Source organism: Diadema antillarum, unplaced genomic scaffold, assembly GCF_040938485.1.
Source record: "Diadema antillarum isolate AM-2024a unplaced genomic scaffold, OU_Dant_1.0 scf00000008, whole genome shotgun sequence".
NCBI classification, from domain to species: Eukaryota; Metazoa; Echinodermata; class Echinoidea; order Diadematoida; family Diadematidae; genus Diadema; species Diadema antillarum.
The window spans coordinates 636,322-780,500 of record NW_027270897.1 but is presented as its reverse complement, the minus strand read 5'-3'; the positions used below and the strand labels follow the sequence as shown (position 1 = coordinate 780,500).

At 38.5% G+C, this 144,179-nt stretch overlaps 5 protein-coding genes across 5 annotated transcripts; 2 read left to right on the top strand and 3 right to left on the bottom strand.

Annotated features, from left to right (window-relative positions):
* Positions 1 to 3,353: 3,353 nt before the first annotated feature.
* LOC139717669 (choline dehydrogenase, mitochondrial-like) lies at positions 3,354 to 8,296 on the bottom strand. The gene is made up of 2 exons (XM_071629175.1): positions 8,247 to 8,296; positions 3,354 to 5,262 (listed from the first exon to the last, which is right to left on the bottom strand). The coding sequence occupies exons 1-2, from the start codon at positions 8,281 to 8,283 to the stop codon at positions 3,485 to 3,487; spliced, it is 1,815 nt and encodes a 604-aa protein (XP_071485276.1). The 5' UTR covers positions 8,284 to 8,296; the 3' UTR covers positions 3,354 to 3,484.
* A 23,092-nt stretch (positions 8,297 to 31,388) lies between these two features.
* On the bottom strand, positions 31,389 to 41,571 carry LOC139717657 (coiled-coil domain-containing protein 25-like). The gene is made up of 7 exons (XM_071629167.1): positions 41,539 to 41,571; positions 38,624 to 38,671; positions 37,319 to 37,358; positions 36,246 to 36,373; positions 34,628 to 34,731; positions 33,680 to 33,882; positions 31,389 to 31,473 (listed from the first exon to the last, which is right to left on the bottom strand). The coding sequence occupies exons 1-7, from the start codon at positions 41,561 to 41,563 to the stop codon at positions 31,389 to 31,391; spliced, it is 633 nt and encodes a 210-aa protein (XP_071485268.1). The 5' UTR covers positions 41,564 to 41,571.
* A 12,087-nt stretch (positions 41,572 to 53,658) lies between these two features.
* Positions 53,659 to 55,945, top strand: LOC139717646 (rRNA-processing protein UTP23 homolog). The gene is made up of 3 exons (XM_071629156.1): positions 53,659 to 53,832; positions 54,513 to 54,701; positions 55,456 to 55,945. The coding sequence occupies exons 1-3, from the start codon at positions 53,659 to 53,661 to the stop codon at positions 55,879 to 55,881; spliced, it is 789 nt and encodes a 262-aa protein (XP_071485257.1). The 3' UTR covers positions 55,882 to 55,945.
* An 8,890-nt stretch (positions 55,946 to 64,835) lies between these two features.
* Positions 64,836 to 82,663, top strand: LOC139718785 (syntenin-1-like). Its single transcript, XM_071630252.1, has 8 exons — positions 64,836 to 64,933; positions 73,168 to 73,266; positions 74,212 to 74,385; positions 78,755 to 78,940; positions 79,815 to 79,990; positions 80,732 to 80,903; positions 81,400 to 81,491; positions 82,370 to 82,663. The coding sequence occupies exons 2-8, from the start codon at positions 73,216 to 73,218 to the stop codon at positions 82,422 to 82,424; spliced, it is 906 nt and encodes a 301-aa protein (XP_071486353.1). The 5' UTR covers positions 64,836 to 64,933; positions 73,168 to 73,215; the 3' UTR covers positions 82,425 to 82,663.
* Positions 82,664 to 91,833: 9,170 nt separating this feature from the next.
* Positions 91,834 to 122,729, bottom strand: LOC139718333 (uncharacterized). The gene is made up of 16 exons (XM_071629815.1): positions 122,661 to 122,729; positions 122,184 to 122,313; positions 118,931 to 119,016; positions 117,487 to 117,605; positions 116,182 to 116,269; positions 115,571 to 115,729; positions 114,523 to 114,634; positions 112,506 to 113,462; positions 109,261 to 109,401; positions 107,730 to 107,858; positions 104,076 to 104,146; positions 102,905 to 102,942; positions 98,409 to 98,571; positions 93,881 to 93,958; positions 92,915 to 93,161; positions 91,834 to 91,977 (listed from the first exon to the last, which is right to left on the bottom strand). Exons 1-16 carry the CDS (start codon positions 122,727 to 122,729, stop codon positions 91,925 to 91,927), a joined length of 2,640 nt encoding a protein of 879 aa, XP_071485916.1. The 3' UTR covers positions 91,834 to 91,924.
* Between the last annotated feature and the right edge of the window lie 21,450 nt (positions 122,730 to 144,179).

Below are 144,179 nucleotides of genomic sequence, written 5' to 3'. Positions count from 1 at the left end.
ATAATCAATAGGTATACATGCTTGTAATACTTTCTATATTACGTAGCACAGAGCGCGACGTAATTCATCAATAATGATTTAATAACTCGCTATAGTATATTACGTTAGCTGTACATTCTGTTGATAGCAAATTAGGACTCTTATCAAAATGTACACACGCCTATCATCATGTTCTTCGATATTCATGAGCGAGCCACCTGGGCTTTGTTAATACGGACATGATGAGTGCCCCATGCCTTCCCGACGACCGAAAATTGTGCTCAACATGTTTAATGCGGAAGTCAATACCGTTACACTGTACTCTCTTTATAAGCACTGCAGACGCGGGAAGTTCATTCGCTGATTACAGGATAAGGTAATTCCGAAACAAAACTGCCAAGATCACTATCACACAACCAAAATTGACCGAAAAAAAAATCATCATCAACAACAACCGAGACACACGTCCTACGTGTAATCTTTGGCACCTCATTATATGTGTCTAAAAACACTTTCATTCGATACGGGACATTTATATCACATCCCCCCTTTTTTTTAAGGGGAGAGAAAGGAGGTTCGTGGGATGTACTCTTTAATTTTTCTTACACTGTCTATCTAAATGTGTACAAGTCTCACAAGGCGACGCGTGATGTGCCCTTTAAACCCACAGACCATATAAATATGGAAGAAAGACGTTAAGATGATAGTTTTATACCAATGGCTATCTCCCTATATACAAGAACCTGTCAAAGTGTAGCAGTTGCACTAGGTACAAAATTTGTATCACATCATTGCGCACGAAATGCTCTCAATTGGTCTATCGTGACAATTTTGCCATGCTCACAAAAGCACAAAAATTATGAAATAAAAAAGACAACAAACCAAATCACAATCCAGGGTCTGGTAGAATATTGTCAGTGTCGTGGTTTTCGAATATTACCAGCAATAAGAACGATGTAACACATCAATATTCGCATTATCTCTCTTTAAAAAGACACAAACACAAAGCTACACGCACGTATTATACCATGCCCTATCATACATCCACTCTATGTTTGTTTCTCCCGTCTCCACTTTTCCAGTATCGCATTATGTCGTTTTATATCTCTCTCTTCCGTTCGTTTCCGACACTATGAGCAAAGAAGGAAATGACCCCTTGTACCCATGATAACAATTCCTAAGATCCACTAAGCACGTTTATCAAGATACACGAAGTGCTAACATTGCAAAGAGATAAAACTTGCAATAGCATACGTAAGATACATGCAAATTGCTCCACAAACTGTGAAACTACATTTAAACTGGCGAACCTTCTTTTTATAGAAACGATAATATCGATCATATAGAAACGATAATATCTCTATATTATAGAGACAGGAATTCTCGGAGAAATTCCAGCAAACAACAACAATATAGTGTTTATAAAACTGACAGCACAGCTGCTTTTTGGCAACAATAACAGTGGAATGTGAAAACCATCATCGTTTCTACACTCACCGCACTGCTACAGGACACGACTATCATAACAATAAAATACAAGTTCATGAACTTTATTGAACGCATAACTTTCGAATAAAACCAGTTACGAGTCAGCTCATGGCAACATTGGTATGAATGACACTTGTTTTTTTTTTTTTCCTTTTTTTTTTTCCTCGGTGGGTTATGGGCACTTCACTCGTTTTCAGAGCGACACAGTGCACAAACTTTACGTCACAATTCATGGTATGGGATTCATCAAATAAAAAAAAAGAATGAACTTGCGTAGAATGATCCGTCAATTAACACTCTATTGGAAAAGCATCCATTTCAGTATTTTTCGTTGAATGCACATTGTATATCAACAATCTGTTTCTGTTGATATTGCCAAACACCACTTCTGCTAGCAAGCAGCATTTATAAGGAATACATGAACAATCATTACATCACAGATGCTTATCCCAGTAAATTTCAAAACTAACATGTCTGTCGGTACGAATAACCCCTTTTTTCCGTTTATGCGCATAGTGGAACTCCGGACTGGATTATACATCGTACCAATAATTAGCAAGCGCTATTACTATACAACGTACTGTGATTTGATGAGAACACAAATGACATGAGACTGGAAGAATCTTTGAAACACGATTAATAACCTCTGAAATCAGACTAAAATGCTTTCAAGATTTCATTTCCATAAACTTTCCTTGCAGTAACGACCTTAGCATAGAATGGTTACGCGAAATGTTATCTGGAAGGAGCTATGGCTATGGCACCATTAATACAATGTACACAGAATTGGATGATTGACAAAAAGTCAGCATTTGGCTTGTAGTGATAAATTGATTCTGGGTGTGACGAGGAAACGAAAACTAAACTACCCATTAGATTACCCATTATATCTCTGTATCTCTCCATGGATGGTGAGGTACATGATATTCAACGATTAGCCTTGCACGAAAGTTCAATAATGAGCTCATAAATCATGAAACATCAACCAAGAACGTACATGAGGGCATAATTAACACCTTAGACGCATGGCATTTTAGTACTAGTATATATGCGGGGTACACAACCTACCAAACTAGCATTCTTCGGGAAACAATTCGACAATCTTAACCTAAAGATCTTGACCTAAAGATGATAACCGAGAAATTAAAGGCAAAACTTAGCAATCATATTTGTAGGTACGCAAACAACATATTATAGAATGTATCACACAAATCCTTTAAAACCTGCAGGAGCGTTAAACAGCAATTCAGACGAGCTCGCATCAAATTTCTCCAGCTCACACAAAAGCAGGTATGATTTGCGAATTGCTTAAAAAATGAAGTGTTCATGAGAAGATAGGCACACTAGAGGCAGCGATGGTTCACACACAGCGCAAATGACAACTGATTATAATTACTCACGAGGATTAAACTACATGTACTTCGATTATGATCAAGGACGATTTAGGATGGCCAACTGATGACCGAATCACATGGCAGCCTCTTCACCTTTAACATCATCGGTGCCATTTCCCCGTCTTATTACAATTGGTGAGTAAATTTTCTGTCCTTATCTTTGCACAAACTTTGAGCACTGAAACAAACTTGGAGTGGACATAATAGGGATAACTATGCAATACTTTGATAAGTCGTGGATAAACTGGTAATGATTCAGATTCAACAATGTATCAATAAAAATATGGCAAAAGAGTATACTCTTGAATAATGTAACAATTGGGAGGTGCAAAATATAAACCAATGAATTTAACACTGTTAACATTTCAAAGGACACCATCAAGCATAACCACCTGGATCTATCCCGACACCTACTCCTCTTAAATTTCTGCATTTGCCTTTGACAGAGCAATTAGTCGTCAACCACTGCATTGTCAAGATCATCGCCTTGGAGTATTGCCTTCTCTGTTGTCTTGTGACGCTGTAACCATCAGCAGAGGAACCAATCCTTGCACGGCAGTAGCAAGTTCCCTATATCAATGACGACAATATCAGTAATTGTTAAGTAATATGTGCTCTACACTTCATGCAACTGCAGCATGTTTTTCCGGTTCATCTTGTCCCTTACACCGTTGGATCTCCAACGTAGAGGGTCTCCAAACGGGGACATCAGCCCTGGTTAGTGGCGCCTTTCCAAGAATAATGTCCGCTGACTTTTCTGCGATCATTATGGTTGGGGCGTTCAGATTGCCACTAGCAATGCTCGGCATTATAGAAGCGTCCACCACCCTGAGATTCTCGATGCCGAACACACGGGTACTGCTGTCCACAACGGCCATTGGATCATCCTCTGATCCCATCTTGCAGGTGCATGAGGGATGATAGGCACTGTCAGCTTTTGCACGTATGAAGGCATCAATTTCAGCATCAGTCTGGACAGATATACCCGGCTGCAACTCCTCGGCACGGTAGGGATCGAAGGCAGGTTGTGCAAAGATTTCACGAGTCAACTTGATACACTCGCGCATTTCCCATCTGTCAATTTCTGTTGCAAGGTAGTTGGGATCTAAGATGGGATGTTCAAACGGATCTTTTGATTTCAGTTTTATGGTTCCCCGGCTTGTAGCCCTCATGCTTCCTACATGAACCTGGAAGGCATGACAAGTTCCAGGCTCACGACCATGGTCATTTACGACCGAAGGCAAAAAGTGGAACTGGATGTCTGGGTGCTCAACTCCAGGTCTACTGCGGATGAAGCCCCCAGCTTCAAGGTGCGGACTCGCAGCAAGTCCAGTTTGGAACAAGAACCACTGGAGACCAATTCGAATCATGTTGTGGGGAAACTTCCACTGTGCTGGGTATAGGGTAATCGGCTGAGTGCAGCGATGCTGGACATACACCTCCAGGTGGTCTTGAAGATTTTGCCCAACACCAGGAAGGTGTGCCACAACTGGGATATCCAGTACTGTCAAATCATCAGCATTTCCAACACCAGAAAGCATCAGGAGTTGCGGAGAATTTATGGCCCCTCCACTCAATATCACATCTTGGGCAGCCCTGGCAACTTTTTTTACTTTGTTCTGCATGTACTCAACACCAATTGCCTTATTTCCCTCAAATATGATTCTATGGGCCAAAGACTGTGAGCTGATGGTGAGATTCTGTCGCTTCTGGACACCCCCTTTTCGAAGGTAGCCATTGGCAGTGTTCCATCGAACACCCTTGTGGATGGTGAGGTCCATGTATCCGAAACCCTCTTGCTGGTAGCCATTCATATCGTCAGTGTATGGATACCCACTCTGTAATCCAGCTTCAATAAAAGCCTCAAAAAGAGGGTTGTTGGTCTTGCCCCTTGAAACATTGAGTGGGCCACTGCCCCCACGGTAGTCATTGCCCCCAAGTTCGTGGCACTGTGCACGTTTGAAGTACGGGAGGCAGTCTGCATAGGACCAGCCTTTTGCTCCCTCTGTCTCCCACCTGTCATAGTCATAGGGATGCCCTCTGACATAACACATTGCATTGATGGAGGAAGATCCACCAAGCACTTTGCCCCTGGGCCAGTACATCTTTCGGTTGTCCATGTGGGGTTGAGAAACAGTATGGTAATACCAGTTGTACCGCTTGCTGGCCAGGGGATAAATTAGGGCAGCAGGCATGTGTATCTGCCAAGTGTGGTCCTTCCTCCCGGCTTCCAAGAGAAGAACCCTGTTGCTGGGATCTGCTGAGAGACGGTTGGCAAGCACGCATCCCGCTGACCCTGCTCCCACGATGACATGGGTAAACTCATCGGAGACATCTTTCTTTTGCACACTAAATGGTCGACAATGCTGAATGCAATGTTGGGGCCCGAAGTTCCTCAGACCTGAACATAAGATAAGACAAATAAAAATCACAAATCTTTCCGAGAGAAAGTCGTTATGGGGTCATTGTTATGGTGGTGTTATCATTTATAGCATAAAAAACAACACTTTATCTGCAGTAAACATGTTTAAGTCAGAAACCCAAAGCTTTAATTTATCATAAAGGGGACTAATTTCTTGTTTATCTGTAAACTATTGTTGAACTATTCACCCACAACTGTCACTCTTGATCTGCATCTCGCCAATAGTCAGAATGATAATGAATGAAAAAGATAGCAAAACAAAACTTGTCGCCAATCCAACTAAAATGTTAACCTACTGGCTACATCATTTTGAATAGTTTATAGATTTGGACATCAACATCATACGAATGAAATGTACGAGTATTGATGTTAATCCGATATAAAACTAAAAACATCTAAAACTGATACTTCTGGCTTGGAATGTACGCTGCATGAGCAGTCTATATAATATTTATTTGGGATAATAAGTTTGGAGTAAATGAAAATGAATAAATTTGCGATGTAACATAATACAAAATATGTACATTTCCACGCTGGTTGAGTTTCAATGGATCAGGTGCCATGCCTGACTCAGCTTGTTTTATGAAATTTTATACTCAATGAATTCAAACGAAATCAAAATCAATAGTGGAGAACAGTGCCCTGCAGACTACCATGCTCCAACATGTAGATCTTTTTCAGAGCTGGTTCTTCCTTGGAAACCACTTAACCAACAAAATCTTTAGAATTTGAATGAAAGGTTGTGCTGTGATTTTGGTTGTTTGAAGTATAGTGTCCATACAAAACTTATCAGCGTGCACTTGACGCCTGCCGACACAAATGTGTGTATTGAAGATGCCAAATCAGGGCATGTTTACACATCCTACAACGATTATCTTCTTCCTATAGATCAAATGCAGGGAGGGCAGATTGAGACATGTCCTGTTATTTGGCAATATAAATCTGTGGGTACTAGATGCATGTACATTGTATATTTCACCATGTTATTTACAAACTTGAAGCTCCGCCAAACATATTAACATGATGATGCTCTATTTAACGTGATGTGCCCTCTACAGAATTCCCTATGTTGGTAAAAAAAAAAATGCCTCAGATGGTGGATGTCTTATGAAATTTTAAGAATAATCAAACAACAACTTCTATAAATACTGTTGAACATTACTATACGAGAGGTCATTATGCTCGAATAAACTGCACAAGACAAAGAACCATAATTTCAGATCCTCCTTTGCAAATGGTAAGAATAACGATTATTTTCAAAACATTACAATAATGTATTATAATTATATCATCCCCTCATTCCGTGTTCAATGATATTAATATGTCTAGCAGGAATAACACAGAGGATTTATACACACGGAATAAGTGGATTTCGCACTAAAACACAAAAGTCAATATCTACACCTGATATTGACCATAAAACCAACTGATATTCCTGCACATTATCAGCTTACGAAACTCAAATGGTGCACGGAGTAGATAGTACACACTGACTTCAATTACAGGACGATTTTGTTTGCAATGGACATTTGCTTGTCATAATAAATATGTGCTCTTATCTCAGAGTATTACGGCAGCGGGAACCTACAATTATACTGAGGCAGCTTGCAAACAAACAACGCCCGTAGGGTTAGAGATTACCCCTCCATTAAACTTGTCTGAAGTCCGCTTAATCTGAGGTACAAACAGAGCGTGTGTTACGACTAGATTAGCATATCTTTTCTGCTAAGAAAATAAATACTTGTTAATGAAATAAGAAATGGTGCCATGTGGTATAAATTCTTGCTAGGCAATGCAAGCAGATGGTTCACATCTATTTCTGCCTTTACTCTTCTGAAATACATCGAAAGAAACAAATTAATGTCCAAAGAACACTTCTGGCTGCATTTTTACTTCACATCTCACCAGTTCGCAAATCTTTAATACTATCTCTTTACACTGTGTTATTGAAGTATTGATCAACAATAATTTTGGCGTAATGAAGGTTTAAAAAATTTGCACATATGTCAAATAAAGTTATTTGATGAAATAGTGAACTTTGGGTAAAAGCTTCAAGCTGATGTCTTATCTTTAAATATTAAGTTTCCCACAAAATACCTTTGCTAAATGATTCTATCTCTCACCAAGGTTGATAAGTGCTACGATCAGATATCATCCATTCGTATATTGCCCCCTTTTAAACTGTTTTCTTCCTTGTCTCCTTTGCTAAAACAATTCTTTGAACAGGTGGGACTGGTATGATGTTTGATGGTTACGAATCTTAATTAAGCTATATTGTCAAAAAAAAATGAATATTATGTTTGAAAAGGAAAAGCTAATCAATTACGATGTATTCGTGTCGGGTAGATGAGTACAAATGTCTTCATCACTTAACGAAAATGTTTGTTCTTCAAAGGAGCAGGGACTGCATACAATCATCTCCCCCCCACCCCCCCCCCCCGGCCACCCAAGGACGAACTTCTAATTTAGCAAAATTCACGAGGGTGGATACGGCTGCTTCAGTGCAAGTGGAAATACATTGAGCTACATTGTATATCATAATTATTTATGTATGATACAAGTGCTACAAGTATAATATTCATGTCATCTTTGACTTAGAATGCTCAGAATGTTGAGTATGTTGAGTACGGTTTGCAGGTTGTTTTACACCCTGTACACAAGAGTATTTTCAGGTTTGTACCTAAAGGATATCATTCATTGACCTGATTCATTTACTAACTTTGCTTTTTCCTTCTTTTTTTTTGGGGGGGGGGCATTATTTGTACGTGCAGGGTATCTATATTGTTCACCCATGTATTTCTATTTACTTTGATTTTTTCCAGTTCCTTTGTTGTCACTTCAATATCTTGCATTGCCATCTGGATTCCCTTTCTGCAAGTTTACAATGCAAGCATCATTGGGTAAAACCCAGTAGGAGCTTTCATACTTTGGGCCCAATGAGAAACCACCGTATTTCAACTCACCTCGCCTGACTACTGCTGACGCTGTAGATAAATTCATGGCAAATGCTGTACTCTTCCACACGATATGTAACAGACAAGAGATTCAATGCATACCAGTCGCGGTCTGAGAGACTTGAAGGATGACAGGTTTTCTCAGAAATGTGTGTGTAACCAGATGGCTAATTTCTGAAATTAAGAGACAAATCATAATGTGTAACCAGACAGCTGATTTTCTGAAATGAACTTAGAGACAAAGCATTATAACATTAACTTATCAATTTACAATGATGTGGGACTTCTTGCTCCTTTGGAATTTACATTTTGCACAATTTTTACATCTGCGCAAATTATCATTTAAACAAATTGACACAGCAGTAATTTCAAGTACACGAATGAAATGTAGTGGACTTTACCTATTTCATCAGTAGTTTTCATGTCAATTGAAAATCACAAACACATGCATTTATAAACAAACTTAAGTGTATCTCATCAAAAACATCGGTATTTATTTGATTTTTTTCTTTAAAAACGCAAAAGGAAATTACAAAACAAGAAGGAAATAAATTCAAAGCCAATTAATGTATCATAATGATTGTAAATCTGTCCTTTTTAGTCACAGCGACACCTCCTTGGTTTAGCTATCTTTCTTTACAAAGATGAAAAGGTAAAGTAAAAAGATTGAAGGGCAGACACGGAAGATCACAAATACATGCATGAATAATTATACCTGTGAACCTCTTTTCTACCTCCCCCCCCCCCTTCTCTTTCCCTTCCCTTTTCTTTCATTTTTTTTTTTCCGGACACACGGCTAATTCATCTTGCACTTGGGAAATGCTATTGGCCATTATACGTTAATTGATCAGAATGATTGCAGGGGAATGCAGTGTTACTGTCAAAATCATTAAAAAATGTGCTATTAAAGGGTAAAACGTTGATAATGCACGCTACTTCAATTTAACAGTATATCGCGCACCCGTACTGGAACGATTATCTCGAGCGTGCTCGTGTGGGATCAGCTCGTCCGCCCTATCCATAATATCTATAATGGCTCTACAAGACAGGAGAGGGAAATCCCCTCTCCCCATTTTGCGTCTTCATACGCACAGTACACACTCATAATATCATTATGACGATGCATGAGGAGGACGCGGCTCCAAGCGTGCGAATTTAAATGAGTGTAATCAGGGAGGGACTCACCTCCCTGGTGTAATCGACTTACTTGCAGTTTCGCTGTGCTGGCGAAGGAAAAGACAAGAGATGGTATCGTAGGGGAATCCCCCAAAAGCTATCCAATGGGCGTGGACAATTACAAAGAATGTATATTATTGGTTCTGTTTCAGCAGTCCACGACGCTACATATAGTTGGCTTCTTCGATGGAGAAACCTATAGTATTATCACTGATGATGGCAATTTCCAAATCCATCCGTCCACTGCCATGCAGTAGATCCGCGTTGTACATCATGTACATGAAATGGTAGCCCTCGGCATGATGAGTTAAAAAATGCATTTAGCACGTGGCCTTTAAATAGACCGGATCAATGCTTTACTCACCTTTTTCTGGTAAGGACAATTCTTTGTATACTGTACACGATCGGTGTTCTTCAACGATTCTGTGTGGTGTTGGTTATGCAACGCCTGGTACCCACGTGTGCAGCTGTTCACCCGCGCACACAAATTCATGCATGTGTGTGTAGGTACATAAAGCGAAAGTACCGTGTATGTGGACTGCTGTGTTCTGTTGTGGCGACATGGAGTATGTGCATGAGCTCAAGGGCAGCGAGCGGCAGACACATACGCTCATCATACTACAGTAAGCAAATCCGTACAGTTCACCCAGTCTGCCCGCGTCTTGCTTGTAAGCGTAGTGCCTATTGACTTCGCCACGAACAAAGATCAGGAGGCAATGCTAAACCATACGATCGATCAGTAGGTGTTGTTGATCGTGTGTTGTTTGCACGGTCGATTAACGCGAAAACTAGTGCAACTACGCCAGCTTCGGGATCACCATAGACCGGGGGATGTTTCATCAATTTAGTCAGCGCTGACTACTAGTACTTGTCAGCGCTGACAATTTCACCAAAATCCTTGGGTTTGATTGGCTGAGAAGCTCTTGTCACTCAGGACTGTTACCATGGTAATTGTCAGTGACTGACAACTTGTCAGGGCTGACAACTTTCATGAAACGGTCCCCGTAATGAATGGTAAACTGCAATTCCATGATACCCTGAGATTTTCCTGGATCTTTTTTTCGCTTATGACTAGGCCTATCATTTAGGATCAATCTTCATCATTCTTAAATCATACATTCATTATAGGGCCTACTAGATGTTAAAGGTCAAGTTTAGTCCACCTTCACATGTGAATTGAGTGAATTATGCATCAAGACTATTAGAACACATTAGTGACAGTTTGGGCAAAATCGGACAACCCATTCAAAAGTTATGAATTTTTGAATTATCTGTGCAGTCACTGCTCGATAAGAAGACTACTACAGCGCATGATGTCACATGCGTACAACGCATAAGGAAAATGTAAAGAGAATTTCACAAAAGTTAATTTTTTGAAAAAAATGCACATTTCCTCAACCTGTCACTGATGTATGTTAAGGATAATATTATTCCTCCTGCCTCCTGAAAGAGGCAAGTCAAGCGTTTTTTTTTTTTTTACTACATGCGAGAAAAGTGAAAATGATATGTTGAATTTTCTTTATGTTTTCTTTATATCGTTGTACACATGTGACATCACAAGCTGTACTAGTCTTCTCATCCAGCAGTAACTGAGCAGAATCTTCAAAAATTCATAACTTTTGAACGGGTTGTCCAGTTTTCCTTAAACTCTCATTGATGTGTTCTACTAACATTGCTGCATTTACTCAATCCATATAATTATGTCTATGAAGGTGAACTTGTCCTTTAAATCTGATTAATACATAAAGTAGAGGATAATCATAATTATTTCCATTGTTGTCGGAATGCATATTGGGTATAAGCAACGGCGCAATGGGGGAAAATGGAGACTAAGATTCTGTTAGCATATAGGCCAAAGATTCAACAAGGTTTTCTGTTGATTTTTTAAGCCTATCATCACCACTATCATGATTAAGTAGCCCGCGGTTCCCTCATCACCTGAATAGTTTGGTAGACTGAAGTTTTCTCACCACGAATTTGAAAACAAACAAACAAACAAACAAACAATCCAAAATAATGTAAGATAGCTACAGGGTTAGGGACACAGACTGTAAACATGAGGCCTGCACGCTTCAAGTCCTGAGGAGCACACTGCTTTATTATCAGGCTGACCTGCCCTCAGCAAAACTCAACATCATGAACATGATCTGCATAAACTGTATTTACATATTTACATATTTAAATGAACTAAGAGGACCAATAGGAGTAGCAGAAATGGAAGAGACCAACTAAAATGAAGGAACCCTATTCATGAAGACAACCAATGAAAACACACTGGATGACTGTGGCTAGAAGCTGGGGTGAGAACTGCAGACATGGAATGATAAACAAAAGGATCAGATGTGACAACAAGCTGAGGTGATAACTGTAAACATGAATGGGGAAGGAATAACATGGATGGGAAAGGAATGAGAATGGTGGGACAGAAATAGAATACAAGTTAATGAGATGTGGGACTGTCTAAGAACCTAACCCAACTGAGGTACATATACATAACAAACTTATACTGGAAAGAAGGAGATAAACTTTGCTGTCTCACATAAACATTCTCCTTTCAAAAAATTGTCCTCAATTTTAAAGACAAATATCAATCAAATGTAACTGTGATCAGGCAAAAAAAATGCTCAACTATGGGCAAACTACATTTTATACCATTTCTTGTGAACTGGAAACTAAAAAAATGCCTTCTGCTGTACTCTCTTAAAACTAAAACAAAAAATACAAATGTTTGTACAAACTACTATGGAATAGACTAAGAAATTGTAATACTGACATGTACACTGGACCCTCTGTACCTCTGTATTTGCCTATCTGTAACAAATTTCTCTCTTTTTTTTCACTTTTGAACAACATATCATATTGACGATAAATTTTCTTCGAAACAAATGAACACATATCCGAGCATACAACTACTTAAAATATTTAACTTAAATGAATTACCTTATCCCCAATTATACACTCTGATTCCAGTGTATCTAAATATCACATGTGCACACTGTATCCGCATACACTATATACTCGATATGACCAATCTATCATTTTAACAACATTTGCCCTTTGCTATTCTCTCAAACCCATAAACAATCTTCAAACTTGTTCAAACAGGATTCACCTTTTTCGAAATTATATACCTCCTATCTATCTTATTCTTCTTTTTCTTTCTTTTTTTAACAATTACTCATCAATAAAATCTACAACTTCATTACACTGAAAATGTTTTTACTCGATGGAAGTTGCCAAAACCTTATAACATAACTATACACAAAATAATCATTATCAAAAGTTATGACACACTCAGCTCAAAACACAAAAACTTATAACTTAGAAATAATGAATATAAAAACTGTTGACATAATAACAATGATAATAATAAACCCTCTTTGTAGAGCGCAAATTACATTCAAATCTCTATGCGCTTTTTTTGAAATGAGAAAAGGCAAATACGTGTGTAAGAACACCCAAAAACAAAACACAAAATTACATAATATCAACCTAAAACACATCATTAACCAATTTACAAAACAATAACAATTACTTAACAAACAAATAAAGCTTCCATAAAAACATAAACTGATCTGATGATGAACATTCTCTGATATCATTAGGGAGCTAATTCCAAAATTGAGGGAAAAAAAATTGTTGACAATATAACATAGTGGTTACACTAAACGGTTTTAACAATTGTTTGATGCTTGAACAAAATTGTCTAAGAAATTGATATTCCTGAAAAAGTGAACATTGCAAATAATAAGAAGCTAACTGATGTTAACATTTACATGCAATTAAAAATAACTTATGAACTGACCTGTCTGCTGAAATTTACTCTTTCAAATTTTTTTTAAACACTTATGAACTTATAAAATTCCCTTTTTTTTTTCCCCCAAAAAACCTAATAATGCTGTGTTTCAAATACTGCATCCCACATTCAACTACATTGTAAGTGTCGTCTACAAAATAATATATATAATTCGTTCACATTTCTCTCAAAAAATGTTCTTCATACTACTACACAATACTACCCAGATGCATTTATACCAGGTGTGATGAATTTAACCTTTTTGCCAAAGCAACATATATAACACTTTGCTATACTTTTATGCTTATGATCACAATCACAAACTCAAAACATTTTCTCTCTTCTCTTTTTTTTTTTTTTTTTTTTTTTTATGTACATGGGTGTCTTTCCCAAAGGCCTAAAATACTTGTTGGTATCTTCTCAGTCCCTACAATTTGTAGTCCTTCAATTTCGATGGCAATTTGATTTGTCGGCCATATCTAGAGTGAATTTCTTGCCTGCTTTGATTGTTCTCTGGCAATTGTTCACTGTCATTTACTTGTTCACTCTGTTGCTGTTGTTGTTGATGACTGCCAGGTTGCGAGCTACTAATTTGGGAGTTCGATGGGGTAATTTGTCGTGATGACCCAGGTTGGTATTGCTCAGCAGATGACGACGAACGGAGTTGATAATGTGGTCTGAGTTGGAGTTGGTCAATCGATGATGGCCTGTGACTGGGTTGATGTCGGGGATGGGGTTGGTCAGCTGATGATATTGGCTGCTGGTCAGTCGGCGATGACCCATGGGAACAGCTGGTCTGGTTCAGCTGCCACTGGCATGGGGCTGCTGCATCTGACCGTGGCTGGTGGTCAGAATTCGATGACTGCTGCCGGGGTGGGGCTGCTGCATTTGACCATGGCTGGTGGTCAGAATTCGTTGACTGCTGCAGGGATGGGGCTGCTGCATCTGACCGTGGCTGGTGGTCAGAATTCGTTGACTGCTGCCGGGGTGGGGCTGCTGCATCTGACCGTGGCTGGTGGTCAGACTTCGTGGAGTGCTGCCGGGGTGGGGCTGCTGCATCTGACCATGGCTGGTGGTCAGAATTCGTCGACTGCCGCCGGGGTGGGGCTGCTGCATCTGACCGTGGCTGTTGGTCAGATTTCGTTGACGACTGCTGCTGGGCACCATAGGGTTGGTTGGAGGTCTGGTACCAAACAGACAAACCTGACCGTGGCTGTTGGTCTTGGTTTGACTGTCTTTGATGGACGTGGTTTGGTGGTCGGGGTGACCACATGACGTACGAAGGGCCATAAGAGGCTGGCTGGGGTGGAAACATCTGCCTCTTAGTCCCATCTGCTACTGGTGGGTGTGGCGTTGAACCTTTTCCAGGCCCATCTGCTGGTGATGACGATGGTGGTGCTGTAGGGCGGGGTGCAGACAGGGATGGTGAAGTCTCACGTGATGCTCGAACTCGATACATTTTCAGGCGATTATGATGTACTGTTCGCTTGTTCTTTTCATCCTGGTTGTTGACGATGGTGTAATTCAATCCATCTTCAGATGAGGAAATTACCGTGAAAGGACCTTTCCAGTTTGGTTCCAACTTTTTTCTGCTGTTGGTCGGGTCGTCTAACCAGACAAGGTCACCGATGTTGTACCTAGATGTGCGAGTTCTTTTGTCATAATGCTGTTTCTGTTGTTGTTGCTGCTGTTCAGTTTTCTCTCTTGTGAACTCCCATGCTTTCCTGAGTCTATCGGTCAGGTTGGCGGTGTATTCCAGCATGGAGCTTCCCATTGATGGAGGGGGAGCTGAGCAGGTGATGCTAGCTGGAATGCGGGCTTCCCTTCCGTGCATTATGAAGTAGGGGGTGAGACCTGTTGTAGAATGGGTGCTTGTATTGTATGCTAACTGGAGCTGGTTGATGTGGGTGTCCCATTCTCCTCCCTGGTCAGAAATGTACTTCGCCAATTGATCTTTGATGGTGCGATTACATCGTTCAACTATACCTGCACCTTGTGGATGGTATGACGTTGATCGAGATTTCTTAATGCCCAATTTGTTGCATAGTTCTTGAACCAATCTCGACTCGAATTGTCTCCCCTGGTCGGTATGTAGAATCTCTGGTACACCATGTTCTTTCACATAGTCCTCAAACAGGTGCTTGCCAATGGTTGAGGCTGTCTGATCTTTCATCGGGTAGATATTGACGTATTTGCTGAAATGGTCTGTTACAACCAATATGTAGCGAAAGCCTCGTCTTGTGATGGGTAGCTCGGCGATATCCGCGAAGACCATCTCTAGAGGGCGTGTAGTCGAAATTGGCTGTAGTGGTGCTTGGTATTTCGGGTTTGGTAACCGGAACGACTCACAGGCAGTGCATGTGTTGCAGAAATCAGTTATTTCCTTGTTCATAAATGGCCAGTAGCACATAGATTCTGCTCTCTGAAGTGTTCTGTGTGCACCAAAATGTCCGGATGATGGATCACCATGCAATTCTTGGAGTACTCTGGGGACAAGTGAGCTTGGCACCACGAGTTGGAGCATGTAGTTGCCTAACTTGTCTTTCTTCTTTCGGTAGAGGATGTCATTGTGAAGAACTAGCTTGGGGTACTGCCACAGCAAACGTCTGATTCGAGGGTTGTGACGACGAATCTGTCGCTCACTTGGTCGCTCGCCTTGGTTGACAAACTTGATGACTGTTCTGATGTCATTGTCTAGTTGCTGCTCATGTTGTACATCGACATCACTGTTGAGGATTACACCACTGTAAGGCTGGGGTGATTGCACTTTTGAGAGATCTGATGGATGGTTGTGCAACGGGTGACTTGGCGTTGGTGCTGATTTTTGTGAACGGGTTTCAACTGCACTGCACTTGGGCTGGGCGAGGATAGACTTAATTGGCTGTTGACTTGTTGGTGTGGAGGTGGCTTGGATGTCTCCTGGTCGTCGAGATAGTGCATCAGCGTTCCCATGTGATTGACCCTTCTTGTGCATCAGGCTGAATGTGTACACATGGAGTTCCACTATCCACCTAGTTCTCCTCCCTGATGTATCGTCTTGGATGGGAAATTTCGTCAGAGCCAGGAGAGGCTTGTGATCAGTCTGGATTGTGAAGTGCTGATATCGGAGGAAATGACGAAAATGGCGAACTGATGAAACGATGGCCCACAGTTCACGATCATATGTTGACCATTTCTTCTGGGAGGTGGAGAGCGTCTGGCTGAAATAGGAGATAACTCGTTCCTTGCCATGCTGAATTTGTGAGAGGACTGCCCCAACTGCGTCAATGGAAGCATCAGTTGATAAGATGAACTCCTTGTCAAAATCTGGGTAAGCGAGTAGTGGTGGATTGGTTAGTGCCTCTTTCAGGTGAAGAAAGGCTGTTTCACACTCTGCTGTCCAGACAAACCGTTGACCTTTGTGTGTGAGGGTCGTCAGGGGGGACGCAACCTTGGAGAAACCTGGAATGAATCGTCGGTAGAATGACGCTAGACCAAGGAAAGAGCGTACTTGTGTTGGAGTTCTTGGCTGGGGCCAGGACTTGACTTTGTCAGTGTTGTTTGGGTCTGGTCTAACTCCATTGGAGGTGATTACATAGCCAAGGTATGTTACCTCTTTCCTGAACAGGCTGCACTTTGATGGTTTGAGTTTAAGTCCAGCATCTCTGAAGCGTTGGAATACTTCTTCAAGGTTTTTGAGGTGATCATCAAAGTTCTTGCCCATGACTATACAGTCATCGAGATATACCAGGCATCTGGACCAGTGCAGGCCGTGGAGGACAACTTCCATAAGACGCTGGAACGTCATCGGTGCATTGACCAATCCGAATGGCATTACCGTGAATTGGTAGAGTCCTGTGCCTGTGGTGAAAGCAGTCTTTTCCTTGTCTTCTGGGTGGAGCTTAACCTGCCAATATCCACTTGACAGGTCCATGACACTGAAGTATGTAGATGATGAAAGAGAATCAATCGTGTCATCTTGCCGTGGGATAGGATGTGAATCCCTGACCGTCACTGCATTAAGCTTCCGATAATCAATGCAAAATCGGTAGGTATTGTCTTTCTTTCTCACCATTACGATCGGGCTAGCCCATGGGCTGTAGCTTTCTTCAATGATGCCTCTTTGAAGGAGATCGTCGACTTGCTTCTGAATTTCTACTCTCATGGCTGGGGAAGTTCTGTAGGCTCTCTGTCGTATTGGAGTTTCGGTGGACGTGTTGATTTGGTGATGAAGGAGATCAGTCTGGCCTATGTCATGGGGAGTTGCACTAAAAATGTCACTATAGGCTTGGAGTAGGTGCTCGGCTTTCTTGTACTCTGACTTAGAGAGGTCAGAAGAAGGGAGAACACTGGGTGCTAGTGATTTGTCACTCGGTTGTGTTTCTCCATCAGCAGCTACATTCATGATCTCATACTCCTCTTCCTTGTTTCCCGTCACGGAGAAAAACTGTCCAAGGCATGTATCCGCAGGCAAATCCACTGCTTCATTAGAGGGGTTAATAAGACGTACCAGAATAAGACCATCCTGAGGCTTAAACAAAGATCTGGCACCAATGACAGGAATGTGATCTTGTGTAGCCGGTTCAAAGTAGCCCTCATAGTCTCTAGGTACGATGTCAAACTGCGGAGAAGCCAATTTTCCCTGGACATGGATTTCACACATAGGTGGAATATGTGAGTGTCCCACAAGAGAAACTTTACACTTCAGTGGGGCTTGGTACTGCTGCCGATCGATGAAAGGGATGGTGGAACCAGGCATGTTGAATGATGCAGAGGATATTGATGCATTCTGGTTGGTGATGAAATCCCATCCGAGGATGACTGGATGCGTGATGTTCCTCGCAACAAAGAATTGGTGTTGAGTTGCCTTGTTCCCTAAATGTACTGATGCTACCACTGTTCCAATGTTGTCTACTGGCTCACCAGTGACGGAGGATGCTATGATCGTGGACTTTTCGAGTGGGCTCCTTTGTGATGCAGGAATAGATGATAGAAAATCGGCACTCAAGAGAGAGATGTGAGCTCCGGTATCTATGAAGGCAAGTGCATAGACATTGTCGATGATGACTGGGATGTAGGGTGAGTTCAATGAAGAAACTGAGTCTACAGGAATTTGGTTTTGGGCCTTGGCAGGTGGAGTTGATGAGTGGCCCTCCTCGTCAACTACCAGAAGTTTTCCGACGGTGTATCGTCAAAGCGAACTTGACGATAGGGAGCATGTCTAGGAGAGTCGGCTTCACGGGAGGGATGGAGATGTTGATATTGTCGAGCATACTGAGGACTTGGAGATCTGTTATTACGTCTCCATTCTTGGCTGTGTGGATGTGGAGACTGGTACCGGTTTTGTTCCCTCGAGCGGTACACATGCCGGGTTGGTGAAGGAGAGTCGTGGCGACGGTGATATCTGTCATCGAATCTCGCTTCTGGGCTGTTGAGATGTTGTGAGGCACGCTGAGGACTTGGCGATCTATGACGATGTTGCCATTCTCGTCTGTGTGGGCTTGAAGACTGGTAGCGATTTGGTTCCCTTGAACGGTACATAGAACGGGTTGGTGATCGGGAATCATGGCGTCTCTGATATCTGTCATCGAACCTCTCTTCCCGGCTGTTATGACGTTGTGGAGATCCGGGCTTCGATCTAGGATGGATATTTGACTTGGAAGCAGTTTCTAATTTCAAGTTCATCCTTTCAAATTTCTGCTCCATTTCATTCAGCCTTTGTAGGATGAGCTGCATTTCTGGTGACTGTGCCAGCATTGTGTCATTGGTTGGTTGGCTTGTCACTGCTACTTGTACGCTGACGTCTTGTTGTGACTGACTTGCTCTTTCTACTCGAAGAGCAATTTTCAGGGCCTCCTCAAAGTTGCTGCCTCCTAGTTCACACACCTTGACCTGGAGAGTCTTTTCGATCCCTGCAATGAAGCGCCTAAATTTTTCTCCAGCTTTGGCTGCATCGTCGTAGGCAGGAAAGGCTTCCTCGACCATCGACGCTATAGCTGCTGCAAAAACTTCAAGCGGTTCACCTGGTCGGCGAGTGCGGGCAGTGATACAGGACTTGAAAGTATCTAAGTATTGTGTTCGACCAAAAACTTGCGAGAGTTTATCCTTCACCTTCTTGAAATCCTTCTTCTCGGAGTCAGGTATGCTCTCCCAAACAGTAAATGCTGATCCAGCAAGTCTTGCTGGAAGAAGGGAGTGTAGCTTAGTTGAGCTATCCGGAAATGCTTGTGCTGCTACTTCAAATCGACGTACCCACTGGTGGAAGTCTTTTCCATCTTCTCCGGTAAACACTTCGGGTAGCTCAAGGCGAAAGGATGTCATGTTGTGAAGATGATAATCCAGTTAATAATCCAGAGTTTTAAATGAATCCACATATATCAATCAGATATCACCACATGAATCCACTCATTGACCAGATATTAACACAGCTAACTTCAAACAACAGATGTGAAGGAGGGTGAACAATTCTCATGCAGGTCACACAAACTTGTTAAAGCTTGATCCAATTAGTACTGCTTGATCCCACCTGTATTACTTAGCTATCCCACCGCTGCCACCAGTTGTAAGATAGCTACAGGGTTAGGGACACAGACTGTAAACATGAGGCCTGCACGCTTCAAGTCCTGAGGAGCACACTGCTTTATTATCAGGCTGACCTGCCCTCAGCAAAACTCAACATCATGAACATGATCTGCATAAACTGTATTTACATATTTACATATTTAAATGAACTAAGAGGACCAATAGGAGTAGCAGAAATGGAAGAGACCAACTAAAATGAAGGAACCCTATTCATGAAGACAACCAATGAAAACACACTGGATGACTGTGGCTAGAAGCTGGGGTGAGAACTGCAGACATGGAATGATAAACAAAAGGATCAGATGTGACAACAAGCTGAGGTGATAACTGTAAACATGAATGGGGAAGGAATAACATGGATGGGAAAGGAATGAGAATGGTGGGACAGAAATAGAATACAAGTTAATGAGATGTGGGACTGTCTAAGAACCTAACCCAACTGAGGTACATATACATAACAAACTTATACTGGAAAGAAGGAGATAAACTTTGCTGTCTCACAATAACAACAACAACAACAACAACACACAACTATATAAGTCATAGCACATATAATTTTGATAGGCCTCTGTGACAAAATGCACGTATATACAGAATATATTATCAAATCACCCTCTGTGCAGTTTGTTACCAATTACCAAAATTACCGGATATTACCGGTAATATCGCCCCGAAATTTGACGAAGACAAAATATTACCGTTATTACCATGTTTATGTATACCCAAATAATATTACCTGTTACTGTTATCACCCTGATGAAACCGACTTTATTATACATGTATTTACAGAGTTACAACAGGGTGATGAGGGGTAATATGGGTAATGTTGAAAGGCTTCGTTTGGTTGTAACCTTGCAAACTAGAGTAATAACAGTAATCTTACAGCAATAAACCCGGCGACTGAATTTTCAAGTTTAAAAAAAAAAATTCTGTTATCACCCCTATGAAACCGACATTTTACCGAGTGACAACAAGGTGATGAGGGGTAATATATGTAATATTGAATGGCTTTAATTGGTTACAACATAGCAAACTTGAGTAATAACAGTAATCTCGTATATAGCAATCCCAGCAAAATTTTCAAGTTCCACAAATTACCATGTTATCACCGTGTTGAAACCAACATTCTACCGATTTACAACAGGGTTATAAGGGGTAGTATGGGTAATGTTGAATGGCTTTAATTGGTTATAACGTTGTAACCTTGGTAATAACAGTAACATTCATGCATATTCATGATATTCAAATAGGAAATGTGTGACCTAATCTTAGTAACCATGTTTTCACGCATTACAACATTTTGTAGGTACAGAATGTGATAGAGCATATACGTCAGTTAGGAATAGGATTATGAGTAGGTATATAGATGGTAGGACAGGAACAGGTTAGGTTAGGATACAATTATAATTAGGAGTAGGGCATATTTATCCCAAAATTGTGCCTAATACAATCTCATAATTTTATGCCCAATTCAACCTTAATCTTTATTTTTAATAACATCGTGTGGTACTAATGGGAATGTGGGTTATATCGGTTACATCGTACTGGGTATTGGGGAAATGCAGTAACAACGGGTGGTAAAACGTGGAAATGCTGGAAATATCAGTTTCACCATACAAACGGGTAATATTGGGTAAATGCAGTAATATCAGGGTAACGTTGGGTAAATGCAGTAGCTATTGGGTGGTAATAACACGGAAATGCTGGAAATATCGGTTACATCATGTACCGGGTAATATTTGGTAAATGGAGTGATATCGGGTTCGGGTAATAACGGGGAAAGATTGGTCTATATTTCCCCGTTATTACCCACTGTTGTTACCGTGGTAATAACAATTGACGTTATTACCTGTTATTACCCGGGTAATATCGGGTGAAATGCCAAGTAGGCATGACATTAGTTGAAAAGCCACACACACGCACGAACATACACACAAACACAGACATCAAACCCACAAAGGCTTAATCTATCATTTCAATCACACTAAGACATACCCTACCTATCTCTATCAACACACGCTATGGGGTAATGCACCAAGGTCAAACTAAAAGGACAACAACGTTTAATTCCGCTGGCAATCTTCCCTATAGGTGATGTTTAGGCCAGTTCACATATGCGCAAATTCACGGGTTTTGAAACATCGGTATTCTTTTTTAATACCATACATTTTTTTAATATCATAATATGAAATCTCGGCATGTATATCCAAATATCCTATATCCAAAAAGGACACGAAACCGCAAATTCATGAGTGTGGACAGACGTAGTAACAAAAATATCGCGAGGGAACTGTCGTTCCAGCTTGATATTCATCATTTTGTTGTCATTGTTGATTTACTTTTAGAACATAGCCTAAAACATACGATGCAGATATCTCACGAAAAAAAAAAGAAAGACGTTTTCTTTTTCTTTTTTTTTCTTTTTTTTAGAAAAATGGAATTTTCTGTTGTCTTGAGGGCTAAAAAATTCGAATACATTCTTCTCACACTGGTCATTATTCTGTGGCATATGTTGTGGCAATATAGTTGTACTCCATCTGGAGAGGGCGACGTACCACACAGTTCAGAAACCTTCAAATATCACCATTTTCCAAAAACAGCCTTATTTAGCCATTTTTTTTTTTCGAGTGTTACCACTGACAGGGGCGGCGCAGCCGTGGGGCCGTGGGGGCTCGGGCCCCCACACTTTTTGTGCACCATACAAAGGAATACATAAGGTGCCATCACTTCGGGGCCCCCACACTTTTTTCAACCCGGAAGTACGTTAGTGGCACTAAAATGGGAGGGGAGGGAATGAGGTGAGGACTTATGTTTTTTTTTTTTTTGCTTGTTAGCTGAAGAAACCCGGAAGTGGAGGGGGAGAGATGAGCTGAGGACCTTTTTTTTTTTTTTGCTTGTTAGCTCATGAAACCCGGAAGTGGGCCCCCACACTTTTGAAAACACTGCGCCGGCCCTGACTGATACCACTGTTATTCCTTCTTTATGTCAATGATATCATTAATATATTTATATTGTGTTTCTGCTAGCCTTCAGTTTAGAAATTGTGTGTGTGTTACAGCTCAGCATGGATGAAAAATGAAACTTCTTGCCATCAGTTTTCACGTCCGCGTTTTGTGTACATTACGCGCTATCGTGTAGTCCCACCAAGAAGGAACTAGGCAGGCGAAGTCCCCCTCTGTTTGCTGAGATCGACACCAAGAGGATCCAATGCCCACAGAAGATCCTTTGTCTATCGTCGGCGAGTGTACCGGCAAAAGGTCGCCTACCCCTCCCATATACACTCAGCAAATAAAGAAAGTAAACATTTTTTCGAGGTCATATCTTTCATAGAAGAATATTTTAGCATTAATAAACCTAACGGCTGGCAGCAAGGCTAATTTTGTTTACTTTTCAGCCAATCACAGCTCGCCATTTCGCCCGTATAGTTTCCTTCGTTTCCTTTTACTTAGTATATTGTTTCGTTGCTGGCTTTCTGTTCATTCATGCGATTTTACTCTGATGAGTGCATGTCGAAAAGCTTTAGTATGTCTGTGTTGAATGCTATTTTCCGATAAAAGATTTTTATGAAAATCAATGTATTATATACCATATTAAAGGTAATTTAATTGGTTATTAAGCTCATAGGTTAATCAAAAAGAAAACTTTACACATGAGTGAGCACATTCGTTTTTGTCCTCCAAGGCACAAAATTAAAAATTGTAAAAATGACATGTTCTCTTTCATTCGCAAATGCCCTTCACGATAATATTGACAACAAAAGACCACTTTAACACAATTAGAGACATGAATGAAATGGGAAAAAATAAGTTTTTGTTCTCTAAAGGGGAAAAATAACAATTTTCTGTCAAGTCAAACTTCAAATGAAATAGGGAATAAAATGCATAAAGATGATTAAATGAGCAGAATTTCTTTATTTATTTCCTTTAAACTATAGTGATTTAAAATCCATGTGACAATTTCAAGAACCAAACATTATTCACAATTTTCTGATTTGAAAAAAAGTTCAAATTTGTACCATTTTTGTTAATTATTACTTCTCTTATTTCATTTGAATTTAGATTTGACATATTAGACGATTTATTTTCCTGCATTATTTTTAGCCTTCATTGGTCTTTTGGGCTTTACAGACATCATAGAGATCAAAGGTTTGTTTTTGCAACTTAATTCATGTTTCTTTTTGTGTGAATTTTTTTGTTTGTTCTCATTGTTATATGGAAGAGCACATACGCATGAATGACAACTTGTTCAGTTTTGCAATACTATGTGTGCCCTGGAAGAGAAAAACAAAGGTGTTCACTCATGCGTTAAGTTTCCCTTTTTGTTGACCTAATAGGTCGATAGCCAATACAATGTATGTACCTTCAATATGGTATATAATGCATTAGCTTTCAGCCAAAATATTCTATGGGGAATCTTAACTTGAAAAAGCGTTTACTTTTTTTTTTTCGCTGAGTGTATTATGTCAAGTTCAGTGCCCCATGCCTTCTATTACCCTAACAATGAGTGCGCCTCCACCGATTACGTAATAGCAGAGCTTCGCAGTTACCCCTGGACACAATACGCGTTGCCGAGCAATGCGGTGTCTGGAGAACTTGTGGATGTCGGGCAGGTTCACACAAAATCCGAAAGATCCCTATAGTCATGTCACGATATGCAGCAATCCTGACGACAAACGCCAAAAATCGGGTCAAGGGAAAGTCAACGCGTGCAACCTAATTCAAATTCCTACTCAAATCAACAGAAAGGCTTATGCCCTGCCATCTTTCCTTCCTTAGATAATATTGCACGACCAGATATTGTTTATTACAATGTATTCCGAAGCCATTCGAATCCCAAAATGAATACGATTGGTTTTCCGAGGATTCACTACTCCCAAACACAAATTCCGTTTACCTAAATGATCACAAACCGGAAATGAGAAATAGGGTTCGTTTATCATAGTCTTCCAGACATTATTTATTGTGCGTCATTTCCGAAAATACGTTAATCCGAAAATGAAAAACAGGCGTACGCACTGCTCGGTAATCAGGTCAATTTAGTATCAAAAGAGGGCGACATGACAATCCAAGTGTCAGTGAAAATTATTTTGCCTTGAATTTCATGGTATTGTCCAGAGAATAAGACGTCTGGATCCCCAAACCCTGAAAGATGTCGCTGAATTTTCAGCCATGAAGGAGACAGCAAATACACTGATATCCCATTGTCACGACCACGGTTATATCTCGCATGAACAACTAGGTCCCATGATTATTGTCTATACAAGAATTATTAGGGACTATTCTTGTGTTGTACTACTTGTAGGCCTACTAGCTTTAACTACTATGCTATTGTCGGCCGAAACAAAATTTCGATAATTCTACAAGGATGATAACGGTCTGGAAGAATTTGTTATAATCGCCAGTCCTGTATCGACATTCTGGGATCATGCTGGGATGCCCTGTGGAGACAGAGCGAATGGCTAGAGTTCGAAATAAGCGGCATTATCTAGAAAGTATTAAAACTAAAAGTGAAGGAAGGAGACTGGTAGATGACACGAAGGAACAAATCACTGTTGTCTCAAACCATCATTCTTATTTGAAAAGATTGGTCAACGCTGCCAGCAATGCTGCTGAAAGAATTAAAGGGATTGTGTAGGTTGGGATGTGTATTCAAGTTAAAGTTTTTGGCGAGATAATTTGAAACCACTTATATGAAATATTTAATTAGTAAGAGCATACAATTCTACAAAGAATTCAGTCTATTTTGACGAAAATCGGTTTTGAAATATCTGATATATACAAAAATGTATCAAACCAAATGGTGGTAATGAAAGTTGGGTCACACCTTTAATTAGGACCTTTTTTTTGGGGGGGGATTTCTCAGCCGTTTCAAAACCAATTTTTAAACAGGTTAACTTTGACTACCTCTTATATATTCTCGTGCCCTTTCGTAATGACTATAGGAGCTAGGTTCCATAAACTTCATCATGTTTCTCATTATCTCACAAAAAAAAAAGCTTGAAACCTGAATCCCCATCTCAACCAAAACTATACCAGCAGAACTCAGTCAATGAATAAATTATGAACAATCTCTAGAGACCAGAAACCTATGAATATCTGTCAGCTCATTGCAAGAAACACCGAACACTACAATAATAATAATAATAATAATAATAATTGTTTTGGATATAAACTCCAAATTTTATTGTCCAAGAATGGAAATTCATTTTGCCCAATTGATCGTGGGCCCGGCAGCCACTGAGCAGCGCCAGATCGACGTTGCTCTAACCTTTTCAACTGTTGAACGGCAAACAAGGCAGCAGCAACTCCCATCTTTTAACGTCTTTTGGTATGACGCGGCCGGGGTTTGAACCCACGACCTCCCGATTGTGAAGGCAGCCGCTCTACTCACTGAGCCAACACATCGGTTAAGCCAACACATCGGTTAAGTCAAGTGAGTTTCCTTCAGTGGTACATGTATATAATACAGTATGATCGAGGTTGTACATTGTATTTGCATGGGCCGCAACGACCAAATGTCTACATAGCTGCACCGAGACAGTCGTGGAGACTTATCATCACTAAATTTAATACTATCATTACTCCAACCAGTGAAAAGGGAAATCTTACTTTAAAAACCCAAACAAACAACAAACAAACAAACGAACAAAACTGAAAATCGGGGTCATCTTAGGGCCGGCGCACTGTTTTCAAAAGTGTGGGGGCCCACTTCCGGGTTTCATGAGCTAACAAGCAAAAAAAAAAAAAAAAAAAAAAAAAAAGGTCCTCAGCTCATCTCTCCCCGTCCACTTCCGGGTCTCTTCAGCTAACAAGCAAAAAAAAAAAAAAAAAAGGTCCTCAGCTCATTCTCTCCCCTCCCATTGTAGTGCCTCTTACGTACTTCCGGGTTGAAAAAAGTGTGGGGGCCCAAAGTGATGACACCTTATGTATTCCTTTGTATGGTGCACAAAAAGTGTGGGGGCCCGAGCCCCCACGACCCCCACGGCTGCGCCGCCCCTGCATCCACTAGACCGACACCCACGAGTCATACAGGCCACGAGTTCGACATTGAAAACAGGTCCACGAGTCATACAGCTCACGAGTCATAGGGCCCATGAGTTCGACACTAGGTAAAAACAGCCCACGAGTTCGACAGATACAACACGGCGCGTAATGTGTCGGTCTCGTGGGCCTTGTTGGTTTAGTGTCGAACTCATGGGCTGCATGACTCGTGAGCTGTAAAACTCAGGGGCTGTGTGACTTGTGAGCTGTATGACTTGTGGGCTGTATGACTCGTGGGTGTCGGTCTCGTGACGTGCACCCCTGAAAATCAAGCTCCATCTGACTTCTATAAAGAATAAGGGAGTACAGTGTACCTCTCTTCGTAAAATATCGCAGATTCAAGCAATTTCTTGTGAACTGAGTAAGTGCCCAAAAGAGCACGAGGACTTGACGCTTGACTTCAATAATAGCAGCAAGGCGGTTGGAAAATAAGCAGAAGAAACACATGGTTGAATACAATATCAAGGTAACAGCAGTGGTACCGGTATAGTACAATGTGCTGGTTGAGGTGAGGATTCAGTTGATAACTTTTTTTTTTCGAGGTACAGGGTGTACTTAGAAACCTCTCCATGAATTTTTATTTCATGATCATGTCAAAACCGATTTTCATCAAATAAACCCTGAATTCCAATTAGAATAATATGTTATTTCATATTTCATGAGAGATTTCTAATCATCTCAAAAAAATTACCATCAAAAAACGCTGGAAACCTGAAGTCCCACCTCGACCGAAACTGTACCATCCCTTCAAGGCTTCTATCAACCTTTAGTAATTTTGCTGGGGAGCTAAGTTAAAGGGATGGTACAGTGTCGGTTGAGATGAGGCTTCAGGTTTCCAATGTTTTTTTAATGTTTGTTTATCTTTTTTTTTTTTGATGATGCAAAATCTTTTATGAAATATGTGTACAAAAGAGCATATTATTTTACGTGTTTTTGATATCTCAGCCATTTCAAAACCGATTTTCATTAAATAAACTTTGAATTGGAATTGTACGTTTGCTTTTTTTAAACATTTTTATAAAGTGGTATCTAAATACATGTATTTTGCAAAAAGTTTAAAGCCGAGTCCTCACCTCACCCAATACCATACCATCCCTGTAAATGTTTCACTATGATGAAAATCCCCGGTTTTCCGTAGCCTTCTCGTGAGTGCATTACATGTATCATTATCTTAATTATTATTATTATTTTGTCAAACAGAGAGCCATCATAAGCACATAATCATGACTGAGACTACAGAGTGAATTGTATCTACATTGTGCTACATGTATCTGGTGTCTACCATCCTAAAAAGCTTCAGCACATAATACCCGTTTTGAATTGCTCCACTATCACGTTAGGGGCTTTTCAATGTTAGCTTCTCTGAGTTAATCTCTAAAATCACTCTTGAGAGGGCTACGGAACCAAGGAAGCAGGGATTCTGATCGTAGCAAAATATTTAGGCGAATGATGTGTTGCTGTGATATAGTTTAAGGTCCTCGTCCTCAAAGGAGTGCTTTTGTAACACCCATAGGTCACTAATTCCAAGAATTGCTTGAATCTACGATCTTTCATGAAGAGGAATCCTCCCTCCTATTCTCAATAGAAGTCAGACCCAGGGAGCTTGATTGTTTTGTTTTGTTTTGATTGTTTTTGTCTGTTTGTTTGTTTGTTTTTTAAACAGTCCTCTTTTCCCCTCATGGGAATCATGATTATAGCGACGATAAGTTTCCACAACTGTCTCCTTGTAGTTTGTAGACATTTGGTCATATCCTTGTGGCTCGGACATATTTCTTTTGTTAAATTGAAAATAAAATAGGGTTTGTTAAAGGTGAAATTGTTTTGGGTGTACAATACTGTAGCATTTAAAGAGAAATTGAGTAAACATAAAGTGCATGTATGTACTATGTATGTAGCACCAGCTTCATAGAGGATGACATGATGTAAAGTGCTAGGAAACAAATAAATGAAAGTTATTATAAGAGTGCTGTACAAATGTAATTATTGTGCAATGTATTGTAAAGCTCAATAACTATCAAAACAAAAGAAGACACTATGAGAAAATAAAAACAAGTACCTGTTGCATGTAAATTCACTGGTCACATGACTTTTGTCTACATGATACTTCTTCACACACTTGTCTATGAATGCCCTCAACAAAAAACTGGGGGGAAAAAAAATAACCACACAGTTATATCAAACAATGGGTGTCTGTGGCCGGTGTTGAAAACCAACCTAATAAAGGAAGTGACACACAGTGCAGGGTGTACGCACATAAAAGAAATTCATATTTATTGAGTAACTGAGTCTTTACTCTCCAATGTGACGAAAACATGCAGAAGTACATGCACACAGAGTGTACAATACAGAACTGGCCATTTAAACTGCATGATACTAATGCCAAGAAGTTCTCACAATTGGCTCCAGAAAACCAATGTTTGCATGAATCAAATGATTTTGCCAATCATTGCTCTTACAGCAGATTTGTTGTTTCATGGGCTTTCTTTCACTGTTACATATGAAATAATCAGTAGTTTCATATTATTAGCATAAGATTAATAAATGCTTTGGTCAGGATATAGCCCCCTTTAAAACTAGATAAAGAAAAGGAAATGACCAATAATAAACAAACAAATAAAAACAACAACAAAAACAACAAATAACATAGCTTGAGTTCACAGAGACCCTCATTTTGTGAAATCCCCCGAGTACATTCTTTGCAGGATTCTCATTACTAGTTTTTGCCTTTACCTCAAGAATGCAGCGTCTGCTAACAATACTATTCAACTGGACAAGCTCATTTGGATCCTCTGTAAAACAAAGAGTAAGGCACATTCCCCCTCAATCAACCCTCTGAAATAAAAAAAAAGAAAGAATATGTGACCCTGCACCTCAGAACAAACAAAAAGTCGCCAGACATGAATTTTTAGTTAAGACCACATTCTGAAAGAGCAGACTTTAAGCTTTAAAATGATGTATAACTCAAATCAAATGGACTCTTCTAACCTATCTAAATATTGGAAAGAAAGCACAAACTCAGGAAAAGTGTGAACTGAGAAAAGAGGCTCTGAAGTACAGTGTCTATTCAAGTGCTTAATCTTTACCAAACCGTGCTGGCTGTGTGATGAATGGGACAAAAAACAGGAAGTAAACCACCAGAGTAACAACAATGAAGGGATTATCAGATTAAAGTGAAATTAAAGATGCCTCATTAACACATTCTGTCCATAATTAATGCCAACTTTCAAAGCAGTAGCACTATCCTTTCAAAAGTTATTAGAGTTGAAAGTGAAGAGTGTGGACAAGGTTTTTCAGGAATGAAAAAGGGATTCTAAAAACACACCTAATCACACTATACTACCGAAAATGTTCGAGATAAACTGCTAAAAAAACACACTTTCCTGCCTGTTTTATGATACCAAATTTTAGCATAATGTAAAAGAAGACCCGCTCTTTCAGAAAATATGAAAAAGTCAAGTTTGGCTAGGTTGACCCATTTCACTTATTTTCAGTCCTCACGCAAAATCAGTGTGTGCGACTTTATGTTCGTTTTGAGGTGTACGGTCACATATGACAAAACAAGACTAATGATAGCTTTATCAAAGCAGAAGATGACATTTGAGAAAGACAAGTCTTTACATATTAAACCATAACCAATCATTCACGAACATTGAATCCTATTGGAAACAGAAACATCAATAATCACAAGTAATGATAATCAAAGCAGCCATCATGATTTGTTTTGCCTAGTTTTCTTTATAATCTCAAATACGAATGCATCATTGCAACATCCACATGAATATTAAAGGAACATAATATGCCATTGCTACTTTGCCCATCTGTGACAGAACTACCAGGCAAAATGGCACCATGGCAGTCACCATTTTTTTTTTCCACCTGCATAATGCATAATATTCTGGTACTCAAGAATTGATGGTAACCATGTAGTGATCTCAGAAAGAGCAATTAAATCACAGCAGCAATCTCACTTTGTTTTGTTTAGCTTTGTTTATAATCTCATACAAATGCATCATCGCTTCATCCACATTGGATAAGGAACATAATAATGCCATCGCTATTTTGTTTGTCTATGACAGATTTACTAGGCAAAACAGCACCGTGGCAGTCACCTTCTTTCCTTTGCATGCATAATCTACTGGTACACAAGAATTGTCTGTAACCATGCTCAGTGATCTTTGATTTCGTAAATGACCTGTCACAGCTGTGCATCCAAACTGTTCTAGAACATTCACCGTCGTAACCAAAGCACTGCCTATTCCAGCGCAAAGAGTAGATTGGTATCATCTTGTGAAGACACTGGCTCCCGGAAGAGCGCACTGCATTCCTGCACTGATGATCAAAAGCAAGACAACTATGACCAGGAGCCTCTATCTTGGAACATGCACAAGAGAGTATCCTGAGTTCAGCAACTTGCTCTTTTTTTTGTCTTTACAAGGTTCATTGTTCTGTGCAATCCACTTTGTAGATCGAGGATCATTCCTGAATGTCTGAATCAGGTGTCAAATTTTGTTCTTGTTGACAGAAGTCACAAGCCAAACATTGTCCATCTGTTCACAGTGACAACAGATTTGCCATTCGCTACATGAAGTCATCCTCGAGATCCTCTTCCGTGTTGTTTGCGTTGGATGTCATGTTTTCCTCCCTCATTAGTGACTTGTAACTCCTGGATGACACAATATCAGGAGAGAATACAGGGATAGATGAGCAAACTTATGGAATTAAAATACTCCAGTGTCTATTTTTACATAAACAGCAGTTTGCTTGTTCCTTCATACTTTTATTTGTTTTTCTTGCCCAAACACTTCCTTTTTACGCCTCCGCCAATGAAGTGGCTGGAGGCATTATGTTTTCGGGTCGTCCGTCCGTCCGTCCGTACGTCCGTCCCGTTTTGTTTTTGTCGATATCTCAAAAACCGTAAGGTGGTTTTGCATCAAACTTGGTATGAGGGTATATCCTGGGGGGATAATACTTTGTTTGGATTTTAGGGTCACGGGGTCAAAGGTCAAAGGTCACAGGTTATTTTGTGAAAAAAAGGTTGAAATTTCGTGTCTTTCTCCATATCTCGCAAATGGTTCAAGGTATCTTCATGGAACTTAGTATATATGCATGTACCGATGGGCAGTGATTATCTAGGGAAGTTGGGGGTCATGGGTCAAAGGTCAGGGGTCAAAGGTCAAGGTCAACTCCTCAAAAAAGCACTGCTTTCCTTATATTTATGCAATGCCTGAAGGATTTTTTTTTTAACTTGATGTATGCATGTATAACCCAATATATATTCTGTGGGAAGTTTCTTGCCAAAAGGTCAAAGGTCAAAAGGTCAAGGTCAAGTGAAAGGTCAAGTGAAAAGGTCAAGTGAAAGTGCTAAATTGCACTTCTTCCTCCATATCTCAAAAGTAACTCAAGGCATTATCATGAAACTTACATATTTATGCATGTTCTACCTAACAGTGATTCTCTTTGGAACTGTGAGGTCAAAGGTCAAAGGCCAGGTTTAGATAATACTATTTTACCATTTGATACTGAAATTATACTTTTTCTCAATACCTTGAAAATTACTCAATGCATAAACTTATAAAAGGGTCAAAAGTCAAGTAAAAATCATCAGTTCCCCCAAATACCTGCACTCTGACGTTTTAATCATTCATCCAATTGAACCTAGTTCTAGGAAAGTGAACATTCAGCACATTTTTGGCAAACCTGTCATTTTAATATTTTGCCAATTGTGTGAAACTTTCATAACACATTGTCAAGACATTGTACTATAGACCTATTAGGAGAACCATGCATTATGGCGGAGGCATACACCAGTCGCTGTAGCGACATTTCTAGTTTCTAAATGTTTCTACCACCTAGATGCATTAGGCTCATACTTATGAGGATCATTCTTTATTCTGAAAAGGAATTTCACTGTTGCCTGTAACTAGAAAAAGGAAGTCCAAATCAACAGTATGTAAGAGTTCTATCAAAATACAGTGCTCTCCCATTAACGAACACGGTTATAACAAAATTCCTGTTACAATGACATAAAAATTCAGGCCGCGACATTATCTGATCTGTTTTTCATTGTTCAATTCTTCTGTTATAACGAAATTTCAATATAATGAAAGAAAACTGCCGGTCCTGAGGGCTTCGTTTTAACGGGCGTCCACTGTATGACAAAACTAAAGGAATTCTATTTGTGAAACATTCCTCTCTATGCCATTCATAAATGCAAATAAGAAAAGGACAAAGTCATTGTCTAAGTACATGTACTATTTGATGTGCTCGATAATCTTGCTAATGTAAAAAAACCCCCAAAAAACCAACAAAAACAGCAGTAGATATTCACCACACAAACACACACCGACTGATTAAGATTAGTGAGGTCATGACATTGTTGACATCTGAGTTTGAGAGCTGTCACTGTTCTGAGAATGTAGGTAAAACTTTAAAATTCCATTATTGTATCATCTTTTTTTAATCATACATGTGTATTGTGATGAAACTTTCAATGTTCTGATTCTTTAATTTTTATTTCATTCCTTATCATGCAGGCAAATTATAATTATCATGGAGTGGATTTTTCTTTTCATACCAAACCCTTAAAACCAATGCACATGTAACACCTGAACAATTACTTCACAATGATTACACCGTAAATAGCAAAGAAAAAAAAAAAGAAAGATACAGTGGAATGCTGTTCTTAAAGTCCGATTTGACAAACGATTATTATAACAGAGTTATTTTGCTTCGTATTTTGTTTGTAAACCCTTATACATAACAAGAAATATGATATGACAAAGTAGTTTTCACGTTTTTGGATAAAATGAGGTGTAAGTGGTGTAAAAGAACAGATGACTTCAAAATGAAGGACATGAAAGAATGCTTGCCTAAGCTCTGCCTGCTCTTTTTTCTGCTTTAACATCTCCTCCTCTTGCTTCCTCTTTTCCTTCAGTTCCTTCTTTGCTTCTTCCCTCTCCTCGCGATCCCTGGCCTCTTTCTCCAGCCTCAGGTCAGGCTTCAGCTCCTTCTTCGTCTTGTTGAGTCTGTTCACAATCTCGTTTATTTTCTTTGCCACTTTTACTGTCCTGACCTGAAAAAAAAAAAGAGAGAAAAAAAAAATGACACTGATAAGCATGGGTCCAAATGCCTTCATTGGAGATAACTTATTAAACTTATTAACTATATTTAACTATTCATGTGCCCAGGAACTTGGCTACACCTACAATTAGGTTACAAAAGCATTGTCATTAGCATTCAGTAATCCATCCCAGTTGTATGCAGGCTCTAGCCCACTTTCAAATACATGTAATAGGAGTAGCATTGTTGTGCCCCAGTCCAACAGGAAGGCCACTGTGACACAATAGGGATTACGGGGATTAGGTAATCTCCATTCATTGACAACTAGTGTCCTGACATCTACATCAATCAGCAAAGAAGGCACTCCAGCATTAGTATCAATTGGCGAACAATGCAAACTAAGCTTTAGACTAGACGAAACTTGACTTTCAGCCACTGTTTTGGTTTCTATGTTTCTATTTACAAGCAGCTTTTCTAGTTTTTAGCACCAAACCTTACCTAAATTGTATCACATCACTTTGGTATCCATAAACTTTGGCATCATTATGCTCAAGTTACTAATAATATACTAATTTTTCATCTAATCTAAGTTTTGCAGGTACAAATTATGAGGTTCATCTGTACAATGGCAGAATTGCTACACAGTCTCCAGCTGTATTGGTCAGCTTCAAGTTTTGGTTTGTTTTGTTCCGTTTCTCAATGCTTGAAACCTATCATGAGTATAGAGTGGAAAATGAAATGAAGGGAATACTACAAACCTCTTTGGCCTTCTTGAAGCCCACTTGTCCTACAGCCATGTCCCCCGTCTTCTTGAGATTTTCCCAAGGTGTGTAGACCACAGCGATGTCATTCATTTTGCTCCCTGAACAATAAGGGAAACAGTAAACCAGCAGGGACAGAGGTCAGTTTATCTTTTGCACCATTAGCCTCGATCTATTCTTTGAAGGTTTCCTCAGGAAATGAGAATGCCAAGACCATGCTTACCAAAATGTGGAGATTGGGTAGGCTCTTTTCAGTACCACACTCACATCCCAGAATAAATACATGGAGTACAGTTGAACCTCTCTTATCCGGCTTCCCTTTATCCGGATCTCTCTATTATACGGACGCAATCTCGCCGTGATTTTTTTAAAATAATTATGGGAGGAAAGGGGGATTCCCAACTCCTTGAGAACTCCTACACAAACACACATGAATTACATATTACTTCCAACATGATTAACATACATTACATAAAATTTCCTTCCAAATTGCTTACCTCCAGACATTTTAACATCCCCAAACATCCCCAAATCATCGCAAGAACATGGACAGATTATGCGCTCGAGTCCTCTCATATCGCATTGCCACATATAGGTCCATACACAGCCGTCGATATGACTAGATAGACATGCATTGTTTCGAGTCATTGGCTGAGCAACGAATGATATTGAACACTCAAAATTGTTCACACACAGTACACACACAAAGAGAGAGAGGGAGACCATCTAACAATGGCGACCTACATGTACAGTCGACTTTGCCGAGCCGTGACGATCGAATTTTGAAGCGTAGTTTCGTCGACTCGTACTGTTTATTTTCAAGATCTACTTGATACATTTCTTAATAATTATTTAGGTAAATCATCCTAAGAATTTATAAAAGAAAATGATTTCATTCTTGCAAACACGAACCTCTATTTTGGGGTCTGTATGAAAAGGTTGCAGTATACACATTATTACATGTGGTACTACAATGGGCTACATCAGTACATACCAAAGGTATGTATGTATATGTACATGTATAAAGCATTGAGTCTCCTGTATCCGGCCAAATCCCATATCCGGATGAGCCCCGGTCCCGACTTGTCCGGATACGAGAGGTTCAACTGTATAATGAAACTATCCACAACCAAATAGCCCAAATATGCCTAATATTCATCCATAATGATCTCTTCTAAATTGCCAATTATGTTTTGAGCAAAGACTATAGCTTTAGTTAAAACATTATTAATCCATTTTAATCATATTACAGGGTCAACAATCAATTTGTTTGTTTGTTGCATTATTACAATGTACAATGTACATTACAATCAACTGATGTGAATACATGTACTTTACAGCATATCTTTCCAGAGTCATTTTGTAAAGCTTGATCACATAGCGTATCAAAATGAACAAATACAAGGTTTAGGACCATTGAGCAGTGAACATTATGCCACTTGCGCTAGACGTGGTAGGTCTGCAATCACAGGTCACAAGTGGCATGCAGGTCAAATGAAGGGCACTGCTGCATAGCATGTCAGGCTGCTTGGCATACACCTACATGAACACTTGTAGCAGCATCTCTATCAAAGTTGACTTTGCCTACTCTTTTCCCCTGACTTTGAATATCTACCTTGTATACTATTTGCTTTCACCAGCTGAGCGCAGTCCTCTAACACTGACCCGGGTATGTCGTCCATCGTCTGGCCTTTTTTTAACCTCAGGTACACGTGGGCAGAGGAGAGCTTGTCCACATGGAACCTGAAAAATGGGGAAAATCATTACTCACCTATAAAAGCTGTAACATTAGAGTCAACATATCACAGTCAGTGGTGCATACACTCGAGCTGTACTTGGCAGTTGAAAGTTACACCCCAGAACAGAGATCAGTCTTCATCTGAACTTATGGCTACATACATGTACATAATGTTAGTCAGAGCCTATTTTTCAGTCTTTATCTTTTTAATGTATGTCAGATTTCCCTTTCGTTTTGCTTACTTGTAAATACTCTTTCATTTCATTGTTATAGTCTTTATCATTTTTTTTTTTTCAGATTGTGATCTTGCATCTGCATATATAGAAATGAAAGTGATCACTTTTATCTAATTGAAATGGTAACTTGACTTAGATTACTAGATAAATCTGTTATACATTTTGCAGGGGGATACAAATCAAACATCAGAGAATTTGTCTTGAGACACTTGGTACAAATATCTACCATTTGTATCATCAATGCGATATAAACAAACAATCAACCAAATAAATAATTACAGCATATCATGATGCAGTTATCTTTCATTGTGAAAAAAAAATATTTATATTTTTTTTAAATCTTAAATCTTTGTCTATCTGGAATGAATAAGGCTGAGATTTCCTGTTATGTGAAGGACCGAACTGTGAAGAAATTTGATACAAATTTACAGAACAAACCAGGAAGGATATAATAATGTAATGGTTTTAAATCATGGGTTTCTACCTGCTGTAGTTTTACTCCAGAAGTTTTGTTTATTTGTTTTTGTTTTCCAAACATGTAGCCACTCTGTATGCTAAAGTTGCTCTCTTGTTTGCTCATTCTTAATGGCTGTATGCATCCTGGTTTCGGCACGAAAATAGATTTGTGAACATTTGGTCTGCAATATTTATTAAGATGTCTGGCTGATAGTTCGTACAGCTAGTAGGCCACGGTAACTTCAGTTTTACACCTACCACACATCTTCAGGGAAGCCATATTTGATGAGCTCTTCATCTGTAAGAGTGAGAGATAGAAAGATAAAATATGGAATACATAGAACATACAGTTGCATTGTCGTTATTTATGGAAGCAGTTGAATGTTGCAGATGAGACAACTCCCCCTGAAAATTCATTGAGTATGGGACTGGCAAAATTAATACATGAACTTGCTGTAAACCATCAAAAATAAAACATAGATTTATATGGAAAGTGGGCATGTGGAATTAACATACTGTTATCTTCCCCTGACAGAGGGCAATTTTAATTAACCCTTACTGTCCCATGTTCACTGATTGGCATGCATGTTGGAGTGCTTTCTTTGCTGACTGGCACAGATTGAATTGTCAATGAAAAGAGATAAAAATCTTATTTCCCTAATCCCAACTCAGGGATCGCACTTAACTTTTTTTTTAACTAGCCAGGCGGACTACTTAGAATCAATTTTGACACTGAGGCAATATTTTGGCTAGCCAGACGGACTAGTTACTTCAGAATTTTGTGATTTTTAGCTAGTCCGACATGATTTTGGGTGGCCAATGGCCAGCGGACCATCGCCAATTTCGAACCCTGCCAAATGTGTTAAAGGGATCGTATAGTTTTGGTTGAGACTTAATTTCAGGTTTCTAAAATTTTTTTTGTGAGATAATGAGAAACCTCCTATGAAATATGAAAGAGCATGTAATTCCACAAGGAATTCAACGTTTATTTGATGAAAATTGGTTTTGAAATGGCTGAGACATCCAAAACAGAGCGATTCTAATAGAGTGTGATTGCTTTGTTTTTCTTTGTTTTTGGATGTTTCAGTCATTTCAAACCCGATTTTCATCAAATAAACTTTGAATTCCTCTAAAAATGGTATGCTCTGTACTATCTTATAAGTGTTTTCTTGGTATCTCGCAAAAAGTTAAAAGCCCAATTCTCATCTCCACCAATACTGTACCATCCCTTTAATATGGCCTGCCTGTTAGACTGACGCACATTGCTTCACCGGAGTGGGCTTGCTAATCTACAAAGAAGGTAAGGATGGATTACTGACTGCTGATAAAACAGCTTGGCATTTTAACCCATTCAGGACGGGCTGATTTTGCTACAACACGCATTTCCCATAGACCCTTGCCCGAGTATACTCGCCCGAGTATACTCGGGACTCGTCCTCAACAGGTTAAGCTGGTATGTGCCTGGCCTGAGCATGCATTGGGTTAAAGTAAGAAACATTCTGCAGTAGAAAATGCAAGTGCAGAAATCTGCTTTAAATAATGTTGGTTTGACTTTAAACTTACTTTCATACTTGTCCTCTCCCACGTAGATTGTGTATGGTGGCGATACAACTGTAAATTTAAAAAAAAAATGGAATCAGCAAGGAATCAAAAGCTTTACATTTAATTATATGTACTTAAATTCATTTGGTTCTGTGATTAGTTTGCACTGAATTAATCATAAAGGTTGTGAAAAAGACATGATTGTCTTCTCCATTAGTTGGTTCTTTTTACATCATGTTTCCAGTTTTGTTACGGGATGTACATCAAATCTATAATGTATTTCACATGGAGTTATTTTTTGCTGGTAACATCTTCTTCATACAGGCAGTTACATGTAGTTTGCAATACATAGTCTACTACATTTACATAGATTTTATATGGCACATGTGTGCGTTGCAATGCAATCCACAGTAAATTATATCTACTGATTTTTTTTAAATGCATTGTGTGCATTATATGCAATACGCTGCTCTGTGTATTGTGAAAGACATTTGCCCTAGTAATTAGAAAAATATGGAACTTGAGATTCTATATCATTGATATTAAAGATTTGACCTTTGGATATCATTTTCCATCAATGAGATTGTAAAAAATACAGACTTAGATCTCTAGCATTATTAACATAGGAAATCTTATTACACTAGGTCTAAGATTACTTTTACAAAGTTTAAACTAGAAATGTCGCTATGGCGACTGTTATGCCTCCGCCATAATGCATGATTCTCCTAATAGGTCTAGATAGTACATGTGGACAATGTGTGATTACATTTTCACAAAACTGGCAAAATATTGAAATGACAAGTTTGTCACAAATGTGTTGAATGTTCACCTTCCTTGACCTTGGTTTAATTGGATGAATAGGAGAGCATGTATTTGGGGATTTAAGGACTTTAACTTGACTTTGACCCATTCATACATTTATGCATTGAGTAATTTTCATGGTACCGGTATGGAGAAAAAGTGCAATTTCTGTACTGAATAGTAAATTGTTACCATGTTCATCTGGCCTTTGACCCTAAAATTCATAAGATAATCACTTTCAGGTAGAACATGCATAGATATGCAGTAAGTTTCACCATAAATTGAGCCACTTCCGAGATATGGAGGAAAAAGTTAGTTCAGCACTTTCACTTGATCTTTGACCTTTTGACCTTTGAGGCAATAAAAAAGAAAAAGAAAAAAAAAACTCTCCAGAGAATTTCTATGAGGTTACACATGCATACACCAAGTGTAAAAAAAAAAAAAACTAATCCTGCTGGCATTGCATGAACATGAGGGAAATAGTAAAATTTTGAAGTGTTGCACTTGACCTTTGACCCCTGACCTTTGACCCCATGAACCCTACATTCTCTAGATAATCACTGCCAGTCAGTACATGTATATATACTATGTTCCATGAAGATACCTTGAACAATTTTCCAATTTACAGAGAAAAAAAAGAAGTTTTAATACTTTTACTCGACTTTTTGACCTTTGACCTTCGACCTCATGACCCAAACTTTCACCAGAGAATCTAAATTGGGTAATACATGCATACACTAAGTTTCAAGAAAATATCTTCAGGCATTGCATAGATATGGTGGAAATAGTGAAATTTTATGTATTTGACCTTGACCTTTTGACCTTTGACCTTGAGCACGTGCACCCAAAAGTTGATAGGCACAACTTCACCCCCTAATACACATACATGCCAAGTTTCATTAGGATACCTCAACAGCTTTTGATAGTTACCTTGTCCACAAAATTCATTACGGACGGACGGAAGGACGGACGGACGGACGGACGGACGGACAACCCGAAAACATAATGCCTCCGGCACCACTTCGTGGCGGAGGCATAAAAATGGGGGGAAACCTAACGTTAAATAAAACAACAAGAAAAATAGATATGAAGAATAGTAGATTCTATACAAGTGATATGCCAATCAGCGTTTGTGGTGATCTGGCGATGGTAGAAGCAATTTACCAGCTAGCTTGTCTTTTGGACCTTGATAAGTTGAATACATCAGTCGTCACTTCATTTAGTTATCAAATCAACTTACATTTAATTTGGAGATGTAAGTGTTACTTATGTAGGTCATTCTTCCTGTGTGAGTTTGCGCGCAAGTCATGTCTTCATTAGTATCAAAAAGACATAACCATGGTAGTGTTCTAAAGCGTATTAATATTTGTCGGGGGGGGGGGGGGGGGGGTTGTTTTGTACTTATCACATTCACATCTATTTATCTAACACAAATTTAACAATTAGTCTTTTAAGTAAGACTCCCAGATTAGAGAAGTAAAAAAATTTGGGCAAAATTTCCCACAAAATTGCAACGTGGATTATGATTTAGTTTCTCACAACATGCACAAAACACAGCCAGCCACAGAACAGGCATGGCGCAGCTGCAATTGAACTGCAAGCAAGGTGTGACTGTTCTGTTGAGTTTTGCGAGTGTGATCTTCACGATCTTTTGCAGTTTTTGACTTCAATTTACTGCAAAAGCAATTTACCATACTGTTGGCAGGCAGGGAACCTGTCCCTGTACTCTGTAGCTGGCTGTAATTTACCTGGCTGGGCCTTGGCGCCGTGCTGGGCCCATTTCTACAGTACATGGGGCAGATCTAGAAATAAGATTTCTGCAAAGACACTGTAGCTCTAGCTGTGCGTGTAATAAGTGATGTATCGTTAAATCGTTATTGTGGGTATTTGTACTGCCATTCCCAGCACGGTGCAGTGTAGATCTCTGTCGACACTTATACATCACTCAATCAGCTCCTTCACTTTAAAATTACTCTTAAATTGTAGAACCTACATACGCTATTTTCAACGGGTGGGACTGCAATGTTCTGTTTTCCCATCACACCTGTCCTGTTCTATGCACAATCTGGTCGTGGAATGCATGTTTCATCAAGAAAGACTTAACTTCAAACGTCATTAAACCCCTAATTTCTTACCGTTACTGGTGAAATAGAAAACCATGATGACTGTATAGCATAACTCTTCAACTAAAGTCGGATGTAGGCCTACCGGCGACGCGTAAAGGCAGAATGTTCCGGGAGGACAAGAAGGGCGAGCTAGGAACGTTGGACGTACAGCGATGGGGCACACGGAGTCAAGTCAACCTGTGTACAAATCGCACAGAGATACAGGTAAAAAAAAACTCGACCCAAAGCTTTTCTTCTTCTTCTTCTTCTTCTTCTGATTAAGTCTGCCTCCTTCAATAGACTGAAGATTCTTGCAGACTGGTGCTATTTACATTATAATACAATTTATTTACAGATATTTACAAGCACATAGAAAATTTGACGAAAATACTAGCCACTGTGATCAACCGTTAGACGGTTTCGAAATGATCCCACAGATGGCGCTGAAACAATTTCTGACGACAGGGAATTCCAGTTCCTTACAGTTCTTGGGAAGAACGAATGGCGATGCGATTCAGTTCTCGAATATGGTACCTGGTAGGAGTGTGGTTGCGAGGCTCTCGTTAACTGAGTAGCCTGTTTGATGATATAGTCCTGTGCTGAAAGAGGAGTGAGATTATTGTGTATTTTGTACATCATAATTAGCCTGTCATTTTCTCTGCGCTGTTCCAGAGTGGTCCAATTAAGTTCTTGTAGCATTTTGGTGACACTCGAGGTGTTATGGTAGCGATTTAAAGTGAATCGCGCAGCTCTTCTCTGGACCATTTCCACTTGGTGGATTAGGTTCTTGGTAGATGGGTCCCAAACTGTGGAAGCATACTCAACAATTGGTCGAACCAACGTTTTGTAAGCTGTGGCTTTAACATCAGATTTTATGCGAAGATTGCGTTTTAGAAATGCAAGCACGTTATTGGCTTTATTGACAGTATTGTTAATGTGTTGGGTCCACTTCAAATCAGAAGTGATGGTTACACCCAAGTACTTCACGGATTCAACAGATTCAAGAGGGGCGTTATTTAGATGATAAATAACGATCTTACGATCACACGATCTTACCTCCTTGGTAATCTTTGGTTTTATGCAACGTGTATTGTTACTGTGGTGATTCGTTACCACACTCTTTATTTAACTTCGGATGTGCATTTTGCTCCTTTTTGTTGAAATATATTTCTGTTTTATGACAATTTGGCATTTTCTTTTCACATTCTATGCGTCCAGTATCACAATGCCTGGATGAGCTGGAATGGTCTTAGCAGGCCCAAAACCACTATTTCGGCGCAATTGGTCAAAAATCGTGTCGCTTATGTTCCTTCTCACCTAGGAGAGATAAAAAGCTCTTTCAAAATGCTCCTGTGATTTTATGTGATGCCAAGGGACATATAGACAAAAACTGAAATCATTTCGAAGGCGAGATTGTACCACTAAGCCATTGGTGGAGAGTTAAGTTCGGCCAACAGGCTCAAAAGTGCATGTCGCCAACTATGATTTTTTATGTTTTCTCAACTTTGTGGGAAAATATGAGCATAAAGAAGAAGCTTACTCACAGTTTCAGAAAAGTAGCCGAACGTTCTATGAAAACCTAACACAACTTTATAAGCTTATCATTCTTTAACAACAAAATACCTGATGGAAATGTGTCGCCAGATCTGCTGAAACATACGTTACAGGCCCGTAGCCAGGGGGGGTGCGTCGGGTGCGTACGCACCCCCCCCCCCCCCCCCCAAATTCTGAAAGGTCCACTTTTTCATAATAACGGTTTTTAGCAATTCTCAAGATAACAATCCAAATAAATATAAAGACACATTATATGCTACGTAAATGTGGAAGAGTACGTTTAACAATGTTAAAAATAATTGTACGAAACCCTTTTGTTGTATGAACCATCGGATCGTCCCCATGCACACAAACACAAATGTTATGTATCAATTTGTGCGAGCTATTATTATATTGGCACTGCATGCCATGGCCCTTGGCGCGTGTGACCGGTGTTTTTTTTTCCACTGGCCGCCCGAGTACGTGCGATTCGTGGATGACATTGAGGTTGACACTTGCATTTTTTCACAGGAACAGAGGTAAGTGGATGAAAATCTAATAGCCTCAAGTTTACATATAATGTGACCCTGCACCTCAAAACAAACAAAAAGTCGCCAGACATGAATTTTAAGTTAAGACCATATTCTGAAAGAGCACACTTTAAGCTTTAAAATGATGTATAACTCAAATCAAATGGACTCTCCTAAATATTGGAAAGAAAGCACAAACTCAGGAAAAGTGTGAACTGAGAAAAGATGCTCTTATTAAAGTACAGTGTCTATTCAAGCGCTTAATCTTTACCAAACCGTGCTAGCTGTGCGATGAATGAGACAAAAAACAGAAAGTAAACCACCAGAGTAACAACAATGAAGGGATTATCAGATTAAACTGAAATTAAGCATGCCTCATTAACACATTCTGTCCATAATCAATGCCAACTTTCAAAGCGGTAACACTATCTTTTCAAAAGTTATAAGTTGAAAGTGAAGAGTGTGGACAAGGTTTTTCAGAAATGAAAAAGGGATTCTAAAGACACACCTAACCACACTATTCTACCAAAAAATGTTCGAGATAAACTGCTAAAAAACACAGTAATTCCTGCCCATTTTATGATACCAAATTTTAGCATAATGTAAAGGAAGACCCTCTCTTTCAGAAAATATGAAAAAGTCAAGTTCGGTTAGGTTGACCCACTTCACTTATTTTCAGTCCTCACGCAAAATCAGTGTGTGCGACTTTATGTTCGTTTTGAGGTGCACGGTCACATATGATAAAGATTAAAGAAATTTCCTCGAAATTACTATAATCGAAAACCTGAGACATTTTATATCTACGTCTCACAAAGATATAGTACATGTACATATAAGTACATGTTGGCATGATAATGCCTGGGGATAGATTATTATGTCAACTATTTTCCATTATGAATGCATGCCCCAATCAAATTGTGAAAAGGTGGTCATGAATTAGCATTTCTTGCGAACGATCAGGAGAGACAAAACAAAATGAAAGGCCTGTCTTACTCCAGTTCTCTATTAGTTATACATTTTCTCATGTTGTGACAGTTCGATTGGTTCTCATTTTGAAGTGAGCCAAAACCTAAGAACATTCTCACTTATAATTTCCAAAGAGTATTATGCAGGCACGCAAACTCAATTTAGTTGTATTTCATTTAAATGTAATGGGTAAGAGGGTATGAGAGAGAATGCTGAGCTATGAAGTAAAATGGTAAAGTAAAAAGTTTGTCAGATAGTATTACAAAAGCCTGAATATTGCAAGAGCTCCGGAGTAAAAACAGTCAGGGAAAAACCCTATGTATGATAACATTGTGAGAGCGTTAGACTGCAATGTGACGCGTTATTTAATTTACATTCTTTATTCATCTTTTTCATAAAAAACACAGGTAATGAGCCGGATTGGGTTAAAATTCTTACTTACAGCTTTGTAGAAGTCTGAGTCAACAGTATCACACAGTACTTCAAGACGTATTAGTACAAACGATTTCTTGAGCCTGCACCGATTCAGGCTCTGTTCTGGATACGGCGGTAGAAACTCATTCTTTTTTGTTGTTTATTTTATCATTATTTACTAATCTCTTTTCTAACTTACAGGTAGCGGATTTCTTTGCAGGCCAAATTCGGAAATGTACTGTTGATTATTACTTATACATTTTCTCATGTTGTGACAGTTCTATTGGTTCTCATTTTAAAGTGAGCCAAAACCTAAGAACATTCTCACTTATAATTTCCAAAGAGTATTATGCAGGCACGCAAACTCATTTTAGTTGCATTTCATTTAAATGTAATGGGTAAGAGGGTATGAGAGAGAATGGAAAGTGCTGAGCTATGAAGTAAAATGGTAAAGTAAAAAGTTTGTCAGATAGTATTACAAAAGAAACTCATTCTTTTTTGTTTGTTTATTTCATCATTATTTACTTATCTCTCTTCTAACTTAAAGGTAGTGGATCTCTTTGCAGCCCAAATTCGAAAATGCTTAGAGACAGCTAGTAACCAAATATGCTACTATAATTATTTTGATAAATAAGAAATAACCATTCCAGTATGTATCTTAGTGTGCACAGTAAGACAGATCAAATCAAATAGGATAACATCTGAGCACTAAGCCTGAGGTCTGAATTTGCACTCAACTTCTTCCAATGGCTAACGGATGTTTAATTTTTGAATTTCACTGACCTCCAAATTTCACAAAGAAAACCTTCTTAGCATGATGGTTAATATGACATTTGACTGATATTGGAGATGTTTGCGAATCGGATCTACTACCTTTAATATTATTAAATCTAAAATGATTATTTGAAAGTTCGGAAATGCTGGAAATATCCTACCACAAGGAGGCAAAATATAAATGGTTCACATTTACAATTCATTTTGTTTTAAAAATTTTCTTATTTATTTTCGTTTTTGACAAACTCGCATACCAACGGCTGATATACTGTATAGTAAAGTGAATGTTTCATCTTCCAAACAGCATCCAATGGGATGGAAAACTCCAACTGAAAGGTGGACACCGTGACCATACTCGCTAAAGAAAACGCGTAATAGGGGTCGTTTTTTCTCACGGATCAGATGGAAAGTGTGATGTACGAGCGTATATAATCAAAGGGTATCAAAAAGGCCGAAATTTGGGAAAATGGTATATTGTTCAATCATGATGAAGTACTTCTCTAGGGTGCAGGAAACATTTAAGGAATACTTGTTTTTAAGGCCCAAAAAAATCATACGATCATTACTCGTTTAGGGGCCATTTTGAAAGTCCATGTATGAGCATGGTGTCCACCTTTTAATTGTCGCTACCCCTCCCGGGACAGTATCAAAGGACCGTTTTGTTAATTAACGCAATCCCCCCTTCCTTTAAAAATCCTGGCTTCAGGCCTGCTAACGCGGGTATACAATAGAAAAAATAAAAGTTAAAACAACACCAGGAAAATCACTATTCTCAATTTTGCGGCGCGCTACGCGCGCAGAGTCTCGAACACAATTAAACTTTGCAACTTCCTGGCAAAATGAGTTTTTACTATTTCCTAGATGAAATACCGTAACGCGATTGCATGCAACAGACAAAAATACAAATTTCCTCGAGACTTTAAAACGTCATTAAAACAGTCAAAATTCACAATTTGCGGCGCGCTTCGCGCGCAAATTCTTATACAACTTTTGTAGTTCGGTCGTCCAAAGAATATATATATATATATATATATATATATATATATATATAATCGTGTGTGTGTGTGTGTGTGTGTGTGTGTGTCATCATTGGTATTGGTACCGAAGGTCCATTTTTTTAGTGACCGCACCCCCCCTTGAAAAATCCTGGCTACGGGCCTGCGTTACCATCTTTGTACTGCAAACTTGGTAATGCTATTACAGTGAATACTACACAATTGTATTGCTTTTCTGACCAAAAGGGGTCTAAGTTTATGTAAAAAAATATTTCATCACTCAGCTTCAAAAGACATGCGACTGCTAATCTCGCAAATATAGACTTTAAAAAGGTAGATTTAAGAGAAGTAACATACGTTACCATCTTTGTAAAAAGTATGAAGGTGCATGGCTCTGAATGATTGTTCTATAGAGTTGAAACTTATGGAGTAGATTGTCCTCATACCCATGGGTGGCAAAAGATTCATTATTATGTTGCTAACTATTCGATTTAATCCACAAGTGTAACATACGTGATGTATAACCTATATACGGTACCACCAAATGACAGAAAGCTTAATTACACCATTAATTACCACCTAAATGTATATTTCTCGAATCTGTGCCGTCGATTTGAGGTCATGGGATAGCTCAGCAACCTCTTTTACTGGCATCTTGAGCATTGGCAGCGCGCAAAATACCTTTACATGATGTGTTGAAAAACTGAGTAAGTATTTGATTGTTGGAAATGTGTTGTTGTTTTTCATAGAATCATGCTTTGCTTCTGTTTATTGTGTGTTTATTAAGTCAGTATATTCCACCGTAAAAATCCAGTAATTACTTTGCTGTACAGGCTTATTCTTTTGAAATAAATCACTCAATTTATTAAGTAACGTATGTTTCAAATTTTGGTAACGTAAGTTTCAAGATGTTGTCATGTTAATAACAGACAATCTACGGAAAAGCCCATTTAATCTGAGACAATTTAATTGTTGCAGTTATGATGTTGATGAATTTCTACGTCAAAACATATCAAATTCATTTACAGCTGTATGTTCTTGTTTGTTTGGAGGATGCAGTAAAAGGGGACAAAATCATAGAATCTTTTTTAAAAAAATCGTTTGGTGGGCGTTCATGTTCAACTTGGCTTTAATGATGTCATATTTCAGGTATAAGCAATGAATTTAACATTGTTTTAAGAAAATTCAATGAATAGCTAATAAAATTAGAGATTACACAGATCTCTGCTTCAAAACTAGTGGACCAGGTCCCTGCATTAATGTAGTAACGTAAGTTTCTAGTTTTGGTAACGTAAGTTTCATCAATTCATGTCATTGAAAAAGGATATTTTAGAGAATGTGCGTGGATAAAAATAACATTAAATTGTTCTGGAACTATTGTTGAAGGAATTCTGTAGGGAAATACGTCTTTTCAATTATATCTATCTTTGGTTATCATAAACCAATATGGTGACTTACTCCCTGACTATTTTTAACGGAGAAAATAAACTCAAATTTCTGTCGTAATGTCGTTGATGATCTCAAAGTGAAGAAAAACACATTTTGAATAAAAAAAAGGCAACAAAAATACAGTGCATTAGAGAAATGTAATTTCAACTATTACTGTTACCATCATAGATCAGGTCTACATGATAATAATAATGATAATGATAATAGTAATCATAGTAATAAATGTTTCAGTAAGCTATATATTTAAGACATTAACATTTTTGTTCTTCCTTCTCGTTGAAGTTAATACAGTTGCAATGGGGAAGAGCAGTGCTAGGATTAAAACCCCATATATGGAACGTGTTAGCTTTAATCAGAATGGCGAAAAAGCATATCTCTAAGCAAAGATTCAAGAAAAAAAAAACTTATGCCTGTCTCATAGTTAACAAAGAAAAGAAGCAAATTCACACATCTTTATTTTTTTACCCTACCACATCAGGGTAATTATAGGGGAGGGGGTTCAGAGTCCCGCCCCTTTGCCAGCAGTCAAAATATAAACAAAAGGAAATAAAAAGAAAAAAAAGGAATCGCGGACTCACCCTCCCCCGTTTGAAATTAAAAAAAAAAACATGAAATTGGGCTTGTATTGGCAGCATCGAATTGAGCTGAAGCCTTTTTTCATATTTCTTCAATTTTCTTTTCTTTCTTTTTTTCTTCTTGCTTGTCAGTCGATGAAACCCGGCAAAAGAAATGAACCCCCCCCCCCCCAAAAAAAAAAAAAAAATGGCACGGGAGCTTTTTTATTTTTCTGCCCGTCAGGAGATTAAAACTGGAAGTGGTCGACTTTTTCTAACTCCTGACCCCATTTCCCCACCCCATAAAAATCCTACTTACGGGCCTGCATGCCTATAATCATTATCAATACCTTGCATTATATTATAGCAACTTGTCCTTTTACTTTTCTTTTTAAAGATTCAAAACATTTTTCCTGGAGACAATTTCAAGGTACGGCAAGAATTATTAATGCAAGACTTGTTATTCTTGTTATCCTTGTGGATTATACTGTTTTATGCATACATAACAAGGAAAATCGAGTACATGACTTTACTAATGACATTTCATTCATCCTATCCAGTATTGTGCTAATGAAACTGTGTAATTTGACGTTATTTCATGGACCTCATTTTGCCATAGTCAACTTAGTAAAGTGGCCATTTATTTAGTTAACAAAGAACATTTCTCGGTTCCTTCTTTCCCTATCTCTTGTTTACCGAGTTCAGACATTTTAAATACAAGCAATACGGCGTTATTGTTCATTATGAAGCACTTTAACAGAGTAATCATCTCGTTTCTGCCGTTTCTTGTTTCATACAAGTGTTAAAAATTTTGTGAATACTATTTTATTGCAACTGCTATTTTCAAACTGTTCCTGCATATAGTAACTGCTGCGACAGCTGATGAGTCTGCAAAGTTATGGATTCGAAACATATCTTTCAACAGCATGAAGAAAGCAAGTTACAAGACATCAATATGAAGATAACAAGTCACAAGACATCAAGCATACGAAAACTTTCATTATGATAAAATTAAAGTGAAACCGACGTTACCCACCACTCGTTTTATATTACACGTACATCATGACAATATTTTCATCCGTTAAGGCACGAAACAGCATGTTCCCAACTCTTATCATTTCAATGCCATAAATTCATAAGCCAATTGTCTTCAAAATATCAACAGTTACGGATTACTGTTCTACTGAAGAGTTTATACGAGGACGTGTTATAAAGTCAATTGTCTTCAAAATATCAACAGTTACGGATTACTGTTCTACTGAAGAGTTTATACGAGGACGTGTTATAAAGTCTTGCAGTTTTACAACTGTTTTAATTGTTATTTTTGAGAATTGTATTGCCATACTATTGCGACATCGTGTTATAATATTCGTTCACTTAGAGTTGAAGAGAAATTAGTGTAAGAATATATACAAAAACCAAAAAGAAAATGTTCCAAAATTTGCTGCACATGTAGTAGTATTGTCTTTGTAACTTACGTTACCAGGTTACATTAACGTGAAACATACGTTACTTGGAATCTAACGACTATACTTTTGCGCACATAGTTTCACATGTTTCATCGATGATACTCAAGAATTAGCTGGCAATTTGGGACTGATAAATGTTGAAAATATTTTCTGAAGAAAGTCTGACGTCAAATTGTCGAGAAAACAAATTAACATTACCTGTCTAAGGTTTCACACAATAGGACATGCTGTGTTCAGTATAGCATACAGGTCATTTGCCATCCTTCCCATCTGCAGGCAGCATTTACAAACGTGGCAGCCGATGGTATACTTCACATCTGACGCATAATTATCTCAATCATAGAATGTAGTCACCAATATTAATGCATTTGAAATAGAATGACATGGTAACGTTTACGCCCCATGAAAGAAATTATCACACCTTTAAAATAAAGCAAAACTATGTGTTCATATTTTTCAACTACAAACTTGAATATTTGTCTCGTGGATTGGTATAAAAATGAAACCTATTCTAACAACTTTAATTTTCCCGTTTTGTGATTGTCCAATTGTGCCGAAATAGTGGTTTCGGGCCCTCAACGTGACCCCACAAAGTCCAAAGGCCATGCATTTTCTTCTTTCTCAGCTTTTCAATCTGTCCTCCTCTACTTCAAGCTCCAGGATGAGTTACAGTATCTTCAAAATCAACCATAACCGAGGGAGAGTAGATGAGGATAAACAATCTTCTCAATTTCATGCCATAATAGGCCGAGTGGCCTACCATTTTGTTTATTCTTATTTTCTTTTCATAATTATTTCTAAGGAGTGCGAGGAAAACTTTTATGCCCGATTCCACGGTTGGCACCACATTTTTCAAAAGTGTGTGTATGTGTATGTGTGTGTGTGTGTGTGGAGGGGGGGGGGGGCAGTAGGCACGTATTTCTGGGTGCCACTTCCGGGTTTCATCAGCTAACAAGCAAAAAATAAAAAATGGGGGTGGGGAAGAAAAGAAAAAGCCCTTCGGCACAACTATACTTTCAGGTTTCTTCACATGACAAGCAAAAAAAAAAATAGATAAAAAGAAAGACTAAAAGAAAAGAAACAAAAACAAAAACAAAAAAGGCCTTACCCACTCCAAATTCAGCATGCGACCGACAAGAGTTTGTTTTACCACATTCTATCTTTTTTTCCTGGTGCCACTTCCGAGGTAAAAAAAAATGGAAAAAAAAAATAGAAATGTGGCGGGGCCTTAAACGGGTTAGGCATACACACTATACATTCCAATGTACTCTGTTCATAATTCAAAGGGGGCGAGCTCCTCCCCCCCCCCCCCCCGTTTTGCCGGCCCTGATTGCCAATTATAAAATCAACAACCATACATGATAAAATCATATCATTATCATGAGCAATTATCTATCAACAGCAACAACAACAACATATTAGCTGTGAGCACTAATTGCGATTGGTCCCTTCCATATTATTATAAAGGAGACATCGGGGGGATTTTCTGACTTTTACATTTGAACAACTATGGATGAGTTATACTCAGTAGTACCACAGTTTCAGAATTTATAGTGATTGTACTGAAGAATAAGAATGTTTTCAAAAATGTTATAACCAATCTCAACGAACAAGGATGATGACACGCAGCGCCTCATGAGTTGGGGCTCGTGGTAAGCAGAACAAATAAGAAAAAGGCATGCATAGATTCTACACAGGTTAATGGAATTACACTTCTACACCTCATCAACATTGTTCAGTGTAATAATTTGTAAATATTTTTCAGAGTACTAGTATAGTATTGGTGTCTCTGCCATACTCTATACATGGAGTTGTCGACTTATGTGCTACATTATGATGTGAAATTTTGAAAATCGTCTGAAATTCCCGCCGAGTTTTATGGGCGATTTGTATAGTTGGTGATGTGGTAGGTCTGAGGATACGAGACGTTCGCCTCCGGTTTAAAACGTTACCCACTCACTGTTCGCTACACGTGGATCTCCATCTATGTACACTGTACATTGAGATAGGGCGACGCGTGCTGACACGGAACGTTGTTGCTACTTCTTATGAACACCAAGTGTTTTGTTTGAAAATTGCTTTCGGTGATGAATGTGGATGACTCGGCAGACTCTAAATAGCATGTAAATTTACAAAATTTACAACTATTGTTTCGAAGGGCAGGAAAAGTGTCAAAATCGACAGTGACAAGTTGCAACACCGCGCGTAATTTGGAATCCCTGGCTGCGGCTGAGAAGAAACCAACGGAAGTCTAACGAAGAAGAACCCCGGTGCTTCGGCTTGCCGTCCTTACAACACACCGCTGCGCGGTGTGTTCTTGTATGTCTGGTCGCATGGCCCACGGCACAAGCGCAAGCACAATTAAGTCCCACATCGTCGGCCACAACTGAAACTGTGTCGGTGTCGTACGGGTAAGCTTTCATGTTCTGTGACTATTATTTCCATCTTGTGCCGAAGTCTTAACACTTAAATCTCAGTTTTGTGTTTGGGTTGTTTTGTGTTTTTTCACACTCGTTGAAGTTGTATGCGATGCCATGGGCACTGGCGGATCACTCATGACTCATCATGCGTGAGTTGAGTGAGTACTACTGTTGTATGTTGAGCTCTTAAGTTTGACTTTGCTTTGTTTGGCTGTTAATAATGGTTTTTATACATTTCTTAATTTCAGATTGAGGGTAATTTGTGTTCTTAGCAAAAAAAAAAAAAAAAAAAAGCTTGCAATGTCAATTTTTCAAATTCTCGGCAGTACCAATCTTAGTCATTGAATGCCAGTTAAAATGGTTGAATTGCTGTGAATGTAATTATTGATCAAAATTCTATTGTATGAATTTACTGCAACTATCAGTGCAGTACAGGGCAGTAAGGAGAGTCTTTAATTTTAATATCACATGCTCTGAAATACTTTGCTGCACCAGTTTATCCCATGACATCTCAAAAATACCCCTCACTCAGAGTCCTTTCATTCATATCATGAAATACATGTCATTACTACAAGTAAAAGCTGAGTACTGAGTCTGAGTAGATCTGTGAAATGGCAAGAGGTGATTTATTCAGCTCCGTCGTCTTTTTTGTTCTCTTCTCACAGTCACACCCTTTGACATTACTAAGCCCATTAGTCAATCTCGATGATTTTAGATTGGCTTGTGTCATGCAAACAACTTTTTCTCCCTTTGTTTGCCTCATTCATCTATGATCTAGTGAGATGTATGTTGTGTACAATTCATTTAATATGCAACATTGATATTAGACTCACATGAATGAACCATAAATTCCATGTAACATTTGTCACATGTCATATTTGTGGACTTTGTCATTTAGCATTCTATGTTTATTGTGAGCCTAGCTGAAAAATGAAATACACTGTATTCAGAAAACTTTATTGTTTAAAATACACATCTTTTATCACAGGATCGAGTAATCCAACAAAAACAGTGGAAGAAAAGAGACTGACACCCCCAGTGTAGCCATGAAGGTCAAGAGATACAAGCATGCCCGCAAGTACCTCGGATTCTACCGCAACAACTTCAACTTCCGCGAGCCCCATCAGATCCTGGTCGATGGGACGTTCACCCAGATGGCGCTGCTCCGCAAGATCAACATCAAGGAGCAAATGCCAAAGTATTTGGGTGGAGAGGTTCAGGTGTGTTCATATTTTCCATAGGCCTACATGATTATGTGTGTGTGATGCATTATGTGTGTGGTGCATTGTGTGTGTTTATGTGTGTGTGTGTGTGTGTGTGTGTGTGTGTGTGTGTGTATGTGTGTGTTTATGTGTATCTACTTTTACAGGTTGTACGTATAATAGATGAATTCACTTGTCAGGCACAGAGAACAAAAGAGTACAACAGTTGCCTTTACATCGTATGTCAACATGCTAGTGGGATGCAGTTTTGGAGTAAACCATACAACTGTACAATTCACCACAAATTATTGCGTGTTCACTCATGTGTACACTGTACATTTGTGTGCATGTTTATTTGTGTAGTCTCAATATGTGGTGATTAGCCAACTGTTATGAAGTCATCCACATGCTACTGTCACATCTATTAAGTTTAACTAAGGTGGATAATTAGATGATATGAATCTACATCGTTTTGGTGAAAACAACAATCACAATAAGTCCTTAAGTCTCTGCTCTTTACATGTCTGAGCTGTAGAATGCACCACAGACTTTGAAGTAGTTTCATCCTACCAATTTTTAGTCAGACAGTCAATATACAAGTTATTCTCAGGGATCTGTTCACAATGAGAGTGATTATTTTAATCACTAACTTTCCCAATCTTTGTTTGTTTGACTTTTTTTCTGTTCCTTCTGGACAGTTGACAACTACGAACTGCATTCTTTCTGAGGTTGAAGCCCTAGGAAAGGCTGTTTACGGAGGCTACCTCATCCTCAAGCGGTACCAGGTGAGACGATGCGGTCACAAGGAGAAACCGGTGTCTGCCTTCCGCTGCATCATGAGCATGATAGCTGACCAGAACAAGAACCACTACTTTGTTGCCACACAGGTCAGGCGTAGTTGTAGATTGTTTGTGTGTTTGTTTTGTTGTACTATCGTGTGTGTGGTGTTTTTTCTTTGCTTTATGTACATTCAAATTTTTGTTTGTTTGTTTGGTTTTACCAGGGCTCTAGACAGTGTAGAGTTTAGAAATTTCAGCACTAATATTTCTTCACATTAGGTATTGTGATATGAAATTGGAATACTGTGTATTTAGGTTTGAAAGAAAGACCCCCCCAAAAAAAAAATAAATAAAAATAATAATAATAATAAATAAAATGAAATGAAATAAGATGCGTACAAGACCCCCCCCAAAAAAAAAAAAAAAAAAAAAGATTATAAGATGATTACTGAACATTACTTGTTTAGTACCTCGTTATGAAATGCATACAATTTTGATGTTCAGAACATGAATCATGTATTCCTACAGCATTCCTGCAATGATTTCTGTGATGGAATGCAGGGGAAAAAGCCAGGAATTACGGGGAAACCACCCCCCCCCCCCCCACAAAGTATTACGCTGTGCACTGCTTATACTTGGTATGTATACATCAGTAACATCCACCTCTCTTGGTATTCACTGCACATAGTAGTGGCTGAATCATGAGAAAGCTTTGCAATAGTCTGTCTTTTAATTGCACAGTAACCCTTTGGTTAATGAGCTGTGGTGTTCCAGTACCAGTTTCTTCTTTTGACAAATGTTTTAGTTTTGGAACATGCTCTTTGAGATGAACTCTCTGTCCTTTGTGTGCTGTATGTCCCAGGATCCCGATCTCAGTGCAGCCGTGAATAGGATGGCCGGGACACCCCTCCTCTACATTCACTTCAATGCCATCGTCCTGGAGAAACCCTCCGAGTCCTCCGTTACCCAGGCAACAGCTCTGACCACGCGTAAAGTCAACCCTACAGACAGTGAGAGGAAGATGCTGATAGAACTCATGGGGGGCGAGGGTGACAAGGACCCTAAGAAAAAGAGGAAGAGGAAGGGACCAAAAGGTCCAAACCCCCTGTCTGTGAAAAAGAAGAAGAAAAAGTTAAAGGATGTTCATTCAGGAGGAGGAGGAGGAGGACCAGTGGATGGCAAGGATGGTGAGAGTGGAGGGAAGAAGAGGACGAGGAGGCGGAAACGGATCAAGATTGCACCCCACGTAAAGGAACACATGAGCCACGCCCAGGCAGTCACATCATGACCATTACATTGAATGAACAATTTCCCTTGTGCTGTGATGGAGGGAACATGTTGACTTGCATGCAGTCAAAGGATATTCAGGGATTTTGTGTGAACTACTTGCCACTTGTGATGTTTGATTTTTGATTTCCCTGTTCTAGCAAAGATGGTACATGTACATATCATGCAAATAGATTTCATCATTAAATGCCTTAGGACGATATTTCAAGCTCTCTAAAGTGTTTCAACCTCTGACAATGTCTGACTTCCTTCAAACCCATTTCTTACGGGATCCTGGTACAATGTATACCTGTTGTGGCATCAACTCCTAATAAACAGGAACCTGACATATCAGCTTCCCAAAATGTAGATGGGCAATTCCGCGGTTAGTAACATTACATTTGAACAAATTTGGATATTTGTTTTTACTACTAAATTACCATTTATTGATTTCAAGTCAAAATTACGTCAAAAACATGTTCATCCTTCCCAGGTTTATGATACAGAAAAGAATGAATACAATCCAAGAAATATTAGAATTGCTATGGCAACTTAAAGGGCTGGTTAGTAACGTTACGAAAAAAGGACATGACAAAAAAATCAATGTCTTGCAACTAAGAGTGTGCAAAAATTCAGGTTACTTCAAACAAAGTGTAGCATTAATTTCAATTATTGCATCATGACTAATGTTCATGCAAATTTTTTGAGCAGTTCGACCAATAATTTCTTAGCTAGACCCCCAAAAGCATGGTTAGTAACGTTACGGTTAGTAACGTTACATTTGTCCGGAGTAATTCCGCAGGTCATTTCAACCTTTTGTAATTGACAGAATGTCACATGACTTCTGGAGTATTTAAATGTATTCATCTTTTACCCTTTAGCAAAACTTTGAGGAAAAAAATTCAAAGGAACCCACTGTAATTTGCATTTAAGTGAATTTCAGCGTCCCTAGTCCCATATGTTCATTTTAAATGATGGTTTTAGATCTCGCGAAATCAGTAAATACGAAAAATAAAATCTACTGCATTTGAAAGACCTTAATGATTGGTGAACATCCATGGCATTAGTTGATACCTAGATTAAAGAGTAAGATAAAGAGGCACATTTCTTTTATCCATGTCATGTCCATCTAACTGCGGAATTGCCCAGATACAGTGCACTCCCGTTATAACGAAATGCTCGGGACCGGCAGTTTTCTTTCGTTATAACGAAATTTCGTTATAACCGAACAAATACAATATATAACGAAAACAAGAAAACCACGTACATGTATACATGTATATATCATATTCTATTTGCTGAATACTCATCATACACTGGAAAGCTATGTGAAATGTGATGGGATAACTGTATCACAATAATAAACGCAAGTTCCCCTCAGAAACTGTGCGTGACACAAAGAGCGAACACACAGTGCAGTGAAGCGTTCACCCATGCAGAGAAGCTATAAATGCTTGTTCCGCTACGAGTTTTCGAAAGCAATTCGCATTTCGTTATAACGGAGCACATTCTTTTGTTTTTCTTTGTCTATGGCGCTCGGAAAAGACTTCGTTATAACAGAAATTTCGCTATAACCGTGTTCGTTATAGGCGAATCTTTTACCATAGACTTTTATGGTGATTATTTTGGGACCAGAAGATTTACTTCGTTATTTAACGAAATTTCGTTATAACCGTGTTTGTTATAACGGGAGTGCACTGTAAAAGTATCTGAATTTGTTGCCTAAATTCATGATTTTATGTTGTGCTGACCAAAAAAGTGACTTTCATCTAAAGATTAGAGTTCCTTCTATCAATATCTTTTCTTTTTCTGTATCAAAACTGCATGTACACTGTATTTTTATGTAATTTACCTTTGCTAAGTAGTAGTTCACTTGAATGTTTCCCCTGCTGGAAAAAAATAAAACAAACCAAAAACAAACAAACAAACAAAAAATCTTGTATGATGACATACATAGCCATTAAAAGGCTGAGCTTACTATATTTTGACTTTCAATGTTTCTATTCATGTGCCCTTATAGTGCATAACAGAGGAGTTCACGAGCCCATCAGCGCACTCTCTATTCACACCTCATGTCCGATCAATGCTTTGCATTGTTTGATGGCACAAGCAGTTGACTGTGGAACGTGGATACATGTACCTAGTACCGCTTGACTGCTGCCATATAGACAGATTACCAACCTGTTTGTTCCCTGTCAACAGGCAAAAAGGTCTCATTTGAGGGCAATTAAGGATTTTTAAGAATTTACATATGTAAGGAACAGGTTTAAATGTTTCTCATTATTGCAGGGTAATTAATATGTTTGTGGCAAAGACAAAATGCAAATCATGAAACTGTTGCTGCTGTTTCTGCAATGGAAGTCACTGTTAGAAAAAGTCAACCTACAAATCTTTTCATGAAAATTGTAATCATTCTCCAACCACTTCTACTGAAAAACCTTCAGGGATGTCTTGAATTGTCCGACGGATAACATGTTCTGTTCTGCAATGAATTAAATAAACAAAATACAATTGTAGTGTGTATGTATACACTATGTGTATGAATATGAATCTATGCATTGTCCTATGATCTCTTGGACTGCAATTGTAAGGAGGGGACTGTGTGACAAATAAGGATCTCATTTTTTGTAATCTTTGTTCACAACTTTATTCCCTCCTCTCTTGGACTGCAATTGTAAGGAGGGGACTGTGTGACAAATAAGGATCTCATTTTTTGTAATCTTTGTTCACAACTTTATTCCCTCCTCTCCCCCCCCCCCCCCCCCCCCCCCCCCATTCATAAGCCATAATGTGTGTGCATAGCTTACTACATGTATTAGATTAACCCTAAACCAGGCCGGGATTTTTGGCCTGTTCTGTGGCCGGGGGAGGGTTGGTTCAACCCCCACCGTGATCTAGGCTGTTGATCGCACAATCGCCCTGAAAATTGGCATATACCTGTTGCGTAATCTACCAAAGTATAAGAGAAAAAGTTGAATTTTTCATTTGTTATATTTTATATCAATTACATGAAATCATAAATTCTGCTCTAATTCAGAAAATAAAGCTAAAGCTAATTTTTGGTGACATTACTCCTTGTAGCATAATGTGCCTGAAAAAAAGCTTGTATTGAACTTAATTTATTATGTATTCTATTGTTTTATGAATTTCTTATGTATTTCCTTGTTTTTCAACTTTTTTTCCTCAATATTTATTACAGAACCTATTTCAAGCATAATTATGCTAAAATTAGTTGATTTCAGCCATTGAAAGTGAAAATTTAATATCTTTTTGAATAAGGTGAGAAAACTCTATTCGCATAGACTTTGTACTCAAAATCACTTTTTTGAGCGATTTTCGGTCTGACAAGCATGTATAAAAGGTCGTGCAGCGTCGTAAGGGTATGTACGATTTTTGCGAAAATGGTGTCATTAGATGTGCGAGACTTGAAAGTAAAAAGTCAGCAAGCGGCGCGGTCAAAAAATAATTGTGCGGCAGAATGGTCTCGGAAAATGTTGGGGGGGGGGGGGGTGATTAACCCCCCGGCCCTTGATAGGATTAAAAAAGATGAAGTGACACCTGTGTGAAATGAGAAATAAACCTAAAAAGGATGAAGTGATATCTGCGTGCAGTTTGCTGCATTTTGGCCTCTGCCAGAACTTTATGTTGCAGTCTTTTTCCAAGTCCTGAAATGAATAATATGGAAAGGAAAATGTTGTTAACTGCATGGATGCCAGCTCATGTGCATTTTTCCTTTTGTTTTCTATGCACAAATTGTACACTTTTGCCATGAATTCAGCAATAAGCGATTGGAAGACACCCCTGCCACTATAATAAATGTTCTGTAAATATTTGCAAAATAAAGATAAACAAACTTTGCCAGGGCCTCCATTTTCCTGTGGTTCTTTTCGTTGGACTCAATTCCTGCTTTGGCTCTGTAGTGTACATTGAAGCATACTCGCACTGAAGTTGTGAGAGAGGTATTAAGGGTCAAGAGCATAATTGTATCACTTAATCTGTTTATTGTCATAATACACTAATCTTTTGCTTTTGGTGTGATCGAAGTGATATGTTTGAACAAGGTGATGTCGTGAGCCATACAAGAACATTTGGTCATACTATTGTCTCAGGAGGATAACCAAGTGTTAGGTTTTACTCTGCGCTTGAACAAAAAGATGTAAATTGTACTAGCAGGGCATGTTGGTTTTTAAATTCACTGACAAGCATCTGTAATACGTAAGTAATGATTATTCACGTAATATAAAGTGAAAATGAAACAGTGTATTTGGCAATATCAATAGAAAAAACAATTTATGGTTGTACATTCAATACAAAGTAATATTTCAAACTTTCCCAATTATTAATTGGCATACCATTTTACAAGCTGATCCTTATGAACATGATTGATGAACTCCATAAATTCTTAACATCGGGCAAGCGTATGCATTATGTCGCTTTGTATAAAATGAACGAAGCATATAACCCACCGCAGGGGCGTCACCAGCTTTTTTTCAAGGGGGGTGCGTTTTGACAGTAAATGTAAACTGTGAGATTTTTTTTAATGTGATTCAATGGCTCCTGTGTCATCATGTACATTTACACATACTCTGTATATTGTACATTATACATGTGATTGTATACATGCACGAATCTTTCGCTATGAAGGACTATATACGGGGGTACATTATTGTGACGGTGTGAGATCCTCGGCGATGATCCATTCCGCTCCTTCAGTGCGGAGGGTGTTGGAGGGGGATACCCCCTCCCACTGTAGGAACTTTTTGAAAAAAACAAGAGTGTAAAAGTCGCGTTTACAGAGCATGGGAAAAATAAAAATATCATGAAGGACTATTACGGGGGTACATTATGTGACGGTGTGAGATCCTCGGCGAGGGAGCGAAGCAACCGAGCGGGAGAGGGTGTAAGAGGGCGATACCCCTCCCACGGAGGGACCTTAGTTTTTGTAAAAAGAAAAAAAAAAGGAGAATTGCAGAACAATTAAATGCGACCGAGCGGAGCGACCGAGCTTGAAAATTTTGATATTTTACAATCCCAAACTGCGGTTTGTAGCTTATATTTTTTCGCTTTGGAAATGAAGGGGGCGCACCGGGCGCAACTGCTTACAATTACTGGCAGCAACATTAGGATAATGGCATGACGAGTAAATGCGAGCGATTGGAATGAGCGAGCTTGAAAATTTTGACATTTTACAGTCCAAAAACTGCCGTTTTTAGCTCTATCTTTTCGCTTTGGAGATTAAAGGGGGGTGGCGCATCGGGCGCAACTGCTGGCAAGTACTGGCAGCAACGTCAGGAGAATGGCACAACGATTAAATGCGAGCGAGCGAAGCGAGCGAGCTCGAAAATTTTGGCATTTCACAGTTTAAAAAATGCCGTTTTTAGCTACATTTTTTCGCTTTGAATATTTAGGGGGGGGGGGGGGGGGCACCGGGCGCGACAGTTGGCAATTACTGGCAGTAACATCAGGAGAATGGCAAAGCGATTAAATGCGAGCGAGCTTGAAAATGTTGACATTTTAAATTTAAAAAATTACCGTTTGTAGCTATATTTTTCTCTTTGGATATTAAGCAGGGCGCACCGGGCGCAACCGCTGGCAATTACTGGCAACAACATCAGGAGAATGGGATAACGATTCAAATGCGAGCGAGCGGAGCGAGCCACTTTGAAAATTTTGACATTTTACAGGCAAAAAAAAACTTCCGTTTGTAGCTATATTTCTTCGCTTTGGAAATTAAGGGGCGCACAGGGCGCAACTGCTGGCAATTACTGGCAGTAACATCAGGAGAATGGCATAAAATTGAATGCGAGCGAGCAGAACGAGTGAGCTTGAAAATTTTGACACAGTCAAAAAAAACTGCCGTTTGTAGCTATATTTTTTCGTTTTCGAAATTAAGGGGGGGGGGGTGGCGCACAGGGCACAACTGCTGGCAATTACTGGCAGCAATATCAGGAGAATGGCATAACGATTACATTGTCTGTATCACTTCAGTCAATCAATTTTCCTTACAACGTTTTTGTCACCCCAAGGTTCCGCAAGTATGTTTTCTCAATTTACTTTGTTTTGATTATGCAACCTTATTTTATGATACCAAAGAAAGTGAAATGTTATGTTCTTTTCGAAAAATGAAATAAAGTTTGAATGGAATTGATTAAAATGCGAGCGAGCGGAGCGAGCGAGTTTGAAAATTTTGACATTTTACACTCTAAAAACTGCCGTTTGTAGCTATTCCTTTTCGCTTTGGAAATTAAGGAGGGGTGGCGCACCGGGCGCAACTGCTGGCAATTTAATACTGGCAGCAACATCAGGAGAATGGCACAGCGATTAAAAACGAGCGAGCGGAGCGAGCGAGCGTGAAAATTTTGACATTTTACAGTCCCAAAACTGTGTTTTTTCGCTTTGGAAATTAGGGGGGAGGGGGAGGCGGTGTGCCACTGATAGTCAAGGATGTCGGTTTATGTTCATGATTGGGGGAGGTATGACCAGCGAGGGGGCGTCGAAGTGACCAAGCGGGGGAAGGACGTCTAAAATCTGCACTTTAGAGCATCCCCTAATTGTTTGTGTTTGTGTGTGTGTGTTTTATACATGGAAAAGTTGGGAAATAGCCCAGGTCAAGTCTTATTATTGGCAATGCAAGGCATTTTTTATAGACTATAGTATGTAAAACAACACTCAGTGATCTAGCTTTGATATAACAAAGTGTAAGGTACAGAGGTGTACATTGTACATCACATGGCGCAACATTGCAGCTACTCTTTGCCGTTCGGATGTTCTGAGTACACTGCTCCATCCTGCTTATCATTCAGAATGCCAACCAGGAATCATGCTGAATCACAATCTTTTGTCGGCTCCGGGCTTTTTGAACAATGTTTCACACTATTGATGCCTCTTTAATTATGGTTAAAAGAAATCTTAGAGAAAAAAAAAAATAATTTCTTGCTCACCCTTTCATGTCAATTTCAAAAGCAGTTTACCAACCCTTGAATTACCATTTTGATCTTTTTTTTTTCAACCAGCGCCGCCCCCCCCCCCCCCGTTACGCCACTGATTGGAGACCTATAATGGGGGAGGGGGTGGGCGTGGTATCTCCCTACCATGCGACGGAGCTTTTGTATTTTCTGAAGTGATAATCCGTTGCACAATGAATGAAATATACCTTACGTATACAGTACGGGCGATAGATAGTAAACACGTGATGTACATGTATAGCATCAGTGCTGCCAGAGCCGGGGTGCGATTGTTTTTGTTTTTTGTTTTGTTTTTGTTTTGTTTAGTTTTCCTCCTGGTGGAAAAAAAAAATAAGAAGAAAAATGAAAAAAGAACAATTTTTTAGTGTCCGGCGTTGAGGTCGCTCGCAGACTGAAGCGTGTTTTTTTTTTTTTTTTTTTTTTTTTTTTTTTTTTTTTTTTTTTTTTTTTTTAGGTTCTGAAGGGGGGTGCGTTCGCACCCAGCGCACCCCCCCTGGTGACGCCCATGCCCACAGAAGAAAAAAATAATAGAAGTAAAGCACTATTCAAATGTGATGATAATGTCAGGTTGTACATGAAGACATGGTGAATGAACAGTGATGCCTGAAGAAGAACATCAGAACAGGTTTGAACACTGACTGCACATTATAAATCGAGTACAATGTAACATACAGGAGTCTTCCCCAGACATGCCTAGAGCAGAGATGTCCCATGAATTCACTCATTCAACCAGAGATTATGGAGTACCAAACAACCCAACAGAATATATATATATATATATATATATATATATATATATATATATATATAAAATACATTGTATGTAGTAAATATGTGCACAAGACTAAAAAATGCAAATGCACTTTTGAATACCTTTGCAATGTTTAGTCCTACTGTGCTGAAAATTGAAAAACAAAAAGAACCTACTATTAAAACAAGAAATATTTGCAAAGTAAGAGCAGGAGAGAGAAAGAAAAGGAAAAGAAGGCGCCAAAAAAGAGAATGATAACTACAAATGTACATTGAAGAGGTGATGTCGAGAGGCCATAGACCTCAAAGTAAGGGTTCTATAGTGTACTCTATTATTAAAGTCCTTTCCTCACATTTTTTTATCTTCACAATTTGTGTGTGAGAAAGAGAAAAAAACAAGCTGCATAAATTTTATGAAAGGAACGTTTTCTCCCGACTAACTCCTATACACATCTCAAGGACATTGTTCATAATCTGCATCTTGTGGGACAGGCGGGCAAATTAAAAAACAAAAGAAGAAGTACATAAGCTTTGACATTATTAATTCAAGATGAATTCATTTGCCTAAGACTTGCAATTCCACCTAGAATCCCACATGAGGTATGTTGTTTTGTGACAAAGCTGCAGTTTTGTATTTGTTTTGTGTGTGTGTGTGTGTGTGTGTGTGTGTGTGTGTGTGTGCATGTGCTTTTAATGATGTCAGATTTACCCATCATACAAATATAACATAATTATATTGTGTGTAAGTTGTGTGGTTTTGCTTCATTTGAACAATAAGCCTATACACGTGTTAACGTGGTGAGGTAGCTATGTGTGATTAGGAATGACAGATATAATCGACCTTGATCATTCAGATCCTTTTAGTCATTTTATTGTAAACCACCAAATACCGGTATCAATTTGGCTTAGCACCAGCTGATAATGACGTCATTATTTGGGGGCGGCGCCACCTGAATTCGGGTTTTTAACTAGTCTAGACACTATCCACCGCCGCTCTAGGATAGAATACATAAACATTGTCCCCCTTTTGGGTTTCTTTGACGTGAGTGTGTTTACTGCCCTGCAAAGACATGAAAATACTTCAACACTCATACCATTTTGTACATTATATAAAAACAGTTTGGTAACAAAATGATGCTGATGATGAAGCAGGCCGTGGGTGAAAATGGTATGCGAAGTAAGACTAACCTACTGTAAGATTTAAAATAGTAACAAAATGACATCATCATATCACATGTTCTGACGTCAATATGTATACTAACTGGTCATCTGATAACGAGTTGTCGATCGAGTGAGTGTAAAAAGACCAATTCCTAGCAGATACCAAACACAAGAGGCTGTGATTCCTGACGAATTAAGGTTGGTATATGCTGTGGTTGTAATCGATGCATGTGATGATTATGTTGTTAATTGCATCTGCAAAATGTGATGACTATTAAGAGCTGAGCAAGCTAATAAGTAAGTCGCACTCATCTCCTCACTGGTTTTTAATGTAAGAAGTCAGTGATGTATAGACCGCTACGCTAGACGACTGGGTTGATGAGATGGTGTGTATGGTTCTACGTAGCATCTTCAGTACGTAAACTAACGTTAGACTGGTGGTGTTCTATACCTATTGCCGCTACCTGGATGGGAGCGGTGTGTGGAGCTAGAGCGAGCGTGTGTGGGTAGTTCCTTCCGTGAGTGGTGAGGATTTGTGGCGGAAGTCCTTGATGACGACGTTATCCGAGAGTTTCGAAGAGTGAGAATAGATACTACATTTGTACAGTAGACTAGAGAATGTTGTGTTGTTTGAAGTGCGAGTTCTTGGGGTTGTAATACTTGTATGTGATGTGTCGGCTGTGTGACACCGATTTCACGATTTTGCCCTGATAAAAATAGATCTAGTTTATATTAAATATTATATTTTGGATCAAAAATTTGTCTTCCATTGATTGGTTAAAAGAGCTGCACGTGATTATAGGTATTTTAAACTATTTTAGAGTATTGATGTGTTTGACACTTCATAAACATGATAAAGTAACCTATTTGCAAAATGACGTCACTTTTATGACGACATTTTGCAAATAGTATACTAATACTATTTGCAAAATGATGTCACAATCACCCTTCTTTACAATCAAGTGTACCCGTCCGCGTCCGGTCCCGAATTCTAGTGTTCAGGTTTGCAGCGGCCATATGAGCGCTTGGATACATGTAGCCTTTAAACAAGGCGACTCGCTCTGCGTGCCCCCGTATAGCGCGTTTACCCCACAAACCTGTTGGCCGGCGAGTGGAGCGAGCCGCCTTTATCCACTCGTTCAGGGATGTGTACTTTTGTCGTTGTTGTTGCTTTATATTCTTTGACAAATTTGCGTACAAATTTGACGCAGAAAATACACACGGCACCAAGGCAAGCCTCGTTAATATTAAGTAGAATAAGAATAGTTACTTAATATTAACGAGGCTTGCCTTGGTGCCGTGTGTATTTTCTGCGTCAAATCTGCACGCAAATTTGTCAAAGAATATAAAGCAACAACAACGACAAAAGTACACATCCCTGAACGAGTGGATAAAGGCGGCTCGCTCCACTCGCCGGCCAGAAGGTTTGTGGGGTAAACGCGCTATACGGGGGCACGCAGAGCGAGTCGCCTTGTTTAAAGGCTAGGATACATGCGACGGCCAACTCTGGCGGTGCCACGGCTACTACGTTTTTCAATTTCCGATCTCTCGCACTGTTGCGTATTGCAGGCGCTGCGCTGCCGCCGCAGTGCGGCTAAGCCTAGGGCCTATATAAAATGATTTTCACTTTTTATTCAAAAATTTTGATCCAAAATATAAAACAAATATACTTTGCCTAGTTTCGAGTTTCTTGTTAAAACTATGGGCAGAGGTGACTCCAAGCTAGTACTATTCACTTCGGGGCTGCATCCCTCAGTGAATAGTACTAGTTTGGAGTCACCTCTGCCCTAACCCCGGGACGCTCCGTATACAGTTACACACTGTGGGAGCGTCCTGAGTCAATAGAGTGCTATATCGGTAAGCTTGAAAAACATACACAGTCTGTCACAGATTTTCGCACCTCCGTAAGTTTCGAATATCACGAGGAAAAAACGTACTTTTATAGTATACATAAGATTCTTATCTAATTAATACCCTTCGTTCACCTTGTTCTTGTTCACACTGGTCCAATGATCTTGAAAAAACGTTTTTTTCACGGCCATATACGGGTCCGTAGTCCTAGCTCCCCATCCCATTCACCATTTTCGAAATCAGTGTGCAGTACACTGCGCACGTAAATATTCATGTGCTGGCGGAGTCGCAATGCGTTTAGCCTTCTGACAAGGCCTGCGCGCGCGCACCCACCCAGAAAGCAACGCAATATACAGCGAGAGGGTTTGCCAACAGTATGATAAGGCCTTGCCACAAAGCTACACGACTTGACGGCCAGCGCATGCGCACAAATCTCAAATCCATTGACTGTATAAGATGTAGTTCTCCCGAGTTCCTCTCGACCGAGTCGCATTTTACTCATCAAACTGAGCAGAAAGGGACTATTGCCAGAACCAAAAGTTGAACGCAGTCAGTCTTCAACATTACATCTTCACCTGTAAGTCTTCATATTGCAGAATTTTTGCGATTTCATATTGATTTTTGGGCGCTATACTTCGCCTGTCATGATCATGTCTGCTACAATGCGCAGCCCCAACACTGCGTGTTGGGGCTGGTCGCAGTTACCTCTGCCCATAGTTTTAACAAGAAACTCTCAAGGCCAAGTATATTTGTATACCAGTCTGAATCCGATAGGGCGATGTTAGACCAGGGAGGTGGAACTTCCACCTCCCTGACCCTGGGTAGACCGTTTTTATGCAGATGCTTGGCCTTAGTTAGATGGTATTGGTACTCTGGAGGCTCTTTTATTTACTAAATTTAGTAATCCTTGAAAATACAAGAGTTGCGTACAACTACTCTAGCAATATAGATAAATTTAACATATAAGTATAACCACATGTAGGATCGATAGAATCCCAAGTCATGACATTAGTTATTTATAATAATTGGAATCACAATCGAATGATCATGCTACAGTACTGTTAAAATGATTATTTTTATCTGAGTGCTACAGTAGCACTAATCATCGATCATGTAATATTGATGTACATTGCAAGTATAAACATTATCAGTTATAGTCTAGTAGAACTTACGTAGAAGTTCTACATCTGATGTAGGTTGATCTTGATGCATCTTCATTTATGATTGATAATTAAAGAAATGTTGTATTAGAATGGGTAGCGAGAATCCTGCGATCTCACTGGTCAAGAGCTATGTGTTTATTTATACTGGCCGCACGCTGAGTAACAGTGGTAAATATGTTATTGCGCACTTGTAACAAAGGTTCGCGCATTAAGCAAGCGTTCGGGCACTCAGTACGAGATGCCTATTGGCTAAAGCAACCATGCATCAGTTTTTACTGATGCATGGTTCTGGAGAGAGACCGTGTGTCCAGTAAAATCTGATGCATGGTTTTCGGGCTCTCGTCTATGGCGAGCCAAAAGGAAATGTATGGGCAAGTCCAAGATAATGCGCGCGTTACGTATGGGACATTCAGAGACTTTTATGACCTGACAAATAGTGTTAATGGCCTTTGATCATATTGAACTTCATCATGGTGATTGATATCTAGAAGAAGTATAAACATGTAAAAAATTGAGAAAAATGACCTTGACAATTATATTCTAGAAGAGAAAATATGTGCCATTACGTATGGGACCAGAAAAGTTTTGTTTTTTTGAACATTTTTTTCAATCCAAAACTCTCTGAAAGTATTTCATTCTACAACTTGTAACTCACTGTGATAAAAGTTACAACACTCAAGATTATCACAGGTAAGTTTCACGTCATTAGGCAAAAAGCTCTAATTACAGGTTCTAATTAAAGACAGACATGACATGTTACGTATGGGACAGTTGCGTATGGGACAGTTTGTCCCCCATTCATTTAGTGTGTGAAGAACCATGTTAATGGGTATTTTGCATAATTATTGTAGTAAAATCAGTTGAAACTACTCAAATACTGATCCAGATTGTCAAGGAAACATTATTCCCCAAATATTCACCATCCTAATCATATTCAATCATATTTGTATATTTTTATGACCAACCTGAGTATGCATGCCCTTTGTCCCCCACTCCTTTAGTGTGTGGAGAACCAAGTTTATATGGGTATTTTGCAAAATAATTTTGCAAAATACCAATTAACAAATTTTTGCATTTTATCATTGAGGTAGAATCAGTTGAAATTACTCAAATGCTGTTCCAGATTGACAAGGGAACAATATTCCCCATATATTTACCATCATAATCATATTTAATCATATTCTATATTTTTTATGACCAACCTGAGTATGTATGCCCTATTTTTATCAGGATAGTTACTACTGAAAAAATGAATAGTTTAAAGTGTTTACTTCCATTGATGAAGGGCAGTTTGCCATTTAGTTTCAATAAAAAATGACTTGACACAAGAAATATTAATTTCAATAAATAAGCAATACCTGCTACATGGAACCCCAGTGATCGAGTAGATATATAATGTCTAGCAGTCAGATCACTGATTCGAGTCACACCTCAGTATGTATACCCATGAATTTTGTCGTGGCTACTATTGAAACTGAATATTAGGACAATATGTGTATCACTTGCAATAAAAAGGAATCATTTTACTTTATATATTTTTTTGTTATATATCACAACCATTTCAAATTGGATCTCCGTCACATAAACTTTAAATTCCTCTAGTCTTAGGATTGTATGCTCTTTAGTAATTCATATAATTGGTTTCCAATCATCTCATTAAATGTTGAAAACTGAATCCCCATTTCTACAAAAACTGTACCATCCCTTTAATGCTGAATTTTCATCGTGTATTTTGCCATTTTCCCCTCCCCCTTTCTGAAAATTGTTCAGTCAAGTACATGCATTGTTTCAAGTATCTAAAACTCAAAAAGTAGCTACAATGTTGGGATGCTTTCTTCAGGATGATCGACCATTTGTGTACTGAGAGACCTTCCCAGCTAGCTACGTGCATTCACATGCAATTTGTATGAGGATGTCCCATACGTAACGCATTTGTCCCATATACGTAACATTATTTCAATGCCTAATAGAATATATTTCTTTCACTGTTTTTTTCTTTTTTCTATGGTATTTAATTTCTCTAAACAATAAATTAGAACTTTCCAAAAGGGCATTAAAATATCCTTAGCAATTTCAGAAAAAAACCTAAAAAAATGACCTCAATTTGTTACGTATGGGACATCTCATGATAAGACACAAGCTAATTTGCGTAATCATTTGCAAAATCCCTAAATTTTTATACCAATTTAAACTATTTGATGAACTTCTTATGTCCACATACTAATCAAATATCATCTGCTTTCCTTTGAATTAATATGAATTTTTATAAATGTCCCATATGTAACGCTGTGTTTCACATTTATGCAAATGAAGCCATTGAAATTTGCATAAACTTACATAATATCATTTTTTCCTCCATGGAAATCAAAACTTCAACTCATAAGCTTCAAAGTGATACCAATCATGTCAATATTGAGCAATGATGAAATTTTGCCTTCTGAGGGGACCTTATCTTGGACTTGCCCGTATCCTGTAAATTTGTCATCGGTTAACACGATAGAAAAATGGGTTTTTGGCAAGGAAATTACCCATTCTATTTTCATAGATGAGGCACATGTCTTTTCGTGCGTCAGTCGGAATATTGTGTGCATGCAGTAAATTAGCCTTTAGAAGCATTCCATAGTTACCTTATGCACACAATTCTGACTGACGCACTCAGACCTGTGCGCCATTTGTTAGAACTGTTCAATGAATAAAATCTGAAGTACATGTACCTTACCTTTACCGGCCAGTATACATAAGCCACATCAGGCACATACATATTAGACAATAATGGGGGGTGGGGGAGGTTTCAGGGAGTTCCGTGGAACCCTCAGGCTGCTTGAAGGAGGACGTATTCTGTTGGACATCACATACACTACAAATGCCAGTGAATCATTGGTTACATTGTGCCTTGTCATTTGTTTCCTTCACACTTGCCAGTCATCTTTTTTTCAGATTAATGGATCTAAGTGACATTTCAAAAACTCTTCAAGATACAGTAAAGCACATCAAGCCACATTTTTTTTCATCTGTCTTTTCAATTGTGAAGTGCTGAGCCACTGTGCTTTTCATAGAACTTGACTGTTACTTAAATGTAAAGTGTAGGCCCTAGTACTTTTTTAAAGAACCAATATATTTCAGGTGTACAGGTGAATGTAAGTAAACCTAGCACATACATGTACATTGTAATTGTAATGTGATGTGATTGTGTGTGCTGTCTGTGTTAAAAGTATTTTTAATACTCAGATGTTCTTTCATAATCATAGACTGGCTGCATAATAGGCCTAAAGAGTTTTAGAGATTCTCCAAAGTGGAACCCTATGGTAAAAAGAGAAAAAAAGACCCCCCCCCCCCAAAAAAAAAAAAATAAAATAAAATAAAAAAATTGTTATTTTTACGTGACTTCAAAGCAATTTCAAGGTACAATCATAGTTGTATCAGTACATATATAGGCCTACATTATGTATTTCACAGTGTACCAGTATTGATTTGTCTTGACAGTTCTGTCATAATACTAGAAGCAGTAGGAAGTCGCAAGCGCTACACCGAACATCGTCACAATCACAGTGGGCAATCAGTCTGGACAACAGGTGCAGAGGGAGCAGCAGCTCAGCCGACTTTTTTTTTTTTTTTTTTTTCAGGTCATTAGAATCAACTTGGGATGCAAGAGCTGGGGCTGGGGCAGGGGCACAACTTGTAATTTCATTAGAGTACCTGCATACCTTCTGTTGCAATCTTAATTAATGATGTCAAAATGCAGATGAGAACTGCAAGTATTCGTTCGCTTTAAAAGCTTTGCAATCTCTGAAAACTTTGTATTCACTGTAATCAGGAACATACAGTTTCTTACTTGATGAAGTGCATTACATTACATCTAGTGCAACTCCTGTCTGTTCCTCAGCTTCTTCCTTTTTTTATTTGTAGCAAAATTTATGCTCTTTATTTTTTTTCTGTTGTTTATTTTGAAAGAGAAAATTGTCATCTTCTCAAGAATGGGGGGGGGGGGGGTGGCAAGGGTGAAACATTCATTTTCTAGTACTTACATTCTGAATGGCAAAACTGTTTTCTTTGTGTTGTTTATACATTTTGGTGTTTAAGGCATTGAAAAAGGTGAAATACAACTACTGTAGCTCAGAAATATATGTTTTCTCATTTTGTCTTAGGATTTAAAATCGAGGGGAAAGATGCTATGTTGTCATTTCTGCTTGAAGAGTCAAACTTTTTTGTTAGCTCTTATAAATAAAGCTACAAGTTGCATGTGTTGGAATGTTCAAACTGTACCGTAAGGTAATTTTGTCCATTGTAAATGTATCAATATGTGACTGGGCACAATAAAAATAACCAAATTGATATTGGATTTGTATAGAACTGCTTCATTAAAGAAATGAAAGGGAAAATTTTGTATGGGTTACATTTGTTTTAGAAGTACACGTTGTACTGTTTGTCACTGCATGCTTTGAATTTTGACTTGACACTATTGTGCAGACTTCAAATTCTGTGGACTCACAGCTGGTGCATTGACCATTGTCATGTAGAAACCCACCCATTGAAATATTACTGTATAGTGCAAGCCATGACCATGGGAAAGTGTGTTGTGATCCCAATGCCATGACTGAACTTTTTTTTTTCATTTTTTTTTTTTTTTTTTACATTCAGGAAGAGGCATTAGGCCATTTGAGCAAAGCAGGAAATTCCTGTCATATTGTGAAATGTACAACCTGTACGTGTGCAAAGAAAAGTATAGATTAAAAAGTTTTTAAAAAAAGGAAAAAAAAAAAGAAGAAAAGAAGTTATGTCTAGAACAGGAGACTAATTTTGCCAGAAGGATATTTCCTGTCAAATTGTGACGAGATTTCCAGTGGATAATTTTCCCCTCCCTCTCTTCCTGTTATCTTCCCTCCATAATTTTTCCCCTGTATTCTTTTCATTATTTGTATGATAAGTTATTTCTTTTTTTTAATGGGGGGGGGGGGGGGGGGTAGGAGAAAGTAAGAAGAGAAACCATCAAAGTCATTGTGCAAAGTAACAGTGACAAGATGAGTGTGTAGAGTTAGGCTGTATTAGTTTCGCGTAAGTCATTCTCGCCATCCTGTTGCCCACGAAGGATTTAACAGATAAGCCTGCTCACTCTCGGCTTGCAATATAAGCTGTTAAGTAGATTTGAGAAGTGTGTTATTATGGTTTGCAGTGTTTCAGGCAAAGAAACACAACTAGCCTGGCTGTGCTGAAGCAGGACAATTCTTCAGCTACTTCCTGGTGTGTGTTTTCAGATTGTTTCTGTGTGTGCATGTGTTGTGGGTTTTTTTTTAAACAGCATTTATGAAATCTTGTAGACCTGTGTATGTCTTCGTATTGCTGAATTACATGTACGGTGTAGTTTCATCCTAATCGCTAGTGCTGTGCAATCATACTTCATCTTCATTTTTCATATTATAGATTATCTATTTCTACGTTTGAAGAGAACTACCACAAAGAGAATTCACCATGTCGCTGTATCCATCACTTGAAGATATGAAGGTGGACCAGATGGCGCAGGTATGGAAATTGCGTTTCTTTGTAATATATGAGTAAATGTTTTGGTAACTTATAAATTCTAGCTGAGTGCTCTCGATTATTCATTCTGTACGTCAGCACTTGATTTGATTTGCCATTTAGTGTGCAGTGCTCATTCTAGTTATAATCTCCTCTTTTCCTTCATATTTTGTTAATTTGTGTAGTCTTGATGTCTTTACATGTGGTTTGTACACATGCTGTGATTAGTTGCAAATTGTGCATTATGCATATAGTGTAGCATATTGATATTAAAGCCAATTTGTCATTAATTTTTTCACAGGCATGATATTCTGTAGATTTAAATCTGATTTCAGATTTTTTTTTCGCCCTCAAGTCTGTGCACGTTTTGCTTTTTCCATGTATCAAAATCACCTGAATATTTTGATTTCTGATTTTTTCAACAAGCCTCAGTATCATTCCAGTTTTTAATTTTAAAAAGGAAAAAAAAACTGAGCAAAGGAAAGATATGGGTTGAGATTACAGTTTTGGCAGCTTACTTTCACTTGCTTTACATTTCAAAGGTGAAACAGAAAAGTCATCATGATCTTGTTGATTAATGTGCCATTTCCGGCGTGGTGTGTTGAATCACGTTATTCAGGCAGTCAGAGCAGATGGAACCAAACTGTTCTTGTAAAGATGATTTATCCATAAATCCATAAAGGTGGTATACATATCCATAAATTTAATGTCAATATACAGGCACTTATATCAATATTTAAAGAAAAAAAGAAGAAGAATTCATGTGAGTTTTTGTTTTGTTTTGTTTTTCTTTTTGAAGGTAGAAAAATTAATGAGTGAATGGTCTCATCAAAAGAGTATAAAATGAATGTACTGATGTACATTCTGAGAGGACAGTTTCCAAGAAACATTTCATGACTTCAGTTCTGAATAGTTACACAAATTGCTCTCATTTTTCTTCAAACTCAGGCCCAGGCCAACTTCCACCAACAAGCCCAGGCTGCTGTGGCCGCCGCTCCAGCCATCGCGGCGGCTCCTCCCGGCTCCACGGTCGTCGTGACAACGCAGGGCTCTCTCTACCCATCCCTTGAAGAGTGGATGGGTCTTCCACCGGCAGAGTTCCAGGCCTATGCTGCACAGACAGTAAGTATATAATGCACCCTCATACCACTCGTTTTTGGGAATTTTGTAGTGAAAATTGTTATCTTCTCAATCTCATTACCGAATTGGCACCTTTGAATTTTGCTGCATATTTGGTTTTATAGAAAGATTAAATGGATGAAACTTTTATAGGTACAAAATTTTATCAATTTGAGAGAGAAAAAGGAACTAGTTTAATAAATCTTCTAGGATATGTCGCCATCTTAACAATCTGTTCGAATAAAATGAAGAATTAAGAGGTTTTTCAAAGTTCTGCAGTAAAAACACAATTTATTTTGTTTATGTTGTAAAGTCTGCAAATGAATTCCTTGAGGGCCCATACAGCTTGTGCTTGTATTTTAAAAAGTTACATTAAACTCAATATTTTTGTGCAGCCTGTACAACTACAATACGTACAAGTAGATCACCTCAAAATTAGCTACACTGTAGGCTTCTGTATAGATTTTGTATTGAATTACATGTAGTGGGTAAAGTTGATCTTCAATTGTGAGTGGTCAATATAATTATGTACTTTTCACATAGAAAGTAGAATATGAGCAGGTCTAGATGCATACTGTACGTGTACATGGGACAGTGTCTGGGAATACAAGTGCAGTATGGGTTTCAGTTTTGCTGACAAGTGGGTACCTTTCAAGGGCCCTCCTTCCAAGCAGTAATCACGGCATGGCGATGCATAATCATTATCGAATGCTCTATATTGGACCAGTAGTGACGTCATGTATAATGTCATGCTGTATTTCCAGCCAATGAAGTCACGGTCATGGGATGAAAAGCAATGTTTACTGAGGGCAAAGTCTTCCAGGGTCGCACTGAAGTGTGCACGCACGATTGTCTATTATGTTGCACGGCACACAAGTGTGACACTTGTGTGTTATTGTAATTGATGCAGAGCCCAATAGATAAACTGCACACGTGAGCATGACTGCTAGCTGTTCTACATTAAAAGAGACTTGCTAGACAATTGCTGACTTGAAATGCAGCCAAAATGCCTTCCCAAGCATTTGGGCTGTCTGAGACTTTCTATCTGTTTAAAGGTTAAATTTAAGTACCTGGTATGACATACAACTGTATTATTCAGGATGGAGGGAGTGAAAGAGAATGTGGTATACAGTAGCCTTGAAACACAGGATTTTCATCTAATTATTATTTTGATCTCAAGTGGCATTGTACATGTAAGCCTTCAGATTAGTGTGGAAGGTTTTGAAGTGCTGCAAATTGTGGATACTGCGGCATGAACATTTGGGGCATTTTAACACAAGTTTGGAAAAGTCAAAAGCAGAATAGAAATTTGTACTTGTACTCTCTGTCTATGTGGCACTTGGTTTTTACTTTAATTACATTCTATTATTGCGTACATGCTTTTAAAGTGCATGCACTGCCCTTCTGCAAATTCTTTGTACACCACGTTTTGTACAATACCACATTTTGTACTGAGCTGTATACAGTACAATGTACATTATGTGCTATTGTGCATATAAATGTTAAATGATTGCCTACCACAGGGCTGCCAACTCTCACGCATTGAGCGTGAGACTCACGCATTTTTGGTCCTTTCTCACTCTAAAACTTTATTTCATTTGCATGCATTTCTATTGATCTCACTCATTTTGACTCCTAAATTATAGCATTGGCCTATGGGAGTCTCACTCTCAACTAGTTTCCAGTGTTGGCAGCCCTGCTACCAAAATGTATGATGCACAACGCATAGTCATTGTTGATCAAATCATTGTTTGTGCTTGTACAACATGTATGACAGACACATTTTTGCAAAATTAGGGTGCCGCAAATCCACTTTATATGGTTATGCTTGCACAGGGTCAATCAAATGTTCTGTTGGGCAAGTGAAATAAATGGGCATTTACCTACATGTTTGTCAAGAGGCTCATGCCTCATAATTTGGAATTTTGCCTAAACCCCTTATTTGGCAAGCAGGAGAAATATCTTTTGTCATACACTGTGAAACCATCATTGTTTGCCAAAATTTACAAGGTACAGTCTATGTCATGTACATGTATACAGTATGTAATGTAGCACATCAACTCTGGAATGCATAAATTTATGTGACCTGGCACATTAGGCCAAGTAAAAAAAGAAACCAGTTTCTCGTCCTCGCGCGCATCGATTTTGGCCGCCGCATCGATTTTTTTACTATTTACTATTTTCAAAATGGCGCTGAAAATACCAAGAAATTCATAATTCTCGTCCCAGCCCGCTCCCCGCCCGCATCAACTTTTTTGATATTTACCATTTTTTCGGCCGCCGAAAAAACAAAATCGACCATTCAACTACCAATCGTGATGTCTCATTTCTATTTACGCCTTGCGTCCTCTGCTTAGCTGGAGTACAGCTGTAGCTTCTGTAGTGCGTATGTAATAACGCACGCATTTCACACTGCGAGCTCGGCAAGAGAGAATGACCCACAAAGCAGTCGAACTGTAGTTGGATGGGCGGGCCTGGGCTGTGATGTAGAGCGCACTCGGTATCGTCGTGAATGCGAGAGCGGCAACATTTTTTGCGAACAATCGCTGATATTCCACGCATATTTCGCGCATTGCTCGTATTTTTCCCCGTTTCTCATATTTTAAGCGGATGAATTGTACTGTACAAATGCTTGTGAGGATTGTATCGAGTTTGTATGTATACATTTTCATGTCATTGTGACTATGTGCATGTGTGTGCAGTGTCGGAAGGTACGGTGCCAGTGCAGTGGCCGTGCTGGCTGCGTATACGTATGCGTGTCTGCAGCTGTCAGGGTCCCCATCCCCCTGATCTATCAGCCGTCTGCACGCACGCATGAACACATTCGAATGTGTAGAGGCCCAAACACTCTGCTCTGTAACGTTGCATCTGACGGCGATGTATTGTTCTATTTTGAAGAGAAAATGAATGCGCTTTTCCAGCAAATGTAGAATTATTAAAAAGGTGTATCTACAAAATAAATAACTTTTCCACGGACTCTGGTTTGTCTCGTATTTCTGCGGGATACTTTTCTTTACTCTGTAAATTCACGGACACGGCCGTGAGTCGTATCACACTGATACAATCATTCATCATCCAAATGATGAGTGATTATCAAATGTCTTTTTAGAACATGAAGAAACATCTTTAAATGTTTAATGCTATAATGCCATATCAGTATCATTTTGGCATCCATCTGCAATTGTACCAGCCAGTTTCTAGTTGAATGTGCTACAATTGTGCTGTGAAGAGATGCAGATACATACCATCTGTGTGGACACAAAAAGTCACAAACACCAATGATTCCATAAATAAAGCAGTGTTTTGAATATCATGGAATTTATTTCAGTCGTACATTTGTTGATAGAATGTTTTATACCTGATTCAATTAATAGCACAATACATCAGAATTGCAAGTACACTGTCACTGGTATCAGAAATGCCATTAACACTAAATACCAGTATTAAGATGGTCATTTTCCCTTGACATAAACATCTGTAGTGTACGTAGTGGAAAGAAAAAGCAAATGTATTTTTTGCATGCATGAAGTTTCATTTCAAGTATGGTACATATTATATCTATGCACAGAGTGCAGGCAAGACATACTTTTGGGACCTGGTCTCTCGTAACACGTCTACAGCTACCAGAGTGATATTTCATTTCATAAATTGGATATAGAAAATAGTATAGCCCTCTCTCGTTACCTTTCTCAGAATTACCGGACGAGAAACACATATTACTTTCATTTTGACAATCCTCGAAAAAAATAGTAAGATATCAAATAGTAAGGGCCTCCCTCATCGCCTTGCTCAAAAAACCCGGACGAGAAACTGCTTTCTTTTTTTACTTGGCCTTATATATTGTATGCCAATGGACCTTCAATTATGATTGTGTACAGACCTGCACTAATCTGCAATGTACAATGTTGTGTTTTCTTTAGTCTTGTTTTATGCAAATTTGGGTCATTACTGTTCAGTGTCAGCTGGAACTAGTTGATAGATTTTTATGCATTACTACACTGTAGTGCTATGTGAACATTGTCAATGGGAGTGAAACTGTGGCAATGAGTGCAGGGATAATACAATGTACATTATTGTACATCGGGGCACCCATCTCAAATACAACACACATGCTACACGAATACATGTTCATGTACATGCTAACAAATAATGGGGTATGAGTTGCATCATGAGGGCATCATAATTTACACAAGTATGTTGCATCCTCAAGATCTAATAATAACCTACAAAATCAATGGGCTGATAGTTTCACAATGATCATGTTACATACACGTACATGCATATATCTGCATTACACAATGTGTACATTACTGAATGATGAAAAGTGGGAGGCCTGTACTCAAGGCATAATGTTTCTTTTTCTTCCCCACAGCAAGCAGTAGTACCCAGGCCAGCTGGAACCGTTGCCGTTCCCTCACAGAACAGTGCCGTTGCCCCAGTGACTGGCAGTCAAAATCTGGGCGTGGCCAGGTCAGAGATCAAGCAGGGTGTCCGCGAGGTCGTCGTGTGCAAGGACGCAAGTGGCAAAATCGGCCTACGCGTGCGAGACATTAGCAAGGTAAAGGAATGCTACTGTTGAGTTTTGACACCATAGGTAGAAAGTACATTGTAGGTTGTACGGCAGATTAGATGTAATGAATCATATGTTCTTTACTCTCATCCTTCTCCTGCTCCATCTCTTTCTGCTTCTTCATCACAGTTTTACCTCCGCCAAGGGAGGATTATGTTTTCTTTACCGTTGGTTTGTTAGTTTGTTTGTTTGTCCGTGTGCGAAATAACTCAAAAAGTAGAAAATTGATGTGGATGAAACTTACAGGAAAGGTTGAGAATGGCACAAGTAACAAATGATTAAATTTTGGTAGTGATCCGAGAATTTGGGGGGAATTTATGAAGGATTTTTTTATATTTTGACAGGTAGGGTCAATGAACTTGAGAGTTCAAGCTGCATATTTTTGAGGTTTTCAAACGCGCACTAAAGTGCGTGCTCCACTTTCTGCAGCTGAGGGTTTATGACCTAACAAAGGCTTCTATATTGGAAAATCGGGCGATTTTTCAGCATGTATACCAATGGGTGGAAATCGATCTCTATGGGAGAGCCCAAAGTGCTTTTCCCCACTGGTGGAGAGAAGAAAAATCTCTTTGGGAAGAGCAAGATCATCGGTGGAAAGTAGCTGCTTGGCGGAGGTCTGCGCTCTCAGAGTGCTTTTCTAGTTGTTACTGAATTATTTTTGTTTCTGTTCATTTATCAGTCATAGATTTTTCTTTTGCTTTCCCTTTATCTTCTGCTACATTGTATCTCAATCTTTTACTAGTAACTCTTTCTTTCCCCACTTTCTACAACAGTGGCACTATACAGTAGTGTCATAATTTATCAGTTCTTAAATCACCTATGTCATGTTGTAATCTTTTTCTCTTCTCAATCCCCCAAACAGGGTATATTCATCACCTTCGTCAACAAGGGATCGCCGGCCGCAATGGGCGGGCTCAGGTTCGGCGACCAGATCCTGCAGATCAACGGCGAGAACGTGGCAGGCTACAGCAAGGACAAGGCCATGGGGATCCTGAAGAAGGCAAGCCCCAGCAGCATCCGGCTGGCCATCAGAGACAGGTGGGTACCCCTCCCAGCTTCCCTGGGAGCAACCATGAACAGAACGTACATTGTAAGATCTGCCAAGTTTTTCAGCACATAACTCTCACTTCGATTTCTATTTTAATTGCCATCCGTGACTGTCTCCTATCCATTTGTATTTCTTGCCATATTTATATGTTCATTAACTTTTTCTAAGTCAGTTTACAAGAAAAGTAGTATACACTCATACTTATGCTATTTATTAATCAACAGTTTTTTCTATAGTCAGATGAATGTTAATTAGTCAGAATGTAATAGTGTGGAGACAATCAATTATCTTAAACATGGCGAGTGCATCTACTGCCAAGTATTTAATTCAGTGAATCTTCTTTTTGCCATTGTCAAGTTGTCTCTGTTGTATCCAGTTATTATCGCAGGTTCGAGCAAGCCCGAGCAAACGTTCTGGTCACGGCTGTGATATTTAACAATTCTCCTACAGTGAGGATTCACACTGTCATTAAAAATGACTGCTATTGTACATAGCATTACAAGCTACAAGGGAATCTCAGTATAACGAGCTACTTGGAACCACTGAAATTTTGGGTATCCCGTTATATCAGGAATAAAATAAATTAATATGTAAAGAGTAGGACCTGCAAAATTACTGTGTAATGCTAAAGCTAAAGCCCACCTTATTATAACAAGGTTGCACTGGAATATAAAATCTTTGCATGATTGCAATAAATGGTGATAACTATAATCTTCTCTTCCAACCACCAGGCCATTTGAGAGAACAATCTCACTCCAGAAAGATAGCGCCGGCTACGTGGGCTTCGTCTACAAGAGTGGTAAGATCACCAAGATCGCCAAGGATACGTCCGCGGCCAGGAACGGACTGCTCATTGACCATGCCATCCTTGAGGTCAACGGTCAGAACGTTGTCGGCCTCAAGGTAAAGTCACTTCTTATATTTTATTTATTCCCTGTGATCAGCTATTGGTGGTACCCAGAAGCAAGTAATATGTTGCATGAAAATACTGCAGGCTGAGTCTGACTCATCAGTGAGATGTTTTGTTGTTTTTTGTGAACATGTAGCCCTAAACCAACACCTTTTTATCATTCTCCCTTTCTTTTCTTTTTTTTTTTCTGTATCTCCTTTAAGGTAAAATTTGTGGTATGGCCAAAGAAACTATTCAAAGTGCAACTGAAGTTGACTGTGAAGAAATGCATCAGATATATTCCACAAAGATGAAGATTATAAATAGGTTTATATTGTAATTCTATGGATTTTGTACATTTACTCATTAGATGAAAACCTCTATAATCACCTATCTATTTCATTGATCAATCTTTTATGTGCTCTTTTGCAGTCTACCAGCAGCAATGATACACATACATTTATCAGTTGTGTTAATTTTTGTTTCATTTTCCATTTTTCCTCAAACCAGGACAAGGAGATTTCAAGCATTCTTGAGGGCGTTGACCAGACAGTAACGCTGACCATCATGCCTAATGTTTTCTTTGACCACATGATGAAGAGGTGAGCAAACTTTGTTGTGTAGTAGCAGATATTGGCCCCCTCCCCCCCCCCCCCTCTTTCTCTACCCTTTCTCAGCTAGCTATCTACCTATTTTATTGGTAGCAGTGTTCACAGTCATTTTGAAGTGAACCTTATGTTAATCTCAAGACATTCCAAGCATGTACTATTGTAATGACGGTGACAAAAAAAAGAAAAAAAAGATGTGTTCAGATGTCTGAGAAGAAACAAATGAAATCGAATAGACGGAATCAAAGGTACATAATTATGAAAAGTTGTTACTGAAATGTGTAGAAGATTTTTCATCATCTGAAAAGAGCATACTTTGTTTCTGTTCTCTTTGTTGAGTTGTGTTCTCAGCTAATAAAAAAAAAGAACAATAATAAACAAAATGTCATCCACTTCGGCAAATATGCAAGCTTCCCTTAATGAAACACAAAACAGGTTTGTTTTGAAAGCAATATTTAATATTATATTTTTGACATACAAGTATTTACCTAAAAGATATTATGTCATTGTTTTCCCTAAGTTTATGTTAATACTTTTTTTTGGCTGCGTGATGTCTATTGTTGAAAAAATGTCTGCAGCCATAAATACCGTAAGAATGGGGGAAGGGGGTGGGGGTGGGGGTGTTCAGAGAGAGAGAGAGAGAGAGAGAGAGAGAGAGAGGCTTATGGAATGAGGAAACTGCTGTGCAGTTTAGTCAAATATAATATGTGCTGCAGGCAACATTCAGCTGAAATTGTTTTTATACAAATACTGGTACAACTATACATTTCTGCTGCTCCAGTTTATAATTACATGATGTACCTTAAATTGCTCAAACCACATATCACATTGTCTCTTCTGTTATTTTTCTTCCATCTCTTTCAACCCTTTAGCTTGGCATCCTCACTCGTGAAGAGTTCCATGGATCACTCCATTCCTGAGATCTAAGGATGAAACATCTTCACCAGAAGCTTCTGCGATGCTGGAACAGAGGGAGATTTTAAAAAAGGGACTCATGAAACATGTGAAGATGAACAAGTGACATTTTATGCAGATCTTATTCAGTGACGGAGCTGGAATATCGTTGCGGATGTGTGCATTTGAGGAGGGCATTGTCCAGGGAGGTTCACACCGATGATGAAAGATGGAGAAGAGGAGTGGAGGAGGAGGGGGATAAAGAAGAGGAGACTGCCAACTTTGCCCGTGTGGATAGAACATGAGTGCAGGATTTGTCTATCTAGCTGTGAGACAATTTGATTTGATCACGATATATTGTTATATTTCCAATCTTAATACAAGATTAGTCAGAGGGAAAGTTATAAATGTTAAAGTGATTTACATGAGAAAAAAACAAACACACACACTAACTTTGTGATATGTAAATAGCAAGCAAAACTTGATCATTTTTGTTTTTAACCTTTAGCCAAGACATTCCACCATGCTATGTTCATATTGCTGTTGCACATAATTTGTCATTATGACAAGGAAGACACGTTTCATTTAATACCGTAGCAGGTAGACATGCTTTTTGCACAGGGTTTTGTGTGGAGTTTTTGAAAACTACATGCTGGGACTGCAGAAAAGCTGACTTCTGAGGTAAACCACAGCAGCTTTGGCGACTGGAAACTGAGTCACTGTAGCATTGCTGTTGGGTGGCCGATCTCCACAGGATTTGCATAAAATGTACAGTGACAAATCGATTTAAGTGCAATATAGCACTTGATAGTGGGGAACAACAAAAAAAAAAAATACTGAAGTTTTGAAGGGCAACCTATTGAAAAAGGGGAGTGCAACTATCATTGGTGTTGGTATGTCGTTTTTTTCACTGCTGACCAACTTTAATGATGCCAGCTGTCACGAGTGTACATGCATAAGGTTTATTTTAAGGTGCATATATTCATTTCTAATCTTGCTCCTGTAACCAAAGTCTACTGCATGTGGCAAATTTAATTTCTTTATTAATGACTCAAGCAGTGTGAAGGCTTTCTCATTCTACTGGCACAATGATGTACTGAACCACTCTCAGTGTAAAAAGATGATGATAAAGGGGAATTCCCCTTTTTATAGATGATAGTAATTCCCACCTTTTGTTGTATTACCTCCTTTGCAATCTAGATTACATTCGTGTCCACAAAATGTAAATGAATTTAATGCAATTTTCATCCCTGTCCATGCAAAAAGTCATGAATGATTTTCTCTTCTCTAGAATCCTATCACTATCAGTGATCACCTTCTTTATGTGTGTTTTGTAGTTGCAATATTGTCCAAGGTGTCAAGTTTCATTAGAATGAACAAGATTGAAAGCAAAAGATGTGTACTCAACTCATATCTGTGATTTATAGTGGATAACAGATGCTTTAAGATTTATCTGGGGTGCATACTGCTCTGCTTTATTTCATTTCATTGTACTAAAGGATTACATTTATTCACAAATGGATGAAGATAGAGTAAGGTTCTCAGAAATGGCACAATTATACAAAGCCATGATGAATATAATTCATCTTTTGTTATCACTAAAGTAAGTAGTTAAATTTGGTTTCAGAATATATTAATGCTGCTTGTACATTTTGGAGTTTTAATACCACAGTGCTTACAAATGTATCATCGTGTTGTGTTTCAGTGACTAACTAGTGGCGTGACATTTTTGTATGATAGCATAAGAGTACTTTTTTATACCAATAATCATGTTGAAATACACTGTAGATACAGTCATTATAGTACATGAGTACCTGTTGTAGATCTTATGTTTGTAGATTTATGGAAGGGGGTTTGCTGTGTGCTTGCGTACCAGTAATATTCCTTCATCTGTATGTTTGCGTGCTAATGATTTAGTGAATGCTGTTCATTTCAACATAGTATTAAGCCTAACTTATATCATCAGTACAATTTGTTTATCTCTTTGTTATCCATGTAATACCCATTTTCATGAAACAGAAAAAAAAGAGAGGATGAATTATGTAAATATGAGAATATTCTAGAGGATGATAATGCATTGTGATGACAATGCCTCTCTCCTATGTGCCTGTCAGCATGCATGATAGCGAAACTAATATTAAAATAGCCATGTGGCTTTCATCTTGTTACAGCTAACTGACCTGGAAAAGAGGTGTTTGTTGTCTGTTGATGTTGGGAGTTTTGTCTGCTGATGATGGGAGTTTTGGTTTGTGTGGTGTGTATGCTGGATAATTGAAGGGGTCGGTGCATTATAGTGTTAACCCACACTTTGGTGAAAAATGAGTTACATGCATTTTCACTACCCTGAATCACTGCTCTACAATCCCTAAAAATGTCATCTTGAAATTTAAGCAATGAATGGGTTTTTAATGCAGGCATCTTTTTGCCCCGAAAATTAATCACATCTTATAGGCAGGAATATAATGCTAAGCCACACTTTTCAAAATGGTGACCTCCATGGTAGCAGACAGAAGGGTGTCATAAAAATATCTACATCTGAACAGTGAGGAAGCTTTTTCATCTACAAAAATGAGTGATTCTAATTCATAACATAACTTGTACTCTTCTGCCAGGTATGAAAATGGAGATGAGATAAACATTAATGAAATTTTAAGCATTTAATGAATATTTTTTGTTAATTTTTGTACTGTTGGGGTTAGCACTATTTTCATGCTAATTCTACTGATCATGACATTTTTCGCCAGTTTTTTATTTTTGTTGAACTTATCAGGAAAATACCACAATCACTGGTTTTAGGAGTATTTTATCATTGTGCATTATGACCTATAAGAAAATTAATCAACATTCATGGTCTGTCCCAGCACCTTAAAGTTTAATTAGTGGGTTAGCACTTTATTCATGCTGACATTTCGCTTCAAAAGGAAAGCTTCCTCAAAATTAATCAGTAGTTGAATAACTGATGAAATATATTCAAAATATAAATCTTCATTTGTTATGTGTGTTTTTTTTTACATCGAAATGGCTTATTGTAATAAGAGTATTGTCTCTAAATTTATGATTTTTTCCCGATGCAAGTGTGATCTGAAAACATTCATATGGGTAAAGAAAAAAGTACGGATAGCTGGATGTTTGGACATGTGCCTTATATGTTAGTAATTCTTACAGAGTTAGATCACTAGTAAAACAACATTTGAAATTGTCATTGATTAATTTGTAACTTCTTTTGAATAAAATGCAATTTTGCTATGCTTTCACAGCCATATTTAGGGGGAATAGCTATAGACAGTAGAAAATGTATGAAAACAAAATGCATTTTTGATATCGATTAATTTACCTCAAAATTTCAAAAAAGATCCTGCCGCTGTCAATACAGCTGTGCTTCCCTGTAGTTTATTACATAACCGAGACACGATACTTACATGATTAACATCCTTTGAAAGGATGTTACATTTATGATACAATTGTATAACTGCAAACATTATTTTTCAAATCTAACGCTGTCGTACAAAATTCATAGTTCCACGTTGTTGATACCTCTATACGGTTTCTCAATTTAAATCAATAAACGTTGAAAGCAATCGAAGCGGAATTTAAAGCAGCAATGCTGATAGTATGGTGTTTTTTAACGTTATTTAATTGTGAGTCAATAGCTCCCTTTTTTCCACTACTGAATTTACCCTTTAAACTCGGTATTTATTATGCATTTTTAGAAGAAGTCTCCATGTTGGAAGGAAAATGTATTTGCTGTATTCTGTTACAAATTTCAGAGTCATTTTTTTTCACAGGGTTGTTTTCAAGATTGATTTACAAAAAAGAAAGTTTCCCTCAAATTAATTTGGAGATTTGTGATTGATAAAACTATTAAAAGCATATAGATTTTTTACTTTTTCGTGTATGTTTTTGTCACCGTAACAGCTTTGACATGAGAACATTTTTTTCTTGTTCCTAAATGATCTTCATGATCCAAGTAATGTAGTCTGAAAACGTGCATATGGGGTAAAATGTATGTGTATAAACACACCAACTTGATATAATACGTAGACTATTTTGGTCTTATTCGGCACATTGTATTTCAGCATGTATGGTCTGTCCGAATATACGAAATCTATAAGTGTTACAAGACTTCCAAAGAGATTTTTCCCCCAATTTTTAAAAATGTTCTTTTCATGGATTTTTGGCCATTAAGAGTTAGTCATTCATTTCGTGATAAGAACTTTCCTGCATAATTTCACACAGCCTGCATTTACCAACGAACATGGAGGAGGAGGATTCATTGAGGCATGTACAGTCATAATTCTCATGCAACACTATTTTTTTGGTAAATTCGTTGTCATACAAAGAAGGATTTTAGAGTACTATTGGTGATTTTGATACCCTAAACAAGAAAACCAATATAGCTAAACAAGGCCTTTAGTCTACTTTATGGCATTTTATTCCCTTTAACAAAAGACATGATAATCTCTGGAATAACATTGATATGTACGATTTTACTTTATTTTCTCTGATCTAGATACTCTAAATTTAAAATGCGTTATATGCATAATGCTGAAGAAGGGACTTTTTCCCTGCTTTTAGGTACACGGAAGATGTAAAATCCTCCATGAGATATAACCCCTCCCCCCCAAGAAATCATGTTATTATTTTGTATGACACTGAATGCTTTGTCTTTTAAAACTTGAATTGTTGAAATTGTTTAATATCCACATTTCAAGATGTCTTTATGCGTATATGATTGATTCTGTGCGCGTGTGTGCGTCTGAAATATATGCAAAGTTTGTCTTCATAATTCACACAGATTATACAATACAGACAGTTAAAAACAAGTATATCTTATTTCAATTTCACGTCACAAAGGAGGGAAACTCAAATATTAAATTAATTTTCCATTTTTAGCGAAGAGATATTGATATTTTGTGAGTTTTCAAAAAATAAAGAGTATTTGTATACACGACGGATTTGGCTGCAATAAAGTGCTAAGCCACAAATTCAAAATGTGACTTGAAAAATCCTCTTGAATCCACCAAAATATCAGTGTAGTAAATTTCCCCAAGACACTATTCAATCTTGAGTATGTAAGGTTCATATACGAGAAAATTGGCCTTCTTGAGTCATTAACCTGATTTATGGATTTTTTCAAACTTTCAAAAGCGATTATCTCAAAATGAACATTGTGTGGGTTAGCACTATAATGCACCGACCCCTTCAATTACAGTGTACATTCTTGGCCTGGTCATCAAGCATATGAGGATTTCTGTTAGAGAATGATTTTAATTCTATTTTGTATGTGTGTATCCAAGTATGAAAACAACTGTAAAACCAGAAATATTTGTGGCGTGAAATTTTGTGAATCGGAGCCAACAGTCTTTTCTTTGTTTTTCTTTTCTGAAATTTTTATTCACTTGGAAATGTATTGTTTTACAGTAATGCAAACCATATATTTGTGAGCAGGAATTTGAAGAATCAGAAATTCTGGAGCGGTTTAATTCACAACCAAGAACTCACAGGGACAGAATGTTTAAGGGATGGCGTAGTATTGTCGACGCAAAAATTCAGCTTTTAACTTTATGTGAAATACCTCAGAAACTGCTTTATGAAATGTTAAAGAGCATACAATTTGAAGAGGAATTCAAAGATTATTTGATGGAAATCAGTTTTGAAATGGCTGAGTTATCCAAAAACAAAGTAAAATAGCAATTGTAACAAAAGTTGGGTCCCACCTTTTACGAGGATCGCTTTGTTTTGGATATCTCAGCCATTTCAAAACAAATTTTATCAAATAAGATTGAAATTCATCCCAGAATAATGTTCTTTCATTATTTCATAAGAGGTTTTTCATTATCTCAAAATCCTCATAAAAAAATGTTGGAAACCTGAAGCCCCATCTCAGCTGAAACTGTACCATTCATTTAAACAATTAATGTAACATAATCACTTTATTTACACACTTAAGCATACAGAGTTAGCAATTTCCTACCCTTGAGATGATGTACATGTACAGCACATTAACCTTTGTGTAATGACATCAACATTTTGTTAACGTTGCAACATGTACTTCTACTTCTCTTACATCCCTTTCATGGCACTAAGTTCAGTGGGAAGTGCAGTACAGTGTACAAGATAATGGTTTGTGTCTGTGGCAAGCTAAAAGGAAAAGCATCCAGTAAATTAGCCATTGGGGTACAATGGTAAAAATTGGATTTCTTGCAAAAAAATTGTCCCTCTGTTTGATAAAATAGATAATGTACATGTCTTTGTGCATCAGTAGGAATAGCGTGCATGCGGTAACTATGGAATTACATCGAAACCCACCCGGCTTCGCCTCATGGGTTCAACGTTCCATAGCAACCTCGTGCACACAAATGACCTCCTGATGCACTCAGACCTGTACATCATTTGTATAACTACTGTACAAGTTTAGTGTGTCTGAGCGTGCATGCATGTATGTACTGGCGTACATCCCGTCCTACTTTCAATATCTGGCTTCATCTCATCAACACTTGGAAATCTGCTCTCTTGTGACACAGAACCATACAAATAGCAATATGTAAAATGTTAGAAAAGGAATTTATTAAATTTATGTACAAGTCAATGTAATGATGCAAAAGACATAAGCAATTAAAATCTACAGTGGTGGAACAGAAAATGCTCATCCATTCTATCTGTCAACAAAAACATAAAACAATAAAAACTGCAGCACCATTAAAACAATATAAAATATACCTGTAGATGGTACGATCAACTGCTATATCGTATAAAACTCCACAAATCATGTAGGAGTACAATGTATATGTTCAAGCTTGTAATATAATGAAAGTAAATAAAATGGCGTTGGAAGAAGGTTCTGTACTCCTTCAATACTCGTTCATGTACCAATTTTGGCATACACAGTTGTACCATCAAACTTGCCTAAATTGGCCTTGAAAAAGTAAAAGGAAAAAAATTGGTAAGTCAAGAAAAATTCTACCCTGCATGGACATAAATGTGTTACTGTATTTCTATTGTGAAAGTTGAAATTCACTTAATTTCTCCACTCTTTGGAATTTGACTTATGCAAGGTTGACTGTATTATGGAAATGAGGGCAACTACAATTTATTGGGTGCCTTGCCCTGCCTTCACTGAATGGCAAAGAGAAGGCAAAAAAAATGAATTGACAAAAGCAAATGTGACCCGCTACAACAAAAGGATCCTAAAGTCGCTGATGGCTGAGCCGAAAAAAAAATCGAATTTGAAATCAGATCGTCAAAATCGGTCAAAACTGGTTTTCTGTTTTTTGCATAATTTTAAAGTCTAATGTATCGTCTGTCATCTGCCGAAATTTCGAAGCTAAATGCGCAAAGGAAAGGCAAGAAAATAGTGTTTTTCTGGGCCATGATTTTCCGACTTTCAACGGAACAGAAACGTGTCCGAAGATTTGGATTTAGCGCCGCAGCTAGACTCCGCCCATAGCAACGAGGGAGTGATCTTATTGGTCAGTGCGTGGCATCCTGGTTACTGATTGGTCGTGTGTAGACCGCTGGCGCTAAGCTTGAATGAACATCGTGGAGGTTGCTAAGAGCATACCTTCTATTGTCAAGCGGTGAAAACTGTCTTGCCTTACCTCTTGATCATGATAGCGTCAGAAGGAAAACTTTGAAGGCAGTTTTCTCGAAACGCTGATTTCCTAAACCACTCGATATGCGCTAATAAAATCATAGATATCTCCGCAACAGAGTACTTTCATGAGTCATGTTATATATGAAATTGAAGTGGAAGAGCAAGGGAATAATATCATGACATTTTCAGAAAATTGTCCTCCCGACTTTCGGATCCTTTTGTTGTAGCGGGTCACAAATTGCAAACACCAAAATTATGACAGCATCTCTCATAACTGGTAGAAATGTACACATACAATTGTACAGTGATTTTTTTTTGGCAAAAAATATGCAAATTATGCAATAAAAAAGAGTGCATTATAAGTGGACACCATAAGGTACGGTAGGGCTACTTTGTATAGTATAGTTGAGTGACCGGTGCCTCATCACAGTTAATGTTTATGCATGTTTAAATCCCATTTCGTTACTGAAATTCTATGAAATCCCACTCACATACAGGAAAAATACTGAAGATTCCAACAGAACCACAAGCTCACTGATTGATACCAGAAATTTGCAGCTATGACCATCAAATGCGAATGATGCGGAATAGTTGTGCACTAAGGAAGGAGCCCACACGTCGTCACCCCGCAATCCCATAGACAAAGCACATAAAAGACATGTGCGGGTGACAGTAATGATGCTCCCATGAACAAAGCACGTAAAAGACATGTGTGGGTAACTATGATGATACTTGAACACATATTACTCAAATGAATTTGAGATTTTCAGGAAAAACTGTTCGGTTTTCACCACAGTTTGCTTGGTTGTGGTAACCCTGCCAAGTTTCAAGCGTACTGAACACACTCACAGGCATAAATTTTTGTTCAGTGTGCTTGTAACGATTTTAAGCAGGGTGACGGCATTAGGACAAGGTGCAGTCACCTCACTACACTCCAATGGCAAGGCCAGAGTGATATTAATACACAGACACAATGCATGCTCTTATAAATACAGCTCAAATGCTCTCAATTTGAATTACATGTACATGTAGTACAATGCACCATGTGCTGATCATATATCTTTCATCTTAAAAAACACTGTATTGTACATGTATGTGTCCAACATGGTTTACAACAAGGAGAATCAATGATATGCATGTGTAAAATGGCAAGCTACTACCAAATCTATTCTTATCCACCACATCTACGAAGTCCTCACACCTACGGCTTGAGTCTCACTCCCCAGCAACCCATCTCACGGTCACCTGCCCAGCAATCATTTTCTGATGCCTCCCACAAAGAAGGAGAGGAAAAAAAATGCCACGCAGGTAGATCAGTAATAAACATTAGATGAGAAACCCACATATGCTGAACTGAGTAGAAAAGGTAAACTTTTTCCTTATTCTTTTTGTTGGCTATACATGTAGTAGGTGCCTAGCTATTACACCTAGGTGGCTGCATCTTACAAATATTTTCCTTTCTACACAAATAATCCAAAGAGATATCTAAAAACTACGCCTTATAACTGATGTCAGTCATACCTCCAGACTCATTCACCCTTGACCATAATTTTGGCAAAAAATGCTCAAAATGATGTTTTGCAGGCCATCATCCATAAAACAATAGATGAGGTTTATGCAAGTAAAATTACATTATATGAAAGCATGCGCCAAATTGCTCAATAATTTCTAGTTCCAAAATGAAGAAGCTAAATCAGTTTCTCACTCTCACCCAGTTTTATAGAAACTTGGCATCACTGATCTACATCCGGACCACTAGATGCGCAGTGGTCTGACCAGGGCCATGAGAGAACCGTAAATCAAGACCAAAGAGGGCGCTATACCCCTTTAGTTACAGTTACTCTTCAAGTCTGTGCTCCTTTAGTTTTTCTGCATGTCTCTCCATTCAGAGAGGTCACAAAAGTTTACCACACATGCTTCGCCTCATCAGCTCATGTCTTCATTTCATTTCATATGGTTTCCATGGCAACTGTTGGTATCTGGTGATGCAGTCTGCAGTGAAAAGAATCAGAAAGAAATCTGAGATGAAACTAAGCACACAAAAAAGTGATGGGTAAATTCATTACGGTAGTCACTTTGTATACAGTGATCAATGTTCTGCAAAGGTTATGGTCAAACATTACATAGCCTTTCTCAACTATAAGGCCCTACATTTCTTTGTAAGGTTTGTTTTCCGATGTGGCAAGAGCAAACACAGTTCTAGATTTTGTTTTGAACTAATCTCCACCTCACAAATAAGAAAAAGGAAAAAGTATCATTCACTTTCAAGTTTATCCATCTGGATGGAGGCTGCTTAACTTACAGGTACTGTAAAAGTGGAAATTTTCGCTTGAGCAACTTAAAATGAATTTCGCATGTTTTTAATTCCGCGAATCATAACATTAACCCGTTGAGGATGAGTCCCGAGTATACTCAGGCAAGCGTCTATGGGAAATGCGTGTTGTAGAAAAATCAAACCGTCCTCAACGGGTCAACTGATATTACATATAACAAGCACAATGTCTACATGGATTTATTTTTACACTAGTTTCTGGTCACTGAAATTGCAAAAATTTCTATATCCTGCATATTTTCACTTTCACCATTCATCAACTTGCAATTAACTTCACTTTGGTTTGGAAGCAAAGAGTATAGCTATCTTTCAAAATTAAATCAAATGATAAGTGTATGCTTTGCTCCAGAGGAGCACTAGTCTCCCCAAAGACTAATTGATTTATTGATCCAAACAAAGCCCAATTATTGACACAGTAAAAGAGAACGTGGATTTACAGCTCGCTAACACAGTCGATACATTTTCTCTACTAGAGAACCTGCACCATACAAACTACCAAAATGAGAAAAGAGAAAAAAGATAAAACAACAGGGGGGGGGGGGCGAAGAGTTTGCAAATAACAACTAGAACAAGGACAGAGGAGTGTCGCACACTGACCTAGGATCCACTTTTCAGACACAGCTGGTGTTGATCCCCTCTTGCTCCTGCTCCCAATACACATTGATGCCTCTGAGACTCTCCTCGTGACGTGTCCACCGCACACTTCAATCAACTCTGTCAGCCTCTCCCTCGGGGGACTGCTCTCCGGAGCGACATAGAGGGCGCTGTGCGAAGAGAAGAGGTCGGTTGCCCTGCCGTCGGATGGGCCGCTTGCATCCTGCTGCTCATGGGCCAGCCTGGATACCTGATGTTGGTGACAGATACAATTTGAATGATTAGGCCTACGTGTATCAATGTGTTTGGCAATAACCTACAGAGAGATTTTATTAACTTGCATTCAATTAATTTCTCCCAAACATGACCATGACTAAAAAGTTTGCCGATGAAAAAACAAAAAGAAACAAACAAACAACACAAAATCAGGTGTAAAAAAAAAGTCAATTTCTATACAGGGATAGGAGGACAATGGTACAATTTATCCATGCACAAATTGTTATGAACATCCACGCTGAACTTGAATGCAAAAACACACAAAAAAATAAAAACAAATATTTGCTGAATGGCAAGCAACACTATCGTGTGCGTTTGCCAGCAGGTGGTTCATATCTCAACATGACAAGATCATAGCAAACTGAATTCAACTGAAACATAGATATCAGAAGAGTTTTAAAAAAAAAACATCAGACATTGCAATCATGGCTTAATTTTTTTTTTTTTGTATGCTGAATGTATCTCAACTCTAACTCTGGAATAGCAATTTTGGCAAAATCACCTCTATATCATCATTGCACTAGAATTCATTAATTTTGCCCAAAATACCCACAGCAGGGTCTCTCTTGTAATAGCATAAAAAGGACTAATTGTTGTGGATTAGATTTAAACTCTATTTGTGAATTCCAATTATTATGCTTTAAAAATCAATACATGTTAGCAAACTGCATCTGGAGACATGAATAGACTGACCATTGCTCCTGGGAAGTGGTCACTCATCTCAAACCTCTCCTCTGGTAGCCAGGACCCTGCCTCCACTGACCGATACACCTGTGACATGTATAAGAAAGTATCAAAACACAGAGATTTCACCATAATACCCTAGTACATGTACAGTCAACCTCGGATACCTCAAAGTCATCGGGAGTGAAGAAATTGGTTCGAGGTACGCGAATTTCGAGGTACGCGTACGTCGAATTTTATTCGACTTATCCGATTTTCGTCGATGTTCAACATGGTATCTGTTACAGTGCCTACCAATTGTTTGTATGCTTGTCAATTGGATTTGAATCGACTTTAATATGAATGAATTGAATGAAAATCAATGTTCTTCTTTCATCAGTGTTTTCTGGTGGACAATTAGATGACTTATCACCATAAAAACAAAAAGAAAATACCGGTACGTAATCGAGTGCAAGACAGGGTTGCAGAACATGCGTGCTGAATGTACATTGTCGCGTCGGCGTAGGTACCCCCTCGATCACTATTCGTTTTTCCTCCTTTTCTCTCTCTATAAGTCATCATCTCTTACACAATATCCAACACAAGAATCACAGTCTTAGCTTTGCAAACTATTAAAATTTCGCACAACTATGGGTGTACATGTACATGTAGCTCACCAAGACTGTTTAGGGCTACAGGGAGCGACGGCAATGTCGCACCGCTACGCACCGGTCTTCCATGTGTCTACCAGCAACAGTCACAGTCAGCAGACGATACCGTTAATCATTTCCAAATGTAAAAGCAACAATCAGTTATTTATTTTAGTATCATACGGAGCAGAATATTACTGTTATTCATTTCTAAATTTCCAAGCAAACATCCGACATTCGTTTTACTATCATACGGAGCCCAATATTACTGCTGTCCACTTCCAAAAGTGAAATGAATTATCTGACAATCATTTTATCGTCGAATGGAGCTGAATGTTACCGTTTTTCATTGTTGAACGTCAAGGCAGACATCAGACATTCATTTTACCATCAAACGCAGCTGAATGTTAGTGTTATTAATTTCAAAATGTATAATAGCAAATATCCGACATTTATTTTAGCATCGTATGGAGCAGAATGTTACTGCTATTCACTTCCAAATGTAAAAGCAATCATGACTGTGATATTTATTTTGGAATCTTCCGGAGCCGAATGTTCTTGCTATTTACTTTCGAAAGTAAAAGCAAACATCCGACATTTATTTAATCATCGTACGGAGTTGAATGTTATTGTTATTCATTTCCGAACGTAAAAGTGATCATTCGACATTCATTTTAGCCTATTCCGGAGCTCAATGTTATCGCTATGTACTTTCGAACGTAAAACCAAACATCCGGCATTCATATTATCATCGTACGGAGTTGAATATTATTATTTATTTCCAAACGTCAAAGCAAACATTCGAAATTTATTTTAGCATCTTTCGGAGCCGAATGTTATAACAGCAAACATCATACGGAGTTGAATACTATTGTTATTCATTTCTGAACGTTTAAGGGATCGCTCGACATTTATTTTTGTATCTTTCAGAGCAGAATGTTATCCTTGTTTATTTCCAAACGCAAAATCAAATATCTGACATTAATTTAAGCACCGTACAGAGCTGAATCTTACCGTTATTCATTTCCAAAAGTATAAGCAAACATCCGACATTTATTTTAGTATCGTATGGAGTCGAATATTACTGTTATTCATTTCCAAAATCAAAAGCAATCATCTGACATTCATTGCAGCAACTTTCGGGGCCGATTGTTACCGCTGTTCATCTCCAAAAGTAAAGGCAAACATTCGACTTTTTTTGGTGGCCCGACGTGCGTTTTGGTGGCCCCGGGCCACTGTAAGTGTCGAGCCCTGAATAAGTGCAGCACAGTACATGAAGGATGGGCTACTTGAGTAGTGAGTAATATTGCAAGATCAGATTCCGGCTATGGCTTCTGAGGACAGTGCTATTACTGTAATCATAAACATTTACCGAAGAGGATTGTTCGCATTAAAAAAAAAGCGAAACAATCTTAGGGGGCCTTGACGATTGTGCTAGAAAAGAAAAGAAAAAAAAATACCGAAAACTCAAAAAAGATTCAAGTCAAAACAGGGGTAAAATACATGATGATTTCTTCTTCTTTTTTTGTCTGAAAATCGTAAAGCGTATAATTCCGTTACTTCGAAATTTATCAGAATAAACTGTTGTTAAATCATTATCTATACTATTCTTTATTATGCTAGGCCTATACTTCCAGATCATACACCACACTATTTTCATAATCGCATTGCTGGAAAAAAAAAATATTCAGAGCTTGCGTTCTCGGGGGAGAATTAATGAAACAAACTTCGTGAAAGGAAAACAGTAAAAAACTAGAAATGTCGCTATGGCGACTGGTATGCCTCCGCCATAATGCATGATTCTCCTAATAGGTCTAGATAGTCCATGTGGACAATGTGTGATTACATTTTCACAAAACTGGCAAAATATTGAAATGACAAGTTTGTCAGAAATGTGCTAAATGTTCACCTTCCTTGAACTTGGTTTAATTGGATGAATAGGAGAGCATGTATTTGGGGATTTAAGGACTTTAACTTGACTTTGACCCATTCATACATTTATGCATTGAGTAATTTTCATGGTACCGGTATGGAGAAAAAGTGCAATTTCTGTACTGAATAGTAAATTGTTACCATGTTCATCTGGCCTTAGACCCTAAAATTCATAAGATAATCACTTTCAGGTAGAACATGCATAGATATGCAGTAGGTTTCACGATAAATTGAGCCACTTCCGAGATATGGAGGAAAAAGTTAGTTCAGCACTTTCACTTGATCTTTGACCTTTTGACCTTTGAGGCAATAAAAAAAGAAAAAAAAAACTCTCCAGAGAATTTCTATTAGGTTACACATGCATACACCAAGTGTAAAAAAAAAAATACTAATCCTGCTGGCATTGCATGAACATGAGGGAAATAGTAAAATTTTGAAGTGTTGCACTTGACCTTTGACCCCTGACCTTTGACCCCATGAACCCTACATTCTCTAGATAATCACTGCCAGTCAGTACATGTATATATACTATGTTCCATGAAGATACCTTGAACAATTTTCCAATTTACAGAGGAAAAAAAGAAGTTTTAATACTTTTACTCGACCTTTTGACCTTTGACCTTTGACCTCATGACCCAAACTTTCACCAGAGAATCTAAATTGGGTAATACATGTATACACTAAGTTTCAAGAAAATATCTTCTGGCATTGCATAGATATGGTGGAAATAGTGAAATTTTATGTATTTGACCTTGACCTTTTGACCTTTGACCTTGAGCACATGCACCCAAAAGTTGATAGGCACAACTTCATCCCCTAATACACATACATGCCAAGTTTCATCAGGATACCTCAACAGCTTTTGATAGTTACCTTGTCCACAAAATTCATTACGGACGGACGGAAGGACGGACGGAAGGACGGACGGACGGACGGACGGACGGAAGGACGGACGGACGGACGGACAACCCGAAAACATAATGCCTCCGGCACCACTTCGTGGCGGAGGCATAAAAAAAGAATAGCGGGAGATTGATGTTTGGACAGTGGACCGTGATTAATGCCAAAGATAATGATTATAACTGTCAACACCTAAGCAGGTGCGCCACAACGGTTAAGAAATGTACGCGCACGGCATGCATGACTATCACGTTCGCAAATCAAAACAGAGTGGTCAAAGAAAGATGATGGGCAGAGTGTAGTGCTATTGTAAGCACTCCATTTGCACGGCTGCTATATGCATACCGTGTACGTGCGTAGGTACAGTAAGTGTTGGGGATTTTCCTTGTCTGCTGTGTACTGGGTATTTCTTTGAGCGCACGATCGTTCTGGGGCTCAGAATATTTACAATCGAGTGTGAAAAGATTTGTGACATGTCTTCACTGTCCACGCGCGCTTCATCGGAAATGCTGAGTGATGTTTGCAATTTCAATTCGAGCAACATGCTGGGAAAAACAATAAGTTAATTGAGATCGGGACATGAGATTTCCCTTCGAGGTAACCGAACTTCGAGTTAGTTTTTTTCGAGCTACGCGAATTTTAACACACAAAAACTTCATAGGAACAATCGGGACTTTCATTTTGCCTTCGAGGTAAGCGATATTCGGCTTATCCGAGTTCGAGGTATCCGAGGTTGACTGTATTAAAAAAAAACGAAGAAAAAAAGGCAGCCACTATATATTTGTTACAAATGTATCTCCTCAGGGTTGTTGCTGTTTCTGGGAAAACACATTGGCAAATTTTCCTGCCACTGAATGTACCTGCCTCATAAACCTTTCAACTTATAATACGAGTAACCTCCTCCAAACGTAGCATTTCAAACCCTGAGGTTGCAACATACTCCATGTTCTCTATAAATTGGTTAGTCAGAGTACTCTGACGAAATATATCATCAAATTCATCTCTTGCATCCGACCGGAAAATGGGTAGATCAGATTGAATCAAAATCAATGCAAAAATCAATTTGAATAGCTCACCCAGTCCATGGACACCAGCCAACAGCCCCTAGCGATGGCCGACAGGACGTTGAGGGTGCGTCTGTTCTCTCCCATCACCACATGGGTCGTCGTCTCGCACACCATGTCCGTGATGGAGTATCCGCCGAGCTCGTTGACCACAGATATCAGGACCTCCTGGTCACTGGTAACATAATTGCGGACACAGACAACACTATGTAAGAATAATCTTTGTTAAATTGATCTTGCATTTGTGACCGCGTATCAAAAAAACGACAAAAAGTTGCGTGTGCCAATTTTACGTGAGGACTCAAAATATGGGCCAAGTTAACCAATCTTTATTGTTTCATATTTTCTGAAAGAGCAATTCTTCTTCTATGTTACTCTGAAATTTGGAATCATTAATCTGATGAGAAAATTTTGTTTGTTTGTTTGTTTTTTTCAGTGTTTCTGGAATACCTACATGTATTCATAGAATTGTGTGATTAGGTATGGCTCAGAGGTCCCTTCTAATATCTAAAAAATCCTTTACACACTCTGCAATTTCAACTCCAAGAACTTTTGAAAGGATGATGTCTGTTTTCTGTTGACCTGAAAAAAAAAGAATCTCATTTTGGGGCATTGAAGGCTCTCAGAGAATTGTGGGATGACTGGGTTAAAAAGCCTTTACACACTCTTCACTTTCAACTCTAATAACTTTTGAAGGGATAATGTGCCTGCTTTGAAAGTGAAGATTAGTCATGATTACAATGTGTTAAATAGCGGGTGCAAAATGTCAGCTTAATCCGATAATCCCTTCATTGTGGCTGCTATAGAGTTTTACATCCTGCTTTTTGTCCCATTCATTGCATAGAGCACAGCTTGGTGAGATTAAGCACTTGAATAAACCCTAGACTTTAAAGCCTCTTTTCTCAGTAAACACTTTGCCTGAGTGAGTACTTTCTTTCCATTATTTTTAATAGCGTGGTTAGGCAAGTCCACTTGTATCGAGGAAAACACCTGGTACAGTTCAAAGCTTGAAGCCAAAACATAGTTCTGGTACGCCTGGAAAAGTTGTCAAATTTCGCTCCCAAATGTGAACGTATGGCTAGGAAATGTGCGGAATAACGCTGTAATAACAAGATATTCGGTGGGTAATGACGAAAATGCGAAATATTAACCAAAAAGGTTCAGTCTCAGAACTTACCCGAACGGGGTCAGGCTAATCTCGGACTCGGGGATAACTCGGCCTCGCTTTGACTGCGGACTGAGTTGTATTGGTTGTTCCTCCGGATTGTACAGTGTTGTACTATGGGAGCGGCCTGTATAAATTAGCGCTTCGCGTTTTGGCTACTCGCAGTAGTAATGGTCCGAGTTGTTACAACGCGCGCATCAAAAAACCTCTTTGGCGCGCATGCAAAATTAGTGTGCGCCTATCAAGCACCTCTAAAAACAATCAAAGACACTTGATAAACAACAACCAAAACTTCAAAGACAGCGCGTCTCAGCAACTGAAGTGATGTGCGTATAGGCTTGAGGACCACGCCCTGTCCATTTGTTTTGTACAGGATTAGCACGCACTTTCCTGTCTGTTCAGAGGCCTCGTTTGGTATTATACAGTAGAATATGGCGATCACGAACTGCGTGTAAATTGTCTGAAATAGGGTCGAGTTTTCCCTGAGACCGAGTTGTTCTGGAGCCTTCTGGAATAAAAGTTGGTTTTCCGACTTTTATTATTTTTCTCAAAATACTCCAAAACGACTCATCATCGCTGCAAATTGCGTCAGCCCGGCAAGTTTCTTTGTAGACTCTTTCGATATATTGCAAGCAAATACGAAATGGTGCCAGACGGGTTCTCCAACCCTTACCAAAACTATGTTTTCACTTTAATAGTATCATCTCTTTCAGAATCTGCCCCTTAACAACAAATCCATGTCTGGATGGAGACTTTTTGGTCATTTTGCGATGCAGGGTCACATTAACTCTTAATGTGCCAGGCCCAAAACCCCTAACGTGCCAGAGGTTTTTACCTAACGCCAGAAGGTTTCGAGACTGGACTGACAGTGAAATTTAAAACCGCCATATCTCTGAAACTATTGACTGTTTTGAATTGAGTTCTACACAATATATATCAAGAAATGTTTGCTCTTTCTTGTCATGCAGTCAGTTTGCCACAATATCTATCTGAATCTGAAATATTGCAGAAATATTTGATACATCAAAAACATCATTAGAAATTTTTGTGTAGTATGGAAAAAAAGAGTCAGTCTTGTTTTTTCTTCAATGGAACGCTCCCTTGACTCTGTGAGAATGTTTTAGAGCAACATTTCCTCTTTCAAATGATAACAAAATTGCCTTCTAGAATTGTATGATTCCAAAGATACTAGCAGTTTATTTTGTCTTGGCAATTTCTCTTTCTGCCTAAGTAATTCATTCCCAAATCTGAGTCCTTTAGTCCCAGATCCTGTATTTGAAACTAAAGTAATTGTCCCGGGCCCTGGAATAGTGTCTTTTGTCCACCTGAGAAGGAAGAACCTGCTAATCCTCCTTTTGTCTACGCGGACCGCGGGCGGGCGTACTCTATTGAAATCGGCAGGCCTTTGTCCACGCGCAATTCCTATGCTAGCGTGGGGATGATTAGTGACGTTCACCAAAACAAAAGGATGAAAGACTTGACCGACGAACGAAAGCTGACCCTCTTTGAGGGACAAAATCAAAGCAGCTTCCCGCAGGACAGCGTCCAAGCGGAACAATGCGAGTGGAACCGCATAGACAATACACGCAGAGTCAATAGCATACACACGCATGGTTTACCTATGAGACTTTTGATCCATACACATCTCGCAGAGGTTGCGCCCGCTGCGAATTTTCCCGATGTAAGAAAAATACATCTAGCTGAAAAATCGTGTATTTACTCAAAATTTTCCAATGTAAGCATGCTCATATTTTTAGTGGAAACGATGGCTATGCTAATCAGCTACCAGTGCATATCATTGGCAGTTGCTTGGTGTAACACATTACGGTACCACAAGAACTTTAATGATCAATGCTTTTCTCGCTGTTCTTAGTCGCCGATCGGCGACCATGGCACGTCAGGACTAAGGTCGCCGTTCGGCGACCATGGCACGTTAAGAGTTAATACTGGTATCTCATACTGTTGGAGTTTACATCATCATGTTGTCAAAAGCAAGGCTCTTTTCATGACCAAAGAAGTCATATTATATAATACAGCATAGACACATTGTCGACATGGGGACAGAGGTCATAGAAGGTCATTTCTCCTTGTAGCAAACTTTGAAATACTCTTCAACCAATCATCTCCCTCTGACTCTGCAGTAACATCCCTACATATGATTACAAATCATGAATCAATTCCCATTTTCTGCATTTGAATTAGATAATTCAAAAACAACATTGTCAATGGAAACGGAAGGATTGTAAAGCCAGAACATGATTTCCCCTGATGACATACCCAGATTATTTCATATGTAGTGCACACATAGTGATATGTTTACCCTCTCTGGGCAATTCTCTTGACCAATTCTATGCAGTGAATGGACTTTCATACAGAATATCGGTAACCATTAGACCTTTGCACTCTGCTCCCTCAAAGCCATGTCTTGCATCAGCACAGTACTTGCTAAACACGAAAGTGACTGAAAATTATTAGCATCATTCTATGTATTGATCATAAATGTAAATATGTGACCGTGCACCTCAAAACGAACATAAAGTCACACACACTGATTTTGCGTGAGGACTGAAAATAAGTGAAATGGGTCAACCTAGCCGAACTTGACTTTTTCATATTTTCTGAAAGAGCGGGTCTTCTTTTACATTATGTTTTAATTTGGTATCATAAAACGGGCAGGAAAGTGTGTTTTTTTAGCAGTTTATCTCGAGCATTTTTGGTAGAATAGTGTGATTAGGTGTTTCTTTAGAATCCCTTTTTCATTTCTGAAAAACCTTGTCCACAGTCTTCACTTTCAACTCTAATAACTTTTGAAAGGATAGTGCTACTGCTTTGAAATGTGGCATTAATTATGGACAGAATGTGTTAATGAGGCATGCTAAATTTCAGTGTAATCTGATAATCCCTTCATTGTTGTCACTCTGGTGGTTTACTTCCTGTTTTTTGTCCATTCATCGCACAGCCAGCACGGTTTGGTAAAGATTAAGCGCTTGAATAGACACACCTGTACTTCAGAGCCTCTTTTCTCAGTTCACACTTTTCCTGAGTTTGTGCTTTCTTTCCAATATTTAGATAGGTTAGGAGAGTCCATTTGATTTGAGTTATACATCATTTTAAAGCTTAAAGTCTGCTCTTTCAGAATATGGTCTTATCTAAAAATTCATGTCTGGTGACTTTTTGTTTGTTTTGAGGTGCAGTGTCACGTGTAATACAAATATACCTCACTCAGAATTTTCATTAAAATGTTTGAGAAAACAAGATCAAGATCAACATTCATAACCCTGCCAGTTCTCTAAAGATGACAGAAAGGTTGACTTTGTAAGGAGCTACACATCAGGGCACTCACCTTTTGTGTAAGCTGGTCATTACTAATGTTGACTTTTTCTGCAGGGAAAAACAGCATCACATGGTGGAGAAAGACAGGAAAATGTCAGACAGGAAAAAATAACCAACATTTTACTTATGTAGACATTAACCCGTTGAGGACGAGTCCCGAGTATACTCGGGCAGGTGTCTATGGGAAATGCGTGTTATAGCAAAATCAAACCGTCCTTAACGGGTTAATGTACGGTGAAGGTAAATCTACAACAAAAGACTAGACTTGGCACCAAATAATTGTCTTCAATAAGCTATAAACATAACACAACCACTCAAATTAACTAGTTAATTTCAACAGTATGTTAGATTTAGACTTCATAAGCATTCTCTACAGACCCTAACATATCACATGTAGAGTCCCAGCTACAACTGTAAAACCAGAAATCTATGCATGCATTTTAATTTCACAAATTTTGCAAGAGCCAAGATTCATGAAATTAAAGATGCATGTGAAAATTCTTGTTGTTTACACAATATTACCATGAATTATCATGCATTAAATGTCAGCGGCAATTCATAAAAATTTCATTCCTCAAAAAAGTTTGTCAGCTCCAATTCATAAAAATTTCATGTCGTGAATACTTCTTGCTTTATAGTATGTCACAAAAATCAGGTTTCACTTCAAGACATAATACGTAGATTACAAAACAAAGGTAAGTTTTGCTTTGTTTGTGCATAAGGAACATCAATATGATTTTCAGTTTCCACTAGTTTGTTTGTTTGTTTTGTTTGTTTGTTTGTTTGTTTGTTTGTTTGTTCATTTTCCATCTGAGAAGATGACTGGATAGCTCCACATATACTAAGCTGGTCTTCCTTGGAGTCCAGTTGGATGTGAGGCGGGACCACTTCACCAGGTTAAACACCCTGCTCTAGTTTGCAATGAGTGAATAAAGCAGGATCTTTTATGCGCATGAGTTGTGACTCTCTCACACAAGGGACCTCCATTTTATGTCCTATCTGAGGGACAGAGTGTTTTGCCTCTTGCTAACGGGAACGGTATGATTACACTCAACATTGTTCAGTCTAGACTCGGGTTCGAACCCGGGTCACTTGGGTCGGAGGCAGACGCACTACCTACTGAGCCAACTCACAGCCCTAGTCAACTGGAGAAGTCTGAATCAAAATGTGCACTGTCTCACCTGTCTTTCTTCTTCCACTATCTTCACCTTCTTCCTCTTCTTGACCTTGCCTTGTTCTGGCTGGACATCATCTTCAATATGGTAATCATGACAAATCAAGAGTTTTATCAAAACTTGATGCAGTAAACTAAGTACAATGTAGAAGATATATGTGACCCTGCTTCACAAAACCAACAAAAAGTCAAACCCCTTGATTTTACGTGAGGGCTCTAAAAAGGTGAAATGGGTTAACCAAGTCAATCTTGAGTTTTTCATATTTTCTGAACAAGCTACTCTTCTTCTACATTATTCCTAAGTTTGAGATCATTAAATGAATGGAAAGTGTGTTTTCAGCAGTTTTTCTACGACTTCTTCTTTTCTTTTCTTTTTTGTAGAGTAGTGCAATCAGGTATGCCTTTAGAGGTCCCTTTTCATTTCTTGAAGATCCTTTGCACACTCTTCACTTTCAACTCTAATAACTTTTGAAAGGATAATGCTCCTATTTTGAAAGCTTCCATTAATCATAGCCAGAATGTGTAAAGCACGCTCAATTTCAGCCTTATCTGATAATCTCTTCATTGTTGCTGCTCCAGTGGTTTACATCCTGTTTATTGTCCCATTCATCGCATGGCTAGCACAGCTTGGTAAAGATTAAGCACTTGAATAGACCCTGTACTTCAGAGCCTCTTTTCTCAGTTCACACTTATCCAGAGTGTGTGCTTTCTCTCTAATGTTTAGATAGGTTAGGAGAGTCCATTATTTTGAATTCAGTTATAAACCATTTTAAAGCTTAAAATCTGCTCTTTCAGAATCTGCTCTTTAAGTAACTAAAAATCCATGTCTGGCGACTTTTTGCTGGTGTTGTGATGCAGGGTCACATATCAAACTGCTATTCTTCATCAATACAGACGTTCAAGCGGGATAATGTAAAAAAGTAGGAATAAAGTAGGAACAAAATCTCTAAAAAAGTAGGAAAAAGTAGGACATGAGAGAGAAAAGGTAGGGCATTAAAGAAAAAAAAGTAGGAATAAATCAGGACACGTGCAGGCTTTTTGGAGTAGTTTTCGTTGATACTCACCAGAACTCTTGATCAGTGGCGTATCTAGGGAAAACGGCGCCCGGGGCAAGCGCGAAAATTGCGCCCCTAAATTCTGAAAAAATGTTCAACCCCAACACCATCCCGGTAGGGACTTTAAAAAAAGTCCACATGATATGCTTTTTCAAGCACCTAAAAGGGGTCTTTTGAGGGTAATGAAAGAATTATATTTTAATTTTAATTTTAATTGCTTATTAAATCTTACAATTCCAATCAAGATATAGTGACGGCCTTATAGATAACGATTTATACCAACAAACTAAGGACTTGAAAAAATACCATCAATTAGTATGCGCAAGTGAAGCGAAATTTGTATATTTCTGCGTCATCATCACGTTTTGTTCTTTTTTTTTTTTTTGCTAAATTTTGGCGAGCGACCGTAGCGAGCGAGCCGAAAAATTTTGTATTTCAGCTGACAAAACATTGGATTCTTGTCATTTTTTTGCTTATTAAATCTTACAATTCTAATCAAGATATAGTGACGGCCTTATAGATAACGATATATACCAACAAACTAAGGACTTGAAAAAAAAATACTCTCAATTAGTATGCGCGAGTGAGTGGAAATTTGTATATTTCTGCGTCATCATCACATTTTGTTCTTATCTTTTTTTGATAAATTTTGGCAAGCGAGCGCAGCGAGGGAGCCGAAAATGTTTGTATTTCAGCTGACAAAACAAGGGATTCTTGTCATTTTTTGCTTATTAAATCTTACAATTCTAATCGAGAGATAGTGATGGCCTTATAGATAACGATTCATACCAACAAACTAAGGACTTGAAAAAAATACTCTCAATTAGTATGCGCGAGTGAGCCGAAATTTGTATATTTCTGCGTCATCATCACGTTTTGTTCTTATCTTTTTTTTTTGTTAAATTTTGGCAAGCGAGCGCAGCGAGTGAGCCGAAAATGTTTGTATTTCAGCTTACAAACATGTCTTTTTTTTCTTTTTTGCTTATTAAATCTTACAATTCTAATCAAGATATAGTGACGGTCTGATTGATAACGATTCATACCAACAAACTGAGGACTTGAGAAATACTCTAAATTAGTATGCGCGAGTGAGCCGAAATTTGTATATTTCTGGGTCATCATCACGTTTTGTTCTTATCTTTTTTTTTTGTTAAATTTTGGCAAGCGAGCGCAGCGAGCGAGCCGAAAATGTTTGTATTTCAGCTTACAAAACATGGAATTCGGAATTCTTGTGTGAACACAATAAACATTGTTATTTGTCCGCGTCATCATCATGTTTTGTTTTTATCTTGTTTGATTTGGTTTTCTGCCCCTCCCCCCTTGCCCCCCCACCCCCCCCCCCCACCCCCAGATACGCCACTGCTACATGTAAATCTTAATTTGTACTCACAACCCTGCTGCCTCAGCCTCACTTCTGCTCCTTTGGAGAGCCTGGTAATTTTGAGCAATGATGAGAGCTGGATGAGCACTGCTCCATGTCCTAGGCTGCAATATCAGTGGGATCAATCACATCTGCACAGGAGCAAAAGCTGAGGCTGGCAGCAGTCTTGTGGTTGATTGGTTTGTGTTATCCCTCTTTCATGCTGAAGAGGCTCTCCCCACCAGTAAGAATCTGCAACTAGAGTCTACTCATCATTTCTGAATATCAACTATTCAAGTAGCCTTGCACATTTTTTTTTTTTTTTGCAGGGTTTTTCACCAAAAAAGTAGGAAAAAGTAGGAAAAAGTAGGATTTTGAGCAAAAAAGTAGGAAAAGTAGGGACAGCAGTAAAAAAGTAGGAAAAAGTAGGAAAAGTAGGGCCACTTGAAAGCCTGTCAATAGCATAATACATGTATAATGCAAACAATGATAGATACTGATCATGCCTCTCATCAACAACATACATGTACACTAAGTCTTGTAGTTTACAGAAAACATGTAGCCAAACTTGAATGGTTTATACAAAATGTACTTTTAAACTTGATAGATAGTTTCCCAGAGGACCCAGTTTCAGGCTTTTCCATCTGCCTTTAGAAGCAAACTTCATGCATTTCGATATATTTCATGTATTTAATAGTCAGTGCGACATCAGGCAAGCCTCAAGCAAAGCTTTCTGGCTCTCGCAAACAATAAGTTATAACACTACACCAGTATGTATGCACAGGATTTGACTACCAGTACATGTACATATTATATAATATTAAACTTTCATTTTACACACACAGAACAACAGAGGAATATCCACAGATATATCCCTATTCTTTTCCCCTTCTAAGTTTCAATTACAAAATGTTATTCCCTTCACATACTTTTCTATGACATGGGCATACAGACTGGCTTGCCCTGAAACAAAATAAAACTAAATGCATCTACGCATAGGACATAATCTGTGTGAATGAGATACAATAAGTTTTCCAAAGCGTCGTAAGTTTGCAGCACTGCCCAACATGTCATCAAGATTGGGTTGACGATATGAAGAAGCACACAAATGGTGTTATCTATCAATGTTGATGTCGAGACTCGCCTCACTAGACACAGAGCTTTCAATCTTTATCAAATTTTATCTTTTTCTTTTCTTTTTCTTTTCTTTAATGAACATTCAAGTTGATTTTGTGCATTTTTTTACCTTTGTTGGGTTTGTCCACCTGTTCATCATCATTGGAGGAAGCCCAAGAAGTCGACAAAATGCTGCTTTCACTGAATTGCCTGGCATTCTTCCTCCCCGCCTTCTTGGTAGCTGACAGCTTTTTGGCTCCTAGGGAGTGATAGTCCATTAAATCAGAAATAATATGCCTTTGTATGAAGCATCTAGACATAAGCACAGTGTACCCAGTATTTGGAATATAAAAGGTATATTTGGTATGAAAGCGGAATGATGCTCCCGACGAAGTGATGGTTCCTGTAATAAGTTGAACATGTTCAAGTATGCCTTTGAAAGAATATACCATAGATAGATGTACAGTTTTGTATATGAGCTTTGATACGATTGAGAGAATTGGAAACTTCAGAACATGCAGTTTTTCGTTTCTTCATATAAAATCATACATAACATCAAACTGCAGGCATACCATTGACTGCCAATGCCTTTCTATTGATCATTTCTAATGTGAAATACTGTCTATTGATATTGCATGCTGAAGCACCTAATTTTAGATAGGAGTAAAATAACAAAGTGAGGTGCAATAATCATATGTGACCCGCTACAACAAAATGATCCTAAAGTCGGGCGAGGTCGATTATTTGAAAATTGCATGATATAATCCCCTAATCTTTCTGCTTTAAATTGATATATAACACATTTTATAAAAATAATCGGCTGCGGAGATATCGATGTTTAAAAGAGAGCATGTTGAGACGTCTGGAAATTCACTGTTTCAAGAAAAGCGCCCTAAAAGTCTTCCTTTTGACGCAATCGCGATCAAGGGACACGCAAGTCAGTTTTCACCTCTGGACAATAGAAGGTAAGCCCTAGCAACCCCCCCGAAGAGTTCATTCAAGCACATCAGCGTCGGCGGTCTCCTCACCAACCAATCAATGACCAGAATGTGAGAAGCGGCTGAGCATAGTGCACTCCGCCCGCACGCACCAGTCGCCTGGGCAGTGCGCAAGCTTCACGCTTCGGTTAGCAGCAAGCGGCAAACTGACCAATGAGATCACTCTGATCGTTGTTAGGGGCGGAACCTATCTGTGGCGCTCAATCAAAATTTTCGAACCAGTTCTGCTTCGTCGAAACGCCAAAAACACATGGCTCAGAAAAATGCTATTTTTTTATCTTTCCTTTGATCATTTTGCTTCAAAATTTCGACAGATGATAGAGGACATGTTAGACTCCAATAATATATCAAAATCAGAAAATCGTAAGTTTTGACCAATTTTAATGCTCTGACTTCAAACTCGATTTTCACGGCTTCGACCGTGCGCGACTTTAGGACCTTTTTGTTGAAGCGGGTCACATATTCACCTTGATATAGTTGATGCCAAATGTTGTATGATTTGAAACACTAGTAAGCATGTTGCGCTGAGTCACATACAGTCAATCTACAACCTAGTGCTCCCCATGGATGATGTTTGATGGAAACTGTACAGAGTGTGATTGCACATGAAGGCTTCTACTATTGCCGTTTCATCACACTTGATACCAGGACATACATTTGTACCTGTCGTTTTGAATTCTTCAATGCTTGGTCTGTTGTGGTTGTCCAATGATGAGAGTACAGATGACCCGCTCAGGTCTGTCGACAAGACGGATGAGAGTTCCGCTTTACATTCCTGGAGACTAGCTGGTTGGCAGTTTTCATCTTTAATGGCAAAGGAAAACACATAACATCAGAGTAAGAATCAGAATCTCAAGAGAACTGTAATTGGAAATCAAAAGATTTTAAGACCATGAATGCATAATCTTTTCATCTTCTGTTTAATTTTTTTTTTTTTTTTTTACAAGAACAAACTTAGACAGAAGGGTCTCTGAGAAAAAAACTTGGTACATCAGTGAAGTAACTCTTCTTTGACACACACAAATATTCTGTACAAAAATCATAGAGACACTCATGGAGAATAGTAGGGCCTTTAGAACAGATGGTGGAACAGATGGTATAAAACAATGTTTGGTGTAAGTACAGTAATGATTGAAGTATTGGATAAAAGACAAAGATTTTATCTTGTTCAAGTTGAGGTGTTTTATCATTTACATAATACGGTGGCACTTAACATGGATCGATTCAAAGTTACATGTATGTTTACAGTACAGTGGAGCCCCATTTTAACGAAGTCCTCAGGATCGGCAATTTCCTTTCATTACATCGAAATTTCTTTATAACCAAACAAATAAACAACTAGAGAGGGGCCGTCAAAGGCGGCAGACCCACGCCTAAGTACAAAGTCGGGGTAAACATAATGTGCATTCGGTCATCTACCAGAATTCGGCCACTTAATTGCCAGTGTGCTTTATCACCAGCCAGTGAGTTCTACCAAAGATCGTACAATGAAGTGTACGATCTTTGGTTCTACAGTCACATCACACGCAAATCACATAATTACACATACGGTATTAACACTCATTCACGTACAGGAAAGTCCTTAAGTCTCCTCCAAAAATCCATCGAAAATCCCAAATTCCACCGTCAAAAGTGCAGAATCGGAACTTTTAAAAGCGCGCGCGAATTAAGTCCAGTTTTAAGAGTATTGTCTACGCGACGGGTCGCGGAAAAAAGCGCTAAAAATCGAGAAATACGCCGTTTTCTTGCGGGATATTTTGATTATAGCAAGCCGAGAGTGTGATGATATCAAAGGTCGTATGAGTGTACGATCTTTGATGGTATCCACAAAAGCAAAAAAGAAAAACAAAATTTACGTACCCCCTAGGCAATTACCCCTATGATTAGTGTCTACGGGAATTATTCAATGCAAGGGTTGAATGCAAATGTCTACTGCACCAGTATTCGGCCACCAACGAGCGCCGCAACGTCCCCGGTGCAATTTTGCACCAACAGTGTAGAGCGCGATGCATTTTCAGCGGCCTTGCACACGCATTGACATTGAGCACGCATATCGTGCAGTGTGACTGCGACCGAGCAAAATGCTCCTCCAACGAAAAAAACAATCAATGTTAATTTGAAAAATCATCAAATACCAAAGGTCGTATGAGTGTACGATCTTTGATGGTATCCACAAAAGCAAAAAAGAAAAACAAAATTTACGTACCCCCTAGGCAATTACCCCTATGATTAGTGTCTACGGGAATTATTCAATGCAAGGGTTGAATGCAAATGTCTACTGCACCAGTATTCGGCCACCAACGAGCGCCGCAACGTCCCCGGTGCAATTTTGCACCAACAGTGTAGAGCGCGATGCATTTTCAGCGGCCTTGCACACGCATTGACATTGAGCACGCATATCGTGCAGTGTGACTGCGACCGAGCAAAATGCTCCTCCAACGAAAAAAACAATCAATGTTAATTTGAAAAATCATCAAAATACGGGCCAGTTTGTGATGACGGAGAACGAACTTTCATAAATCTAGAAGGACATAGTCCCTCAAATAGGCCTAAACGTAAATTTCGGAATTCTTACGAACATTTGAGCAGCGAAGTCGGATCGTTGGGGAGTTTATGTCTTCGTATGGTAGCGGAAAATCGCAAAGTGAGAAACGGGAAATTTTCGGAATGGTCACTATACCATGGGGTCAAAACTTCAAGGTCACACAGAATTTGCAAGGGTCAACCGATTATCACCAAAATCTAATCGATTCTTTCCTGTCATTATCCAAACATTCCCTGAACATTTCGTGCAAATCCGTTTACCCGTTCTCTTGTTATCTTGTACACAAACAAACAAACAAACAAACAAACAAAAAACAAAAAAACAAACAAACAAACAAACAAACAAACAAACATACGGAACCCTTTACATAACCCCCTGCCGATTTTCATCGGCGTGGGTAAAAAAGAAAAACAAAATTTACGTACCCCCTAGGCAATTACCCCTATGATTAGTGTCTACGGGAATTATTCAATGCAAGGGTTGAATGCAAATGTCTACTGCACCAGTATTTGGCCACCAACGAGCGCCGCAACGTCCCCGGTGCAATTTTGCACCAACAGTGTAGAGCGCGATGCATTTTCAGCGGCCTTGCACACGCATTGACATTGAGCGCGCATATCGTGCAGTGTGACTGTGACCGAGCAAAATGCTCCTCCAACGAAAAAAACAATCAATGTTGATTTGAAAAATCATCAAAATACGGGCCAGTTTGTGATGACGGAGAACGAACTTTCATAAATCTAGAAGGACATAGTCCCTCAAATAGGCCTAAACGTAAATTTCGGAATTCTTACGAACATTTGAGCAGCGAAGTCGGATCGTTGGGGAGTTTATGTCTTCGTATGGTAGCGGAAAATCGCAAAGTGAGAAACGGGAAATTTTCGGAATGGTCACTATACCATGGGGTCAAAACTTCAAGGTCACACAGAATTTGCAAGGGTCAACCGATTATCACCAAAATCTAATCGATTCTTTCCTGTCATTATCCAAACATTCCCTGAACATTTCGTGCAAATCCGTTTACCCGTTCTCTTGTTATCTTGTACACAAACAAACAAACAAACAAACAAACAAACAAACAAACAAACATACAAACAAACAAACAAACAAACAAACAAACAAACAAACAAACAAAAAAACAAAAAAACAAACAAACAAACAAACAAACAAACAAACATACGGAACCCTTTACATAACCCCCTGCCGATTTTCATCGGCGTGGGTAATAAAAAAACAAAGGGAGGATAATGTTGAGGCCTGAATTTCTATTTCGTTGTAACTGGAATTTCGTTACAACTGTGTTCGTAGTACACTGTAAAACAAGGATTCAAGTCTTGACATTGCCTGTGCTTTCATACGGTACCTATGGTTTCAGCTTGAGTAGGTCCCGAAATCCTGGATGGCCTCTTTCCGCCTCTGGAGGAGGTGGCTTTGTTACCATCCTCCTCTTCCTTTGTGCCTTCTTTGATGTGGAGTGGGTACTCTTCTGGTGGTTGCTGTGAGACACCGTCAATGTCCAGCATCTGTGGCTGGGAGGACAGAAGCTTGCGCTTCTTACTTGCAGGCCCCAGAGGAACATCTTTAATAATCTGAGAAGGATTGTTTGCACGATCCTTGCTGCAATTGCCATCAGTGGGAGCAAGTAAATTATTCCTCGGTGAGTCAGATGATGCAGCTGCTGAAGATGATGCTGTTGAGTTTTGCTCAGCACCTGGAGGCTCATTCCCATGATGTCCATCATGCTTCTTTTTCTGATTTTTCTTTGATCCCTGCCCCCTCGGTTTGGATCCACTTCTACTCTTCCTTGATGGAGTGTCCACAGAGGTCTTCCTCTTGTGACCACGCCCCTCTTTGGTTTCACTTTCATCTGGGACAAGACCATCTCTCTCATTACCATCATCATCTTCCATGAGAGAGGATGGTTTCACCCCAGAGAGATCCTTTCTCTCTTCAGGCCGTCCCTCCTCCTCTACAGTGGAGTCCTCATCTTTGAGAGCTTTCCGAACATCACCATCATCCCCTTTCTCCTCGCTGCCGCCCCTCGTCTTGGAAGCTCCTCGCTTGTGAGATCGGGGCGTTTCCCCACTAGGACGCCCTCTAGGGATTGTAGCCATGGGACTGCCAGTGGATCGGTCCTCGACTTCTGAATCAGCCTGAACAGCTTGCCTCTTTCGCATCGTGGGGCCAGATTTGTGGAGTCTCACGCTGGTGCTCGGGGAGGGATTCAGGGAATTGGATTCCTCCGTGAAGCACTGGAAAAGACGCTGCTGCAGGGGAGTTGAAGGAGAGATTCTGGGCGAGTCCGTGATCGACAGACGCCCTGAAACATAAGGATTACAGAGTGTCATCACAAAATCATGACAACTTAGTTTTCATCTGCAGCCAATTATTAACATAATCAGTACTCATTTTTCATAAATGAATGCGTTTCAAAACTGACTTTGTACACACACAAATAAACTGCACAATCAATTCTACAAAACATGAGAATACATTTCACAAGTCATGGGAAAGTACTGATTATTGAATATTATCTCACTTCTTCTGAGTCCTGTATTAAGATAATTTAACACTGTGTAGGTAGATTTTGCTATATGAAAATAAGGAGACAACTTAAGCATTATTCAGAGGGTAGATAAAGTCTGAAAATATTTGTTTCTTCACTAAACTGTTGCCAACCAACAAGCACGCTGAAGTCTGTCTAGAAATTTGATCAAAGCACATAAATGACAACAAAACACGAGAAATAAATGTATACATACATCCATCACTTTAAAAGCTCAATAATGTCATAAAAACCTACATTTTTCGTATTGCAGTATTTCCATTTTCTCAAGACTCTGAGCTTCCCATTAATGTGTGTTACATAGTTTGGCCCAGTTTATATTAAGAGACCTACCTTGAACATATGTAAGCAGGCCACCAAATTCAGTTTCCAGAAAATGGACTTTGAAGTTCGTGTGTGATGAACAGTTTACAAGCCAAAGAAAAAAATGCCTAAACAACATGTTTCAGCCAAAATGCTTTCTTTGGCAACCCAAGCCAAAAGGTTTCATATTTCAAAACATCTTTCAGATTTTGAACCTCAGATAGGAGTTGTTACAATTCCAAACTATTGGTCTTCAAAGAAATCTACATGTGTACATTGTCACATTTTTCTCCATGACCATCCTATGTCAAATTTTTCTCAGCTTAAGGGCTTGCAACTTTGTCAGCATAACACACTTGCAGATAGATAGATCTTTTCACTTACTTCTCTATCTACTTATTTTTTTTTTTTTTTTCGGCTGATACTACCCTGTATACAAATGCATTGAAAAAAGAGAAAGATGCAAAATAAAGTTTCAGACTTTTCAAGGTTGATTACAAAATTGACTCACTGTGAGCAGAACTTTTATTCTTCTTGATGCTGTCGAGAAGATCAAGACAGGCCTTCATGCTTGATGGTGTTTCCGGGATGAGAGAAGGTGTGCGAGGTGTATCAAAGGTAGTCTGTGGGCAAGTGAAGTTCACACATATTTCATACAAACAATGTAGTCTGGTACCGTACTTAACATTGCATCTTGTACAGGGAAACCCTGTTACAAAAAAACTAGTCCAAGCTAGTCCCTTTTTAGTACAGTTACAATAAGGTAATATCTGTAGTCCCTCTGACCTCATCTTTAAGGGATTTCCCCTGTATCTCAATCAATGCATGTGGCAAATTGTAATATTTACATTTTATGATTATCATATGTTACATTATATTCATCATCATAATTGCAACCCCAACTGAAGGGAGATGTGAGGTTTGAAGCCCAGGCTTTCCATGTCGCAATTTGAAGTCCTGACTTACCACCGACTTCTTTATCAAATTTAGGGTTAAAACAAATTTTTAAGCAAAGCACACAAATGTACACTCACTTACAGTATTTAGGCATGGAACAAATGATTTCTCAAGAAAAGAGGAGGAAAATTAAATACATTGTCAACAACATAAAAAGACAAATATATTATTATTTCAGTAAGCAGTTAGTAAGTTGAACTGATGAAAATGATGGGACCCATATAAAACGGAAATGTTGGTAGAGTGCTGGTTTCCCCAGAAAAAAAAAGCAAAACAAACAAAAAAAGCTAACAAAACGAAGTAGAAAAAACACAATACTATAAAGCAAAGGATTATCTTAGGACTGTCTGTACAGTCAGCAAGCAATCCATGCTTGACGTAATAAACCCTTTTTAATTTGCAGTTTGTTAAAGCTACACCGGGATGGGATTGCACCATGGCAAATGTGGTGCCATGGTGCACATGTGCAATATACTAGTATAGATAATCCTTATCAACACTAAAAGGGGGTTGTTACGTGCAAGTGTCTAATACAAACACATACTTCTCGCCAGAAATACAAGCAATGTTGCTGCAAGGCAAGCGTGTCAACAAAGACTTACAGGAGTCATCGGCTGGGTGTCTGCCACGAGCACACGGGGCTGGATGCTGATGGAGGCAGGAGATGGATGCTCATCTCTCCTCTTCCTCTTCCTAATCCCTCGATCCGAGCTTTTCTGGATGTCCTCCTCCACCGCCTTGGGCTGCATAGACTTCATCCTCTGGGAAATAAAATGGAAAGTTTGGATATACGTCCATCTACGTGTACCTGACATTAACTGGACTGTACAAATCCACAGGAGTACACAGAGTAAATAGAGTAAACAAGAGTCAATGTTTCTAGGTCATCATTGATTATTAACATCTCAGTGCAATGTATTACACAAACAGCAAGCCACGAAAGGCTACTGTAAAAGTGGAAATTTTCGCGTTGTTGAAATTTTTACCCATTTTGCGCAAACTGAAACAAGAGCGAAAATAAAAGCATGCAAATATTTTTGCTTGCCATATGCTCCAGCTTCTGCGGAAATAAAAACATGCGAAACTCCTCCTACCCGGCCGAGCACATAAAATTAGTCACACAAAAATATCCACTTTTACAGTACTTCTCATTGGAATCATCGACGAAGCCAGGTTGCATGATTGATACAACAATGAGTTGTGCTGTACAAACCTTTAACTTGATGGGCAGGGATTCCTTCTCATCCGGTGCATTAACAGGGAACAGTGATTCAGCGACATGCTCTTGATTCTGCTTGCAACTACAGAAACAAAAGTGAACAAACATTGTACAGTATCAGGTTCACACAATGGATCTGCACAGGAAAAAGAAAAAAAAAATCTCAGTACCGTGTACACTACCAAATACAATACAGGGGCGGATCCAGGAATTCGGTAAAGGGGGCGTGACTAATATTTCTGATGGCACTTCCGGGTTTCATTTCATTTTTTCCTTTTTATTTCTTTTGTTCTTCACGAAAAATAAAGGGGGGGGCGTGCGCCGGTTGCGCCCCCCTCTGGATCCGCCACTGCAATAGGTACAACTTGTACTTGCATGTGACTATCTACAAAACAAAAGTGAAATGCAAATCAATGTTTTACAGCCATAGGAACACTCACAAAAGCACTATCAAATAGCTCTGTGTCTATGCAGAACAGAAAGAACAACACATACACTTTGTAAACAACAACAAAAAACAAACAAACAAACAAACAAACGAAAAAAAAAAACGTATGGCACATGACTCCTAAACAACTATTTTCTGGAGGGCATGAAAGGCAGTGAAGCTCCACCTGATTATTGCTGAAAGCAATTGATAGAAATTATTGCAGAAACACTCATCTCCGCTGTAAACATGCACTTGTACGTATACAATGTACACACATAAAAACACAAATGGACGAGTAGTGGGCATGTACATGTATACACATGGAACAGACCATCAAGTTTGAGTTTTATAGATCCCTGCCTTCTATTTATATCATATATGAACATACTGCACTGTATATTTGCAGTGTTTAATTTTAATGAATTTTGAGAGTTGACTGACATTTGGGAAATATGATGGTGACGTGTATACACAAATATTGGATCCCATAAACACAAATACTTTACACTTTGTGTCCAAGATGGGAAATCACTTACTTTTCTCTCGCCAAGAACAATACAATTGTACTTCTTTCTCCTTCAATCAATGTGGCTTTCCATTTCAAGTTCAAGCACTCAAGATGTTGTCTTATAAGTTCAGATACACAAAGTACATTGTATGCCCATGAAATAATGGCACATATTTTGATCCCAAATTCAAGCGCTCAAGAAATTGCCTTATAAATTCAGATTCACAAAGTATTATGCCCATGAAATAATACCACATATTTGGATACACTCAAAGTAAGAAATAAATGTATTTGAGGCTTTATTGACTTAAGATCACAACTGTTTTTTTTGTCACAAACTTTATATGTGATCTTTAAATACCTGTCAACCCATAGGACTGACACCAGGTTTATGCCTTTCTTGGTTGCTTTGTCTCTTGTTGATTTCTTCCCATCCTTCCAGATGACATGGGTGACATCAGTGGTAAACTTTGTTGATACCTTGCGCATGGGTAGAATACAGAAAACAGGTTGATTAAACTCAACATGCCATAAAAGTGACAGCAAAAATAGGTTCTAAGGTATTCAATGCAGTATCTTTGGAGCAGAAAAGAGACAAATCAATCACAGAGAAGTAATAAAATTATCAACATTGCAAGATGAAGAATTTTATCACAAAATGAGATAACTCCGTTCTAGGTAAGTTGAGGTATTTGCAATTGAAGCTGGTAGAAAAACAAAGACAATTATGAGAAAATAATATGGGATATTTAAATCATAACTTCAAGATTATTCTCTGTTATGTAACCGGTGGCTATCACTGGGAAGGTATTCTTTGCTTTATCTAATGATGGACTTACTTCAACCCATTGAGGACGGGCTGATATTGCTACAACATGCATTTCTCATAGACACTTGCCCGACTATACTCTGGACTCATCCTCAATGGCTTAACCCTAACTTACCTGGGGGGGGCATAATGGCCCCCCCCCCCCTCGACGAATTCCGCGACCATTCCGCCGCGCAAAATTTTTTGACCGCGCCGCTCGCTGACTTTTTACTTTCAAGTCTCGCGCAACTTTTGAGACCAAATTTGTCGTGCCCGGGCATACCGTTCCGAAGCCACGCCCCTTCAAAAAATTTTCGTCAACCCCAAAATTGCTCAAAAACGTGATTTTGTGTACAAAGTCAATACAAATTGTGTTTTTTCAATTAATTCATATAAAAATTCATATCTTTAATTTTAATGGCTGAAATAAATTTATTTTAGTATAATTATGCTTCTAAAGATATGTATGACAAATTCTGCTGAAAAAAACAACAAAAACAAAAGTTCAAAAAAACAATGAAATACATTAAAAAATGATAAAACAATAAAAAACATAAGAAATTAATTTTGATACTGAATTTTTTTTTACGCACAAATGTTCGGAATGTCACTAGGAACATTTACACCAAAAATCAGCATTCCATAAGCTTTTATAAGCCAATTACAGACGAAAATGAGGTTTTTTGCATATATTTGCATAATTAATTAATCTAAAATAAAAAATGCAAATTTTTTGAAAATTTAACTGAACAGTCTTGTAGATTACATCCGGCTTTATGTTCATGCAAAATTTTGCGGCGATCGCGCGTTCAACGGCCGAGATCTGAAGGGGGGGCCATAATGGCCCCCCCCCCCCCCCCAGGAATTCAAGCTTGCTAAATAGCCCAGGTAAGTTAGGGTTAAAATGCAATGTATGACGTCTCATGAAGATGTCTGGCATTGTACCCAGGCTGCAGGTCAAAACAATTAACTGCTGTCTCGCCAGTACAAGATTTACCTTTGCTCCAAGAAGCTCCAGTTGTTTGGACACCCCTCTGGATCTATTCTCGGCTTTCGTGCGAACTTCCACATAGGCAAGGACATCTACATTGGAAACAATTTACTCAATCTTTGGTATATGTCTATCATTAAAATCATAGGAAACAGTAAAATTGGTGGTGACTCAAGCAAATAATTAATTACAGGTAACTCCCTTTAGGCCTATAACGAAGTTTTCGGGACCGACAGTTTTCTTTTGTTATAAATATTGAAATTTCATTACAGCCGAACAGTCAAGTACATAAATATTATACATGATAATTTGGGGACCTGAATTTGTACTATGTTGTACTGACATTTTTGTTGTAACTGTGTTCACTAGATAACAGGAGTGCAGAGTATTTTCAAAATTCTGATTGTTAGATATCATAAGAGATTTTTAATGCACACCTATGAAATTTTGTCAGTAGGGGGCCCATTTTATCAAAAGATAAAATCAATTTTAAATTTCATTACCACACAGGCTGCCATAGACTTACAGTTGACATAAACTATATCATCAATTTTAACTCCTCATAAAACAGGGCCCTGATCTTGGAGTAATTGAAGATAGCTGCTTAACATTAAAAAAAAAAAAATAGGACTTTTCTTTTCCTTGCACTGAAGTTAATGTGTGTTTGGTTTTAATACAGATTGGCACGCATGGCGAGGTGCTTTAAGATTTGCTGATTAGCACATATGTCTGGATGACAGTTTGTCAATGAATAGACAATGATCTAATCTACCTAATTCATACTGTGTCACTATGGCTTTCTTGTTGGACTGGAAGACACATTGCTCCACCTGAGTGGGTTTGGTAACTTTACAACGAGATCAAGTTTGGATGGATTAGGGCAAGTCCAAGATAAGGTCCCCTCAGAAGGCAAAATTTCATCTTTGCTCAATATTGACATGTTTGGTATAATTTTGAAGCTTATGAGTTGAAGTTTTGATTTCTGTGGAGGAAAAAATGATATTATGTAAATTTATGCAAATTTCAAGGGCTTCATTTGCATAAATGTGAAACACAGCATTACGTATGGGACATTTATAAAAATTCATATTAATTCAAAGGAAAGCAAATGATATTTGATTAATATGTGGACATAAGAAGTTCATCACATAGTTTAACTTGGTATGAAAATCTAGGGATTATACAAATGATTATGCAAATTAGCTCGTGTCCTATCATGAGATGTCCCATACGTAACAAAATGAGGTCATTTTTTTAGGTTTTTTTCTGAAATTGCTAAGGTTATTTTAATGCCCTTTTGGAAATTTCTAATTTATTGTTTAGAGAAATTAGATACCAGAGAAAAAAGAAAAAAAAGTAAAAGAAATATTTTTTATCAGGCATTGAAATAATGTTATGTATGGGACAAATGCGTTACGTATGGGACATCCTCATACATATTGCATGTGAATGCATGTAGCTAGCTGGGAAGGTCTGTCAGTACACAAGTGGTCAATCATCCTGAAGAAAGCATCCCAACATTGTAGCTACTTTTTGATTTATAGACACTTGAAACAATACATGAACTTGACTGAACAATTTTCAGAAAGGGGGAGGGGAAAATGGCAAAATACACAATGAAAAATGAGCATTAAAGGGATGGTATAGTTTTTTTGTAGAAAAGGGGATTCAGTTTTCAACATTTAAAGAGATGACTGGAAACCAATTATATGAATTACTTACAATGTAAGAGCATAAAATCCTAAGACTAGAGGAATTCAAAGTTTATGTGATGGAGATCCAATTTGAAATGGTTGTGATATATATATATATATTAAAAAAAAAGTAAAATGTTTTTTTTTTTAAATTGCAAGTGATACACAAATTGTCCTTATTCAGTTTTCAGTAGTAGCTACAACAAAATTCATGGGTATACATACTGAGGTGTGACTCGAATCAATGACCTGACTGCTAGACAGACATCATACAGTTGTATATATCTACTCGATCCTGGGGTTCCACGCAGCAGGTATTGCTTATTTATTAAACTTAATATTTCTTGTGTCAAGTTGTTTTTTATTGAAACTAAATGGCAAACTGCCCTTCATCAATGGAAGTAAACACTTTAAACTATTCAATTTTTCAGTAGTAACTATCCTGATAAAAATAGGGCATACATACTCAGGTTGGTCATAAAAAATATAGAATATGATTGAATGTGATTATGATGGTAAATATCTGGGGAATATTGTTCCCTTGTCAATGTGGATCAGTATTTGAGTAATTTCAACTGCTTCCACCTCAATAATTATGCAAAAATTTGTTTATGGGTATTTTGCAAAATTATTTTGCAAAATACCCATAAACATGGTTCTCCACACACTAAACGAATGGGGGACAAAGGGCATGCATACCCAGGTTGGTCATAAAAATATAGAAATATGATTGAATATGATTATGATGGTGAATATTTGGGGAATATTGTTTCCTTGACAATCTGGATCAGTATTTGAGTAGTTTCAACTGATTTTACTTCAATAATTATGCAAAATACCCATAAACATGGTTCTTCACACACTAAATGAATGGGGGACAAACTGTCCCATACGTAACTGTCCCATACGTAACACGTCATGTCTGTCTTTAATTAGAACCTGTAATTAGAGCTTTTTGCCTAATGACATGAAACTTACCTGTGATAATCTTGAATGTTGTGACTTTCATCACAGTGAGTTACAGGTTGTAGAATGATATACTTTCAGAGAGTTTCGAGGTTGAAAAAAATGTTCAAAAAAACAAAATTTTTCTGGTCCCATATGTAACGGCACATATTTTCTCTTCTAGAATATAATTGTCAAGGTCATTTTTCTCAATTTTTTACATGACTATACTTCTTCTACATATCAATCACCATGATGAAGTTCAATATGATCAAAGGCCATTAACACTATTTTTCAGGTCATAAAAGTCTCTGAATGTCCCATACGTAACGTGCGTGTTATCTTGGACTTGCCCACTACTGAATGCTCATGAAAAAGCATAGCAAGCAAAGTCCATTGCCTGAGCACATACCGTGAAAAGGGTTAACCCGTTCCATACGGGAACCTGTTCCATACGGGAACCTGGTGGCCTGTGTATTAAAGTCAATGGGAATTTCAGAATTTAGTATGGAACAGGTTAAGAAGTATTCCTTATGTTACTGTATTTGTATGGTTTTATTATTTGTTTACTTACAGGGCATATGAGATAAAGTGGGTAACTACCGTATAATACTGTATACCTTTGAGTACTCTATCATCCACTGGCTGGGTGTCAGGCATGTCATTCACATCATCATCACTGTCAATCAACATCGCCTCGTCAGCATCCCTCTGGACTGCCAAGGCCTCATGGCTGTCCTCTGCAGATTTCTGTGATTGCATGGAATATTCGAGAGAGATCCACAACACTGAACAACATGAGGAAGCATTTCTGTTTATAACTTGACACTTGCTTGACTTTACTCAGAATTAGGGTCTACTCAAACAAGGATCTACATAATATATCTAAATAATCAATTGTTTAGACTTCTACATCTAGAATATATTCTAATTCTTCAAACCAAGTTCAATCAGTTCTTAGAAGATTTTATAAACCGATAGCCATAGGCATAGGTATAGGACCTCACTTTAATAGTAAATTATTCTCGAGGTCCCCTGCTGTTCTGTGATGCAATAACATCCAAACAAGAATTTACGCTAGGTACATGTAGATGTACTAGAAACTCTGCAGAGTCGTCAGTTGGTGTTGAGATCTGGTACTGGTAGGATAGGGCAGTCAGCGACATTGCAAAACTATGTACAGTTGAACCTCTCTTATCCGGCCTCCCTTTATCCGGATCTCTCTATTATACGGACGCAATCTCGCCGTGATTTTTATTTTAATAATTACGGGAGGAAAGGGGGATTCCCAACTCCTTGAGATCTCCTACACAAACACAATGAATTACATATACTTGATACATTTCTTAATAATTATTTAGGTAAATCATCCCAAGAATTTATAAAAGAAAATGATTTCATTCTTGCAAACACGAACCTCTATTTTGGGGTCTGTTACTGAGTGTAACAATGAAAAGGTTGCAGTATACACATTGCTACATGTGGTACTACAATGGGCTACATCAGTACATGTGTATGTATATGTACATGTATAAAGCATTGAGTCTCCCGTATCCGGCCAAATCCCTTATCCGGATGAGCCCCGGTCCCAACTTGTCCGGATACGAGAGGTTCAACTGTATAGAATTCTAGTATTATTTAATGTAAATGCTGCACAGGGATCCGGGAACCAACATGCATGTAAGGCCCCTAGTGACCAACATACATGTATTAGATATACAGGTATGATATGGGCCTGGTATTACCGCACAGCACAGTAATTCCGGACAGGCACATCTTTGCGTACTAAAGACATTCAAATTGCACAGGACTTCACAGACTAGCCTCACAAAAGTGCTATACCCATGGTCATGGGCTGATTAGTGAAATCGCAAAAAAAAAAATAAAATGAAATAAAATAAAATTTCTAAAAAATGTGACACAAAGATGTAAAAACGCTATCAAAGAAATTCACATTTCACTTCAGTCAGATTCTGAAGAAGTTGATTTCGACTCTAGATCTATCAAGATTTTTATCGGGTAGATCTAATTGTTCGAAATGTTCAGACACTTTTTACCATAGAATATAACTGAATTATATCTATACTTATAGTAATAGTACCCATAACAGTTACAAAATTTGAGCCTCATTTACCAATTTGCTCTTAGTCTTAGCCTAGTTGCCCGCTCGCTAAGAATGTGCACAGGGAATCGTAAGTATGTGATTCTGGTGCAAGGACAAGATGTGGCGAAAGACGTCAATTATTCCACTAATTACGAAAATCGTGTCCAGAATTAGAAAAAATAAAGAATCTAACTCAGCTAAGTTAGGCTATAATTAATGTGATTTATTTTACACCGCACGAACCCCCCACGCCCGGTAAAAGATTACTTTGGGGTGAGGGATAGGTCCAACACTTGAAGTCTATTTTCCAAAAATCGGAGTGAAGAACTGCAAAATTATAAAAATTTTTAGGACGTGTTAATAACTGAAGTTTTGTCCTCTGGCTCTGAGCTCTGACTCTGACTGTGAGTGTGAGTGTGACTGTGTGAGTCGATCTGAGACGAGACTGTACGGAATTCAGACTGAGCTACGGGGCGGGGGGCCGGGGGTTGGAGGGTCCGGTGATAAGATTCACTCTCCTAAGTGTTAAATCGAGAGTCTTGTGTAGATTAGAGAGCGTAATTTAATTAGATAGTGTTGCCGATAGTGTCTATACATTGCTACTTATCAATGCTTACGGCTATGCTAGCTGCACACGCAAGGACCAGGGATCCACCAGCCTACGTTGGAACACACACTGAACAGCATGCACGGGACTGAGCAGGAGAATAGTTGCAATACTCGGTTGTCGAACGGATAATAAAAGAAAGATCTGACAAAGTCAATGTAATGTATTCCAACCATCAAGTAAAACATACCGAATTGACATGCTGGTTTCTCGACAATCGTCTTCGCCGACCCATTTTTGGTCATCAGTCTCGGACGGCTCCTGCAATCTCTCCTCTTCCAACCATTTTCCCAGCACAAGAGCGCGCTTTGTACCGTAATTAGATCGATCGATTGCAGTTGTTTTGCCGATTACAGTAGCAGACGACGCGCTGATGAGCTGCCTTCATAATGTAAATGAAAATAAAAGTTATTATAGGCATGGACAAAGGTTCTAGGACAAAATCATCATCATTTCTTAAAATCTTGGACGATATGACATGAGAGTGGCTAACGAGTATGCCCCGTTTTCTATGTTAACTTCCATTCATGATCACCTACAAGAATCTCTCTGATCTCCACATATACATACAGTGAGTATCGATAGTACATAGAGTTCAGTGGTGTATGGATTTTATGTAGGCCTTTACGCGCCGATTCAAATTTCGCGGTTCGCTGTGCAAATGAGCGTTGAACATGCCCAGACATGTGTTGTGAATACTTAGTAGCAGGTGATAGGCCTACTGACCACTAGGCCTACGTACTGGTCAGTAGGGCCTATGCTATTCACATTTTGACCCATGTGCAGTAGAGGAGAGTGGGGTGACAGCGAGGACGCGGGAGAAGTGGGATATCACTCATAATAGATCTATCTCAAAAAAGTTTTTAACTAATCAGCTTTCCAGTCTAAAGAGTCGTCGTCGGTCCTATATCACTGTGTTGTGTCCCACTTCTCCCGTATTCAAAGTTATGATAAAGATATCAGATTTTCTTAGTACCCGGTATTTCTTTGAATTTCAGATGCTTTAAATGCAACTTTCTGTGATGGATCATGGATATATCACGTTTTAAGATGAAACTCTTCATGCGTAAAATATTCACACACTCACTTTTTTTTTGGGGGGGGGATAATACACATATTCGATCTTTATTCGAATTTCGTTCAATTCAAATCACAGAAACAAAAACGTTCACAGAAAAAAAAAACATTATACAAAGACAAACTGCTCTATACACAAACACACATAGGGCCTACGCCCCCCCCCCCCCCACACACACACACCAAACGCAAGCACACACACACACACGCACACACCCACACGTACACACTGCCGGCGCCATGCACGTTTTCAAAAGCGGGGGGGGGGGGGGGGGGGAGGGGGCGGGCACTTCCGGGTTTCATTAGCTAACAATAAAAAGAGGAAAAAAGAGTCTTCATCCCAAAAACAAGGTCTCACCGCGCTAACACTCAAGGTTCTCTGTTTTCATTCTATCTCTAGTGCCACTTTCGGGGTTTAAAAAAAAAAGTGAAGGGGGGGGGGGGGGGGGCAAAATGGTGACACTCTATGCATGTACATGCATGCTTGACCGGACTTCGACCCCAGATAAAGTAAGGTGTTATTAAAATCCACAAAGTCCGAAAGTATAATGAACTATTCATTGAAATGAACCTACTTCTTTTTTCGAATGCACATTTTCTTGATCCTGTTATGGGGTAGGGGCCCATAAGACACAAATTAAGTCATTGCATAAAAAATTCAGATTTTTCTCGTGTTTATTGGAGTTGCGGCACCCAGTATCTTAACCCTATTAAGCCCAAGCTATTTTGACCCCTTGCAGGCCCAAGGGGGGGGGGGCACATTGTGCCCCCAATATAACTTCTTTATTATATGATTTATGACCGTCATATTTGGCACGTGAGTAGAGCAACTCATACTCTACATGACCCAACATTTGAAATTTCTCAAGGTCATCCACAGAGGGCGCTATTTACCAAAATATAAAGAAATACATAGGAAATACGCTATAACAAATCATGTTATTTTTTCTTTTCATTTTTTATCCCCAGTATATATACTTTTATTTCATATCAATCATTGTCATATTTACCACAAAGGAAAAGCAAGTCAAGCTTCACCGTTTGGTAGTTATGGGTGAAATTTCTCAAGGTCAACGTGTGGGGCGCTATTTATTACAATATTAAGAAATATATGAAACTTATGATGTATTGCTTGGAATGGATACGTATAATGGTGTCACATTTCATATTTCCAAAATATTGAAATTTTGAGTTTGCAGATTGATAATATGATAAACAATTGATATTACAGGCTGATTTAAGCTTGTGTGAAGATAACACAAACTAAAAGGGTAGTCTTTGGAAAATGCTGTACTATTTTCGATTATTTCTATTATATGTATCGTTTGATACCTATGTCATAGAAAATAAAGGAAATAATAAGATGACCATTTCAGAGTAACTCACAACCATAATTACCTCACATGTTGGTCCTTCAGCAAATTACAGTCAAGAAAACCCCCATTTCATCAATTATTATATTGTTAACTGTGGAACAGAAAATCATGCAAAATCTGACGAAATGGTTGTCAGTTTACGGTTGCCATGGCAACCAGCAATATCGGACATGGCAAAATCAAAATGTTCGCAATAAGATTTTAGCAAAAGTCACCAAATTTGGTTGAAATCAGGTAAAGGATGTAAGAGTGGCAAATGAAAATATAGTGGGGGGGTGCCCCCCCCCCCCCCCCCCCCCTTGGGCTTTACAGGGTTATAAGCAACTCTGCACGGTATGTGACAGGTAAAACAGCACTGCCAGGGCAGCCTTTCATGAAACTTGTCAATCGCTGGTTGCATTTGATTGACTGAGAGCTATTTGTCACAAAATCACTGAAATACAAACAAACAAATACTACAACATGTTAGATTATTGGTCAAATTGATGATAATTATGTACCGACGCCACCAACCGAAGTCGGCCAGCTATTGGGGTTGGTGAAAGCAGAAATTGAAAGAAAACACCTGCCACCGTCAGATTAGAATTACCCCATCTACGGCAGGAGCAAGTTATCGCGTGCAAAAGCCTCCGAACGTGGAAGACGTATGACACGAAAGTGGAAAGATGAAGAGCGATGTTAAAGGCATAATTTACCATTTGCAGATGAAACAAAAACCCAGTATTATTACTTCAAAATAGTTCTAAAAAGGTGAGTTAGGGATAGAAGCAACGTAAAAATTTGAATTTGTATAATCGATGTTAATTATTGTTACATATACAACATGTAAACGATAGTTATAACAAAAATGTTTCCAGACTAAACCATCTACAGTTATGGTGCAATGAGAAAAATGGGGATATCTCTTTATATTTCAGGCTTTATGGCAAAAAAAAATTATATGGTACAAAGACGTTTTGTGATACAACTGACCTATACATATGCAGCAAAAGTGATATCTTGAAACTTTTTTTTAAAAAATCACTGCTCCCAAAGGTAAACACGACCTTTAAGAATCCCAATAATCTCTAAAAAAAAAATTGGTGACATCGTAACCATGGTGACATAAAGGCAATATGGGGGCGGATATTAAATAATTGCCTCATGGATCCTTTTACTTGTTATGAACCAACGTCTTTGTTATTGAATGAAATCAAAATCAACTTTATGATGCCATTATTGTTACCACTCGTAAGATATTGTCATTTCCTTTAAGCCCTGTTGCAAAAACGAACCAGTCAGTAACCAAAATGCCATGCACTGACCAATAAGATCACCCCCTCAAGCCCTGTTGCTAAAAAGCACCAATCAGTAACCAGGATGCCATGCACTGATCAATAAGATCACCCCCTCGTTGCTCGGGGCGGAGTCGGTGCTAAATCCAACTCTTCGGACACGTTTCTGTTCCGTTGAAAGACGGAAAATCATGGCCCAGAAAAAACAAACAAACAACAAACGCTTATTTTCTTGCCTTTCCTTTGATCATTTAGCTTCGAAATTTCGGCAGGTGATAGATGACTTATTAGACTACAAAATGTTATGCCAAAAATAGAAATACGATCGTTTTGACCGATTTTGATGATATGACTTCAATCTCGATTTTCTCGGCTCAGCCGTCATCGACTTTAGGATCCTTTTGTTGTGATATTATAACATGCTTATAACATTTTCCCCGACATTACCAAGAATATTTGGATAAGTATTTTTATCATCATACTTAATGTATTTTTCTTTCTTGTTACAACAGGTTAACTCTTCATAATTTGGATCTAGAGTGACTAATATCGCGTTAAAAGTTTGTTTCAAATGTTTGTTTCCTTATTTCAAATCTTAAACAGCTTTGCTTTATTTCCTTACAGATATTTTGAAAAGCGATGATCGATATATTGCCGTATGATGCGGTCATCGAATGTTTTATACAACCATATGATATACATGCTCCGTTTTTGTTAAGGTTATTGTCCTGTGTCATTGTTCTAGCAAGCTTCTTATGTCACGTCACTGCGTAAGAATATGATACAATCTCCTTTTCTGACGCCGAATGTGGTGCTTTACCCCTCCCCTTGCGAATTGGCAGCCAGCTTGGTCGCCGGTGGGACCCTTCGACTTGAAAAGCAAACCACCCTGGCTTGTCTGTCTGTCCGCCTTCAGAATTTCCGCACTGCACTAATGGCAGGCAGGCCAGCAATGAGTATAGAAGATAGACAGAGACCGTGAAAGCGGAGGAGAGAAGGGGAGGGGGGGGGGGGACTGGGAGGGTGGGGGAAGAAGGGGGTTGGGTGTCGAAGAGCTGCCATCGCGGTTCGTCAACGTGAGATCACGCCTGACGTTGCACGGATCCGCAATGCCGTCACTCGCAAAGTACGATTCTCCTCTGGAGAGCTGACTTGCGAGAAATCTTCTGGCATGGGATTTCCCACTTTAGATCGTTCATTTCAAGAACTCGTATTGTGCGACGAACACACAAGATCGAACAGGTGACCATCAACGTCGTCATTAATCTGTGGATACTTTAAAACAATTGAGGAGGAAGGGCAGCTCTTGATTTCGAAATCGCCGCGGAAGAGATCGGGGGAGACTGCTACGCTGCGATCGCGGAGTCTTCACGGCGAGGAAGACTCGATAATCGTCACCGATTGTTAACGCCATTTATACAGAAGAGTGCGTGTGTGTGTTTTCGCAACATGATATCCCCTGGATCATTATCGTTGAAATCATTTCTGCCACGGGAATACTTGCTGATCGTGGCCTCGATTCTATGGATGACACAGCCAGTAATCGGTCTGATAACTTGTGGTAAGCCATTATTCAAATCTTGTGAACTTTTCACAATACGCGATCCATACTTAAAAAAATTAGCACGATCCTATTATGGCCATAGCAGCACTAAAATGTTTTTCTCAGGTTTTCGACTTTCATAGCAATTTGTGATTATGTACTTTGATTTCATTTGGGAGAGGTTGGAGAAAAAGAATTATAAGTATAAAGTGATGAATCCCTGCGTCTATCAATCAAGAGTATTTTCCTTTCCCCTTCTTTTACTCAGTCGATGTGTTAAGCACTATTAAGATCATGTGAAAGCGTTCCCACAGAAAGCGTTACACTCTATATAGTGCAGCTTTAGCTCGATGATAATTATAGTCGCCAATGCAACTCCCCGAGATTGTACATCATCGCTCCCTGTAGGTCAATGATTTCCTCTTTTCTGGATTGCCCTTTTTTCAGTGCGCCGTGGTATTATAAGTACGAGTATAGTGCTAAAGACCCGGATGATCTCACGGCGGTTCCTCATTGTCAGTCTCTTAAATTGTCCTTCCTGTATTGGACACCCCTCCCGGATCAGTTTGCGACACTCGTTCAGAAACCGATTGCACGCACGATGCCTTGCCTTTACCTTGACGCTTATCCATACTCCCTTCTTTTTTTAGTCTATGAAGGAACTTTCCTCAGATTAGGTGAGGCATGTCATCATGAATAAAAAAAAAAAACGTAAAGAAAGGACCAAGTCGCTTCCTATATAATCTCCGATGTGCACGGGATTACGAGGGGAAAAAAGAACATGACACACTCTACACACGGACATGTAGACATCAAAGTAGAAAGTTCCTTCACTTTACAGAGAATAGTTATGAGAAATTCCATTTTTTTCTACACAAATAAAAACTCCTTGTCGCAGTAGATATATTGAACACAGTTGGACAGCATGATTATGATACTGTGTTGTTTTCAAGTATACAGCAATATCCTGCGATGTCGGTATAGATATGAGATTGGATTAATGTAGAGAAGCACGTTTTTCACGAAACTCAACTCGTCATTCTCGCAGTGACGATTATGAACTTTGAAAACGATGCTCAGCCTGTTCAGATTATCTCAGTTCCCCGCCAGAGTAACTTGTCTAAGACTTTAATCGCCATGGGAAGATAGCTGGATATCAAGCAGGACAATCTTTCAAACCCCTGTCACAATGCGAGCGTAATATACGTCGGAACAGGGCGGAAAGACATCGTTTATTCTTCTCTCTGGATACGAAGGGGCGTGTCGGATGAATTAGGATATCTGCAACTGATTGCACCGAAACCAACAGACATAATAACAGGTGCAACGTATACATAGCAATATTATTTAGCCATTAGACTGTACAACTATTACATATTACAGAGAGGGAGAGTTGTCGAAGAAATGACAGTATTGTTGAAGTGGTTTAGTTGATCAAGTCTTTAAACTGCACGCAGCATGATTTGTGATTTAAATTACATTTCCAACTGTTTGTAGTAATAGACTGAGAGGAGAAGTAATGTAGCAGTGGAAACAGATGTAGATGTAGTGAGTATCATAAAGCACCAGATGTGGCAGTAGAGTGCATATCCTCACTTTTATCATTATTATTATCATTCCGCACCATCTCTCCCTCTTCCCCCTCCTCTTTCTCCATTTCTTCATCACTTTATTCATCATCATCATCATCACCATCATCATCATCATCACCACCATCAACATCCATATTATCACCACCATTATTATGAAATGCGGTAATCGTAGTACTAGAGGTTTAGGCGTGTAGTTTGCATTCTGATGAAGGAAAATTACCCTGTTCTGAGTACCATCATAATCTTCGTCCTTGGTTAAGTAGAGCAACAAGTGTAGCACTTGCATTGATAGTAAATAGTAAAATCAGTGTCAACAAAAGTGAATATAACGCGTATAAAGTAAAAGAAGTATTTTGCTGCAAACTGCACTAAGTCAACATAACATTAACACTTTCATCATTTCCTCTTCCTCTACTTCATCACCATCAGCCAATGATAACTTTTAACAGTACCAGCAGTAAAAAATGAAAGTACATAGAAGTAGTAGTAATAGTAGGAGTATATAGCACTGATAGCAGCAGGAGCAGTCAGTATAGTGTATATAGAGTATACTCCTTTCATCGTCAGAGCCATACAAACACGCCGCATAGTGCATGATGATAATAATATTAGTACAACCTTTAAAGGTTTAGCGGGAAGAGGAAACGGGAGAGCATATTATGGGGAGGTGGGGATATCTTCTTTCTTTTTCAGTGAGGTGATATTTTACCAAGCACCTAGGAGCTTGTGTCAAGTGAACCCCAGACCTGCTTGAGGGGGTTTCTAAAAATTGCTGCTGGAAGCACGTGAATAATAGTTCGTATAAAGGAAACGCACTGTTGTTGTTATCCAGATTTTGTTTGTTTGTGTGTTTTTTATATCACGTTAAAGTAATATGCGTACTTTGAAGTATTGGCGGTGACTGAAATAGAATGTTAATGCAGTTTCATATGATCATTCATTCTATTCCCAACAATATGTACAATAAAGCTAGTATAATAAATCATGAAAGTGAACATAAGAATGTCATTTTGTATAACCTATTGCACTTTTAAATTATTTTACCACAAAACAATGTAATAAGTTATTTTGGCTTATATTGGATAGTCCAGGGGCTGCAACTTGTCCTCAAAATATACTTTGACAGAATATTAATGACATGGAGTAGACGGAAGAGTTTGCAGCATGAATTTTGGTCAGTTGTCTTTTCGAAGATAATGTCTCCTTTAAGTGCAAGGATTCTGATATCAAGCCGTACTAAGTGATGATTGTCCCGTTACTCACTGCATGTGCAGCGTCACTGTGCACCTCATTCTAGAAAACAGTGACAGGCCTTTCAGTTACGTAAGAGTATATCCCCCGCCCCCCCCCCCCCCCTTCATCACACTGATCAAGAGTAAAAGTCATCCGAATGACCCCGCCATTCTTCTTTCTTGGTAAGGGAAGGTGTACAGTTCCTGACACACACACACACATCGCCATGAGACTGATGATACATTTCCGTGTGAAAGCAAAAACGAGTACAGTCATGTCAAATTTTAGAAGAACATTGCATTGGAGGGGATGAGTGGGAACAGACTATAACACGCTGTGTTGTTTCATCGTATACAGACTGTCTCTCCTAATAATAGAATGATACCCTAATACCTAAAAAAACGAACATAATAATATTGTTATGTAAACAGATTAAGATCGTTTACGTGCATCTCTCTCTATTATACTATAGTATGCACAAACAGAGGTAGAATGAACAGCATCTTTCAAGACGGCTAATCACCATGTTATCATTATACCTACAAGTGGATTCATTTTCGCTTGTAATAAACATTGTGATACATGCTAGTTGTAATTTTATCTATCTATCTATCTATTATATACATATATTGCTCTCTCTCTCTATCTATCTCAAACATATAAGTTCAGTAAATGCAAACATATTATAAGACGAGAATGGCAGTGAATTTTGAGGAACTTGGAAAAGCAGACAATCATTTAAAACTGATGCTGCTTTTGAAACTTTTGATTGAATCCATCAGCCTGTGCTGTCATCACTAGATGAGAACATACCAACATCTATGACATTACTGTAATGAAACGATATAAAGAAGATATAAAGAATTCTACATCTTACACAGGCTTTCATTATTTTTTAAGCATAATGAAAGATGATTATTTTGTTCTACCCTCTTCAGAAGGGGTAGAAAATGGTAATACATTATCATGAATACATTATATTTTGTGAAATTCTCTTGCGGTTTCCTCATAATTGACAATCAATGCATCTCGAATCACTGTCTCTCTTTTATCCAGCCATGGCAGAAAAATGTTTTTTTTTTGACCGATATGTAATTATCTTTATGATGCGTAACAAACTTCCTTGGACTTCATTGATTATGTTCAACTGGTTTTCTGCGTTCACTAAATTTGCATGTATTTTTGTTGAATGACAAATTCTCCTATAAAAGCTGATGTCGATTCAATAAGGTATACTAGGCGTTGCTAGGAGACGGCCTAGTATCATTCTCCTTGGTCTCATACAAGAGGACTATCTAGGATGCACACACAACATTGTAGGTTTCAGTTTTCGTTTGATTTTATTTCTGAATTTTCCACAAAATTCATACGTGAACTAACAGTACAAACATTTGAACAAAGATATACAGTAATAATCGTAGGATCGATGCAGAACAGCAACTAATGTCCAATTGCTTTTAATCCTACTTGGTCCGATACCCTTGTAGAATCTTTCGATAGGAGGATGTTAGGACCTTTGTGGTGGAGAGAAACCTCCCTAGTTTGACCCCTGATGCTCCTCTTGACACCTAAGGCATATACATGAGTATGGCAATGCTGGGGGGGGGGGGGCTGTTGGGTTTTCTTGGAGGTCAATGCCAACGCGCTGGAGAGGCTACCCCCAGATTTAAGACCATGTGAGGAAATAGAAGCTATATTTTGTTTGTACTTGCGTGGCAAAATTCCTGACGTATACATGGTATATGATGTAAGCATTTACTTACTCTGCTTATACTAGAAATTAATATGAAGCAATGAAGTCTTCTTAATTTGGTGGCTTAGACCACGAAAAGAAAGGGTTTCTTTGCATTTTTTTTAAATCTCTCTCTTAATAATATGGTTGGAAGAATTACTACTGAGATTATCATGAATGATAATTAACTTTATAAAAACACCACAATACAAATTTTAAGTCTACCCATATCGTATATCTGAAATGATACACGTATGAATCAACCATTACGTCAACGACAAACCATGATATCCACTCGTATTGATTTCATCGGGCAGCGGAAAATGAATGTTGCCCGGTACATCAGGCAATATCATATTATCATGTTCCTGTGTGTCCCCTATATGTACGTTCCACATTATAACAAACGTAGAACTGAAGGGTGGTATATGAATATACAGTTTACGTGTTGACATAACACTGGATTATTAACGAGTAAAAAAGACAATAGATATACTGCATTTTAGAGTATTAAAGGACAAGTTCACCTTCATAAACATAAGGATTGAGAGAATGCAACAATATTAGTAGAACACATCAGTGAAAGTTTGAGGAAAATTGGACAATCGATGCAAAAGTTATGAATTTTTAAAATTTTTGTGTTGGAACCGCTGGATGAGGAGACTACTACAGCTTGTGAGTCATATGCGTACAACAGTATAAAGAAAATGTAAAAGAAAATTCAACATATTTTCACTTTTTTGCATAATAGAAGAGCACTTGACTTGCCTGATTCTAAAGGCAGGGGGAATAATATTACCCATAACATTTGTCGGTAACGAGTCAGGGGAATGTGTACTTTTTTCCAAAAGATGGAATTTTGTGAAATTCTCTTTATATTTTCCTTATATTGTTGTACGCATGTGACATCTAAGTTATTCATACACTGCAGTAGTCTTCTCATCCAGCGGTTACTGCACAAAAACTTCAAAAATTCATAACTTTTGAACGGATTATCTGATTTTCCTCAAACTTTCAATGATGTGTTCTACTAACATTGCTACATTCTCTCAATCCTTATGTTTATGAAGGTGAACTTGTCCTTTAAGTTCCGGGACTTCTTCCCATTAGAGCATAAACGTGGTAAAAGGGATGGTACAGTATTGGTGGAGATGAGAATTGGCCTTTTAACTTTTTGCGAGATACCAAGAAAACACATATAAAATAGTACAGAGCAAACCATATTAAGAGATATCCAAAGTTTATTTCATTGAAATCGTGTTTGGAATGACTGAAACATCCAAAATCAAAGTAAAACAAAGCGATCGTAATAAAAGTTGGGTCCCCACACTTTATTAGAATCGCTCTGTTTTGGATATCTCAGCCATTTCAAAACCAATGTTCATCAAATAAAAGTTGAATTTGTCATGGAATTACATGCTCTTTCATATTTCATAAGAGGTTTCTCATTATCTCACAAAAAACCAAAATGTTTGAAACGTGAAATTAGGTATCAACCAAAACTATGTGATCCCTTTAAGATAGACCGGAACTGTGAATGAACAAACACACCAAAACACACACACTAAAAACCAACACACAAATCATAAAATAAATTCACATACACAAACACACACACACACTCACACACACACACACACACACACACACACACACACACACACACACACACACACACACACACATAATCATATAGGTCCTTATTCCATTTTTTTATCAAGTAGCCTGCACAGAAGTAAACAAACTGCACGCATTATGAGGATAAGCAACAATTACATTGTTTGTTTGTTTAATGTTGTTGTTGTTGTGTTGTTGTTGTTGTTTTCTTTTGGCTTTTTCTCGGGTCATCAGGACTATTAGAAATGTCACAGTGTGGTAACCATGGCAATATGAGTTTGTTTGCTAGTGCCACTCCTTGATAGCTTTGAACAGTCTTTTTAACCCTGTACAATAATGATTCCTCTGAAGGGTATACAGCAATGAGAGTTGTATACAGGCTTTTAGCCAAAGTACTCACGTGGCGAATTGCGTGTAAACATATCAGGGCTGGCAAAATAACATTTGCCATGCGGGTGTTTGATGAATTGATCCCGTGTTATCAATTTGCGCAATACACAACAAACATGATATTGACCTTCATTTTTAATTGACCTTTATACTACACACCAGGGTATGGCAATGAAAATTTCTCAAAAGGACTATATAATTTTATGATATTGATTTGTACCATAGCTTGTACTTTTTTTTTTGGGGGGGGGGGGCGGTGTCTTCTTTTAACATGGAATATAAAGAAACAAAATTTGTTTGTCCTAATGTTTATGCATGAGAAATGTTCGTTGGGCTTGCCAAATAACGAGAGTCGCCGACTTAAAAACCAAAACCGAAGTCCTATGGTACATAGAGATACGTAGCAAAAATGGCTGCATTGGCAGTGGGCTGACCCTAATTAGATTAACTCTTAGCACACGCCGGCGACACCTCTTTAAGGTGGCAAGTCACTTTCTATACCACGGAAGGTAACAACTCTGCTCTTATCAAGTCTGTCGCTCTCATCCAGCGTATTAAAGATTTTTCCAAACTTTGAAACACCTCACCTGCGGATGCCGTTGTACAGACACATGAAAGATAATTAATTTACCAAAATGGAAGAAAGTGGCTTTATGATTATGATATATTGAGAAAGGAACAGTATCATCAGTACAATTCTTGTTGCTCTCATAGTAAACCTTTTATCATTATTATCATTTTTACTTATCGAGTACTCACTGCGTTCTATAAACCTGTTTACACTACAGGTTTACGAGAACAAGTAAACCTGTTTACATAATATCGTTTACTTGAAAAGGATCTATATCTAAAGTGTACGCCACATGGCGTCAATTAAACCTGCTTTATCATTAACATGTTATTCTGAAGAAAGTGTCGAAGTAACTGTAGTTGTTCTGAAACGGGGTGTGTACAACTCCGAGATAACTGCTGCTAATTTCTATGATTACTCTGCCTGTGTACAACTCCAAGATAATTGCCCATAAATCTATATGATTAAACTGTTGATGCCTCGACAAATGTTCTTACAGAAAACGGTTTTACCAATTTTCAAAATATTTTATGGCAAGTTGCATCAATATTGGAAAATAGCTGAACTCAGCATTTCGTTTTGGTTGTGAGAAAGGAGACGAACCTTTTAAACGAAAATCATTTTCTTTGAGAAATTATTATGCATAATTAGCAGTCCCCTTAGATTTGAATTTTGTTTTGCCGGGTTTACACATCAATTTTTAGTGCAATGTTTGTTTACAATATTAGGTGCTTAAGAGATGAATTAGGTATACTCCTTTAAATGATCTGTATACTTCAATTTGAGGTTTCAGAGATCGTATGGACGTGGCAGTTGTTACATCTGAAACCACACAGTACTACAAAAGCCGATGGCAACAATGCTATATATGTCGAGTTAAAATTGACTGTATGATTCACATGGTTTCGGGCTTCGGCGCAAGACAGAGTCGGTCTAGAATAACACAATGCTCAGACGATGACGGTGCCCCTTTGAATTTAAGCGAAATGCGACTCCATCTTCATGCCGATATGAATAAGTAGAATCAAATTCATAGAACCATAATAGTATTATGTCAAACATTTGAATTCACTGGATTGTGTATAATGTGAAAGTTACGGAATTCTAATTATACTTGAGCATTTTTTTTTGTCACAAGAATATGATGTCGATTTTGTTTCATATTCTTTTTCTCAATCTATCTATACGTTAAAACGTTTTTCACTTCAAAATGTGTTCCGCGGTTGTTCCATTGTATTCGACAGTATTATAACTCTGCATGGTCGTGAAACGTCTCTTTATCAGCGGTATTCTGCTGTTAGTGTGTCTGTGTTTTAGCACATACTGTCAGTAATCAATGCACATTTCGTTGACTAAATGCCAGATGGTTTCACTGCTGTTGGCTCTTTCTTTGCTTAAGCCTTGCTTTCAACTAGACAGTCTTGAATATGTCCGTCTGAATTTCCTTCAATAAGCTTTATTACTTTATACCCAATGGGTATTATACAAGAGAATGTGCATTTACTCGTTGTACTGCCAAAGGCTTTGGCAACAGTCTTATACACTGACATTATATCTCAATTATCTCGTGTGTGCTGTACGATTCAAAAACTTTGGCAATCATCCTCAAATTTACAAATGTTCTGGCTAGAGGAGTCTGAAAAAGCAGCAATGGCCTTCAAGAGTGAAAGATACAGGGGAATGAGGAATACACATAATGCTAATACAACATGTACAACAACTTTGCAGAAGCAAACACAATGCAAACCTTATAACATATCCTTATAGAACAGATGGAGATCTTTTAACGTTTCCAGTGCATATCTCGTCAGCTTAATAATGAAAAGAATGGCGATAATGGTAATCATAAAGCGTGAAAATGCAATAACCAAACAGATTTTTTTTTTCTCTAAAGACACTATAAAACACGTGGCAATAAAACACACTCACAGCAGGCATATGAGATATCTATACAATCATAATTTATGTTCAATCATTTATATATTCATATACTTATATGTTTATATGCTTAAATTTACGTATACCTATCTGTGTGTGTATGTCTTTCGCGTAGACGTTTGGAAGGAAAGGTTTTACATTTATGTTATTACACAATTTACGATGTAACTAAAATACAGTGCACCACGTTGACAGTGAGTTTCCGGTTCTTGTTCAGCTTTGAACGGCGCTTGCTGATATAGGCCTTCAGAGAAGATACTGACAACTGTCCTTTGTAAAAAAAAAAAAAAAAATGATAATGATTAAAAAAAATACTAATTGACATTTTCCAGCAAGAATCTGATCAGCTGTTGAGAGGTATAGTGGCCCTGATGTGTACAGTGATATCGGGTGGCAACTTTATAGATTTTCGCAAATGCGATCAAGCCCCTCTAGCTAAAACGACAGAACAGGAACATCCGGTTCAAGGGCGTGATATGCTGTTCACAATACAGATTAAATCATTGTGCCTATCTTGATGTATAGTTTGTTTTCAAAACAAATTGACAGTTCGGCATAACTATGGAAACTCAGTAGATGATTTGTCAGCGACTGCTCTATATATAATTGATCTTCAATTTCAGTAGAGAGAGAGAGAGAGAGAGAGAGAAAGAGAGAGGCCATGACATTGTGAGCGCTGTCTTGTGATGTTGATTTGTTGATGACAAAAGCAATGAAATACTCTCAATAACAATGACTTTTATTTCCGGGTTGATTTTTTAAAGGCTCAAACAATATACCACTCACACAAACCCGATATGGATTGTATCAGACAATATTTGGACAAGATCCCTCGTCAATTGTACTTATTTTCAAGTCTGACTGAATTGTGAACGATCGAAAATACTTTATTTATACCTTATTCCTATATCAATACTTCATTCATACTTTATTCCTTCATAAATACTTTATTTATACGTTATTACTTGCATGACGAGTATCTTTCTTTGGAGTGATATTATATTCATATGATAACGTCTTGTCTGATAACTATACAGATCATCATTCATCTTTGTCCATTGTTGGAGGGAAGAAATGATATTCCTTTAATAACAATATTTAAGAAAATAAGACAATTCAAGTGATCGCTATCAGACAAAAGCAGTCATTGAAACTCATACAGAGATAGCTAAACACTTGGGTAAAGTACAAACGTATGTTTGTCTGCTTGGTTTATCTTTGAGGTGCTTTTGCCCATTCGCTGGCACGTTATACACGAATACTATTTTTATCTGGAATACAAAATCATAGCTTTAATTTTCCAAAACAATGAGATAGTCATAATGGAATATACAAATTGATTTGTTGATTCATGCCGCACGCTTCCGCAAAACAATAACAATATTCATAAATATGTATCACTATACATAATTGTATACATAATGTTTACATATACTTCACCCTCAAACTCAATTATTTACATGAAGTACAGTGTATACGCTTTCACATGTATACACATACACATAGACATACACATACACATACACATACACATACACATACACACACACATACACATACACATACACATACACACAAGCACACACACGTACCCACATACACATACGCACACAAACGCACGTACACACACATGTATGCATCCACATACACTGTGCACACACAGAAGAGAGTAGGGAAAGAGAGGGCGGGAGGGGGAGAGGGGGAGTAGAGAGAGCGAAGGGCAGGTCAACATTCTCGATACAGGGTGAAGAAAAAAGAACAACAATTCCAAACAGTCAAACTAATCATGGGGTACATATAAGCTAATCAAATATTTCTTTAAATTACTAGAGAATGATTTCAAACTAATGGAATCTTTTATATTTTTCTCAAGGGAATTCCAAAATTTTGGGCCACTGTAGATAAACGTGGATTTTGTAAATAGAGTTCGGGTAAGGGGCAAATTATGTATCCCCCTCCCATTGATTTTTTATTTCTCTCGATCTTCATGTTCTCATTCATATTTCAAAGTTCCTTGAAAATTGTTTGAAAATATTCGGGATTACTTCATATCATACATGTCTACATTACAGTTTCGAGCAAGATTGCCAGGTATAGGCCTATTTGCATCGACCTTCTCAGTGTACGGTAACAAGAAACCTCCTCAGATATGCCGTGGTATCATCGCTACTTAGCTCATTATTACGTTAAGCAAGCACTGCAGGTAAGGCTGGTGTGTTCGAAGGCAGGCGGGTCCAATGATTTCCTTTCTTAGCCCCGTTGCCCGGAAGAGTTTAATGTAACGCAGAGCTCGGGGCGGAGCATGGATGTAAAAACAGAACGTTTTTTGCCAGACAAGGTAACTTAATTAAGAGAAAATCCTACGTGTTGACCACCCCTCCCTCATTATGGTTCATCCCGTATAAAAGAAAAGGAAGAAAGTATACACCCCTAACAAGCTTATTCTCCACCAATCGCCAGTACCCCACCCCTCCTTCACTCCTAAAGTAACAGTAAAAACGGTTTCTGTCATCAATACTCCGAGCTTAATTTCTTAACACGATGGCCAGGCCAATTTGTTGCTCATTTCCGACGGTTTACGTACCATTGTCTCTGTTTCTGAGCTAATAATAGCTAGCTTTGCTTTGTTCATCTCGATTTGGTATTGTTTGATTACGCAATTTTCCCCCTGTATTATATGTCTACTGAGCAACACAACAATCAATGACAATAGATATCATTGTCCGGAAACCTAACTCCCAAACGCAATATTAGTAGTTGCATTAGTAGTTGTGTAACAATTGCAAAAAAAAAGTATCTATTATTAGAAAACAGTTGTACAGGACATTCTAAATCAGGAACGTGTCCTGTGAATGATATATAAGGCATTGTGCTGAATTATTGCCATTGTTTTGATTTTCATCAGATTTCACGTGTCGATATTATAAAAACAGACGATAACAATAACTCAGCTCTTCTACGACCATGGCATGCAAGTTGTCTGACTGGCAGACTTTGGTATCAAATAAAAATCACATTGATGACGGTTTTGATAATGTATTGTTCTGAGGAGTCAACGATGTGATCTCGATTTGATGAAATTATCATTTATGCCTTCAACAAAATGCATTTTATATCGAATAAAAATCAATGCTAGGAGTTTCGCAATACTGTATGCACACTTTTATTATCACCGTTTTATCCGCATCCCTTTATTGTGGGGTTTCCGTTCACATCGACGATTAAGAAATGAAATCATATTTTTTTTTCTTTTTTGCTTGTATTCGTATGAAAACGAAATTCGATTTTGTTGCCGTTAATGTGATTTTAGATATTTCGATTTAGAGAAAAACTCAACACTTAGAGAGCTAGATGAAATGCATTAATGATCTGAGTAGCATTTAATGAATTTGATGTTTATATTTTTCCTTCTTGACGTATATAACAGTACAGTTACAGTCCGACCTCTCCTATCCGGCCTCCCTTTATCCGGATCTCTCTATTATCCGGATGCGATCTCGGCGGGATTTTTTTTTCAAGGAATATTTCAAACTTAAGCAAAATTCCTGCACAAACTCACATGAATCAAATACATTATTCTCAACACAATTAAACGTTCACATCTATAGTTTTCATATAAACAACATGTATTCAGACATTGATTCACTACCCCCGAAATCATCGCAAAAACATGAACAGAAAACCATTAATTAAATCAGGACAGGGATGCAGGCGATCATTCTTCGGCAGCTGCGTGTACAATGTGGTAAACATTGAGTCTCCCATATCCGGATTACAGCACCGATCCTGACATGTCCGGAAAGGAGAGTTCGGACTGTACCTATGATTTTATAGAGACATTATTATTCGATGGGAAATACATGAAGACGAGTATTTGTACAGTTGTACAAGGCATGTTCGAGAACAAAGTTCAAAGCGAAACTAAATAGGCTAAAGGATATGTGATTTTTTTTTGATACTTTGATAAAGATAGAGAAAGCAAAGAATAAGGATCAGAATGCTTGGAGGAGTTTGCACAAAGCAGAAAGCTGGGAATGTCTACGTTGATCGCTAACCTGATTTTTCAGCATATTCGCATATACGAAGAATACTACGATTTATGTTTATTCTTCATTATCGACGAGGGAATAAACGTCCGCCTTTTGAGAGGGTGAGAAGATGATAATGCATCGAGCATTAGCATGATAAATATGTTCCTGGAGAGGAAATACACCGAAGGGACTATAAACATAGTTAATTTATGGAAGATATGCCAAACTGTATACTGTATTTGCAAACTGTCAGATTCGTTTAGCAGCTGCTTGGCGCAGTTAAAGATGAATCAGCCTAAATTAACAACAGCCACTTTTCTGAAAGTCGTTGATTTGTTTTGAGGGGTGTTCATCTGACTTGCTGCTATCGAGTGTCTATTATTTATGTATCTATTTTGCTGCCATCCAAATAGGCCAAAGTATAGGCTCACATTATGTTTCCCTGCATACCTGTGTAAACGTCAAAGTCTGAAGGCATCAGATGTAACCATGTCATTAATATATGTATCTCTGTATCTTGCTACTGATAACCAACAGATAGCTCGTATGCCAAATTCGTCTAGTGACAAAATAACAAGTTTTATCCTTTATATAGGAAACGTCAACGTCTGTTTGAATTGGAAGGAACGTAGTAATAAATACGGATGCTGCATGTCACGAGCTCGACACCCACGAGTCATGTAGACCACGAGTCATACTGCCCACGAGTCATACAGCTTGTGAGTAATACAACCCCAGAGCTAGACACTGGGCAAATTAGGCCCACGAGCTCGACGCTGGGTAGGCAAAGGCATGTCCACGAACTCGACATTATATCCTGGGGTTTACCTTCCGTTATGTCGACCTAAAGCGGATTTGTTCTTCTATCGTGTCGAGCTCATGGGCCTTATTTACCTAGCTCGTGGACCTTATTTGCCTTTAATAAGCAGATCATTGACTTGTTTTACTTAGACACGTAGGATGTCTATAGCTCGTGGGCTGTATGATTCTTGGGTTGTTATGACTCGTGGGTGTATGGTACATGTATCATGGTATGATTCATGGACAATGTCTAGCACGTCAACCTTGTGACTCATAATGTCTATAGCTCGTGGGATGAACCCTAAAATACAACCTCTTCCCAAATCCCTGCCCTGGGCAACCCGAAAATTCTTGTGTTATATATTGTATGACAGTGATGATTATTGTACATTCCGTAGTTCTGAAGATGTCTTTTTCTTTATCTTTCTTCTTTCTTTGCAGCCAGCCGCCTGTGCCAAGTAATGTTAACAGAAGGAGAGACTCAAGACATACGGTTTCCCGGCAGTGTTCAAGCCGGGGTCGGTTCCATCGACGAGATACGATGGACGATTGCGACAAGCGACACCGATCTCAAAGTCCTCCTCGTCATACACAGTATCAACTGGCCCGAGACCGAACTGACGTTCGACGAGCTGAACCCGATGCTCCTTCCGATGGCGAACCACGGCGAAGTCTTTCCAAAGTTTCCCGAATACAATGCGAAAGTAATCCGAAATGGAATTTTTCTCTC

Coding starts and splice junctions, on each gene's coding strand:
- LOC139717646 (XM_071629156.1), top strand. CDS start 53,659: ATGAAGGTCAAGAGATACAAGCATGCCCGCAAGTACCTCGGATTCTAC. Junction 53,833..54,512: donor ATTTGGGTGGAGAGGTTCAG/GTGTGTTCATAT, acceptor CCTTCTGGACAG/TTGACAACTACGAACTGCAT. Junction 54,702..55,455: donor ACTACTTTGTTGCCACACAG/GTCAGGCGTAGT, acceptor TGTATGTCCCAG/GATCCCGATCTCAGTGCAGC.
- LOC139718333 (XM_071629815.1), bottom strand. CDS start 122,729: ATGTCGCTGACTGCCCTATCCTACCAGTACCAGATCTCAACACCAACT. Junction 115,730..116,181: donor CCCTGCCCATCAAGTTAAAG/GTTTGTACAGCA, acceptor TTTATTTCCCAG/AGGATGAAGTCTATGCAGCC. Junction 109,402..112,505: donor TACTCAAGCTGAAACCATAG/GTACCGTATGAA, acceptor TTGCCATTAAAG/ATGAAAACTGCCAACCAGCT.
- LOC139717669 (XM_071629175.1), bottom strand. CDS start 8,283: ATGAATTTATCTACAGCGTCAGCAGTAGTCAGGCGAG. Junction 5,263..8,246: donor GTCAGCAGTAGTCAGGCGAG/GTGAGTTGAAAT, acceptor TCTTATGTTCAG/GTCTGAGGAACTTCGGGCCC.
- LOC139717657 (XM_071629167.1), bottom strand. CDS start 41,563: ATGGTTTTCTATTTCACCAGTAACG. Junction 36,374..37,318: donor GGCTTCCCTGAAGATGTGTG/GTAGGTGTAAAA, acceptor CCCATTTTTCAG/GTTCCATGTGGACAAGCTCT. Junction 34,732..36,245: donor GAAAGCAAATAGTATACAAG/GTAGATATTCAA, acceptor CTTATTGTTCAG/GGAGCAAAATGAATGACATC.
- LOC139718785 (XM_071630252.1), top strand. CDS start 73,216: ATGTCGCTGTATCCATCACTTGAAGATATGAAGGTGGACCAGATGGCG. Junction 78,941..79,814: donor GCGTGCGAGACATTAGCAAG/GTAAAGGAATGC, acceptor TCCCCCAAACAG/GGTATATTCATCACCTTCGT. Junction 80,904..81,399: donor AGAACGTTGTCGGCCTCAAG/GTAAAGTCACTT, acceptor TCCTCAAACCAG/GACAAGGAGATTTCAAGCAT.